The sequence below is a fragment of the Arvicola amphibius genome, chromosome 2, assembly GCF_903992535.2.
Source record: "Arvicola amphibius chromosome 2, mArvAmp1.2, whole genome shotgun sequence".
Taxonomy (NCBI): domain Eukaryota; kingdom Metazoa; phylum Chordata; class Mammalia; order Rodentia; family Cricetidae; genus Arvicola; species Arvicola amphibius.
The window spans coordinates 61,929,590-62,071,236 of NC_052048.2; the positions used below are offsets into that span (position 1 = coordinate 61,929,590).

At 48.5% G+C, this 141,647-nt stretch overlaps 6 protein-coding genes and 1 pseudogene across 6 annotated transcripts in view; 6 read left to right on the top strand and 1 right to left on the bottom strand.

Moving 5' to 3' along the window:
• Window positions 1–29,294: 29,294 nt before the first annotated feature.
• Vax2 (ventral anterior homeobox 2) lies at window positions 29,295–57,892 on the top strand. Its single transcript, XM_038317825.1, has 3 exons — window positions 29,295–29,541; window positions 53,070–53,257; window positions 57,461–57,892. Exons 1-3 carry the CDS (start codon window positions 29,295–29,297, stop codon window positions 57,890–57,892), a joined length of 867 nt encoding a protein of 288 aa, XP_038173753.1.
• LOC119808547 lies at window positions 39,707–39,800 on the top strand (annotated as a pseudogene).
• Window positions 57,893–61,080: 3,188 nt separating the features above from the next.
• Window positions 61,081–77,592, top strand: Atp6v1b1 (ATPase H+ transporting V1 subunit B1). The gene is given in 16 exon segments (XM_038320314.1): window positions 61,081–61,198; window positions 67,440–67,495; window positions 70,675–70,695; window positions 70,697–70,745; window positions 70,748–70,773; window positions 70,956–71,049; window positions 71,576–71,653; window positions 72,422–72,561; window positions 73,657–73,758; window positions 74,331–74,428; window positions 75,179–75,302; window positions 75,524–75,674; window positions 75,821–75,903; window positions 76,957–77,061; window positions 77,214–77,343; window positions 77,429–77,592. Coding segments are annotated over 16 exon segments (1,539 nt in total).
• Window positions 77,593–82,251: 4,659 nt separating this feature from the next.
• On the top strand, window positions 82,252–91,295 carry Ankrd53 (ankyrin repeat domain 53). Its single transcript, XM_042054533.1, has 7 exons — window positions 82,252–82,407; window positions 85,398–85,714; window positions 85,801–85,930; window positions 86,160–86,359; window positions 88,232–88,396; window positions 88,789–88,909; window positions 90,597–91,295. Exons 1-7 carry the CDS (start codon window positions 82,252–82,254, stop codon window positions 91,293–91,295), a joined length of 1,788 nt encoding a protein of 595 aa, XP_041910467.1.
• A 2,047-nt stretch (window positions 91,296–93,342) lies between these two features.
• Window positions 93,343–99,032, bottom strand: Tex261 (testis expressed 261). Its single transcript, XM_038320310.1, has 6 exons — window positions 98,873–99,032; window positions 98,211–98,290; window positions 96,691–96,844; window positions 95,217–95,284; window positions 94,429–94,531; window positions 93,343–94,291 (listed from the first exon to the last, which is right to left on the bottom strand). The coding sequence occupies exons 1-6, from the start codon at window positions 98,940–98,942 to the stop codon at window positions 94,176–94,178; spliced, it is 591 nt and encodes a 196-aa protein (XP_038176238.1). The 5' UTR covers window positions 98,943–99,032; the 3' UTR covers window positions 93,343–94,175.
• Window positions 99,033–125,565: 26,533 nt separating this feature from the next.
• Window positions 125,566–128,869, top strand: LOC119807007 (DNA topoisomerase 1-like). The gene is given in 2 exon segments (XM_038319143.1): window positions 125,566–127,512; window positions 127,515–128,869. Coding segments are annotated over 2 exon segments (2,286 nt in total). The 5' UTR covers window positions 125,566–125,672; the 3' UTR covers window positions 127,961–128,869.
• A 5,198-nt stretch (window positions 128,870–134,067) lies between these two features.
• The window catches only part of Nagk (N-acetylglucosamine kinase), a 7,837-nt gene continuing 257 nt past the window's right edge, over window positions 134,068–141,647 (top strand). The window contains exons 1-10 of the mRNA XM_038320660.1: window positions 134,068–134,211; window positions 135,602–135,686; window positions 135,838–135,936; window positions 136,618–136,759; window positions 137,602–137,712; window positions 138,338–138,450; window positions 139,446–139,533; window positions 140,323–140,420; window positions 140,827–140,905; window positions 141,616–141,647. The exon at window positions 141,616–141,647 is cut by the window's right edge and continues 257 nt beyond it. Coding sequence (XP_038176588.1) covers window positions 134,183–134,211; window positions 135,602–135,686; window positions 135,838–135,936; window positions 136,618–136,759; window positions 137,602–137,712; window positions 138,338–138,450; window positions 139,446–139,533; window positions 140,323–140,420; window positions 140,827–140,905; window positions 141,616–141,647 — 876 coding nt within the window. The 5' untranslated portion in view covers window positions 134,068–134,182. The remainder of the gene's footprint in view (window positions 134,212–135,601; window positions 135,687–135,837; window positions 135,937–136,617; window positions 136,760–137,601; window positions 137,713–138,337; window positions 138,451–139,445; window positions 139,534–140,322; window positions 140,421–140,826; window positions 140,906–141,615) is intronic.

Here is a 141,647-nt window from a genome sequence, read left to right on the forward strand (position 1 = left end):
GGTAAGAACACACACAATAACACAAAGAGTTTTATGACCAGTAAAACCTAGTGACCCTACAACAGCAAGAATTAACAAGCAAATATATATGAAGCAGAAGAAAATGACATTTAAAAAAATAACTTCAGGAGAATGTTTGAGGACCTTAAAGAGGAAATGAGAAAGTCCCTCAAAGAAATGGGGGGAAAGACAAACAAAATAATGGAAGACATCAACAAAACCCTTAAAGAAAATCAAGAAAAAGCATTCAAACATATGAAAGAAACTATTCAAGACTTGAAAACTGAAATAGAGGCAATAAAGAAAACACAAGCTGGGACCTGGAGAAATGGCTCAGAGGTTAAGAGCACTGACTGCTCTTCCAGAGGTCCTGAATTCAATTCCCAGCAACCACATGGTGGCTCACAGCCATCTATAATGAGATCTGGTGCCCTCTTCTGGCATGCAAGCATATATGGAAGGAATGTTGTATACATAATAAATAAATAAATCTTTAAAAAATGAAAGAAAGAAAACACAAGCTGAAGGAATTATAGAAACAGAAATCATGAGAAACCGATCAGGAACCAAATACAAGCATAAATAGCAAAATACAAGAGATGGAAGAGAAAATCTCAAGTGATGAAGATACAATAGAGGAAATAAACTCATCAGTCAAAGAAAACATTAAATCTAACAAAAGCTTAACCCAAAATATCTAGAAAATATGGGACACCATGAAAAGACCAAACCTAAGAATAATAGGTATAGGAGAAGTTCAAATAAAAAGCACAGAAATTATATTTAACAAAATCATAGAAGAAAACTTTCCCAATCTAAAGAAAGATATGCCAATGAAGATGCAAGAAGCTTACAGAACACCAAATAGACTGGATCAAAAAAAAAAGTCCCCTCATCACATTATAGTCAAAACACTAGGGGCTGGAGAGATGGCTCAGCGGTTAAAAGCATTGCCTGCTCTTCCAAAGGTCCTGAGTTCAATTCCCAGCAACCACATGGTGGCTCACAACCATCTGTTGATGGAAGATTCCCATTGGCTAATAAACAAACTGCCTTGGCTTTTTGATAGGGCAAGATTTAGATAGGTGGAGTAGACAGAACAGGAAAAAGGAAGTGAGGTAGAAGGCTCAGTCAATTGCCACGCCTCTCCTAAGTGAGGCAGACTGCCGCCTCACCTCTCCTCTCAGAGAGAGATGCGATGAAGCCAGCCACCAGGTCAAATGTGCTGAATCTTTCCCGGTAAGACACCATTCGTGGTGTTACAAAGATTATTAGATATGGGTTAGTCAAGATGTGAGTAAGAGGCTGAAAATAATGGGCCAGGCAGTGTTTAAAAGAATACAATTTGTGTGATGTTATTTCGGGTATAAAGCTAGCCATGCAGGAGCCAGGCGGCCTGGAGCAGGGCGGCAGGAACACGGCCTGCTGCTCCTCACTACAATCTGTAATGAGGCCTGCAGGAAGAATACTGTATACATAATAAAAAAATAAATATTAAAAAACACTAAACACACAGAGTAAAAAAAGAATATTAAGAGCTGCAAAGGAAAAAGGCCAAGTAACATATAAAGGTAGACTTATCAGAATTACACTGACTTCTCAGTGGAGACAGTGAAAGCCAAGAGGTCCTGGTCAAGCGTTATGCAGACACTAAGAGACTATGGATGCCAGCCCAGACTACTATACCCAGAAAAACTTTCAATCACCATAGAAGGACAAAACAAGATATTCCATGACAAACCCAGATTTAATCAATACCTAGACACAAACCCAGCCCCACACAAAATACTAGAAGGAAAACTCCAACCCAAGGAAGATGGCTACACCAACAAAAACACAGACAATTGATGATCTCATAACAGCAAATCTCAAAGAAGAAAAAAATGCACAAATTAACATCACCAATGATGAAAACTAAATTAACAGGAGATAGCAACCACTAGTCATTAATATTCCTTAATGTAAATGGACTCAACTCACCTATAAAAAGGCACAGGCTAACAGATTGGATACAAAAACAGAATCCATCCTTCTTCTGCATACAAGAAACACATCTCAACCTCAAAGACAGACATCGCCTCAGAGTAAAGAGTTGGGGAAAAAATCCAATCAAATGGACCTAAGAAACTAGAGGATGTAGCTATCCTAATACCTAACAAAATAGACTTCAAGCTAAAATCAGTCAAAAGAGACAAAGAAGGACATTTCATATAAGTCACAGGAAAAAATCCACCAAGAGTAAATTTCAATACTGAATATCTATGCCCCAAATACAAGGGCACCCACATATGTAAAAGAGAAACTTCTAAAACTTAAATCATACATTAAACCCACACACTAATACTGGGAGACTTCAACACTTCCTTCTCACCACTGGAAATGTCAGTCAGACAGAAAATTAACAGAGAAATAAAGGAACTAACAGATGTTATGACTCAAATGGACTTAACAGACATCTATAGAATATTCCATTCAAACAGAAAAGAATATACCTTCTTCTCAGCACCTCATGGAACCTTCTCAAAAATTGACCACATACTCAGTAACAAAACAAACCTCAACAGATTAAAAAAACTGGAATAACCATATGTATCTTATCAGATCACCATGGCTTAAAACTAGAAGTCAACAGCAATACTAATTCCAGAATACCCACAAACACATGGAAATTAAACAGTGCTCACCTGAATCATCAATGGGTCAAGGAATAAATAAAGGGAGAAATTAAAGACTTCCTAAAATTCAATGAAAATGACCACACAACATACCCAAATTTATGGGACACAATGAAAGCAGTGTTAAGAGGAAAGTTCATAGCACTAAATGCCTACATAAAGAAGCTGGAAAAGTCCCACACTCGTGAATTAAGAGAACATTTGAAAACTTTAGAACAAAAAGAAGCAAACTTACCCAAGAGAACTAGAAGGCAGGAAATAATCAAATTGAGAGCTGAGACCCAAAAAATAGAAACAAAGACAACAATACAAAGAATCAATGAGACAAAGAGTTGGTTCTTGAGGAAAAGCAACAAAATAGACAAACCTTTATCCAAACTAACCAAAAGGTAGAGAGAGAATATCCAAATTAACAAAATCAGAAATGAAAAGGGGGACATAACAACAGACACAGTGGAAATACAGAGAATCATCAGGTCATATTTTGAAAACCTGTACTCCACAAAATTGGAAAACTTAAAGGAAATGGACAACTTTCTGGATAAATATCACTTACCAAATTAAATCAAGACCAGATAAACAAATTAAACAGACCTATAACTGCTAAAGAGATAGAAACAGTCATCAAAAGTCTCCAAGCCAAAAAAAGCCCAGGATCAGATGGTTTCAGCTCAGAATTCCACAAGACTTTCAAAGAAGAACTAATACCAATACTCCTCAAATTATTTCACACAATAGAAACAGAAAGAACATTGCCAAACTCTTTTTATGAGGGTACAATTACCCTGATACCCAAACCACAGAGAGTCATTACTAAGAAAGAGAATTACAGACCAATCTCATTCATGAATATTGATGCAAAAATACTAAATAAATACTGGCAAATCGAATACAAGAACACATCATAACCATCATCCACCATGATCAAGTCAGCTTCATCTCAAATATGCAGGGATGGTTCAACATACCAAAATCTGTCGACATAATCCACCGTATAAACAAACTGAAAAATAAAAAATACATGATCATCTCATTAGATGCCGAAAAAGTTTTTGACAAAATACAACATTCCTTCATAATAAAGGTCTTGGAGAGAGCAGGGATACAAGGAACATACCTAAACATAATAAAGGCAATATACAGCAAGCTAACAGCCAACATCAAACTAAATGGTGAAAAACTCCCAGCGATTCTACTGAAATCAGGAACAAGACAAGGCGGTCCACTCTCTCCATATCTATTCAATAGAGTTCTTGAGGTCCTAGCTAGAGCAATAGGACAACAAAAGAAGATCAAGAGGATACAAATCGGAAAAGAAGAAGTCAAACTCTCACTATTTGCTGATGATATGATAATTTACAAAAGTGATCCCAAAAATTCTATCAAGGAACTTCTTCAACTCATAAACACTTTCAGTAATGTAGCAGGATACAAGATGAACTAAAAAAAATAGTAGCCCTCCTGTACACAGATTATAAAAGGGCTGGTAAAGAAATCAGAGAAACAATATCCTTCACAATAGCCACAAATAGCATATAATATCTCAGAGTAACTCTAACCAAACAAGTGTATGACTTGTATGACAAGACCTTTAAATCTTTGAAGAAAGAAATTGAAGGAGACATCAGAAAATGGAAAGATCTCCCATGCTCTTGGGTATGCAGAATTAACATAGTAAAAATGGAAATCTTACCAAAAGCAATCTACAGATTCAAGCAATGCCCATCAAAATCCCAGCAAAATTCTCCACAGACCTCGAAAGAACAGTACTCAACTTTATACCAAAAAACAAAAAACCCAGAATAGCCAAAACAATCCTGTACAATAAAAGAACTTCTTGAGGCATCACAATCCCTGACTTCAAACTCTACTACAGAGCTACAGTACTGAAAACAGCCTGGTATTGGCATAAGAACAGACAGGAGGAACAATGGAACCGAATCGTTATTGTTTTCTGCTGTGTAGTACTTCATTGTGTAAATGTATCACATTTTCCTTAATCATTCTTTGGTCAAGGGGCATGTAGGTTGTCTCCAGGTTCTGGCTATGACAAACAATGCTGCTATGAACATAGTTGAGCACATGTTCTTGTGGCATGATTGAGCATCCTTTTAGAGAACTCTCAACAGAGGAATATAAAATGACTAAAAGACACTTAAGGAAATGCTCCACATCCTTAGTCATCAGAGAAATGCAAATCAAAACAACTCTGAGATTCCATCTTACACCTGTAAGAATGGCCAAGATCAAAAACACTAATGACAGCTTATGCTGGATAGGATGTGGGGTAAAGGGAACACTTCTGCATTGCTGGTGGGAGTGTAAGCTGGTACAACCCCTTTGAATGTCAATATGGCAATTTCTCAGAAAATTAGGAAGCAACCTTCTTCAAGACCCAGCAATACTATAGTAAGGAAATGGAACCAACCGAGATGGCCATCAACAGTTAATGGATAATGAAATTCTGGTACATATATAAAATGGAATACTATCCAGCTCTAAAGAAAAAACAAATAACAAAATTTTCAAGAGAGTTTAGAATACTAAGCGAGATCACCCAATTAGTAACAGAAGCCATGTGTTCTCCCTCATATGTGATCTAAAAACAATGTGCACGTGTAGAACAAGAAAGGGCAGCGTTGGGAGAAGAGGACCGGGTGCAGGGGAAGGACACGGGTCCTGACGTAGGATGGAAGGCTAATCACTTTTCTAGTTTAAGCTCTGTTGTGGACTTTCCAGCTTTCCGTGGTAAATGATGTATAAAAATGAATTGATGGTGAAAGGCGAAATCCAAAGAACGGCCCCACAGCTGCAGAATGACCATGACCATGAAGTTGTACAGACTTCCGGTCTGGACAGGAGCTCGTCTGCGTGGCTACTTTAACCTCGGCTCTGTGACCTTTTCATCTATTTGCAAGTTTCTTTACAATAAAGCGAATTTCATTTTAAACAATTGTTTCCAATTTGCAGTACCTGATCGTGATCATGTTGTTTAAAATAACAACACAGTTAGGTTCCCAACAAACTGTCATTCTGGACAGGAGGGTAAGGCATGCTTCCATCCCTGTCCTCCACGGCCCCTTCCTCAGAACTCACAGGAGCTCCTTGCTGGCCACAGAGGCCTGGCTGCCTCATCACCACCACCACAGCCCTGACGTGAGCATGGGTCCCCACCCTGAATGTGGCTCATGGTCACAGTCTCAAAGCAGGTGACTTGCCAGGGAAACCCCCTGGAAACTGGGTACTTCCTTGGAGCAAGATCCACTCCTATCTCAAAGCCCCATGCTTGGCCATCAGTGACATGGTAGGAGAATGCCACATGTGTCTACAGAAACAAAGTCCCTTTCCACGGGGAGAACAAAACTCTAGGGGACATTTCTTGGGTCTGTTGAAGGCAATGGGGATATGCAGCAAATAAACATAGGAGCCAGTGGAGGCCAAATGAAGGGTGCTGGGAAGAATTTGTGGAGGGATATTCTCTGTAAGGTTGTAGCATCTGTGGAAGATTATAGTTTTGGAAGCTTCTCTGAGACTACCAAGTCATCTGTGTAGGATGCGTAAGAACCCTTTCTTCCTACTGTTCTGACTTTCCTCATTGTTGACATTAGTGACTCCATTTTGATTTTCTCTAACACCTTCTTGCACCCTTCCCAGATCCTTTCAGGTCTAGTGGTCACAAGCCGTGACTCTGGATTGGGACTGCACAGTCTGGTGACAAGCATCCTCTCAGCAAGAGGCGAAACCTTTCGAGGAACTTTACCAAGAGCCTGTGAATTATTCATTTCATGGTCCAGCCGATGAGGGCCAGCCACCATCCCTTCTCATCCTTCCAGCCTCAAGAGGTCCCCTGCCCTGTGTGCTCACCTACTCTGAGCAGTGCTCACTCAGAGTGCCTGGCAGATCTCTGTCTGACACCACAGTATAGGTGAGTGATCCAGCACTCAGGAGGCTGAGGCAGGGGAATCACAAGTTTGGCTAGTAATGGCTACAAAGTGAAACCCTATCTTAAAACCAACCAACAAACCAATTGTTCAGAAAGAGGAGTCTGTTCTTGAGCCAGAGGAGTATGCCAGGACCGGTACTATGGGAAACAGACATCACGACATGATTAAACATACATTAAATGCACAGGAAGTGATCAGCACAGGTCCGGAGGAGGCTGGCGGCCAGGAGACCACAATGCCAGCCTTACCCCCATGAAGATGGGAGAAAGGGAAGCCTGTGAGAGCATTTATCCCAGGCTCCTGACTAAAGAGTGTCTGCAAGTCACCTAAAGAGGACACCCGTGTTCTGCACATCTGGAAGAAAGTCAGAGTCACACACTGCTCTACCCATTTCTCACACTGCTCTGAAACATCTGGTCTTTAAACAGAGATCATGTCACTATGGAATTTAGGTCTCACAAACCAACAGAAGCCTGGAGACCTTACCATTATTAAACTCATGCAGTGTACTCCCTTCCATGACCCACAGATGGCGCCATCGGACGCAGAGCACAGAGGCTCTAGCTGTTTTCACCAGGATCAGGAGGCTAGTCCTCTGTAGTACACTTGTAACTGGATTCTGGAGTTAAGAAATCCAACTTGTGAGCTGGGGCTGAGCTGGGCCTGGGTCTGGGCCTGGGTCTGGATGGGGCTGGGCTGGGACTGAAGGGGAAGGGACTGGGCTGGACTGGGGCTTGACTGGTTCCTAAGAGGGCTGGGGCTGAGCTGGGGTTGGGGCTGGGGCTGGACTTGGGGGTAACTGGGCTGGGCTGGACTGGGGTGGGGTTTGGGCTGGGGCTGGGCAGGCCAGGCCTGGGCTGGGGTTAGGGGGCTGGGGCTGGCCTGGTGCTGAGCTGGGACTGGGCTGGGGGAAATGGGGGCTGGGCTGGGGCTGGGCTGGGCTGGGCTGGGCTGGACTGGGAGAGATAGGTAGTTGGGGCTGGGCTGGGACTGGGCTGGACCGGCCTGGGCTGGGCCTAGGGGGCTGGGGATGGGCTAGGGCTGGGCCTGCAACAGAGTTGGTAGAGTGTTTGTCTACCATTCATAAAGTTCTAGGTTCAATCCCCAGCAGCATCATGATAGTACACTCCTGTAATCCCAGCACTTGGGAGTCAGAAGCAGAAGGATCAAAAGTTCAGGATCATCCTCAGCCACACAGTGAGGCTAAGAACCAGTGGGGCTAAAGAAAACTTCTCAGGATAAAAGGAAGGGAGGGAGAAAGGGAGAGAGGGAGGGAGGGAGGGAGGGAGGGAGGGAGGGAGGGAGGGAGAGAGGGAGGGAGGGAGGGAGAGGGAGAGAACTAGCAATACCGTGATTGTTTGACTTCCTTCACTGCCTAGACCAGGACCTAAGCTATTTCAGCAAATATCAAAACTGATGTGAAATTTAGCCCCAGGATCCAAATGTGAAGAGAAACTACAGGTTGTCCTCTCTCTCTCTCTCTCTCTCTCTCTCTCTCTCTCTCTCTCTCTCTCTCTCTCTCTCCCTCCCTCCCTCCCTCCCTCACACACACACACACACATACACACACACACACAATTTTTTAAAAAGAAACTATGAGCCAGGCACTGGTGGCATACACCTTTAATCCCAGCACTGGGAGGCGGGGGGATATCTGTGAGTTAGAGGCTAGTCTGGTCTACAGAGCAAGTTCCAGGACAGTCAGGGCTACACAGAGAAACCTTTCTCTATTCTATACACCTTTCTTTACTTCTTACTCCATGGCTGGTTGTGTGGCTGGGTGGCTGGCCCCTGACATCCTCCTCTCCTTCTCCTTCCTTTGCTCTTTGATCTTTTTCCCCCAGATTTCTCCTCCTATCTGTTCTCTCATCCCACCAGCCCATCTATCCTTTCTCCTACCTAACTATTGACCAGTCAGCTCTTTATTAGACCAGTAAGGTGTTTTAGACAGGCAAAGTAACACAGCTCCACAGAGTTAAACAAATGTGACATAAAAGAATACAACACATCTTTGCATCATTTAAAAAAATCCACCACATAAAAGAATTTAACACAAATGTGCGTTCCCACCAGCAATGGATGAGTGTACCCCTTACCCCACAACCTCTCCAGCAAAGGTTATTATTGGTGTTTTGGATTTTAGCCAATCTGACAGGTGTAAGATGATATCTCAAAGTTGTTTTGATTTGCATTTCCCTGATAGCTAGGGAGGTTGAACATGACCTTAAGTGTCTTTTGGCCATTTGAACTTCTTCTGTTGAGAATTCTCTGTTCAGTTCAGCGCCCCATTTTTTAATTGGGTTAATTGGCATTTTACAGTCTAGTCTCTTGAGTTCCTTATATATTTTAGAGATCAGACCTTTGTCAGTTGCAGGGTTGGTGAAGATCTTTTCCCAGTCAGTAGGCTGCCTTTGTGTCTTAGTGACAATGTCCTTTGCAACTAATGGGAGATCACCAACTCCAGTTGGAATGGGACTGATGGATCATGCGACCAAACCCGTCTCTCTGAATGTGGCCAACAGTGGGGGCTGACTGAGAAGCAAAGGACAATGGCACCGGGCTCTGATTCTTCTGCATAGATGGGCTCTGTGGGAGCCTTCTCAGCTTGGTCGATCACCTTCCTGGACCTGGGGGGAGTTGGGAGGACCTTGGTCTCAACATAGAGTAGGGAACCCTGATGGCTCCTTGGCCTGGAGAGGGAGGGAGGGGAGGTATGGGTGGAGGGGAGGGGAGGGAATGGGGAGAAGGAGGGGAGGGAAGGGGGAGGAGGAGGGGAGGGAAAGGGAAGGAGGAGGGGAGGAGATGGAAATTTTTAAATATAAAAAAATTAAAATAAAAATAAAAGAATTTAACACATCTTAAACTAATATTCCACAACAGGCATCTGGCCAGTGATAGAGGAAACGGGCTTTGTAATGGCTGTGTGGCTCTGGACAAGCTACCTGCCCTATCTGAGCCTTGACTTCCCCCATCTATTAAATGAACCAGTGGGGCTCACTGGGGGGTTAAGGAACTCAGGAACCCAAGACAAAAGGTTTGCCCAGGGGGGACCCTTTGCATTTTTATTTTCTGTATTGAGTATGGGTGTTTGGCCTGTATGCACGTCTGTGTCTGTGCACCACATGCATGCCTGGTGCCTTTGGAGGTCGGGAAATGGCATGGGATCCCCTGAAACTGGAGTTGCAAGTGGTTATGAGCTAACCTTGTGGGTGCTGGGACTTGAAACAGGTCTCCTGTAAGAATAGTCAGCTCTCTGAAGCACCGAGTCCTCTCTCCACCCCTTAGAACTTCTCTGAGCACTCCACACTTGCCTGAATTGACATCTGTTCTATGACGTTTTCGGGGGTAACTGAAGGGTCGTCACTCCTGAGTGGGCACCAACCACAATCAAAGCGGCCAGTCCATACAAATCTACCTTGGTGAACCAAAGAGTTTATTGGCATTACTTCTAGGAGCCTGGGTTTCTTGAAGGCAGTTGTCATTACTGAGAGGCCCACCCCAGCATGAGTTACAACTCAGGAAAGCTGAAAGCCTGGGGGTCCCCGCCAGGCTTACAGCCAGCTCCACAGAATAATCTCCTCTCCCCAACAATGGGTACTGTTTATATAACCCTGGGGAGCAGCTTTGAGTGTCCCTAGAGCCTGAGGCCTCTACACCTCCCTCCCTGCAGGTAAGAATACTTCCACTAGGGGGAGCTGCAGGCTCTCCTTTGACAGTTGTCTGAGGCGTTTGGGAAACCTTCCTTGGGATCTCTCTATCCAAGAGGAGATGCTCCTTGGGTAGTTGACTCTTGTCTGACATCTTGGCCCTGCCCAAGAGCCAGCACTGTCCCAGATGGAGGTGGCTGCTCAGGGAGCTGGTATGCAGCCAAAGAACCAAGCAAGGTTGTGATTTGAATGAGAAATGTCCCCTATAGTCTCTGGCATTTGAGTACTTGGTCTCCAATTGGTGGCACCATTTGGGGAGGCTAACGTGGTGCAGGCTTGCTGGAGAAAGTCACTGGGGTTGGGCTTTAAAAGTAAAAGGGCTTTAGTGGCTTCCAGTCAGTTCTTTCTGCTCCATGCTTACAGTAAAGGATGTACAGTCTCAGCTCCCGGTGCCCGCTGCTTCGTCTGCTACTGTTGCCCCACAGTGGACTCTTACCCCTCTGAACTGCAAGCCAAAATAAAAACTCACTTGTAAGATGTCTGAGTCGTGGTGTTTTGTCGCAGCAGCAGAAATGTAACCAAGACAGCGACGCAGCTGTCAGGCCCGCAGTGGCCCGCAGTCCCTGGCTCAAACCTCAAGCAGTTAGCCCCTGAGTCCCTTTCCACCCCTCAGGCTCCAGCTCCCTGCAGCATCCTTGAGCCCGACCTTCAGTCAGAGAAAGGAAGAGCTGCCCTCAAAGCCCACGTGTGCTGGCTACTAGGCAGCCTAACTCCTCAGTGTCTAGTACCCAAGAGACACCAGCCTGGGGCTCCATCCATTTCTATCACTACATCCCAAGTTCAGTCTGAGACAGGAGACACCATCATGGCAATGCATCATGGCAATGCATTTATCTCCTGAGTTCTAAAACACCGGAACTGTTGCTGGACCTGACAGCCCAGTTAACAATACACCTAGAGGTTACTTAAGACTGGTATCCTACTGTGTAGTGCGCCTGTTGTTTCGCTGCCTTTAAGAGAACAATGTATCAGCCAACCTTCCTTGCCTTGGATTTCTCCTGGAATCAGTTTTTACAGGCTAAGTTAACACATAGCTCTAACCCTAAATATATGCTCTCCCCACCCCGACCCCTGAGGAACACACGTGTGTGTGCATATTAAGGAAATAAATGGTGGAAGCAGAGAGTCAGTTGAAAGCACCTTCATAAACAAATATCTATCATAAAAGTTGGAAACAGCGTGTAGATATTACTTGATACATGAATGTTTGTCTCTCTTAGTGCTGCTGGGTCAGTTGGAGTCAGAAAAGTTCAATCCCTTGTAAAACTCTGTTAAGGATTTCTGTGCTGGATCCTTCATTCCTTCTGCCCCATCCAACAAAAGAGAGAGCAAAGCCGTTTGTTAGAAACAGATGAGACAGCTGACATTATGCGGGCACAGGGACACAGATCCAGACTAACGTAACAGACAGATGAGACCCGGATACTTGGTGACTCAGGTTTGCCACTAATTTAACTGATGCATATCGTCTTTTCTTAGCCCTCTCTGATCTCTTCACCCACACCCCAAGAATGTGCCCAGTTATCCCAATCTAAAGCCTTCAAGGACTCAACACAGCCCAGTGAGGCCAGTGATGAGTGGAGTGAGTGAGACCTACTCCAAGCCCAGGGGGAGGGCTGCCTTACTGGGGACTGCTGGGAAGGGGCACGTCCCTTCAGAAGAGAGTTCAGGAGAGGGAGATCTTGACAGTATCTACTAGGTGGCTCCTTGTGGCTGGCCTGGGGTCAGGGAGCCTTGGCCACTGTCTTCTCACTGTGGCTCAGAGGCGGGACCACATCTACCCACACAGCCTCTCTGGAGAAGCAGCTCAGCCTTTGCCCACTTTCTGAATGTGGTCACTTTGCCTGTGAACAACCTGTGGACTATACATGGGGGAGTCTGCCAGTCTCATGGGCCAGCAATCTCCCTCTCATCGGGTGAATGTCCATTTGCACACTCCACGTGCTGGGCTGGCAATGCTCCTGTCAGTGGAGGCTCCCTTCAGTGGATCTGACGGAGCAGGTCCCGAAGCTGAGGCCTGCTGCACCATGGCCTGCACATCATGGCCAGCGCCATTGGCCAGCCCACGTGCTCAGGTTTCTCCTGGAGATGTCCTCAGCACCTTCCTCCAGCTTCAAGGACTCCTTGTATCTCTAAAGGAGAGTTCTTCTCAATGTGGTGGCCTTTCTTCCAGGCCTCTCATCCCTGTGGGGACACGGGACGCCTGCTGTCCACTACAGACGTGAGTGCAGACACACGGTCGTGGCCGGATACAGAGGCTTTAACGTGTATCTCATACTGCAGACACCATTTGTGGGGATCTACTTTAAGAAATTCTGGTGTGGGTAAAAATGTATTAAGCTAAGTATGGTTATAGGACCATAATGTGTTTGTGTGTGTGTGTGGCATGTACACTTGTGTGTCAGTGGAAAGCTCTCAAGATGTCCATTCACAGAAAAATGGTTCCGTTTTTTAAGGGCCACACACGCTATGGATTTCTATACAGCTGATTAAAAGCTTTTCAAGCCATCTTAGTGGGGAGCAGAGCAGGAGAACAAGGTGAACAATCTGATCCTGTGCAGGTTTTAAACAACTCTAGGACCTTCGTGCCTGAGCGTGCAAACCTTGGAAAGCCAAAGGCTACTGGACATGTTGGGAGAACACCCAAGATGACCAGAAATCAGAAGCAGGCAAATCAAAGCAACCACAAAAGCTCCTTCAATTTTGGTTTGTCCGAAGGTGAGAATAGCAGCCACAATAGGACATTTACGCCAAACACCCCCCCTCCAAGGTTCAGGGACATTTGGAGAAAGAGGCAGGAAGACAGTACACATCTGGGGAGAGCCAGAGTGAAGCAGGGGCTTCTGGACAAGTCAGGACCTCGAACTCACAGCGCTCTGGCTGCCTGGACAAAGCCAAGCCAGTCAACAAGACAGTCCGGGAGGGAGGAGCTCACAGGCCCCACCTCGAGCTAAGAAAGCACTCATAGCTGATGGCTATTAGGGGAGGGAGAGTGGGGTTTAAGACCATTACCCTTCTAAGTTGACCATGCTCCACAAGATGGCTCCACACTCAGGAGTACATGGAATACAGTAACTGGACCAAGTAGGCTAAGAACGAGGAAGAAGGAGAAGGAGGAGGTAGTAGCATAAAGTTGGAGAGGGAGTCAGAAGAGACGGAGTGAGTAGAACCAAAATACATTGTATACATGTTTGAAATTCTCGAAGAAAAAAATATGTATTTTAAAAACTTAAGAGTAGGAAAATACAGGGCCAGGTGTGGTAGCACATGTCTTTATTCCCAGCACTCAGGAGCCAGCAGCAAGTAGATCTCCATGAGTTTGAGGCCAGCCTGGTCTACATAGAGAGTTCCAAAATATCCAAGGCTCTGTGTGTGCGTGTGTGCTGTGGGACAATGGTCTTTTAGCCTGTCACTTGTATTATTTTTAATAAAATGCTGATTGGCCAGAAGCCAGGCAGGCATAGTGACCAGATAGGAAGTAGAGGCAGGGCAATGCAAACAGGAGAATTCTGGGAGAGGAAAGCTCATTCTGCAGTCGTGACCCAGACATATAGATAGCAAGATGTGCCTGCCTCGCCGAAAAAGGTACCACGCCACATGGGTAACATAGACAAAAAAAATATGGGCTAATATAAGTTATAAGAATTAGTTAATAAGAAGCCTGGGATACTGGGCTAATCTGTTTATAACTAATACAGACCTCTATGTGATTATTTGGGACTAAACGGCTGCAGGACTGAGCAGGACAGAAACCCCCAGTCAGCATGTGTGTACATACATATATGTGTCTATACATACATATGCGTATACATATATACATGTATGTATACACATGTGTGTACATACGTGCATGTCCTTGAAGGTGGGGAAGAAGCAGGTGAGTATGACAGAACGCCGTCACAAAAAGAACGCCATCACCGAGTGCTGACTCAGACAGACACCTTCATGTCTTGGACCCAGGTGCTCTGCTCCTGAGCAGACAGACATCTCAGAGATTCTTTTCTGCGGGTGAATATGGAAATCTGCACACGGAGCCTTGTAGTGGTGGTTTTTGAGGTGGCGAGGGTGGATGAGTGGAGTCACCTGAGCCTTTTTCCTGGAGAACAATAAGAGGGAGCAGCCACACACCGGGCGAGTTCTGCTACAGGGCCAGGGAGAGGGTGAAGTTTAAAAAACTAGGCTTCTCTTTCTCCCCTCCTGAAAAGTCCCCACAAAGGCCAGTAGGTGGCGCCAAACCAGGCCAGGTTCCCTGCCAGGAAGGGTGTGTGCCACAGAAACCAATTGCAGGGAGAGCCTTCTCCGCAGTGTCTGGAGTGGGCGTCTAAACCCCACCCCGAGGGTCCCTAGCCGGGCCTTAACAGGACTGTAATAACAGCAGGGGGCTGATCAAGTCAACCGCAAAGACAGGGGGGAGCCAGATAAAAGAGCGGCAGAAATAGGGAAAGGGAACCGGTAAGAGGGGGATAGGGCTCAGTGGGTAGAGTGCTTCCCGAGCTTGCAGAAAGCCCTGGCACCCATCCCCAGCACTGTATAAACTGGGTATGGGAGCTCAGGCTTGTAATCCCAGCACTTGTGAGATGGAAGCAGGAGGGTCAGAATTTCAAGGTCGTCCTTGACTATGTAATATAGGGCCATCGTGTACTACATGAAGACCTGTCTCAGAAATAAAGGAAAGGGGGTGTCAACTGCCTTTCATCTCAGCACTCAAGCAGAGAGCGACACTCTGACTTTGGTTAGTTCTAGGGGCGAACTTATGGATCTCAATAAATGAAACAGAATGCGTGAAGAGACTCCGCCCTCCTCCACTGCTGGGGAGCCCTTGTACAAGCGCTCCCCAGCAGTGTGGCCGAAACCAGAATCCAGACACTGCCTTCTGAATCTGCTACATTTGAGAACCAAGATTCCTCGGGAGAAAGAATTGTCTGAGTCAAAACTGTAGCACAGAAAGTCACATGAGAAATGTGAATCGTGTGCTAGACAATAAGGAATACCGAGAATGCTAAAGACCAGACAGAGAAAACGGTTTGTTTTTCTTTATTTTTCTTTGGTGCTAGGGAAGAAACCTGGAGCCTCACACATGCCAGGCAAACCTTCACCAGTGCGCCAAAGCCTGGCCCCAGGGTTCCTTTTCTTGGTGATAACTTTACCAACCGCTCCGAGAGACCCTGAGAGTGTGCTGAATAGTATGCTTTACCCAAGCCAATAATGTGACCAAGTAACTCAGACCCCAATAAAGCTGTCACCAAAAGAAGGACAGAAAATGACCTTATGGGGCTGCAACATTGAAGAGAATTAAATAAATAGTGATGATAACTAGTAATCCAGTTTAGCACAGCAGGAATCCGTTTGATCATGTAGTCTCAAAACTCTCCCTGTAAGATGCTAATTAATTACAGAGCAAAACAGTTTAAGGAGGAAGTGTGTATCCCACTTCACTCTGTTGCTGAGGTAAAGCACCCTGAAAAAGAAGACAGCTTGTGGGGAAAGGGTTTATTCAGCTCACAGTTCCAGGACACAGTTCATTGTTGTAGAGAAGTCATGGCAGAAACTGGGAACAGCCAGCCACATCGCATCCACAGTCCAGGAGCCGCCAGGTGGTTGCACGCGCCTTTAGTCCCAGCACTGAGGAGGCATTGGCAGGTGGAGTTCTCTGAGTTCAAGGCCAGCAGGGTCTACAGAGCAAGTTCCAGAACAGCCAGAACTGTTTCTGGAGAAACCTTGTCTCGAAAAACAAACAAACAAGAAAAAAAAAAAAAAAAACAGAGAAATACATGCAACCTGCTACTGCTCTGTTCACCCTCTCCACTCATGTAGGATTCTAGACCTGAGACCAGGGAATGGTGCCACCCGTAGTAGGCTGAGTCTTCCCAAAGCAGCTGTCATAATCAAGACAATCCCCAGCCAGCAAGCTGCCAGATCTCTCTCACTGAGTCTCCTTCCAGACTGACAAACTGTCAAAACCGTCCCCCTCAACAAATGCCATCTCTCTCCAACAATCAGGCGGTTTCTCCAATAAGAGTAAATCACAATCACGTGCCTCTGAGAGGATGCGATGAGCCCTCAGAGTGACTTGTCAGATGTCCTCACCACAGGTATACAATCTGAGTTCTGTCACAAGGACACAAGAGGCAAATCCACATTGAGGGACATTCTACCGGACAACTGGCCGTGAAGGTCAGGCAAAGGCTGACTTTAGTGTTCCCGAACCAAAAGGGATCAGAAAGAAACAACAACCAAATACAAAACCTCAGGCCCTGGATCCATAAATGAGGAGCACTCCAGGACACTGGTGAGGTTTCACAGGGCTGAGGACTCAGGGACAGGCAGGTTTCCTGATTTTAGTGACTGCATTGTGACCCCAAGAGAACGCCTTTGTTCATTAGGATGTAAAATAAAGCGTCGTGACAGCAATTTATGCACAAATAGGCTAGGATAAGGGTTCTTTGTTCAGCCCTTTTCTGCATCAGGTTACTTAAACTAAAACAGGAGGCAGCTGAGGCAGGAAAATCATGAATTTTCAGGCTAATCTGAGTTATGTAGTGAGTCCCTGTCTCAAAAAATCAATTAGTTAATTAATTAGAAATCTAAGCATGCAAAAATCGAGTGTGTCCTTCAAAATTATGTTGCAAAGCAAACAAAAAATAAATGAACAATTTCTAGCTAAGAGAGACTGAAAGGATTTTTAAGACAGCGTTAATAAATAATACTGAATTAAAATTTGCACTAAAAAAGAAGAGAAAGAATATTATCGAGATAGTTGATAAAATGTGCATAGGATGTGGACTCAGTGTTAAAGTGTCCTAATTTTGTTCCCAGCACTGAGGTGGGTGAAATCTTCCTCTTACAGGGAAACACACTGTAACACCGAGGAGAAAGGACACACGGGAGTCTGCAGTTTGCTCTCAAATACCCACCACACCAACTATAGGTGCATCGAGGGAGAAACGGATAAAACAGCTGAGGGTTGTCTACTATTCTGCTAACTTCAAGAAATTTGAAATTTTAATTTTCTTAAAATAAAAACTAAAATTAAATAAGAAAACTCATTGTCACAATCACAGATTTAGACAAAGACACACAAAACTATGTGGGAACAGAGATAGATACACTAAACATAGTGGTTTGGGAAGGGAGACAGGGAGGAATACTCTAAAAGAGACTAATTATTCTTAATAGTAATATTATTAAATCATTATAATTATTATTATTAAGACTAGAGAGGCCATCAGACAGAACAACCCCCCTCAGGTTTCTTTCTCCCCCCCCCCCCGCTCTCTGTCTTCAAATTCAATCTGTGACCAATAGTGTTCTAACCCCCCAGCCTCAACCCCCAGACCCCAGCGCTGGATGACAGATGAGTGCCCCCAACCGCAGGAGAGTGAGAAACCAATAGCTTGGACACACACATGGTTCCTGCAGCCAGGACTAAGACACACACATGGTTCCTGTGGCTGGTGCAATCCTGAAGCAAAGACCACTCCTTCAAACTTCTGTCTAGTTAGGTATGCATCTCTGCTGCGTCCTGATTGTAAAATTAATCTTACAACACATGCATAATCTCACTATGATAAAATTCAATGCTTACATTATTTACACTGTGGCCAAGAAAGGGGTGCACACGTGACACCCCAGAATTGGATGGTACAGGCAAGAGGATCAAGAGTTCCAGGTCAACCTGACTCCAGACTGTGTCTCAAGAAAGAACTAAACTAAAAATGTGTCAGGGTGGCTCAAGGAAGGAACCGGTTCTTAGAAGACAGTTCCCAAGAATGAAATGTCTCTTTCAAAACCCAAACCACGGTAATCATGTAATCTAACGATACTCTAACCTTCTCAGATCCTACAAATGCCTGGGATGAGGAGGTCTATTTCCTAGTCCCTTGACCAAGATGGCCAGGGGGTAGCCTTCCCTGGCTTTCCCACCTGTGCTCTGAGATGCATCCACTGCTATAGAGTGTCCCGTGTCCCTCCGCCAAGAGGTCTGTGCCGGCCAAGCTTCCGGGGTGGGCTCTGGTTCTCCCCACTCCAGTAACCTGTTTTCTGGGTTTTCCGGGATCAGCAGCAGCGTTCACCTCCCAGATGGGAGAGAGAGCTCGACACAAGCTTTAGCTGCTGCCTCTTCCTCCTCTGTAGAAGTCTCCCCACCTGTGCTCTGTCCAGGAACACCCCTGGATAGATTCGGGAGTGCTCAGGGCGGGTTAGTGTCTGGGATCCCGATTTTTGCCAAATAAATTCCAAAGTCAACGCCTCTCCTGGCCCCTTTAGAAAGCTAGTCCATGGTGGGTTCCCCACAGTGGAGATTTCTCCGTGCCGTTGAGCCTGTAAAATGATGGTCCGAAGACTCTGGGCTGAGAGGCTGCAGACAGGAAGGCTTGGATTGTGAGCTATTTCAGCGCTGGCTAGCTGACTGCCCGGGTTGTCAACAGCGGAACAGTTCCACAAAGTAGAACAGGATATTAACCGGTGTTGAAATGAAGACTCTTGGGGCCACTTACTGACTTGCGGGCTAACCTAGGAAAACCCCAAATCAGACACCTGATGTGGGACACCTAGTGTAACCCTAGTAAGGACTGGAAGTTCAAGGTCATAATAAACCGGAAGACAGCCTAGGCCACGGGGACCTAACATAAGGTCCCCAAAACATAAGGAACGGACAGAGAAATGACTCCGCGGTAAAAGCTCCTGCTGCCAATAAAGCTAATGGCTGGACCCATGCCCAGAACCCACGTAGTAGGACAGAACTCGTTTCTGAAAGCTGTCCTCGGACTTCAGGCTTGCAGGTGTGCATAAATGTACACACATAATAAACGGGTGGAATTTTAAGAATACTAGTTAAGGAGGCTAGAGGGATGACTCAGAGGCTAAGAGCCCTACTCTTTTGTTCCAGTTATAGGGATCCAATGCCCTCTTCTGCCGTCCACCAGTATCTGTACGGGAGTATGCCTGTGCGCAAACACACACACACACATACACACACACACACACACACACACACACACAGAGAGAGAGAGAGAGAGAGAGAGAGAGAGAGAGAGATCCCTAATAAAATGAATCCTTTAAAACATTAGTTTGTTTTTTTAAAAAAAAAAAAAAGGCTACATACAAAACGGCACATTCACTGTAAATTTATTCAAAAAGTAGGATGCACAGGGATGGGGGGCCACGCCAGAAGAGCAGGGGTAGAGCGGCGGTGGGAGGCTTTCCTTCTTCAGCCCCTTTATTTCTGGGGCTGCCCCCCTGGAACGCTGTGAGCCCTGCAAGCATCTCTGAGAGGAAGCCGGCTTCCTTTAAACAGCTAAAGAATGAAGAGGTGGTGTCTTCAGCCCTGGGCGCTTTTCCTGTGGAACTAGAAACCCGGACGGGCATTTGCATTGTGTCTTAGAGTCAAGCCACATCCACTAACTGCACTTGAACCCGAGCGGGTCCTTCTGGAGCAGATTTCCGAGTCTGCAGCCTGCAAATCCGCGCCAGGAGTATTCCGAAGAGATCGCCGGAGGAGCCGCTCTGCTCTAGGGTTGCAGAGCTGGAGCCCGGCTCTCCACACGCAGGAACCCAGATCCCCTTGGCCTCTCCCAAGCCACCTCCGCTCTCCTTTGCTCCCTGCCACCTGGGTCTCAGTCCCCAGAGCACAGGAAATGTGAAATTTCTCTCCTGCGGGAGTTTACTTGGTCTTTCTCCAAAAAGCTAGCCCGAACGGGATCCAGACCCACCGGATTTCAACAAAAACAAGTTCACCCGTGCACCCCATTCCCCAGTCCAGCGCCGGAGGGAAAGCAGAAAAGAAGGCGGAGGCCAGGTCCCTAGAGCGGGCTGTGGAAGCATGGAGACGAGGCCATCTCCACCCGGAGACACGGACGATTCATCCCCCACACCGGCAACATTGTGGATTTTTCTAAGGTCGCCAGAAAGGCCAGGATTCCGAATTCCACGGTATCGATCGCCACGTTTGCACCCCATGAGAACTCAGGGACTTTTGGGGGATAAAAGGAGGAATGCCCATAACCCTACAAACGCTCGGGTCTCGGAGTGACGCAAGCATTTCTCTCTTTCGGAAAGAGAAGACTCCGAATCTCAGCTCTTCCCAGCTCTCGCTCGGTATCGCAGGACGAACGCGAGAGAGGGCTGCGATTATTTTAGATTGTGTCTCATAAGTCCCCTCCCCTTTTGATCCACAAGGCCACCGGTGCCTGGAGAAGGAAAAGATTCTTGAGAAGACAATCTTATCAGCGTGAGCCGATATATTTATCCGGCCAGAAATATAAGAGATAATATTAAAAAGAAGAAGCGGGACATGTTAAGTCACCCCTGTGACCTCAGCATTCGACTGGCTGGGGCAGGAGGAAGGCCACGAGCTGGAGGCCAGTCTGGGCTACTGAGCGCCTCAAACAGAAAGGGTGGATAAAAAGAGAAAACGTTAAAACGTGAAAGAATAGGGAAATTTGTCCCTCAAGCTCAGCACACGCTCAACTAGGGAGCTCTAGTAGGGTTCTGTAATCGCCACAGAGGAGCATGGAGTCCCCTCTCCCTCTGGTCCCTGGCTAGGCTGCGGCCAGGCCTGCGCGGATCCCTGCGGATTCCCCGAGCCAGCCTCTGCCAAGGACCTTGACCTAGCAGGGACTTGGTCGCTACGCTTAGCTCCCCCTGACCTGCTTTTGAACCCGCTAATCCCACCCCAACTCTTTCCCCTGACGTTCGCTCCACGCGATAATTCCCGCTGCCCCCCTCCCCGCAACCCCCACTCCCTCTCGGCACCACCAGGGCTTCACACTGGGTCCCCGACTCAGGCCCGAGCTCCCCACCAAAGCAAACGGCCTCAGCTACAAACACCTCTCCTCTTGGCTCCCCTTAATTTAATTCGTTTCTTAAAACAATAGCAGTACAAATATCAGTCTTTAACGGCAACGAATCTGGCAAACTGGTGGTGCGGTGGAGCAATTGTCGGGCGACGAGAGCTTGGAAAGGGTAAGCCGGAAACTGGTGCCCCGCCAAAGCCAAAAAGGCTGGAAGAAGCGCAGACCCAGCACAGACTGAGGTTTTGAGGGAGTTTTATGTCTGAGATGGAGCAAGAACTCGAATCCCAGAGATGGGGCCTGAGTCTGTAGGGACTCTTCTTAATCTGCCAAATTCTTATAATTCTTCCTATCTAGAGTCTTTTCGTAGATGTATGTTTCCCTCTGTAAAAATTAAAACTGGTTGTTATTTTACACGTTGGTGAAATTAGTCCACACCTGCACATCCGCACAGCTGTGAGTCTACAAGTTTGCTGGAAGTTGTTAGTTTTGTTCTGTAGCTGAACGGTGCTGAGGAGCTTCCTTCCTGGTCCTCAGGGAGAGAGAGGTTGTGTAAATGTATCTTCCAGTGCTGTTAAGCTGAAAACCTGAGCTTGGACCCTGTGCCTGCCTGGTGCACATCTGTGATCCACCTGGTGGGGTGACCCAACCAGGACTTCTGAGATCCCCAGTCTTGGCTTGCATCACAAAACACATTTGATGGTACAGGGCAAGGCCGGCATCGCCAGAGATCTGTCTGTAGATCTGTCTATCTGTCTGTTGAGGGATTTGGGTCTGTTTGGCTCCTAAAGGTGACCAACTGAAGAAGATTATTCTGGAACATGCAACTATTCCTGGAGAACTGAGATAGTCCTTAGAGTCATCTTAGAAAGTCCTGAAGATACAACCTGCAGTGGGGAGGGGACTCAGCCAATGGCTGGCATCTTCAAGCGATCCCAGGAGGCTCTGCAAGCACCAGCTGAGGGTTGTTCTTAGCTCCACATCTTGGAAGTCATTTCCCAGAGTCAAGACTAGAACTGAGCATGGAGCTCATGCAAAAGATCTTGTGTTCAATCCCCACAGGGCGGATACAGTGGGAAACCCAGGTCATCTCAGGTTAGGATTCTCTAGAAATTTCCCAGCCATAGGCCAGGGAGCAGAGAGGCCTCAGGTTCTCCTTGAAGCAAGAGGGCTTCTGGATCCTCAGTGCTGGAGACATGGAAGAGGATGGTCAGTGGCCTTAAATAGGCAGTGTTCCTGCCATGTGGAAGGCACAGCAGCCAGAGAGGAAATTACATCTGTTACTCTTGATAAACACTAGAAGCAAAACGTCTCTGCAAGCCCTCTGGAATCAAGCACTTTTAAAATGCTGTTTTATTGGATTCATTCAACCAATGACAGACCACAAATTTAAAGGCACAGAAAGCCACAAAGGCCGCTGGTACTGACTATCTCTAGGCTCCCCTGCAAAGGTAGACAGGGAAGTAGTATGGGCGGTTTATGCTGTGCTCCAGCAGGCCCCTGGAAATTCTAGCCTTGAGGACTGTGACCTGCAACGGGACAGCTCTGCCTGCTCACTCCACCCCAGCTTCTCCCAGCAGAAGACTGATGTCTAGACACCTCCCACAGTGCTCTTCCCAGGCCAGAGAAAGGCTACAGGGTTGATGGACAGCTGGAGCATCTCTGGCTTGGAAATGTCTCAAATCTGGCTTCCAGGTAGACACCGGACTAGAACTACAAACAAGGAAAGATGGGCTATGGTTGTGCCAGGTCCCCTGCTTGGATGCCTAAGAACAGGATTCTAGTTTGGGATTCATATTTAATGGCCCTTTGGGGAAGCAGAAGCTTAAACTATACTGGCTGATGTGCTGACCATGGCGGGGGGGCATGGTGGCCAGTTGAGCTCCTTCTGTACCTCCACCCAGGACAGACACAGAGGCAGCTGAGGTCATGGGACCCTCCTTCGCTACCATAACCTCCTCTGGTGGAGGAGGAGGGGGACCATCAGGAGCTAATGCGGTGTGCCTGGCTTGACACCTGAATAAAACAAGCATCTGTTTTTCTCTGGTACCAATGACTGCAAGCATGGGAACAAGTGGTTTACTAATTAATTTACTTGTGATAACAATTCCAGGGGGTGGAGCTACTATTTTCATTAGATAGATGGGGACACGCTGGCACAGAAGCTAAGCAACCCATCAGTTGGTGACAGCAAGGATTAGTCAAGACCCACAGTTCTTAGTCATCTCTCTAGGCATCATCACCCATGCAAGTCGGCAGCCCCACATTCCCTCTAGATTGGACAGAATTGGGAAGGATGCTTCCAGAAGGTGACTGGAGGCATACATACACCCAGGTGACCAGCAATGCTACCCTGAGCCTCTCCTTTGTCTTCTCCCCAGAAATTCCCCTCCTAGCTGAACTGCTGGCTGGACACCCAGAATTAGTAAGGCTCCACTGGGACACAAAAGAAATTCAAATACAAACACACAAAAGTGCCTGCCACACACTGGGTGCTAGTCGGCATAAGAAGCAGTGTGCTGCTACATGCTACACACTACACACGAATGAACCTTAAAACACACTGAGAGAAAGAAGCCAGCCACAGGGGTTCACACTCATAGGAAACACCCCAAACAGGCAAATCCACAGTCACAGCTCAGGGCTGAGAGGGAATAGGAGGAGAGTGAGTTTCCCCTCAAGGTCTCTTGTATCCCAGGCTAACCTTAAACTTGCTATGAAGCCAAGGATAACTTTGGGTTCCTGATCCTCTCCTTTCCATCTCCTAAGAGTTGAGATTACAGATATGGACAGCACACCTAGTTGAGGGGAGGGGTCTGGGAATGGAGCGCTGGGCTTTCTTTTTGCTAGACAAGCACTCTATCTGGGCCGCATTCCTCACCCATGAAAATGCTGTAGTCATTGTGGTGGCAATAGCTGCACTTACCGGTGATACCCTCAAATCTACCAAACCATGCACTATAAAATGATAAGCTATGTGATTATTTGAGCTATATCTCAATAAAAGCGCCAGTATCGCACACACCACTACCACTCTTGTCCCAGTCCTGTGTCCCTCGGGTGGGAATCACCTGGAGGCTGTCTACTATGTCTGTGAGGAACTTCTGGATAACCATGCACCTGCAGCTGAACACCAGCGATTTTATCACAGGTGATGGGGTGGGTTCCTACTGAAGAACCCTTCCCCGCCTTTCCCCTTTCTTAAATTCTCTGACCCTGATGCCAGACCAGAGCCAAAATCAGTGCTGCCTGCTCCACACCTGCCTGCCTGGACCTGGAGGCAGTTAGCAGACCTTGCCTGTCACTATGTGCCCCTCTAGTGTGTCTTTCTTGGAGACCCACAGTCTCCCCAAGGTAGTCTCCTGGCAAGGCTGGGGGACTCAGCAGCTCTGGAAAATTGCAAACTCCTTGCTAGAGCAATGGGTGTTGGCTCACTTTAGAACTCTGGCAGCCTGGTTAGGTTTCCTGCGAGAGCTGAATGAATAGACAGAGTGAAGTAGGGGGAAACAGCCTGGATATCCTCCAAGAGACAGCTTAGACAAGTCAGAGCCACATCTGGGAACCCAGAGTGTTGGGGGAAAGAATCCAGCAACGGTGGACTGATAATTAATTACCTGTCTTGTGGCCTAGAGCAGCCATCAGAGGACTCCTGCAGACAAAGGCCAGCAAGAGCAGACCATTAGGAAGCAGGCTGGCAGTGAGTCCAGAGGTGACAGGTTGGCTAGAATAGTTGATATCCCCCGCTGGGATCAGTAGCCCTAGTCTATAGCAGTTTCTGACCAGACCAGCCTCCGCAGTGACCTCTCATGCTCGGCCCACTCCCACTGTCCTACAGCACAAGGGTCCAGCTCCTTCAGAACCCGGGTCACAGACACACCTTCGTCATCTTGTGTTGCTTAAAATGTGTTAGTAGGAGTTGGAGGGGGTGGTTCAGTGGTTAAGAGCACTTTCTGCTGGTGTACAGGACCTGGATTCAATTTCCATCACCCACATGTTTATAACCATCCATAACCAGTAACTCCAGCTCCAGGGAATCCGACTCCTTCCTCCGACGGCTGCAAGCACTAGGCACACACATGGTGCACAGACATACATGCACACAAAGCATTCACACATAAAACTAAATCTTTTTTAAAAGGTGTGTGTAACTACACATGACAAAGAGTGGCATGTTTGACTTTTTAAAAATGTGTCCACAAGCCTGGTTCAATTCAGCAGGAGGCCAGGCACCAGAATGTGAAGCACCACTTCCCCAGCACCTCTCTGCCTCCACAGGGACCTGCTAGAGAGCTCGCTGCCACACCTGCCCCCTTCTCTTTCAGCATGGTTACTCTGCTCAGGTGCCACCATCTCCCTATGGGAAAGGGATCCGTAGGACAGCGATGATCCTCTGGAGGCAGCTTTGTCAGTACTGAGGTCTGGTTCCCAGATGGGAGGCTGGAAAAGGAAATGAGCAGGGTAGACCCTTTCTGTGAGCTCTGCTTGTTCTCTGAGCCAGGACTGGGTCTACAAGCAGTTTTCCTTGCTCACCCCAAACTCCAAGCTCCCATAGTGACAAATCTAAGTACTGGATTACCTGGGGACAAAGCAAAAGTTACCCAGGACCTCCCCAGGGATCTTTGAGAGGACTCCCAAACCAGGAAAGAGGCTGGCAGTGAGCAGGCAAGCTCAGCACACAATGCTGGAGGATGGAGGAGATGACCCATCCTGACCTCAGCAAGAAGGAAGCGCAAGTAAAAAACTGGACTGAGCTGGGTCTACTTCATCGTGTCCTCCTGTCTTCCTTCACCATCTTCATGTCATAATTTTAGGGTTTTCACTACATTTTCAGAGGGAAATCTGTTTGTTAATAGAGTGCTTGCCTAGCATGCAAGAAACTCTGAGTTTAATCCCCAGCCCTGCATAACCACGGTGTGACGACACACACCTATAATTCCAGCATTTCAGTGGGGCAGAAGGATCAAAAGTTGATCATAGCTACATAGCTGTGAGCTTGAGGCCAGGTTGTGCTACTTGAGACCCTGAAGGGGAAGAGAGGAGAAGAGGGAAAGGAGGAAGAGGAAGAAACGGAGAGGGCAAAGGAGGAGAAAGAGAGATTCTCAGGGTTGTGGCCAAGTTGAGATGTGGGTGAGGCAGCAGGCAGGCGCTGATGACCAGGAGAGTACAGGCCTCCAGACTCCCTAAGTTGTGTGAGGAAAAATCTTCAACCTCCTGAATCCTCATCAACTAGAACTCAGGTACACCATGTGGCTAGCCCTGGGAGCAGAAGGGATCCCCAGAGCCACTCCTCTCTACAGGTCCTCTCTTCCCAGGACACATTCAGACACACAGGAGTGCCAACAGTCTCCCAGCACCCGCCACAGCCTGTGGTACTCACTGGCCAAGTGACTGTGCACTAACAATAGTGCATCCAAACTTCCTTTCCCAGTAAAGCACTAAAGAATGCAGTCTCCCTGCGCGGAAGGATGCACTGGCAAGAGACCAGTGGCACCGAAGGACAATCACCTGAGGCTCACAGGTCACCAGGAAACCCAGAACAGCCCAAACCTCCAGACCCCCGATTCTCTGCAAAACTCTCCAGGAAGAATGGCCCAGCTCACTAGAGGACTGGCCCTAGAAGAGGCTCATGGGATAAGACTGACTTCCTCCCATTAGTGAAGCGAAGGCTTAAAATCATGAAAAGAAACACAGCTTGTTGGAAGGGTCCAGAAGGTACCATTCCACTTCTATCGGCATAGAAACAGCTACAGAGGAGACAGGGGAAGACGCCTGGGCAGAGAGTGTCTTCAAAGCCAGACCTTACAAAGGTCTGGCTGCCACTAACTTGTTCTTCTGTTTGCAGATTTTTTTCTACACTAGCTGTAAGATGTAATTTTAAAAATTGAGAATGCCAGAGATAAGATAAATGCAGATGGAACAGGTAAGGGGACTAGTCGTGTTGGGTACACACTCCCTGTGGGGGCACACTCCCTGTGGGGGGCACACTTCCTGTGGGGGGGCACACTCCCTGTGGGGGTACACACTCCCTGTTGGGTACACACTCCCTGTGGGGGGGGGCACACTCCCTGTGGGGGTACACACTCCCTGTTGGGTACACACTTCCTGTGGGGGCACACTTCCTGTGGGGGGGCACACTCCCTGTGGGGGTACACACTCCCTGTTGGGTACACACTCCCTGTGGGGGGGCACACTCCCTGTGGGGGGCACACTTCCTGTAGGGGCACACTCCCTGTGGGGGGCACACTCCCTGGGGGGGCACACTTCCTGTGGGGGCACACTCCCTGTGGGGGGCACACTCCCTGTGGGGGGCACACTCCCTGTGAGGGGGGCACACTCCCTGTGGGGGCTGGTGAGAAGTCCTACAGCCCTACAGAGGCCAAGCTGCGGTGAACCAGTGTAGGGCTGGCCACATCGTGCTAATCTCAACTGAGACACAGAGCCCACTTTAACTATTCAAAACGCTGGTGTTCCTTTTTCTCTTCTCTCCTTCTCCTCTCCCCCTCTCATCACCCTGTGAACTCCAGGCACCTACAGTTTGACAGGCTGCTCCCCCTCTGCAGGCTCTATTACATGCCCTGGGAGCCATTCCTCCTCTATAGTCCTTGGCTTAGAGCGTTCTGATAGTGTCTTCGTCCCTCTGCCATTCTCCCAGTCTTCTTCCCTTCCTTTCTTTCCTAGTATGGACCAGCAGGCATTCTCTCTTTACCCCTTTCCTTTCCTTTTCCAATACTTTACAAGACTCGGTGAGAGTCTCATCTGTGCGTCTCTGCCAACCTTCCATTTGGCTAAGAACACCCGGGACTAAACAATACACACAACCATTTTCACACACACATAACATAGGCCAAGGCCTTGACCGACTCCTCACGCTCACATACTTGTTCACAGGGGCCATGGGGATACTCGTCCCTGCCAGGTAGTCACAGACACCCTCAATCAGATCTTGGGGCCTCCTGAAGTATCTTGGCTTGAACTCACACCAAGCATTTGGCTCACCCCTGGTACCTGGTTTATCATCCCTGCTCCGCAGAAAGATGAAGGGAAGGGGGTGCCCCTAGCCTTTAGGGTAGGAGCCACGGACCTCGGTCACACAAACACCTTCTCTCTCAAACTTTCCCCCAAGTCTCTTTAAATCTGAGCCAAATAAAATGAAACAGGTCCCCATACCTCCTGACGCTGTCTCTAGAGTAGCTGGACTGGGCAGGAAGTGTAGCCAAAGGGGCGCCTGAAAGCGCCAGGCTCACACCCAAATCTCTGCTCACATTCTGGTTCTCATAGCCCAAGACAGTGCGGAGTAAGGGGCTGCTCCAAAACAGAAAGAAAGTTGTGGGGCGGGGGGGATCGGAAATCTGTCTCATTCTCTAAATGTCAGTCCCAGGAGTAACAACCACAGAGCTTTCGGAGAGCCTGGCGTTCGCTCCTGGCCATAGGACCTGGTTGTCTGCCTGTACAGCTCGGCAGTTCCCCTTGGCCAGAGGGAGTGCATCGACCTCCTGGCCAAATTTGTGGGAATTCCGCAAGAGGTGGCGTTCTGTGCGCCTGAATCTGTGGGAGGGGGGAGGGTAGGAGAGAGACGGGCGCTCTGAGCCCTATGCCTGCACCCCAGTCTCCACTTCCACCCCCAAAGCACCACAAGCCGGAGCCCAGCAAACCTCCTCTTTTCTGCAGGGTCGCGCCTGCGTCGCCTTCCTTGGAGTCAGCCTGAACGCTGGGTGCATTTCCCTGTGGATACTGGGGACAGTGAGGAAAGGCGTCTAGAAGGACCGGTGGGGAGTAATAAAGATTAGGAGCGGGTGTGAGGCCGTCCGTCTTCTGTACAGTCGGAGGGTCCGGACTCCCACTTCCAGGCTCTAAACAACGCTCCACACGCGGAGGTGCGAGGACACCGGCCCCTCCCCTTCTCTTCTTTCTCTCCAGTCCGACCTCCTCTCCCTCCCCTTTTCCCTCTTCACCTCCTCCCTCTTCCTTCCCCTCTCCATCCCCAATCTCCCGCTGCGCTGCACTTCGCTGAGCCAGCCCGAGTCCCAGAACCCCAGCTGGCACCCAATCGCCAAATGGAGGCGGGGCCCTGAGAGGGGCGGGATCGAAGAAGGAAGGGGCGGGGAGGGGCGGGGAAGGACCTGCTACCCTGAGCTTGGACTAGCTACTGCAGCGGCCCATACAGCAGTGGTGGCGGGCATGGGCGATGGGGGCGCGGAGAGGGACCGCGGCCCCAAGCGCCGGGAGGAGCATGGTGGCCGGAGCGGGCGCCACGGAGACCACGGCGGAGCGGAAGATTTGCCTGCTGACATGGATAGTGGGAGTCCGAGGGAGGTTGCCGCGACCTCGGTCTCCAGCCCCGCGGGCTCCAGGGAGAGCGGCGGAGATAGCGAGGGACAGCCCGCGCTCGGTGAGATGGACCACTGCCGCCGCATCCTGGTACGAGGTAAGGGGACATCCGCGGTCTGGTTCCTTGGGCTACCATGCTGTCCTTCTTGGGGACTCTGACCTCTCTACAGCGTCCATCACTCAGTTCACATACTGGTTCATTCATTCGGCAGTACACCCAGCAAATATTTCGAGTGCCTATTGTGTGCGGGACACTGAACTGAACGCAGGGGACAAAGCAGGGGCTGGAAGGAGTCCTTGTTTCTCCGCCCAGCAGTTCGTCCTCCTGGGCTGGTCCTCTCTCTTTCTAGGCCCATCCCGGCGGGTTGCTGTAGTAAGGGATGCTAATCAGTTAAGGAAGCAAGACACCGAAAGCCAGGGCCCTCGCACAGCGGTTCTCAGAGCAAGGGTGTTGAAAGTGTCACACGCGCTCTGCAGGGACAGGATTGGGAGGAACCCGAGTGGGCAGCTGCTGAAGAAGGCCGGCCCTGCAGGCGGGCGGAGTGCTTCCCCGCCTTAGCCCAGCCATGTTTCCCAGCGCTGGGCCTTGCGTGGCTTAGTGCCCAGAGAAGGTTCGGTGGGCCGAGGAAGGGTGGCCCGTCGCGGCTGCGCTGTCCCAGTTCCCACTAGCTTGGACGCCGACTCCGGGCTCCCCATCCGCCTAGACTGGCTGACGCTTTTTTCCTCAGCTCCACTTGCCGCCACTCTGTTTCTCAATCCTTTCCCGGCGGGGAACTACCCTTCACAGCACTCTCCTACCACTGCCCAACCAGACTCAGGCCCCCAGTGTCAACCTCCTGGGTCCGGGTCTCTCCGAGGTAGGAAAAATTCCTTCTATTTTTGGATCCTGCCCTCAGCTGGGCCTGGGGCCTGTTGTCCTCCACCATCCTGGTATTTCTGATTCGCTCGCTCACTTGGCTTCCCCTAGCTGCCCTTTCGGAGCCTCTTCATCCTGTGTGCTTATCCTGGAACCCGCAGGCCTCAGGAGGCCACCAGCCATAACCAATTTCCTCTCTTCTGCCTAGGAGAACCTAGGTTTCTCTCTCTTGGAGCCAGTGGAGTATAGCTTCCTTGAATCTTTGAGTGGCCCTGGACCTCTGAGAGCCAGCTAGGGCAGGGCACAGGGACAGCCTGCCTGAAGGCATAGGAAGCTGTCTTGAATTCAGAAGAAGGGAAAAGGGCATAAAGAAACACTCCTGGGAATAGGTGTGGTCACTAGAAGATTGGGTGGTCACTGCCACTACCATTCTAGGGACCCCGCACAGAATTAAGGCAATCACACCACCGGGGTGTGAGGACTTGATGGTCACTTGGGGTCAAATTAGAATTCCGTTCTGCCGTCTGAGAGGTTCGGAGTGCAAGTGAACCACCAGTTGAGTTTCACTGAGGAAATCTGCAAGGCTTCCTTCCAGAGATGAAGGCACAGTCTAAGGTTCCCAGCTCCCAGGGTAAGGTCTCCAGTCCACACTGCCTAAGAACAGATGAGTCCTTTCTGTCAGGATGACTGAGTTCGGGGCCCAAAGACGACCCACCTCCCACGAACCTTTATGTATAACAAATAAACCTGGTTCACTTCACAGGCATCAATGGGATTGTCTCTGGGACAGACTCTTAAAGGTGGAAGTAAAAAGTGGTCCTTTCTCTTCTGGGATAGAACCACTTAAGTCAGGCAGGGACACATACGTGGGGTTGCCCCGTACATCTTCAGGGATACACTTTTGTAGTGTGCTCCCACAAGGCTGTTCTCTTACATTTGTAAAGTATAATGGAAATATTAACTATAAAGTACAGTTATCCGCCTGCCTGCAATGGAAAGCAAATGCAGCCTTCACCAATCCCTCTGCCCCTCCTCCATTTAATGACAAGGATGTTATTACAGGCCTGAAATGCCCCGGATGTCATTTACTGCTAATCCCTCCGAGGCAGGATCACTAGTGTCCAGCACTGCTCAGTTACTGGAAGCCCCACCACAGCTAAGGGTGGAGGCTTCCGTAAGTGAAACCAGCCCAACACTGGGCAGTCTTCCTTGTCCAAAATAAACAGCCCTTGCATACATCCTAAGCACATTTTACCCTGGTCCCCTGATCCTCTGAAGACATATTTCCTCATATCTTCCAAGGCAGCCATTAAAAGATGCAAGGGAGAAGATCTATGCCCTGGCCGCTGGGAAGGTAGGGAGGGTGATTCCACTCTCTCCACATCTTTCCACCCTCCCTCCCACCCCTGGTTGTGGGATTGATTGGGAAAGATCTTTAGCCCTGGAAAGTCCAATGACAGCTGGGCCAGAGGTGAGCAGCGTTGGTGCCTCATCTCTGGCCTTCCTGCCCTCCAGCCTTGCTGAGTTCATCTCCAGGGAGCTTGCTAAGGATCCAGAATGCTGCTAGGACCACAGAAACCCTCTGCAGGATCTCCATAAATATTTATTGAAGGAAGGAGTAGGTAGCCCTGGAGTGACCTACAAATCCTGTCTGATGGATGGGGCAGTGTGATTTGGTAGTCAAGCCCCTGTTAACTACTGCCCCCCCCCACACACACACACCATGGACCCAGGGACTGGGACTGAGCTCCTGTGGAAAGCCAGCAGTTTAGAGGTGAAGAACAACCGATAAAGGAGAATTAGACCATCTTGAAGAAAAGGAACTGGGGTGGGGTGGGGTTTTCCTCTGTCCTCTAGGTAACCCTGCTTGGCCAATGTCTCAGATTTCCTCTGAGAATACAAAGTTAGGAGCCCAGGAGGCCCCCTGTTCTGCTCACCGGCCTTCAAAATGGAGGCATTCTCTCCAGCGGTTGGCATAAGTACTGTGCAGGAAGATGGCAGACCAGACAAGGGCACACCACAGACTTCCACACACAGTGAGGCTTCCTCCAGGACTCCACAGTCTCTAAGGCCCCTAGACATCCGTTGTGCAGGGCCTCTGGCCAAGGAGGGGTAATGTGGAAGAAACCTTTTGTTTTCTCCTGGAAGGGGCTCATCAATGGGGGCAGGCGAGGAATGGGGCCCCCAAGCTCTAACCTCGCCCTGCAGTTGGCCAACCCTGTGCTGACTCTTTCAATGAAGAGGGATTGGGACAGGCAGAAGAGAGATGCTGTGATTCACAGATCCCTGCAATTGATAAATAAGCCTGCCGCCTCCTTTGGCTTAGCCCGGTGGTGCCTTCCATATCAATCCAGACAAGAATGCTCCACAGCTTTATGGTCAGTACCAGGAGGCACCAATAATCTGCTCTGCCAGAAGTGCCCTTGGAGCCTGCTGCCTCCTCTGCAGGTCTCCAAAGGCTAGCCAAGACTCATCTGACGCACCCCAGCCTTTGCAAGAACCATTTCCGAAAATGGCAAATCCTTCAGAGGAGTGATGCACCAGCTAGCTGTCCACCTGGCTAAAACGCCGCTGTGGAGAAGAAACTGGACAGATGCACCCGGTGCTTGGGGATCCAGGGCGTCCCCAAGAACACTGGGTCTTTGACTGGAAATGACTTGAAACAACTTGAGCCCGATCTGGCCCTTCAAAACTCGCAGCCAGCCCACTGGGAGCACCCAGCACGTACACCCAGCCCAACGGTTGTGTGGGACTGGCCTGCATCGGAAAAGCGGCGGCGCAAAGAACACTGGCTTCAAACAGCTCTCTGTCTCTTCCACCACGGAAGGCTACGCTCGATTTCCACGGGCCCCTGAGCCTGGGGAGACCTCCAGGCTGCAGGCCTGGCCTTGCTGGGCAAGCGCTGGGCTTCAAAGCCAGGGCCTCATTGAATTACAGAGAGCTGGGCAAAGCCCCAGTCTTGGGCCTCTGGGGTGTCCCCGTATCTCAGTCTGGGGATACATTCGGAAACCTGGTCCTGCACACGCCCGCCCGCCCGCCCGCCCGCCCGAAGCAGATGTTGAGAGCTCTAGAAGACTCGTTCAGGAAACCGCATTTTGGAATTTCGGAAGACTTTTGTTTGTTTGTTTGTGCTTGTTTTTTAATTTTAGTGTTTGCCGAGTGTACTTTAATTTTTCCCTGTTGTTTCGTTTGTTGTCAGCAGAAGAACCGCATTCTCGCCGCTGGTCTGTGCGCCGGTCATGTAGTTCTGTATTTTCCCCTCTGTGTACTAACCACGCTCCCCACAGGAAACCGAAGCAGGCCGCAGAACGTGGCCTTGTTGCTGCTCTTCCGACCAAACCTCGTTTTCAGAGAATGATCGGGACGAGTTGCAGGGCTCTGCACAGTCACAGGGAATCCCCACATCCACAGGACCCAGTGAGGGGTCGCTGGAACCAAATCCTTGGAAAGCTGATGCCGGGAGTGTGGATCGCTGGGGCTGGGGAAAATTCGTGTCACCTCGCAAGGCGGCCTCCGCTCCAAACCCGCCTTCAGGCTGCCAGCGCCACCCGCTAGAAAGGGCGTCTGTGCATCATGTAGGCCTCGACGCCGACGCCGTTGCTCAGCTGCCTCTGCCTTCTGTTTCTCTCCGGGTTGGACACATCTCTTCCATTTCATTTTAATCGGGGGCGACAGGGGGAGCCTATGAGGTTTTTTGCCTTCCCTTTCCTGTTTGTTTCATATGAGAGAAATTGGCCTGGTTCTCCCGGGATTTGGTGGCTGTGAAAGCCCCTGTTCTGCACCGCAGGTAGAGCCGGTCTGAGAATAGACGCAAAGGGCAGCCAGCCCTCCCGCGGAGAGCCAGGGCAGCCTAGGAGCCCGGCGTGTCCTGCTGAAGGGCGCTTAGGGCTCTACCACCACCTGCAGACGCCGGGATTTTCCACAGGCCTAGACACTGCGGAGAAGGCACAGCGACCGGTGGGGATCTGGTCTCGAAAGCCAAGGGCGGATGAAATTAAGTAGGTACAGGTTTCGTGACCTGAAGCAGGATGTCAGCCTGCAGAGGCGGCGCCCTCTCTAACCGTTTGCTCTCAGGGCTGTGCCTTCCTTTCTTCTCGACTTAGTTCACAGACAACAACGTGCACTCCTGTGTACCTGAATGAGTAAAGTCTGGGGTGCTTCTCAACCTGGAGATTTGCTGTGGAGACTCGAGGCTGCCAAACAGCCCCCAGCACTGGGCTCCTAGATCGCACAGTGGCTGGAAGGGAGGTGTCAGGAGAGCAGGCAGTCGGAATCCCCGTTCTCTCTGTGCCCCTGGGAGGTGAGCACCATGCCCGCCCAGCCCAGGCCATTTTTCCTTTCTCAGCACACAGTAGGCACTCAAAATATTTGCCAAATAAATGAAAGAAGACCATTTGCTGCTGTGACCTATTTCCTAAGCATGAGGCGGCTAGTGACCACTTCCCAACGAATGTGCTGAAATTCCTATTTTAGCGGTGCACATTCCTTTGGACAGGAGGAGCATACAACGTAAATGCTAAGGTGTGAGGTCGACGGAACCTTATTTTTAAAATTCCTAACTTTGGGAATCGCTAAAAAAAAATAAATAAAATAGGACAACCTTAATTTCTTGTGTGTGTGTGTGTGTGTGTGTGTTTTCTGATCATAGGGCTGGGAAGGCATTGTGGAATCTCTTGTAAGGTCGTTGGACTTGCAGGAGCGCAGTGGAAGCACCAGTAAGGTTCCAGCAGAACTAGCCTAAATGGATTGTCCAGAGTGGTAGCCAAGAATTTGTAATGGGTGCAGAGACAGGAAGATGGCCTCAGCTTCAGGGTTATTAAAAACCAAAAGTAAAACAAAAATGAAAACAAACCAAAACAACAACAAAAATATCTAACAACGAATTAGCTAAAACCACGAGGCTGCGGCAGCTTAGAAAAATAGAGCTGTTCTTTCTTTTGCTGAAGGTTTGACCTCCCCGACTCTCTGACGTTTGCCTGGTGCCCATGTGGGCTTGCGGGGAGGATCCCACACCCACAAGGTACAGCTTAGGGCTGGCCACACTCAACCACATCGACTAGCCCACGGAGAGCTTTAATTCCAGAATACAAGCTCCACAGGAAAACAGAAGCAGAGGCAGCTACGGCTGCCTGCCCGAAGCTGCATCCCTTGCGTGCACATCCAGGTGACTTCCTTATGCTATTTTGAAATTCACCTTTAAAAACTCTTAAACTACTGTCCCACCAGTTCAGTGTCCTTGATGGTGCAGTAAACTAATCATGTCGCCCAGGGAAGGACCTGCACTTGGTCTAGTTTAGTACAAATAACGTGAAATGAACTCCTAAAGCCCCAGGCTTTGTGCAGATTTTTGTAATGTTTCAGTGAAATAAATTCCTAGCAGCAAAACTGCTGATTTGAAAGAAATTTCACTCAATTGTCAAGTAGGGAAATCACCAAAATCTCCATATTATTATTATTATTATTTGCTGTGTGTGTGTTTATTCATGTATAGAGGTCAAAGGACAATTTCAGGAGTTGGTTCTTCCTACCATCTGGGTCCTGGGGAAGGAACTCAAGCTGTCTCTCCTTGGACCTCCACCAAGGCCCTGCTGAACCTTCTCACCAGTCCCTAATCTCCCCACTCCCCTTTTTAAAGTCTAAGGCAAAAACTCTTCCACTCTTTTTGGCCATTTGCATGTTTTTGCACATTTGTACAGCTATGTGTTTATTTTTCTTCCACTGCATTTAGATGTAAGAATCCTTGCTTATATTTAACAAATATTTGGTGTTTCTTTGTATGGCTCTTTGTCACACAGCCGGTGCCTGATGGGTGGACATCCGAACTATTTTCTGTTGCTATTGCATACATACTACAGTAAATAAACTTGGGGGTTTTTGTTGGTTGGTTATTTTCATTTGGTGGGTATATCTGTGAGGGAGCTCCTCAAAATGGGTTACTGGGTCAGAGGCTGTCTTTGTTTAATTGTCCTTGGCGGTGGCAATTTACATTGCTACCGGGAGTGCTGGGCAGTTACTTTCCCCAACCCTCTCTGCACCTCAGGTGCGGGGCAAGCCTCTACCTTTGAACTGTTTACCTAACCCTGTCTCTAGACCTATTTTTTTATGTTTGTTTGTTTGATTGATTCAGAAGGTTGTTTGTTGTTAAATATTTTACAGTATGTGGGGGTAGGATGGGTGGGTGTTGTGTATACACAAGGCCAAAAGAGGTAATTGGATTCCCTGAAGCTGGAGCTACAGACAGTAGTGGGCTGGATCATGCTCTGGTCCTTTGAAAGAGCAATATGCTTTTTCTACAAGAGAACTGGTAAGCCATATCTCCAGCCTCTGGTTTGTTTTTTTAAAATATTATTATTTATTTATTGTATGTGTAAGTGTGAATGTTTGGCCGAAGCATGTGGAATCAGGGGATGGAACTTGGTTCCTCAAGCTTGGCAGCATAGCACTTTGACCAGCTAAGCCATCTGGCTGGCCCCTGGTTTTTGTGTTTTGAGACAGTATGTACATGTAGTCCGGGCTGGGTTAGAACTCACTATGAAGCCAAAGTTGATCTTGATCTCTGGAATCTTTGCTTCTACTTGCCGGTTGTGTGTGAGAGCTACCACACCTGGCCTGCTTACATATTGATAGATATTGTCAAATTCGTCTGCAAAAGGTCTAGTAATTCACACTGCTTTGCCTCATCCTTAGACACTGTGTGTCATTTAGATACGGTCAGTGTCGCTGGAGGGGCTGGTGTCTAGCTTCATGTCTTGGTTAGTGAAGCTGAGTGTCTTCCCACACCCCGGAGCCCAGAAGCATCTCCTCTGCAGCCAATTGCTGCCTCTTCCTTTTTAAATACTCCTTTCCTCATGAACCCATAGAAATTCTGTCTATAGCCCCACCCCATTGCTCTCAGTTTTATTGTGGTTGTTCTAGTTGATAGCTCAGTTTTCAACTTTATGATGGCCTTTTTTTCTTTGGTGTAAGATGTCTTTTTAATTATATAGTCCATCAAGCTGGTTTGCCTTGAGATAGATGGGCAGAAGACAGACAGACAGACAGACAGACAGACAGACAGACAGACAGATAGATAGAGACTCTTACTTCCCTGCATGATGTGTGCCTACTCCAAGGATGCTCCTAGTAATTGAAACATACAAGCACGCGAGTATTGCAAAATCAGGTGGTGTTTTCACAAACCCCTTTTCTCAATTAGTAAATGTTATGTGGAAGTATATCTAGAATTCTTTCATTCTTTTTTGAATAAACTTCACAGTGTGCAGTTGTGTAGCTAACATGTTATTTATTTAACTAATTTTCTACTGATGGGTATTCAGGTTGGTTCTTTGTCACAATTCTAAACTCTGTGTGTGTGTGTGTGTGTGTGTGTGCGCGCGCGCGCACACACACACACGCACGCGTTTTGTTCATAGGAATGTGAGTGTGCACGCCCTAAGCACCCAGTACAAGTGCATGCAGAGGTCAGGCAGGACAAGGCATGTTGTCCTCTATCCCTTACTTCCAATTGCCTTGAGAGAGGCTCTCACTGAACTGGAAGCTCCACATTTTGCCATTTCTACCAGGCTGACTGACTGATGAGTTCAGATCCACGTGGTGTCTCTGCCCTCAAGAGCTGGGGTTTCAGGCACACACCCTGGCTTTCTCTGTGAGTTCTGGGGATTCAAACATAGGACCCTGTGCTTGCAGAGCAAATTCTCTTACCCAGCGGGCCATCTCCCTAGCCCCAAGGCTGCATCTTAATTAAACAAGTAGTTTTTTCTTAACCTAATTTATGGGAAATATGGCAACAGTGAGATCACTCTTTAATATTAAGGAATTGTTGCTTTGGTTTTTATTGTCATTTCCTTTTACTTTGTTTGAAAATGGTGTCTGACCCCGCCTTGCAGTCATTCTCCTTCCTCTGCCCCTGAGCTGAAGGTGCAGGTGACCCTCAACACCTGCCATGGAGCCTCCTGAGCACTGGAGTTGCAGGTGGCCCTCCACACCTGCCATGGAGCCTCCTGAGCACTGGAGTTGCAGGTGGCCCTCCACACCTGCCATGGAGCCTCCTGAGCACTGGAGTTGCAGGTGGCCCTCCACACCTGCCATGGAGCCTCCTGAGCACTGGAGTTGCAGGTGGCCCTCCACACTGGCATGGAGTCACTCTTATTTTTTATTGCCATAATAGTACTCTGGTTAAGTTTCTTAGAGAGTCTCTTTGTGGGTGAAGTAACACGATGTTTTGCTAAAAAGTGCGGCCATACCAAAGAAATAGAACTGCTTCTGAGATGATAATGGGAACACCGGGAGGCAGTGAGCATCCATATGTCATTCTCTTTCATTTTGTATGAGTTTGAAATGTATCATAACAAAATATCTACAATATTTTCACATATACACGGTATGGTTACAATTACAAGATAAATTCATAGAAGTAAAAATTTAAAAACATGCCAGATGGTGATGGTGCATACTTTTAATCCCAGCTCTTGGGTGGTAGAGGCAGACAGATCTCTGTGAGTTCGAGGCCAGCCTGGTCTACTGAGTGAGGTCCAGGATAGCCAGGGCTACTGAGAGAAACTCAAAAAAAAAAAAAGAAAGAAAGAAAGAAAGAAAAGAAAAAAGAAAAAATTTAAATACAACAAAGCCATTATAGGTATTTATATATTTCATATCAAACGTGTCAGCTCACATTCCCAGCAAGCAAACACACACACAAGTGTAATTTTGCTGCTTCCTTCCAGAAGAGGTCATGATTTCAGAGTAAAACCTTTTCAAGTAAAAACACAAACAAACTCTCACAGTTTTCAACAGCTAGTAAGGTTAAACCTGCTAGTATTTATTCTGCATTTTTATTTTATCTGCTGTACAGTTGATTACTTCTATGTTGAATTGGCTTCTCTTACCTCAAGTTTGAAAGAGCTCTTTTTAAAAATTTAATATTTACTAATTGTGTGTGTATGAGTATAATGCCTGCTTGTATGTATGTGTGCCTTGTGTGTGCAAATGGGTGCTTGGGAGCTGCCATGTGGGAGCCGCCATGTGGGAACCGCCATGTGGGTGCCCGTTGTGAAACCTGGGGCCTTTGCAGAACAGACGTGCCCCCAATGGCTGAGGAGTCTCTCCAACCCTGCGAGGGCTACTTACACACTAAGGAAACAAATCCTTCTGTGGCTTGTGTTGCAGACATCCCTCAGGTCTTTTTCTTTTTTCAAATCATTCTGGGATTTATTTTGTTTGTGAATCGAAATTGAAACTGTCATCACATCTAATGGCTGTCTCCTTTGGGCATTCTAGACTTTAGTTCCTGATGGGAAATGGAGAGGGGGAGGGACAGACGGACGGATGGAATTAGAATGTGGAGGGAGGAATCCATTCTACACAACCCTGGGCAGACACTCAAGTCACTTAGAGAAAATGGTGCTGGGTGTTGCTTCAGCAGCACACATACAAAAATTGGAAAGATACAGAGAAAATTAGTATGGACCCTGTGTGAGGAGCATGGAGCATTCCATATTAAAGGTATTAGAGGAAGGAAAGAAACAAAATAAAAGAAAGGAAAAGAAAAGAAAAGAAAAGAAAAGAAAGAGGTGCTAGGCACACTTACCCTCCTGGTATTTTTCCTTGCCAGTAACATCAATGCCATGTAAATGTTATGTTAATGGCCATTAATTTTTTTTTTTTTTTTTTTTTTTTTTTTTTTTTTTTTGAGAAAAAGTTTCTCTGTAGCTTTGGAGCCTGTCCTGGAAACTAGCTCATTTAGACCAGATTGGCCTTGAATTCACAGAGATCCACCTGCCTCTGCCTCTGCCTCTGCCTCTGCCTCTGCCTCCTCTGCCTCTGCCTCTGCCTCTGCCTCTGCCTCCTCTGCCTCTGCCTCTGCCTCTGCCTCTGCCTCTGCCTCCTCTGCCTCTGCCTCTGCCTCTGCCTCCTCTGCCTCCTCTGCCTCTGCCTCTGCCTCTGCCTCTGCCTCTGCCTCTGCCTCTGCCTCTGCCTCTGCCTCCTCTGCCTCTTCCTCTGCCTCTGCCTCTGCCTCCTCTGCCTCTGCCTCTGCCTCTGCCTCTGCCTCCTCTGCCTCTGCCTCTGCCTCTGCCTCTGCCTCTGCCTCTGCCTCTGCTTCTGCCTCTGCCTCCTCTGCCCCTGCCTCTGCCTCTGCCTCTGCCTCCTCTGCCTCTGCCTCTGCCTCCTCTGCCTCTGCCTCTGCCTCTGCCTCCTGCCTCCTGCCTCTGCCTCTGCCTCCTGCCTCTGCCTCTGCCTCTGCCGAGTGCTGGGAGTAGCCATGTGCCACCACTGCCCAGCTCATTTAAGAAACTCTTCACTAAACATTTTGATGTGAATTTGCTTGAATCCTTGAATAAGCACAGAAACACACATCTAAGAGTCGTCTGACAGGAGGAAGTTGGGGGACAGTGGGAGAGCACGTGTCCCATTGCTCAAGGCACTTGGTGCCATCTTTAGTACTGGGGGAAATTTTTGGTCTTCAAAGCAAACTAAATACTTCAAAAAATTATACAAAGGATGCTGGGAGAAATTTTCCTAGTCCTCAGTGTGAACAGAAGGAAAGGCATCCATACACAGACACACATACACATACATACATGACTTGCTACTGTGTGGGTACATATGAACACACAGGAGTTTACAAATGCATAATATGCACACATACCTACACACATACACATAGATACACACACATAAATACATACACACGTGCATACACACATACACATGCATACATACATACATACATACACAACTTCACACATACTTGCTGTCTCAAGTGACAGTGTCTGGTGAATGTCCACCCAGGTTACTAGATGAAGACATTCCTCATTCTTACTAACAGCTCCAGAGTAGTCAAAGGCTCTCTGGTTTCATCAGCCATTCTCCTATTATTAAGCTTTGGACATGTTTTTTGTTTGTTTTGTTTTTTAATGAAACTACATTGCAGTGGATTTGGCTTCATCAAATTCCAGTGTTTCTTTAGGACAAGACAGCTCTTCAAGGGCTCTAGGAGGGCCCTCATATTTATTGTTGTTTGTTTGCTTATTTATGGATTGTATTGATTTTATGCTGTTGGCTTCACACAGACAATGGCTCTCCAGTACACCATCAGTCCCCCCCCCTTCTTCCTCTCCCTGCCGTCCTATTTCCTCTTCTCTTTTATGCAGTGTGTGTGTGCGTGCACATACATGCATGCATACATATATACATACATGGTTTGCAGTGTCACTGAACAGTTCTAGGACCCCCAAAGTGTGAGAGAACACGTGTTTTTGTCCAGTTCTGTCTGATTTCATTTAACTTCAGTTAATGCAGTAGCCTCTATTTGCCAGCAAATGGCTTCTTTAATTAAAAACACCTCCATCTTTAAAATCTCTGTGTGCACGTGTGACAAGCCACAGCACTTGTATGGACGTCAAAGGACAACGTTCTGTGAGTCTGCTCTCTCCTTTCACTATGTGGATCCGGGAGGTGGAAACCAGGTCACCAGACTCAGTGGCAAAAGCCTTAACCCCCTGAGCTCTCACCAGCCCCCGGTTTAACTCTTCTTTATGGCTAAATAAAACTCCATTGTGTTACCACATTCTATTTATCCACCCCTCTGTTGATGAACACCTCGGCAGAGCTATGATCTGGCATGTTAGTACTGGGAATCAAACCCTGTCCTCTGGAAGAGCAGCCAGCGCTCAGCCACGAGCTACCTCCCCACCAACACTTTTTATTTTAATTAACCACTTGTCTTTCTTCGTCTCTGAAGAATTTGTTCAGCTTTCCGCTGTACTGGCCAGCTTTGGCCCTGGCCTTGAGACGGTTCTGCCCACCCGGTAAGAGCTCTTCTCTTGGTCTGTGTTCAATTCCCTGAGCAGCATTTTCTCAGAAGTGCTCTCATGGTCATTGCTTTCCTCTGATGTCTTTTGTGTTTTGCCTTGATTTTTGAAGCTTTGATTTTCACATTTAAGTGTTAATTTGGTACTGCATGAGCATCAGACAGATCGCCTTATTCCAAACTATGAGCTAATTGTCCAGGGCCAGTGTCTTGAACAGTCCTGCTTTTCCTCCAGCTGAATTGAAATGCCACCTTTGTAGGACATTCAGGATCCCGGAGGCCATGTGGCTCTGCCTCAAGGTGCTCCTCTCAGAGTCTCTCTCACCACTTCAGGGATTCTGGATTTACAGTGGATTTCACTGTGTGGCAATGTGCGCGTTGTCTCCTTTTTCTGGTTTGTGTGTGTGTGTGTGCATAAATATAAAACTTTGTAAATACAAAGCACAAATTTGTCTATTTGTTTGACACAAGGTCTCTCTATATGCAACCCTGGTTGTCCATGGAATTCATTATGTAGACCAGGCTGACCTCAAATTCACAGGGGTCTTTCGAAGTCTGCCTCTCAAGTGTGCAACCACATCCAGCTCTAGTTTGATGATTTTTATTGTCACATAGTCATTGTGCATGGTGATGGGGTCACAGAGCATTTTTTTCTGAGGCTGGGGAGATGATTCCTAGTAGAGCACCCATGCGGGTGGGAGCTGTGTGGGGCAGTTATCCTAGAGCCAGGAGGCAGAAACAGAAGGATCCCTGGAGTGTGCTGACCAACAATCTAAGCGACCTAGGAGCTCCAGGTTCTCGGTGAGAGTCTCTCTGAAGCAATAAGGTGGCTAGCAATAGTGAAGATGCCTGACACGGACCTTTGGCTGTCACACACTTGAATATCCACACGTGCGTACACACACAGACTTTTTTTTACAGTGCTCTGTTTGTATGTATGTCTGCAGGCCAGGAGAGGGCACAAGCCACCATGTGGTTGCTGGGAAGCAAACTCAGAACCTCTGGAAGAGCAGCCAGTGCTCTTAACCTCTGAGCCACCTCTCCAGACCCACAAACATTTTCATATGAATGTATCATATGCTTTGACCAATTTCTCCCTCCTTTATATTTCTTCCCTTTTAATTATTCCCATTTGTTCCCCCAACCTTGCTTCTACTTTTAAGCCTATATACACTCATATGCCTTTTTCCCCACCAATACAGAGTTTCTCTGTAGCTTTGGAGCCTTTCCTGGAACTAGCTCTTGTAGACCAGGCTGGTCTCAAACTCACAGAGATATGCTTGCCTCTGCTTCCCAAGTGCTGGGATTAAACGCATGTTCCACCACCGCCTGGCCATATATGCTTTCATATATCTATATAATATATATCCAGAGGTGAGAGAAACGTAATATTTGTATTCTGAGTTTGGTTTATTTCAGTTAATATAATGATTTCTGTTTGCATCCATTTTCATGCAAATTTCACAAGTTGGTTCTTATTTCTGGCTGCACAGAACTCCATTGTGGATATGCAACATTTTCTGTCGTCCATCTGCTGATAGCCAGCTAGGCTGAAGAGTGCTGCAATAAAATCAGATGGGCGGGAGTCTCCAACATGTTCAGTTTCGCCTATTTATTTATGGTTGTCTGAGACAGGGTTTCTCTGTAGTTTTTGGAGCCTGTCCTGGAACTAGCTTTCGTAGATCAGGCTGGCCTCAAACTCACAGAGATCCTCCAGCCTCTGCCTCCCAAGTGATGGGATTAAAGGCATGCAGCACCACCGCCCGGCTTGCCTCTTTATGTTTTTTTTCCCAAGACAGAGTTTCTCTGCGCAGCCCTGGCTGTCCTGGAACTCACTCCTGTAGTTCAGGTTGGTCTCTAACTCTGAGATCTACCTGTCTCTGTCTCCTGAGTGCTGGGTTTAAAGGCACCAGCCCCTGCCCCCCCACCGCCGCCGCCACCATCCGATGCCTCCTTTGAAAGACTTTTCCTTAACTATTTAAATTTCCACAGTAAACTTGTGTGAATTTTCCATAAAGAATTTTTTTTAAATTTATTTATTTATTTATTTATTATACAAAATTCTGTCTGCATATATGCCTGCAGGCCAGAAGAAGGCACCAGATCTCATTACAGATGGTTGTGAGCCACCATGTGGTTGCTGGGAATTGAACTCAGGACCTTCAGAAGAGCAGGCAGTGCTCTTAACCGCTGAGCCATCTCTCCAGCCCCTCCATAAGGAATTTTTATAGTGGCAATATTTTTCCTGGATCAAGGCAGGAAGAATCTTGTCTCAATTAGAAACCAACACATTAAAGCGAGACATGGGAGCATGTGCCTGTAATCCCAGCACTCCAGAGGCTGAAGCAGGAAGATTGCTGAGTTCAAGATCAGTCTGGGCTACATAACACAACCTTGTCTCATAAATGAACATGAATAGCCACAAAGTCACACACAACAGCTTCTTGCAGAAAGGGCCTTCCTGGGATGAGGTAGGAAGTAAAGTCAGGGAGGGCCATCAGGGTCCTATGGGAGAAGGGCCAGGGGCCCCTGTTTGATCTGGAGATTGAATTTGTAACTGCCAGGTTTGTTTTATTATCTTCTCTTCTCCCATCTTTACATTGTTCTGTTTAAAAATTTACTTTTTTATTGTAAATAAATCAGTTATATTTGTTTTTTTTTTGTTTTTTTGTTTTTTTTTTTTTTTTGGGGTTTTTCGAGACAAGGTTTCTCTGTGGCTTTGGAGCCTGTCCTGGAACTAGCTCTTGTAGACCAGGTTATATTTAAAAATAATTTAAATTTATTTTTTCTCCCCTTTCCCCACACAGGATCTCTAGAAATAGAACCTTGTCTATTTTACTGGTCCCTATGTCCTCAGGGTCTAGAACAGTTCTTGGCACATTGATAAATATCTATTAAACGGTTAAATAGATAGGATTCTTATTTACACAGATGGGATAGTACTGTACATATTATTTATTTTAACATATTTTTCAATGATATTTTATGTGTATAATAGCTTTGCATGTGTGTGTGCCACATACATGGAGTACCTGTGGAGGTCAGAAGACAGCTTCAGATTCCCAGAAACTGGAGTTACAGACAGTTGTGAGCCACCATGTGGTTGCTGGGAATGACCCAGGGATCTCTGCAAGAGCAGTCAGTGCTCTTAACTGCTGAGCCATCTCTCCAGCCCCGTAACTGTGTTATTTTGTGTTACTTTCTTACACTTAGTATCAGTTCACGGGATCCTTAGTCACTTTTTCACTTCTATTAGATACTTTATAGTATGGGTCACAGGGGGTTCAGTCATTTCCCTGTGGATAACATAGAGAGTGTTTTGAAAAAAAAATTATTGTTATTGTTACTTTGAGGCTGGGTCTCACTGTGTAGCCCAGGCTGGCCTAAAGCTCACAGAGATCCACCTGCCTCTGCATTTTGAAGTGCTGAGATTAACGGTGTTCACTGCCGTGCCAAGCCTATGTGTTGAGATTTGGTTTGTATATGTGTGGGTATGGGGGTGTGATAAGTGCCTAGATAGAAACTGAGTCAACATTAGCTGTCCTCCACAATTGTTCTCCATGTGTTATTATTTATTTCTGTTTTGTGTAAGTATTTGTCTGCATACGTATGTATGCACACAGGTAAAGAATCCACAGAGGTCTGAGAGGGCTTTGGATCCCCTGCAACTAAAGATGGTTGTGAGCCACCCTGTGGGTGCTGAGACCAAAACCGGGTCCTCTGCAAGAGTGCTAAGTGCTCTTAATTGATAAACTGTCTCTCCAGCTGCTTCATCTTGGTTTTTGAGATGGGCCTCTCACTAAACCTGGAGTTCATCAATTCACTTAGCTGTCTGGCCAATGAGCTCCAGGGATCCACCTGTCTCCGCCCCCACTCCTGCTAGGACTGCAAACACCCACCTTGCTGAGCTTTACCTGGGTGCTTGGAATTCGAACTCAGGTCCTCATGCTCGTGCAGGAATCCTCTCGCCCACTGAGTTATTTCTACAAAGCAGTGTTTCCTTCCACTGTTTATTGTACGTTTTATCTTTGGTGTTCAGGGAGTCAGATGCGTCTTTTGTGTTTCTTCCAGTCTCCTGTGTTCTAGCTGCTTAGAAAGCTCCTAATAAAATGAGGGGTGGTGTCGCACATCTTTAATCCCAGCACTCGGGAGGCAGAGGCAGGCGGATCTCTGTGAGTTCGAGGCCAGTCTGGTCTACAGAGTGAGTTCCAAGACAGTCAGGGATAAGACACCTTGTGTTGAAAAAAAGGCACACTTCTAACAAGCAAGGTCCTAAGGAAGTATCCGGGAGCTGGAGAGACAGTTCAGCAGTTAAGAACAGAAACCTGAGTTCGATTCCCAGCACCCACGCTGCGACTCACAACTCTCTGTAACTCCAGTTCCGGAAGGTCTAATGCCCTCTTCAGTCTTCTCGGTCACCAGGTCCACACCTGGTACCCAGATACACATGCAGCCAAACACCCACACACATAATAAAATAAAATAAATCTGAAAAGGGGAGTGCCATACCTATTTTTGTAATGTCTTTACCATATTAATTTTTTAACCATTCTTAATTCACCATTTTATAAGCAATGACTTGCTCTGAGATTTAGTTGAAACTTGATATTTATGGTGGGGGAAAAGGTTTTCACTTATTTTTATTCCAAATCAATGATTTGTGGTCACTGGTATATTTAAGTTTGTTTATGAGCGTACCCTGCCCTCATTTGGAATGTCCCTTCCAGGCTGAAGGAATGGCTCAGCAGGTAGGAGCACTTGCCACTCTTGTAGAGGGCCTAAGATCAGTTCCATTTTGAGTGGCTTACACGAACTGCATCTAACTCCAGCTTCAGGGGATCCGACACCCTCTTCTGGCCTCTGTGGGCACTGCATACACACGCAGGGCAGGGTGGTGGTGGATAGACAGCTCCATCTCTGTACATCCACGTCTGGTAGTGCACCCTCCGCCCTATTGCCTATTCGAGGAATTGCCACTGGAGCTCCGTTCCATTAGTCATAGTCGCAATCTACTTGTTTACTTGGTATTTTAATGCAGTGCAATTTTGACATTTATTTATTAATTGGGAGAGGCATATGTGAAGGCCAGAGGATAATTTTCAGGAATTGATTCTCTTCCACTGTGTGTGTGTGTGTGTTCTTTCCAGGAATTGAACTCTGGTCATCAGGCTTGGCAGCAAGCAACTTTACATGCTGAGCCATCTCCACAACTCTAAAACTCAATACCACTTTAGCCTCATCCTGGCCGTGTAAAATCGTGGTCTATCAGCGGCTTTAGCCTCATCCCGGCCACATAAAATTGTGGTCTATCAGTGGCTTTTCTGCTGCTGTAACAAACACCATGACTGAGGCGACTTACAGAGTTTATTTGGGCTTATGGTTCCAGAGGGTTAGAGTTCATCACCATCCTGGCAGGGAAGCATAGAAACAGGCAGGCATGACAGCTGGACTAGCAAACTGAGAGCCCATGTGTTGAACTACAACCACTCGGCAGAAATCATGTACTAGGATTCTCAGTGGCTTTTGAAACCTCAAAGTCCAATCCCAGTGACATACTTCCTCCAACAAAGCCATAACTCCTAACTTACCCAAACAGCGCCCCCAACTGGGGACTGAGTATTCAAATGTCTGAGTCCAAGGGAGATATTCTCATTTAAATTTAACCTACATGTGGGTTAAATTTTTTCTAGTAAACATTAAGATAAGTTTTGAAATGGTAGTTGTTTCTCATGCGCTGTTTCAAATCATCTTACAGTCCACGAGGTACACAGAGATAGTGGGCTGTTACTATTGCTCTCTCTTGGTTGGTGAATCTGTGTGTTTGATGACAACACTGGAACCTGGGTTTGTAGTTTGTTTTTGTTGAGGTTAACTGCTTATTTTGAAAACCACAACAAGTTGTAAGACATGTGCAGAAGGATCCCGAGTAGCCACCAGCCAGCCTGGCGTCACCAAACACTTCCTTGGTCAGGAGTGTCTCACACATATCCATGGCACATTATCAAAGCCAGAGGATAGCCAGGAATGTGGCTGCACACACAAGATCCCAGCACTCAGGAGGCAGATCAAGGAGGGTCAAAAGCTCAGGACCAGTTCGGACTACATAGAGAGTTCCAGGCTAACCTGGACTTCGGAATTTTTGTCTTAAAAAATGCAAAACAAAACAAAAAGCAAACAAGAAGATCACTTAGAAAATTGCCAGGGGATGGTCTGAGAAGCTGAGCCGAGGCCTTCTGTGAGCGCCAGCTCTTTGTGCTGTCACTCACCTGTCTCCCACAGCCCAGCCCTGCGATGCTGAGCCACACCCACAGGGTCACAGAATGACTGAAATCCAGACCCAGTGCCGCCCCACAAGGAGCTTCTTTCTTCTTTTCTTTCTTAAAAAACTTAAAAACTTATTTTATTTTCAATTCTATGTGTATCTGCATGTGGGTATGGGCAGAAGTATAGGTGCCCTCAGAGACCGGAGTATCAGTTCCCTGCAGCTGGAGTTACAGGCAGCTGTGAGTGGTAAGCTGGCTGCTGGTAACTGAACCCAACTCCCCTACAAGAGCAGCAAGTGTTCCTAACTTATGAGCCAACTCTCTGGTTGTTTTCTAAAGCCCTGCTGTCCTGGAATTGTACTAAGTAATCTAGGCTGTCCTTGAACTCACAGAGATCCACCTATTTCTGCCTCCCAAATTAAAGTCACACACCACTACACCTGGCCTACAAAGGGCTTTGTAATGCTCCCCTTGTGTGGTCAAATCATCCATCTGCCTCAGTCCCTGGCAGTCACCTTCATAACTTTGTCATTTTGATGTTATATAAACAGAAGCATGTGTACACGACATCTGGGAACTGGCTTCTATTGATTTTTTTTTTTATGTATATGGGTGTTATGTCTGTGCGCCACATGCACATAGTGCCTGGAAGGCCAGAAGAAGGCATCAGATCCTCCTGGAGTCACAAATGATTGTGATCCGCTCTGAGTGTGCTGAGAATCAAACCCAGGTCTTCTGGAAGAGAGACCAGTGCTCTTAACCTCTGAGCCATCTCTCCAGCCCTGGCTTCTTCACCCCCTATGCACACCAAGTTTGTCAGCAGTGACCCTTCTTCCCTGCCAAGTGGCTCCTCATTGTAGGTTTTAGCAGTTTCTCCAATCAGCCCATCGCTGAAAACATCCTCTTTCCTTTTGGAGGTCCTTAAAAGGAAATTTGAGGCCAGGTGTGTAGCTCGGTTGACTGAGTGCTTGCCTATCACGCATGAAGCCCTGGGCTCAGTCAGAGCACCAAACAAACCAGGCATGGTGGAATATGCCTGCAACTCCAGCAGGAGGATTAGGAGTTCAAGGTCATCCTCTGCTATGTAAAGCGCTGGGGACAGCCTAGAATCACGAGTTCCCCATCTCAAAAACAGACGGCCCAGAGAGATGGCTCAGCGGTTAGAAACAGAAGACCCGGATTTGAATCCCAACACCCATATGGCGGCTCACAATTGTCTGTAAATTCATTTCCAAGAGATTGAATACCTTCTTCTGGTTTCCAAGTCACACATCACGAATACAAGCAAAACACACATATATATGAAATAAGAATTAATATTAATTTTTTTTTTAAAAAAAAAAGCTAAAAGAAAAGCTGCTGTGTGCAGGTCTTTGTGTGGACGCAAGATTTCAGCTCTCCGGGACGAACACTCACGAACACAGACACGGCGTTGTTTGCTAGTGTCTCTTTGGCTCTCTCAGAAGCCACAGGCTGCTTCCAGAGTAAATCCAATGTCTGCATCCTCAGTAGCCTTTGGCTTGCTCCCCTCCCCCCACATTTGTAATGTCACACCCCACTGTGACTCTGACTTTCTTCTGTCTCCTGTGCGTGACCTGGTGCCCAAAGGCCCGTCAGCGGCTGCCTTTCAGAGGCTGCCTTTCTTGCGCAGTGGTCCTGAGGGAGAGAGCTCACTTTACTCACACACACATCACTCCTGGATCTTGTAGGATGTGAAGAGTGTGTGCCCGGGTGTGGCTTGGCCTCCTGCTATTCAGGCTCAGAAACTTCAGGGTGTCTCAGGGAGCCCGGAAAGAGGTGAAGCCTATATTACCACGTATAAGCACCCTCCCTCCTGCCTGTCACTGCAGATACCCTGCTCAGACCCACGCCTTTGCAGAGTGGGAAGAAGCCTTTGGTTTCATCTCACCACTGGTGATAGAGGAAGCTGAGCCGAGAGAACCAGCCCCTTCATAAGGCTTCCATATTCTTATGCAGTATGGAAAGTATTGGACCTAGGGTGCTAAGCCACCCCAAGAGGCCCGTGGTTCCTACACACCAATAGCAAGACCTCCATCCATCAGACCCACTCATCTCTGAGCCTGGCTGGGGCCTGGGCTGGCAGGGTTCAGGCACCTCTGAGCAGTGATGTCCTTCTCCCCCGACCCTGTACCATCCCTTTCCCGCTCCCACTCACCTATTTCCAGGGCTGACTGCACATGAAGATGAGATCAGGACTGGAGCACCTTGAGGGTGAACACCCCGTGGGGCAAACAGGAGCCATAAGGGTAGGGTCATAGCATGGGTGTGGGAAGGAGGGGCTGAGGCTACCCATTTGCAGCAGAGATTCTAAAAGGAGGACTACTTGGGGCTGCAAGGCAGGCAGCACCCCCAAACAGATACCCTGTCTCATATTCTCCAAGTGAACAATGGACTTTTCCAGAAAATTCCTTTTGTCAATTGCTAAAGTCTTGGCTGAAACTTGTCAGCTCTATGAAGGACGCGCCCAGCGTGTTCATGGCTGGGCGTTGCTGTTTGCATGCTGGGGATTGAACTCAGGGCCCTGTGCCTACTAGGCAAGTGCTCCGCTGAGCTACATCCCCCTCCCGACTCTGCTTGTTGTTCTGGCTGTTATTGCTTGTTGAGAATGGCTTTCATTGTGTAGCCTAGGCTTGCCTGGCGCTTGCAGTCTTCCTGCTGATATCTCCTTAGCAGCAGGATTACCGAAGTGTGCTACCACTCTGGGCAGAATCGGGTGTTTCTGGGGTTTACTGAATGCTGACAGGGGATCTTCAGGAACTTACTTAAAACTTGCTCCTCATCTATAAAATGGGGGGAATGACAGGTCCATCTCCATGGAGACACTGGAAAAGTTCAAACTCAAGACCAACACCAGACCCGGGGCAGTGGCTGAAGAAGCACTCTGGCCCCTTTGTTGCTACTCATGATTGTTTACACGAATATAATATGTTAGAACTAAATCCACGACCCTGTTAGCCCCACCCTCAGACCTCTGCTCTCCCTCTTCCCGACAAGTCTCCTGCTTTCATATCTTAAAAAATACTTTAATTACATGCATGTGTCTGTGGGGGCATATGTGCACATGTGTATAAGTACCCATGAGGCCAAAAGAGGGTATAGGATACCCCAAAGCTGAAGCTATAGGTGTCGTGAGTCTCCAGATGCGGGTGCTGGGAACAGAACCCAGGCTCTTTGCAAAAGCAATAGTTGCTTTTCACTGCTGAGCAGTAAGTATCTCACCCCATCTCACATGCCTAGGACTTCTAAGCCAGTTTACCCTCCAAGCACATAGCAAAAGCCAACTCTGCGCCCCCTGGTGGAAGTGAGGGTCCTTGCAGCTGCGGGAGGTGGCACGTTTGCAGCGGCCTCCTAAGCGAGAGCTGCCTTTGAGTTGCTAAATTGTTGTTGTGAGTGCTAGTTTTGTTTTGAGACAGGGTCTCTTGTATCCCTGGCCTTGCAGGTGTGCAGCACCATGCCCTGCTGAGCGGGTGGTAAGCTTTTCAGGCCGGTGCTCCTCCATTGTGGGGAACAGCAGCTTGTTTGACTGGTGGATCCCACGGGGTACAGTGCCTGATTATTATCTGTGCTGACAGATTTCACATCAGTGGTGGGGAGCTTAGATTAAAGCGTTTCCTTTTCCGAGCACTTTGTGGTGCTCTGTTGTGATCGTGGGTTGTAGATCTTTGGCCTTTTTTTTGGGGGGGGGGGGTTGTTGTTTTTTGTTTGTTTGTTTGTTTTGTTTGTTTTGTTTTGTTTTCTTCTTCAAGACAGGGTTTCTCTGTAGCTTTGAAGCCTATCCTGGAACTAGCTCTTGTAGACCTGACTGGCTTTGAACTCACAGAGATCCGCCTGCCTCTGCCTCCCAAGTGTTGGGATTAAAGGTGTGCGCCACCACCGCCTGGCCTTTGACCTTCCTTAAATGGACTCAGAGCACTAAAGAGGCTGTGTGAAAGCTGTCGGCCTAGAGCCTGAGGTGGCTCAGCTGAACAGGGACACAAGGAGTGGGGTGGTTCCCCGGCTGGAAGATAACCCAGTAGTCTAGCAGGATGGCACCAGCCCTTGGGCTCCTCCTGGGGTTTCCAGCCTCTATTCTGCCCTCTGTGTCAATCAGTTAACCTCCTTCTGGACCCCAGAAGGGACCAGGATTGGTGTCCCCAGGAAGTCTTCCATGACAGACTACGTTCAGTTCTAATCCGTCTTCTCTGGACTTGAGAATGCGGCCTGTTTGTCCCAGTTATTCCTCACTCTGCAAAGAGAACAGAATCCTGGGTGAGCGGCAGTGAGTCTTTCTGCCCAGGCTATGATAGCTGACCTGATTTTTACTGAGGGACATTCACCTCTCTCTCCTTCCCCTTCTCTCTCCTATCTATCTATCATCTATCTTTTATCTCTCTCCCTTCTCCCTTCTTCTCACCCCCCATCCATCCATCTTTATCTTCATACCCATGACGTACATATGACTCCCTGCATAGGGTTGCTGAGGAAGCTTGGCTCAGAGAGGCTCAGCAAGTTCTCTGAGATGAAGTATCCAGTCAGGGACCTGAGGATTCCTGTTTAGGCCATGAGTTCAAGGTCAGCCTGGGCTATGCAGTGAAACCCTGTGAAGAAGAGGAAGGAAGTGGAGGGGGAAAAACCAAAACCACAGATGATCTAACACAGCTAGTGAGTTAACCTGGCTCCCTTCGTGGTCCTTGCAGATGCCAAGGGGACCATCCGGGAAATTGTCCTGCCCAAGGGCCTGGACCTTGACCGCCCCAAGCGGACCCGCACCTCCTTCACGGCGGAGCAGCTGTATCGCCTGGAGATGGAGTTCCAGCGCTGCCAGTACGTGGTGGGCCGAGAGCGCACGGAGCTGGCCCGCCAGCTGAGCCTCTCTGAGACCCAGGTGAGAGTCAGGCCAGATTTCCACCATCCGGTCCTGTATCTGGGGACCATCTTGGTGTATGAGGCCAAAAGCTGACGTAGAGGGGTGTGGCTTAGAAGGAACATACGTGAGGGAAAATTAGAGCTACAGGTAAGACAGGGCCGATAGTGTCAACCAGAGGGCTGTGAGTGAGGACACAGGCCTGTAATCCCAGAGTCAGGAGGCAGAAGCAGCAGCATAGAGTTGGAAGCCAGCCTGGGTTGCATCATGAGACCCTATCTCAAAGCAAACAAAATTTTAAAGATGAAGAAAGGGAGGAAGGAAAGAGGAAGAGAGGAAGAAGGCGAGAAATGGAAGCAAGTTCAGCAGGTGGAAGCACATGCTGGGCAACCATAGGAGCCGAGTTTGAATCCCCAGAAGACACAATGAAAACCTGAGTGAGCTCCTGCAATCCCAATGCCCCGTTGGAAATGGGAGACAGAGAAGGGGAATCTCCTCACCCTTCTCGCCCAGGCATTTGCAGTACAGTGAAAAAGCAATGAAACCCTGTCCCAAACATGGTGGGTGGCAAGGATTGACACCCTAGGATGTCCTCGGGCCCCCACAGGCAGGCCATGGCCCACATGCCCATAGTCACACACATGAATGCTCACAACACTTACGTACACACAGGAAAGGAGAGGAGGGGAGACAGAGTCGAGTTTCAGCAGAAGGGATTGTTCATGTGTAAGGAAAATGGGAAAGGCCATAGAGATAAGGGACATTCACAGCACAGGGAACGGGTGGTTTAGGAGATGTCTCTTCTATATGTCACTGTTCTATGGCTGTGAAGAGACACCATGACCAAGGCAACCCCTATGAAGGGAAGCATTTAACTGGGGGCTGACTTACAATTTTAGAGGTTTAGTCCATTTTCATCACGGCAGGGAGCTTGGCAGCACACATGGCACTGGGGCAGTAGCTGAGAGCTACATTCTGCTCTGCAGGCAGAGAGAGTGACAGTGGGCCTGGCTTAGGTTTTTGAAAGCTCTAAGTCCACCACCCCTGGTGACATACTTCCTCCAAGGCCACACCTCGAAATCCTTCTAACCCTTTCCAATAATGCCACTCCCTGGTGACTGAGCACTCAGATGTATAAGGCTATGGGTAGTTCTCACTCAGCCCACCATGGGGGATACTGGCAGGTAAGAGGTGCGGTGATCACTTGGCTTCCAGGGAGCAAAGACTCCAGGAAGTACCAGGTACAATGGCAGGAGCCTGCAGTTCCAGGTTCTTAGGGGGCTGAGGTAGGAGGATCATGGCCCCTGAGTAGTCCAGGGAGAATCCAAATTAAACAACAAAGGTTTCTAGGAAGTGATGGTCTGTGACAGACTAGGCTGGGAACCTCTTTCTTCCTCCTAGCCCTTTCTCACCCTCTGTCACCTTCCCTTCCTCTAAAGGTGACTGAGTTCCTCTTGCTGTTTCTCCTAGAAGGGCTGGCATCCTAACAGTAGCATGCTGGCTGGGGGTGTGGCTCAGTTGCTAGAGTGCTTGCCTAGCTTGCACGAAGCTCTGGGCTGCATCCCCAGGACTGCATCAACTGGCCATGGTGGTAATTACACCTGTAATCCCAGCACTCTTGAGGTGGGGGCAAAAAGGTCAGAAGTTCAAAGTCATTCTTGGCTACATACTGAGTTTGAGGGCAGTCTGGGCTGCAGGAAACCTTGTCTCAAATCATATAAACAAACAAGCCCAGAGCCGTTTAACTGGAAGGAAAGGTGAGAGCCTGACTCAGTGGTCCTCTCCCTCAACGGGACAAGGGACAGGCTAAGGACAAGCTGCCAAACCCCAGTGCCCACAGAGTCACCAACTAGCTTAATAAGTGCTACTCTGGCTCTTTAGTTCCCGTACATTTTCCCTGCCCTAGGCGTCCAAATCAGCAGACTCGAGGAACCTCCCTAGCATAGGAAAGAACCCAAGCCACCTTCCACACTCAGGCATCCAGATTCTGTATGAGCCCACAGTCCCAGGAAGTGGTCTTCTAAAGATGAATGTCTACTGCATGCCTATCATCGCTGCATTCAGGAGGTTGGGCAGGAGGACACAGAGTTTAAAGCCAGCCTGGGTTTCACAGGGACACGTTATCTGATTTCTAAATTATTAATAGCATTTTCATTTTCAAATGAGTAAACCATAGAATCGAGCACTAACCTCAGACCAAGGAGATAATCTCCCAGGGGGGGGAGAACCATCTCTCAGCCCTGGAAACCACGCCCCTCTTCTGTTGAGGGACTTTGTGGCCCAGCAAAACATCAGGACGTGAAGCCACCAAGCATTCCTTGAGATTCAAGCTGGCAACCTGCAGAGAGCCTGTGCAGAGCACTAAGGAGCCCAGCAGGGGCAGTTGGTGCCAGGAAACACCCCACAGGATACTGCCTGGCCCTTCAGGAGTCAGCCAACCAAGGGGCGGAACAGAGCCTGAAAGAATCAGTACAAGAGGAGGAACCAAAAACTTCTTGAAGGAGCAGGGGTGGTTCAGAGGGGTCTGAACCTGTTTCAAATTCACTGAGACTCCAGAACCAGCCTCTAGAAGTCCTGGGATTGATGGTGAAAAACACAGAGGCACGGGTCATGAAGGGGCTTTACCTGCAGCACATTGGAATCTCCCACAGGGTTTTCTAGAAATCCTGATACCAGGTCTGGAGACTGGAGAGATGGCTATTCTTCCAGAGGTCCTGGGTTCAATTCCCAGCACCCACATGGCAACACACAACTGTCTGTAACTCCAGTTCCAGAGGATTTGACACCTTCATATCAATGCACAGAAAATAAACTTAAAAAAGAAAAGAAAAGAAAAAAGAAATCGGGCTGGAGAAATGGCTCAGTGGTTAAGAGCATTGACTATTCTTCCAGAGGACCTGAGTTCAATTCCCAGCAACCACATGGTGTCTCACAACCATCTGTAATGAGATCTGGCGCCCTCTTCTGGCGTGCGGGCATACATGGAGGAAGAATGTTGTACACATAATAAAAAAATAAAATCTTTAAAAAAAGAAAAAAAGAAAAAAGAAAAAAGAAATCCTGATGCCTCCATCCTGACCCAATTCTGATAGGAAGAATTTGGAATGAGCCCTGGGCACTAGGATTTACAATGTACCCAGGAAATTTGTGTGCAGCCAGTCTCTTGACCAACTCACATGGCAATAGATGAAATGCCAGGCCCTAGCCCCAGCCCAACCTCCCCTTAACTTTCTCTCCACATCTAGGGCTACCTGCTGGGAGTCTCCCTTCCCATGCCTTCCTCTCCTTCTGCCAACAGAGGGTGTAGTGGGGACACGGTCCCCAATATTGTTATTTTGCACTGACCATACCCTTGTCATTGTCACGCCTTCTGCCCAGAATGGGTTTGTGCCTTTCCCTGTGTCAGCGCAGAAGACAATGACATCAGCGCCTCTCTCACTTCCTTCTCTCGGAGCCACTCACATGGCTGGACCTCTGAGGTCCTGAGAAAGTTGGAGAAGGTGAGAAAATCTCTCCACCCTTTCCCTTTAGGGCCTCTGGGCCACCATTCCTCTGCCACATACTGTCCCTGCTCACGGGTGAGAAGCACCTGTGACACACGCAGTTGACAGAGTATTTGTCCAGCACGCACAGAGCCCTGGGTTGCATTCCTGGCGAGGTCCACCACTGGATGTGGTGGGATTGGCCTATAATTCAGCACTGTCATCCCAGCAGGAGGTTCAGAAGTTCAAGGTCATCCTCAACTGCATAGCAAGTGTTCAAGGCCAGTCTGGGATCAGGAGACCCTGTCTATAATACAAATAAGTAAGTGGCAGTTGCTTTATTTGCTCGGATCTCAGTTTAGAGGTCTGGGCCTAAGGCAATGTTGGGAATTACCTACACATAAGAGATGTCTAAGACCAGACACCTGGATAAAAGCAACTGTGTTGGCCGTGAAGGGGAAATCTGACCCTTCCGTGGACCCCCAAACTCCACCTCCTGTCTGCCAATCTGCTCCCATAGGCCAGAGCGGCAGTATCTACACTTGGAGACTTAGGTCTCCATTCAGGTCCTCAGTACAGGCATTGTGAGGTGACACTAACAGTCTGCTCTTCTTTCTCCTCCTGTTCTCCCCCCTTGTGCCCTTTTACCCCCCCCACCTCTGAACTCCCTCCCCTTTTCTCTTGGCTCTGTCTCCTATCCTTCCTTCCCCTTCTGAAATCCCTGTGTGCCCTCTGCCCCAAGGTGAAGGTCTGGTTCCAGAATCGCCGCACCAAGCAGAAGAAGGACCAGAGCAGAGACCTGGAGAAGCGAGCATCCTCTTCCTCTTCCGAGGCCTTTGCCACCTCCAGCGTTCTGCGGCTGCTGGAACAGGGCCGGCTGCTCTCTGTGCCCAGGGCCCCTAGTCTCCTGGCGCTGACCCCTGGCCTCCCAGACCTTCCTGCCAGCCACAGGGGCACCTCCTTGGGTGATCCCAGGAACTCCTCTCCAAGCCTCAACCCGATGCCCTTGGCCTCAGCATCGTCCCCTCTGCCGGCCATCTGCTTTTCCGCAGCTCCGCTCCTGGACTTGCCAGCCAGCTACAAACTGGGGTCCTCAGCATTTGAGCCCTACATCCGGCTAGAGCAACAGAAAGTAGGCAGTTCTGGCCAAAGTGACAAGAAAGCAGACACTTAAAGAGTCCCATCCCCGCGTGACACCGCGTCCCCAGCACAGCACTGCCCCAGCCGCCCGGCCCCTGTGAACTGTACTGAGCAGGCCTGAAGAGGAGAGGTGGGCACAGCATGCGCCTCTGCACCTACCCTCTGCCCTCCGCTCAGAGACTGAACCAAATGACTTTGGTCCCAATGCACTCTCTGATGTGTGAGTGTCATGGGTGTGTGCGTGTGTGCTTGTGTGTGTGTGTTTCACTGAAATAAAGAAGGGAACTGGTCCCCAAAGCACCAACTCACTCCTTTTTGTCCTTGTCCTCAATGTGTAGCAAAACGGGAGCCTCAAAAGGGAAGGGGTAGGCATTGGGGCTGGTGTCCTCAGACACCATTAACACAGCTTCCATCTGGGCTCCACAGCCCTACGATATCTGTGCTTCCTCCAGTTAAGCGTTCTCTATGTAAGCTTTTCTTTCAAACTTTAAACTACTTGTTGGGGTGAGCAGTCAGTCCTTCAAGGGGGTGAATAGGGCAAGGTGAGAGGATTTTTGAGGGCATCAAAGGTACCCAGAGCAAGGCTGGCCTGGAGGGAGCGCCTGTGCATGAAGCACACGGAAAAAGCTCACCTTGCTCATATTGCTTTCATTTAGCTTTTATTTGTAACAATTACAGATTCTCAGAAAGTCATTCACTGCACCACTGGCTTTTCTAGTTCCTGTGGCAAAGCGCGTTTAGCCGAAGCAAGGGGAGGGAGGAGCAGTCCATCTTGGCGGGAAGGCAGAGCCACAGAAGTGGGGCAGCTGGCCACACTGCGCCCTCAGTCGGGAAGCTGGGATGAATGCTCATGCTTCCTTCTCATCCTCACTCTGGTCATTTCAGTCTGCTCAGCCGTTCCTTAGTGTCCCAGTCTCTCTGCCATGTTTCTCTCTACTGGCCCTAACCTCTCCAACAGCTGCAGCTGCTGTTATTCTTTTGGTCCCTGCCCCTTTCCACGCCCACTCCCAGCGACCTCTGGTCTCTTGGAGTCATCCTGATCTCTCTTCTCACTGCCCCCCTTTTGCGTGTGCACACGCACCTCTCTCTCTCTCTCTCTCTCTCTCTCTCTCTCTCTCTCTCTCTCTCTCTCTCTCTCTCTCTCTCTCTCTCTCTCTCTCTCTCTCTCCCTCTCTCCCTCTCTCCCTCTCTCCTTTAATAAAGCTTTATGTCTATTTTCTGTGTCTGGGCCGTTAACCCGCCGCTGCACCGCCTGTTCACCCGCCGCTCTGGTCGCACGTGTTCCGCGAGTCTCCGCGCAGCTACGCGCAGCTGCCAGCTACTAAGTCTTTAAGAACAAAAGCTGCTTCCATCCCTGCTCTGACTGTAATGCTAAACGCCTTCTCTTTGACGGACTGTGCACTTTCCATGTCTTTGCACGTGTGCGGCTCTCTCTCACTGCCTAAGATCGGGGAGCAGAAACCATGCCTCAGCCTGAATGCTGTCCTGAGGTTTTCATTACTTTTCTGTTGCTATGATAAGACACCACAACTAAGGCATTTTTAGAGGAGCTTATTTGGGGCTCATAGTTGCAAAGTTAGAGTCATGACTATCCTGTGGGTGCTGCAGCAGCAGCAGCAGAAAGCCAGCACACAGAGATCCACAAACAGGAAGAAGCAGAGAGCAAGCCCTGGGAATGCTGGGAATCTTTGAAACCTCAAAGCCCAGCCCCAGTGACACACCTCCTACTAGGCCACACCTCCTAGCCCCCAAACAGTTCTACCAAGTAAAGACCTAGCATTCAAACATGTAAGGCTACAGGAGTCAATCTCATTCAAACCACCACACCTGCCGTGCGGGTTCCTCTGCCAAATAGATCAGACCAGAACCTGTAAATTCAGTCTCACCCAAATTCTCAAGACGCAGGCAGAATAAATTCAGCTTCTTTTCTAGAACATGGTAGAATCATTTCTAGCCCATTTCATCATTAAGCCCTTGTTCCCCTCTGAAACTTCACGCTCTGGGCTTCGGCTGTCCATATCTCTCAGCATCCTAGGCTCCCACCAGAATGGCCAGTTTCATCCTTCTTACACCATGCTAGGGCTTCTCCAGGCTGCAGCTGAAAACCTCTCCCCATTCCTCTCATAAACCAGTCCCAGAGGCCAACGACCCACACGGCCAGGTTGTAGTAACAACTCTACTCCTGGTGCCAATTTTCTATATTCGTTACTTTTTCATTGCTATGACAAAGTACCTGCCAAAGGATGAGTTTGTTTTGGTTCACCATTTGAGATTACACTGTGGTAGGAAAGGCATGGTGGCAGCAGGAGTCAGGAGAGCTCTGTGTATCTCCTAGATGATTCCATGTCCTGTCAAGCTGGAAGCCAAAGTTAACCAACACACCTAGCTACCCACAATGGCAGCCTTTTCATATCTAGTGTATGTCACAGAGAAAACTAACACTGGGACCACAGATGAATGCTCACGTCATTTTGCCTGCTGTGTAGACCCACCGAAGCATCAACCAGGACATGCTCCTCTGTAGCCACACCCAGCCCCCACCAGAAGAGTTCTTTGTCAGAATGGTAAAATGGCGTGTGAGAGAGAGGAAAAGAGACCTGACATGGACCAGTGCTGGAGGGGGTAGCGAACGGGCCAACAGCTCAGACTGATCCAGGGAATATGGTGGCTTCCTGCAGGAGGTGGCCTGGAACTGACCAGGAAATGGGCTTTAAAGGCAATAAAGGTGATGGATTGGAGAGGGAGGGGTGCCCAGTATGGCTCAGGACAAAGGGTGCAGGTTGTGGGGACAGTGAGAAGACAATCTGCCAGGAAGAGGGCACGAGGAGACCAAGGAGTCAAATGGTGAGGGACAAGGACTTGAAAGAAGGCAAAGCTAAAGCCACAATCACTGTGGGAGCTGTGCCGAGGGACATCTGGGCACAGAGGTAGAAAGAATGCTTGCCCCTTGCTCTGTCCTTCATTGCTTTTGGTACCCAGGGGCAGCTTCTACAGGATCTGCTCAGCCTGTGCATGAGAAACCTTCAGAGTTGGTGCGTGCCAACTTCCCTGTTTACAGTCAACCTGGCAGAGGAGGGGTGGGGGGTGGGGGGCAGGGACGGAAGGAAGGGGAGGGGTGGCCGCTGGCACCAGCTGAGCAGCCTGCTCCAGATCCAGCTGGAACTGAAGCCTTAGGGTTGCCACCAGCCTTCTCAGACACTCACTCCCAGCTCTCCACACGCCATGGCCACGAAAGTAGACATCAGGCCTGGGGAACTCACCAGCAATAGCTGTGACCCAGTCACAGCTCGAGAGCATGCGCAGGCTGTGACCCGAAACTATATCACCCACCCCCGTGTCAGTGAGTATTTATGTCCAGCTGGCGAGGGGAGCGGGCTACTGGGACCATGCTTTCGCCTCTGAAAAGGGGGACCAAGACCTAGAGAGGTCAGGGGACTCTGGGCCCAGCCGTGCAGTGGCAGCCGCTATGCATGGGTCACCTCTGCAGGTGGAGGGATGGAGGCTCCCATTCAGGCTGAGGAGAGGGCCAAGTAGCAACTGTTATCATCAGGACCCCATCTAAAACCCAGGGTCCAAAGAGAGCTTGAGAGAGACAGAGAAAGCAGAGAGGGAAGGAGGGAGGAAGGGAGGGAGGGAGGGAGGGAGGGAGGGAGGGAGGGAGGGAGCGAATGAGAACACATACGGGCATGTATGAGTGGGCAAACGGATCTGCAGTGACATGTGTAACAGGATAGTCAGCGGGCACTTGACTTGAGGAATTCAGTAGCCAGTGAGTTGTGCCTGCATCATCTTCTAGGGGAAAGAATCTGTATATGGAAGTATTACTAGCAGGGCATTCTCCACGGGGGAATGGGAGGGCAAAATGTACAACAGTGTGTGTGTGTGTGTGTGTGTGTGTGTGTGCGTGCCCGTGTGTGTGTGTGCCCGCATGCGTGTGCACACGCATGTTTGGATATAATGTACATGTGTGTTCAAGGGGAGAGAGAACATATGTGGACTTATGCTTACATGATATATGAGAACACATGTAACTGTGGCAATGTGTGGATACTGTTGGGGTAAGAATATGTACTTGTTCACACATGTGTGCCTTCCTCATTTTGTGAGCAGGCATCTCTGTGCCTGATTTGTAAGGGTGACCCAAGTCAATGCCAGGGACAGAAAACCTGGCAAGGTCCACAGGGCCAAAGCCACCTCCCACCATGTTCTTGTCCAAGGTCACTCTCCCTGGCCTGGTAAAGTCCAGCTCTCTAGAGTAAACCAGCCTGAGTGGCCCCAGCTGAGCAGAGCCTGAGGCTCCTCCTAACAGGGTGTGCTGGGTGGCAGGAAGGAGCTAGACACAGTCACCCATTCTTCACCCTGACTCCAATGCTACCCAGGCCCACAGAGAAGGTGTGGCTATATACAGGGCATTGGACAGCTGAGCTCAGAACGAGCAGAGTCTGTTCAGCCTTCAGCGGACAGAGCCCTGGATCTGGGACCAGCTGAGGCTGAGACAGACACAGTGTGCCACAGGTGAAAGGGGCAGGGCAGGTCTCTCAAGGAGCCCTGAAGGCCCTGCCTCATGGACATAAAGTCTAGAGACATTCCCCCAGATAAAAGCTTGAGTCACCAGGACCCAGAAATCAGTGGAGAAAGGAGCCCCATTATGCCCAGAGTCTGGGCCATGTGATACCCTGCTCCTGCAGGCCCAACCCCCTGTGGGCAAAGGAGAGTTGCCAGGTTGGGTGGGGCAGGAGCCTGGACCTCCAGGCTCAGCTTTCCTTCTGGAATGTGGCCTTGCAGGGATCTACAAGGATCTCCTGGCTCAACCTTTGTGCAGCCTCCCCTCACCCCCTTTTTTCTTCAGGTGGGAAGGCTTAAGCTAGAGCGGCTCTCACCAGTTTCCTCCTGCTGGAGACTTATTTATTGTCAACACCCTGCAGGTCCTGACACCCACCCCCCACCGAAGACATTAAGATCATATCCACAGTGACTGAGCAAAGGTTACAGAAATGTATCCTCACCTTGCCACAGGCTGAGAGTCCTCCCTCAGGGCAGGGCTGGCCTAGGGGCTGTCTAACCCTCCAGGATACCCTCCTAGTCTGGCTCAGTCTAGTTCCTCCATCCATCTTGGGTACCTGGACATAGTTCTTCCTGGGAGACCAGGCCAAGAGTAAGAATGGAAAGAGTCCAGAGACTCCTCCCCTGTACTGTTGCCCCCCCCCCCCCCAGACAGGCAGGCTGTCCCCTCTCTGCCCTCCTCCTCCTCCAGTTAGGTCCCTCTACTCTGAAACTCCAAGCACTGCCTTGGGATTGGACAGGCGTGTTGGCAATAATGACCTTGAAGCAGGGTCCTCCTTCAGTGGAGCAACCTGCCCTCCCCCAAGGGCCTTGGCCTGTTGTAGAGGTAGTGCAGCGACGTGGGCTCACTGGGGAGGATTACATGTGGGGGTGTGGACAGCTTGTGCAAAGGTGCAAAAGGACATGTGACATGTCCTGGTTGGAGGGATGGAGCCAGGCCATGTCATCCATCATCCAGGGTGTGAGAGCCAAAGGGGAGGAAGTCACAGTGGAGTCCCAAGTCGGTTCTGATTCTAAGACCACCATCTTCCAGTGGTGACCCCCTCCCCTAGATCCCCCAGCTGGGATGGGGGTGGAGGAGCAAGACCCGCTGCCCTAGGCTTGCCCCTGTCCTGGCCTCCAGCCTGCTGAGGGAGGGACAGGACACTGCAGGTGTGGCTGGTCCTGCGCTAATTAGGACCTCGTAGGAGCCCCGCTGAGCCTTTGAGGGAAGGCTGTGGGGAGGTGGGGGTAGGGAGCTCTCTTCCACACTGCAGCTCCCAAGACAACTTCAGTGTCAGAGACAATGGGAAGGGGTGGGCCCAGGGAGAGGTCCGCTGAAGTCTGGGGAAAGCCCATTCAGGGAATGCCCTGAGGTCAGTGGAGCCGGAGGGCTCCTGGCAGCTCATCACCCTGTGTCTTTCTTCAGGGTCAAGTGGTACATCCCTGGGTGGGCAGTGACTTAATCCCTGAGGGCCCCAGCACCAGCTGAACCTCTCCATGTAAGGGACACAGTCAGGGTGCCCACCAGTCAGGGATATCTTTGTTGCTCAGTTTCCTTTTGCCTGAGTCCTAACTGGACAATTCAAAGAGGGGTGTGCTGGCAACCCATGATCCCAACACCTAGAAGGATGATGCAGCAGGATTGTCACGAGTTTGAGGTCAGCCTGATATATAAGTGTGAGTCCAAAGGAAGCCTGGACTGCAGATTGAAACCTCCTCTCTCTCCCCCCCTCTGTCTCTCTCTCTGTCTCTCTCTCTCTCTCTCTCTCTCTCTCACACACACACACACACACACACAAATTCAGTAAAACCAGATGGTTCTGAGAAAAGATCTAGTCTTGTGTTGGGGTCTACACTCCCTTGGGGTGCCAGTCTGAGGTCCTTGGGGTTTCCAGGGGAGAAGCAGTGCAGGAGGCAGGCAGGGGCGAGGCCTGAAAGACTTGCAGTCTGGTTTTCTACAGTGAGGCCCACAATGCAGAGAGAGCTGTGCCTTCCTCCAGCGGCTCTGCCACTCCCGCCTCCAGCTAGGGGCTGGATCCTGCAGTCTGGAGAGAAGGCTGTGGTGCTAAGTGGAAACTCAAAGACCTCATGGTGGTTGCCATGTGGTCTAGTCCGAGGGAAGCTAAGATCTTCCAACCTGACTCCCAGAGGGCGGGGTAGGCCACCCATCATTGTCCCCGTCACATCAGGCAGGGTACCCAGGCTATAATTCCCTACCCTCCATCTCCAGGTGGAATTGCTGGACCTCAGGCCTAACAGATTCGCAGGACAAAGGGAGCAGGCTGTCAAAGAAGAAAGCAAAATATCCTATCTCCCAAGCTTGTGAAACCAAGAGTGATCCCTTTGGGCTTTGTGGCTCTCATCTCTCCTGAGACAAGCCACTTACTCTGACCCCACCCTGTAGACTCTTGACCCAGACTCACGGCTGATTTCCCCCCAGCTCTATGGATCCAGCAAAATGCCAGTTCTCCCCAGACTAGGAAACACTCACCAGCCAGTCCAAAAGTTTCCCCACCCTGGTGGAGTGCGGGTCCTGGCTCTGCCTCTGCTGGTCTCACCAGCTCCACTCCATACTATCCTCCAAGTGTCTGTCGTGCCACCCCCACCGCCAACCCCTACCGTCAATACTGCATACATTCTCATCTTTTCCTCTGTGGTCCTCAGCAGGCAGGAGCTGGGGGTGTGGCCCTTGCGCTGGGCATCAGGACTCCCGTTTGGTTTGGGGATAAGGAGATACCTGTTGACTCTGATGTAGGACATATGGAAATAATGACCTGATAGAACCACTTAGTGCTTTCCAGAACTCAGCCAGCCCTGTGTGTGGAGTGAGGCAGAGACCATCCATCCCTGACAGCTCTCTCTACACCGGAAGCCAACCTAGAGGAGTCCTGAGTCACCTCCCTCCTCTGTCCCCTAAGGCACTGAGCAGTTAGCAGCCAGAGGTTCTTTCAGCTCTGCAGTGGGCTCTTTCCTCAACTCCCTGGGGCCAGCTGGAAGGCTCCTCCCCTTAACCTGAGGGTTCCCCTGACTTGAAAATGCTTCTTCCCTGGGCATCTACTCTTGTCCCCGGGCCACCCCACCTTTCATCTCTTCTGCCTACTGGGCTTTGCACCTACCTCACTTGCCCGTCTTGCTCCCCCCCCCCCACATGTGGCCCATCCATCCTGCCCTCTGTATCTTTCCCACCTTAACAGTCCTGTCGTCTCTCAGAGTTTCAGTAACGCCATGTTCATTCTGTCCCTTCTTTTGGATATTAGGCGCTAACTACACTTGGGCTGTCATTTGTTTGCCTTGCCTAGTGGTAGCTGGATGGCATTCAACACTAGAATTTAAAGAAAGGAAGGGAGAAGGAAAGACTCCCAGGGAACAGGACGGAGTGGGGAAGAACAGAGCCTGGGCTGATCTGTAAGAAGCCCTTCAATGGGGGACACTGTTGGTTTCTTCCAAGGATTCAGGGTGTGGAAGAAGAGGGGGAGAAAAGGAGTGTCCAAGGGAATGTGCCTAATGATGTAGTAGTCGTCTTAGGGGGGTTGGGGTGGGGGGAGAATGAGGGGAGCCATTGCACATGGGTGGTAGGGCTGGCCTGAGGGTCAAACGCAGGGTGCTGAGCTAGCCCTTCCCCCCAGGAGGGGCTTCTCCTGGATCCTGCCTCAGATAAAGGTGGACCTTCTTTAGGGGCGGAGGGAAGAAAGCAGGTAATGATAGAGAGGCAGTAGGTAGCTCTGGCAGGGAATGGTACATCCTACTCTGGCAATTCTGGGTGCAGCCTTGAGTTTTACAGACAGACAGTCCTTACACTAGGAGGGTCCTTGCCGAGACCAGCAAAGCAGCCTTGTACATTCAATCTTTCTGGTACATGTGCTATGAAACTGCTTAAATGACTGGCAAGGGACACTGGCTGCTTTGGGGCCAGGCCTGCTGTGGGACAGTGTGGGCTGATGTGGGGCTCAGGGCAGGCCCTTCCCAAGATGTGCCACAAACATGCCAGTGACTCTGAGCCAGGCTTTTCTCAGTCCCAGGCCCATTGTGCCCACCTCCCCTGAGCTCTGTGGCTTGTGAGTGACCCAATTCCTTCCGACACCCCACTCATCTGACCAAATTCTCCACTGTATTACTGGTGCCCCATAGAATCCCTGGGAGAGACTAGCTATGCTTCTCCTCTGCCCCTGTCAAGGAACCACACCCTCCTCAGAGTCCCTGAGCTAACCCCAGCAGGACCAAAGGTGGGCTTCCTAGCTGATAGTCCTTGGGTCTCACCCTGGGAGCTCAGCTCTCTTCTGAGGCAGGGCGGGGTGGAGAGAGAAAGAGGGAGAGGGAGAGGGAGAGGGAGAGGGAGAGGGAGAGGGAGAGGGAGAGAGAGAGAGAGAGAGAGAGAGAGGAGAGAGAGAGAGAGAGGAGAGAGAGAGAGAGATTCTTCCTGGTATCTCCACAACAGAATGCCCAGTGAGCTGGTGGGACCTGGCCAGGCTTGGTGGGGGAAGCAGACGGCTACAGCACCCCATGTCACAGGGCTCATCAGGGCAGGGTGGAGGGAAGGCAGTGGGGACTGGGAAGAGCCCAGGAGGCCACAGCTGTGCCCAGCCGCTTTTGGAAAATTCAAGTGGAGATGGGAAGAGGGAGTAGTTGAGGTGGGGGTTGAGGCAAGAGGGGAGCACAGGGGATGGAGAGCTCAGGGGGCCTGGGCAAGACTCTGAGGAGGCCTCTGCCCTTAAGCCCTCCTCCAGCATCCTGCAGGTGTTGAGACAGTGGGGGGTCTGTGGCAGGGGCTTGACCCTTACAGCAATGGTGGCTGGCGCTGTCACAGCTAATGACCCTGATGGCCCAGCCTGAGGAGGAGGAGGTGGGGTGCACAGAGGGCAAGAGACAGGATGCTTGTGTGTGTGTGTGTGTGTGTGTGTGCGCGCGCGCGCGCGCGCACGCGTGTCTCGGTGACTGTGTCTGTGTGTTTCAGTGAACGCACATACATTTTCCGTGGCTTTAGAACATAGTGGAACTTAGAGATGAGAAAAACCTGACCCACTCCTCCCCTCCCCCAGCCTACAGGACCGTGTGCAGCGTCAATGGGCCTCTGGTGGTGCTGGACCAGGTCAAGGTAAGATTCTTCAATCTCCTTCCTGGCCTCTAGGCCATATCCAGGGTTTCTTTTAAGCTTCCCATCCAGGGGTCTTGTTTTATTCTTTCTATCTCTGTCACCCCTCAAGCCTCCTGCAAAGTTTTTTCTTCACACATTGTCTGTGGGAGGCTACACCACTATTCAAGGCCTGGGGTTGGGTGCTCCGGGCTGGAGTGAGTGCTGACCCTGAAAATCCTGTTCCACCCAGACTGGCCCACCTTTGTTGGCCAGTCTCCCCCTCTTCCTCTTTCTCTTCCTCCCCCCCCCCCCCACTCACTAGAAATCAAACCCAGGATCTAATGCACGCCAGGCAAGCAAGCAAGCATCCTATCTGAGCTACATTTCTTTCCCTGCCTGATTTTATTTAGCGGGTTTATTGCCTTGTTTCTTTTTTTGTTTGTTTGGTTTTTTTTGTTTTTTTTTTTGTTTTGTTTTTTTGTTTTTTCGAGACAGGGTTTCTCTGTGGCTTTGGAGCCTGTCCTGGAACTAGCCTTGGGCCCAAGTTAGCATTCAGTGGCCTGAATTTTCTTCTTCATGCTGCCAGCCCTTACTCTCCAGCGAAAGGACAAACACTGAGAACAGCGGTAGTTTCAGAGACTCAGGCTCACAGGGAGAAGAGCAGAGGAGGAAGGAGCGGGACTCTGCTGTTGAGCTCCTTACCCTGGTGTCCCTCTGTCTCGCTGCTCTTGCGCGCTCTCTTGTGGTAGAGACGCCAAACGGCTGGACTTCCGCGCCGCTTATCACTTCGGACTCGGGTTGGGGAGGGCCTCTCCTAGAACCACCCCACCCCGCAGGGGCAGGAAAGCGCTCGGATAAGGGGACCCCTTCGTGTCATCCTTTCGCCAGGACAAACAACACTGCCGTCAGCGGCAGTCATCGCTGCAAATCTGAGCTGGGAAGCCCTGGGGAGTGGCCCGCCCTAGTCACTAGTCCATCCGCTACTTTCCCCTGACCCATAAGGTCAGTAGTGTGTGGCCATCAGGGGACAAAATGACAGCCGCAGACGATGGTAACTTGTGGCACTATGACATGTCACCAAATGTTATTACATTTTAATAACAAAAATAATACATGCTCTTGTATGCCGATAAACAAAGACAGTTAACCATCTGTCCCTTTGTCTCCAGTCCAGTGGGGCAGCTGTGTGAGACCTGCAGGCTATGCTCATAGTCAGGTGAACAGCGCATGTGCGGAGAGATGCATTTACTCCTGCTGAATGGTTACCTAGCAGGTTGCGTTTCTGGGTTTACTGATATTTGTGGTGCTTAATCTTCAGTGCCAACTGTACTGGATTTTAGAATCACGTAGGAGACCAACCACTGAGTGTGTCCGTGAGGGCATTTCCAGGGAGGTGTAATTGAGAAACGAAGACTTGCCCAAAATGTGAATGGCACCATCCCATAAGGGGATCCCAAGCTGAATAAAAAGGGAAAGGGGGGTCGGGCGGTGGCGGTGCATGCCTTTAATCCCCGCACTCGGTAGGCAGAGGCAGGCAGATCTCTGTGAGTTCGAGGCCAGCCTGGTCTACCAGCGCTAGTTTAGTTTCAGGACAGTCTCCAAAGCTACAGAAAAACCCTGTCTTAAAAACAAACCAAACCAAACCAAACAAAAACAAAAACAAACAAACAAAAAAAGGGAAATGGAAAATGAAAGGGGAGCACCAGCATTCAGCCCTCCTTGTGACCTCACGGTCTGCCCCAAGCCTTTCCCTACGTGGTGAACTGCATCCTCTCAAACCAAGAGCCAAACAAAGCCTTCTTTAAGTTTCTGTGTCACAGCAAAGAGAAAAAAAGACTAATATGGATTTATTTCACAATCCCATTCTGTTTAAGGGTTCCACTGTTAGAAAAAGCTCACAAATATCATCCTTTTATATTGATTCATTGATGAGAGCAACAAAGAATTATATGCTCAAAAGGTGGCCACATTTATTTTAAATTATAAACTGATTGGCCTGTTAGCTCAGGCTTCTTATTAACTCATAACTTATATTAGCCTATAATTCTTGTCTGTGTTAGCCATGTGGCTTGGTATCTTTTTTGGCAAGGCAATCACATCATGATGGAGGATTCTCATTGGCTAATAAACAAACTGCCTTGGCTTTTTGATAGGGCAGGATTTAGAGAGGATTTAGACATCATCGGATCCTCTGGCCCTGTTTCCCCCGCCCCCGATTCCTATTCTGAATGCTCTCATGAGCATTCATGCACAGATTATATACATATACATATATGTATATATGCATATATATATACATATACACACATATATGTGTTTATTTCTCAGGTAGACATCTAAGAATAAAATTGCTTAGGTCAAATAGGACCTCTGTTCTAAGCTTTTGAGGAGCTGCATGCCACAGTTCTAGTTTCTCCATACCCCCAGTAGTGTGTGTTTGTATCTGCTTTTTTTTTTTTTTTTTTTTTTTTTGCCAGCCACCCTAGCAGGTGTGTAGTGGTATCTTTTCTTGTTGACCAGGAAGAATGAGCGTAAACATGCTGCCACCTGCTTGCTGGCCATCTCTGCATCTTTAGAGGAATGCCTAAATGCTTTCATCAAATCCTTTCGCCATAGGAGTCCCCAATATATTTTATTAAAGCTGATTTTTGCTTAAATTCCTAACCATTACACAGATGTCAACCCCAGCTCCATGGCTAGGAATAGTTGTTACTAGTTAATGGTGACACCCGGAAAACAGGGAGTCTTTCTTCTGGTGACCAGTGTGCTCCTCCTTGGTGCTCAGAAGACCTGGGTGGCCACAATGGCCACTTTGAGCTATTGGACTCCACTCCACCCCACCCCACCTGGCACTAACAGCCTGCCTGGATGGTTCCCATCCTGGACACAGCAGCCTTGTGGGGTGGGGCTTATTCTTAGCACCCATGTTTTAAAGAGGAGAAAACTAAGGCTCACGTGTTAACGACTTAAGGGTTCGGTAAGCCACTCAAATAATTAGACATTGCCACAAACTTGCACTAAGAAAGGAGATTCGGGCTCAACGCGTGCTTCTGATTAAAAGTCCCAGTTCTCTCCAGGGTGCCCCCTCCCAAACAAAGCCCCTTCCTTACACCAGGGCACAAGAAGACAGAGAGTAGCTTAAGACCAGAACAAATGGGAAGTGACACGGGTTTCACCCCAGGTGGCTCTTCTCCCAACAGTTTGCCCAGTACGCTGAGATTGGTCAACTTTACCCTCCCGGATGGGACTCAGAGGAGTGGCCAAGTGCTTGAGTGGCTGGGACCAAAGCCATTGTTCAGGTGATGAGGCGTGCAATGGGTAGAGCAAACTACCCCAGTCTGCAAGCCCTGGGGAGGGAAGAATTGGCCTGTTTTCCCCCAGGAGAATACTCTGCTCAGAGACGTGGTGCTGAGGGCCTGCGGTAGGAGGCCCATGTTGCTCCATCCGCTACCCTCTCAGAATAACAAGCTGTATCTCACAGGTGTTTGAAGGGACCTCAGGGATCGATTCTCAGAAGACCACCTGTGAATTCACAGGGGACATCCTGAGGACTCCTGTGTCGGAGGACATGCTGGGTGAGGGGAGTGGCAGGGTGGGTGCTCTTCTGTCTTTCCCTCCTGGCTTTTCTAACCAAGCCCCTCACTGCCTGTACATGTGTGTTTCCTAAGTGACCCTGAAGCCAGAGGTTACATTGTCTCTCTCCGGCTCCCATCCCTAGAGCAGGGCCCAACATACAGAACACGTTCAATAACGAAGGAGTGAGGCTAAGTCATTACAGGTGCATCTGGAAGCCACCTACTGGGGGGCCAGGCTGAAAGGGTTGACAAGCCCTCCCTTACCTGGCCTGATCCTGATTACTGATCAACCTGGGCTCAGGCCAGTGGTCAGGGTGACTCCAAATTGCCTTGCCTGTGAAAATTCCCAGCAGAGGAAGGAAGACACTTGCCCTTTGCAGGGACAGTCATGGAAGTCGGCCATGTGTGATAGCTGGGGGCTAAGGAGACTGGATGATGGGACTCTGGAGGAGTATGAGGAGCTGACTGATAGCTGTGCAGAGGCTGGGAGCCCTGACACCTTCCTGAACCCCCTTTTCCCTTGCAGGTCGGATTTTCAATGGTTCTGGCAAACCCATTGACAAAGGGCCTGTTTGTCATGCAGAGGACTTTCTGGACATCAATGGTGAGAGAGGAGGCTCTGCACGGCTTGGAGGACACAGCCTCGGCACTTGCCCCTCCAAGCCGTCATCTCTGGACCCACCCTTGGACATCCTGCACACACCTAGGCCAAGCATCGTTAGCTCCACGGCTGGCCGGATGAACAGGCAGAACAGCAAAGGCCTCTGTGTCCAGATCCACCACAGAACCCCAAACTGCCCCTAGCACCCCATTCTGTCATTGCACGATACCGCCAGCCACCCCTGTGGCCTTCAGTTCCCTGTGCTCTGTCCTGGGAACTGGAGAGGGGGACACTTACAGTCCCGGGATCTCAGCTGCTCTTCAGGAAACCCTCCTGACTCCCCAACCCATCCGTTTTCCAAGGCAGTAATAGAGTCCTATGAGCTCCTTCATTTGACCAAGGCCACACAGCAGGCTAGTGGCAAAGCACACATCTGTTCACACATAGTCTTTGAGCCACCCTTTGGTCCTCTGATCATCACTCCGGTGCCTAGGTGTTGCAGGGAGCTAAGGTGCTAGGGCAGTGCTACTATCAAGACCAGTATGGAGCCATGGTTTTTTAAACTTGAAGCAATTCAAATGAAAGGAAATTCCATTGTTAAATTGCATCTCATACGCACAAGAGCCACGGGTGCCTGGGTGTTGCTGTGCATGCAGGTTTTTCCGTGTTGCAGAAGGGGCTGTTGAACAGTTGGTTGGCAGAGAGACAGTGGTAGTTGGTGGTGCATGGGAGGGCTGGAACCTGAACCTGGCTCCATGATTACCCTCCCAGGCCAGCCTATCAATCCCCATGACCGAATCTACCCTGAGGAGATGATCCAGACAGGAATCTCCCCCATTGATGTCATGAACAGCATTGCCCGTGGCCAGAAGATCCCCATCTTCTCCGCAGCAGGGCTCCCCCACAATGAGGTAAGGGGTGATAAGCAAGGATCAGGAACAAGCAGAGGCTTCCAGGCTACCCCCGTGCACTCTGTGCTGAGCAGAGTAGCATCCACCGTGGCTGGTGTTTCCTGTCAGCTAAGGGTCAGGTGGTACTTCTGTGGCAGAGTAGTATCCACCGTGGCTGGTGTTTCCTGTCAGCTAAGGGTCAGGGTAGCATAAGAGACCCCCCCCCCCAGCCCGCAACACACAGTCACACATTGCCTCTGGAAAAGGCTGCATGCTGTCCCCAGTGAATGGAGTGCTCACTGGCTTTAGAGAGCCCAAGTGGACTCCAGCATAGAAGCCCTGCTCAGCTGAGCCGCAGCCTGTGTTAGGCTGTCCTCGTACTAGTGTTTGCCTGACTGCCACTACCAGACAAGAACCTTGTGGTTCTCTCAGAGCCACTGGTGCGACAAGACTTCGAGATACCCTTTCCTCACCATTCCTGACTGTGTCGACCCTCTCGAGTCTCCCTCCCCAGCACATCTTGGGACAGAGGCTCTTACAGCCACACACATTTTAGCATCACAGGGCTCCAGCAGGCTGTGAGAGGTGCAGGCTCTGAGAGGCCCAGCTATCCTAAGTTAAACTGCCCGAGTTCACACCGAAACTATTGCTCTCTTTTGGTCTGCTGCCCTGCTCCTTGGGCAAGGCTGCTGGGGGAACGGTCACAAGGGATGCTTCTTCTGCCTTCTCCCTGCCTCTTTCAGACCCTAGCACTACTGTGGTCTCTGCATGCAAGTCATCAGAGCTGGACCAGCCCATCCTTCTAAAGAGAGTCTGAACCAGAGACCATGACCCAACAGCCCATGTCCTTGAGCCCAGTACACAAAGTCATGCTTCCTCTGTTCTGATCTGGCCTTGTCTCTCAGTGATTTCTTCCCACCATTCATCCCAGTTCAATCCAGACTGTCTCCAACCCTGAGAAAGACCGCCAGACCCAGGGAAGTCCCTGCTCTTCTGGGCTTGGATTCTCCCCCCACCAAAATCCCTAACTGTCCATTCTCTTAAGTGATGCCCTGCAGGCCAGATGTCACAGGGCTCTGGCTCTGACCGACTCCCTCCTGGTCCATCCTGTCTCAGATTGCTGCCCAGATCTGTCGCCAAGCAGGACTGGTGAAGAAATCCAAGGCTGTGCTGGATTACCACGAAGACAACTTCGCCATTGTCTTTGCAGCCATGGGGGTAGGTGGAGTTGGAGGCACGTCCTGGAAACCGTGAGAAAGCCTTGCCTACCTTGGCTCTAGCACAGCCTATTCTGATGGGGAACACTGACTCCTGCACCCTGAGAAGCCCCTGAAGTTTAGCCGAGTTTAGAGATAGAGACCACAGCAGAATTAAAGTGGGTAGGGATGGACTCAGTGACCAGGGCAGAGTGATTCTTGAGGCATCCCAAGGCCACAGCAGTTATAAGATGGGCCATAGTTGGCCTGGAGTAGAAGCCCAGGGAACCTACAGAGACAAGATGTCTTCTGAAAGGGGGTACCAGGGGCCCTCAGAGGGTTCAATTGGAGGCTGAGGAGCTGGGTATGGAAGTAGCTGGCCAAGGGAGGGACAAAGAAGAAGCTGGAGGTTACAAGGCTGGAGTTTTGTAGGGGACCTGATGGCCCTATGGCCACCTCAATGACGATTCACCTGTACACCTAATGGATCTGTTAGGTTGGTCAGATCCCCAAGCTTTGCTGAGAAAAGTTGGTCATGGCTAAGCCCCGCCCAGCCACATGGCCTGCCAATGGCTTCCCTGGCTACATGTCTAGGTGAACATGGAGACAGCCAGGTTCTTCAAGTCAGATTTCGAGCAGAATGGAACCATGGGAAACGTCTGCCTCTTCCTGAACTTGGCCAACGACCCTACGTGAGTCCTTCCTATGCTCAGACTGCCCAGGGGCCTTCTGCTTTCCTAGACCTGGGACACTGGGGTTTAGGACATTCCAGAACTACAGTCCTAGGCCAGAGCTGTGAGAATAACCCTTGATTGTACAGACAGGGAAAGTGAGGCCTGGGGCAGGCTAGGGAGCCAGACCAGGACCCCACCCGCCCCTCTGCTCCTCACACCTGTGCCGCAGCAGCTGCCCAGCCAGGAAACCTCTCAGCCCTGTGTCACCTCTCAAGGTCATCACCGGAGAGATCGTTGTTTGTGGCGTTTATTTAGGAAATGCCCTGTTTTGAAAGTTTTGAAGATGAAGTTTAAATCTGGGGTTTGCATGGGTGAAATTAAAAATCTGATAACCTATCCCCAGTATTAAGGGTACCCCCAAACTAAATAACAGAATTCTGGAGGCTGAGAGGGCACTGCTAAGGGAAGGTCTATAGGCCCAGAGTCCGGAGCTGAACGTGGCTGGCGAAAGAAAGCATGCCCAGGAGAGCTTCAAGCAGGAAAGGACATTTCTGACTCACCGTGGACACTGGACAAGGGAGCATCAGTGTTGCCAGGAAGTGTCCACTCTTGAGAACCATTGTCTTGACCAGGAGTCCCGGGATGGGCTCATCTTACCTGTTCCCCTGCCCCCATCCCCCCAGCTGACCTTACACTCCATTCTGGGGCTTCATGGGGCCCAGGCCTGGGTCTCCAGGCTCCCTGAGCCCTGTCCTGCTTGGCATCCAGGATTGAACGGATCATCACCCCTCGTCTGGCACTGACCACAGCTGAGTTCCTTGCCTACCAGTGTGAGAAGCACGTGCTGGTCATACTGACTGACATGAGCTCCTATGCAGAGGCTTTGCGGGAGGTACGCTGGCTGCCGGGTGTCAGATTCAAACCACCCCTCCCTGTTTCTCCCTTGGTCTCACAGCCACCGTGATAAAATAAATTCACTCTTCTCAGGAGGGTCAGGGCTCAGTCACAGGCTGGGCGGGCACTCCTCTTCTGTCTCTCAGCCCAACCTTCTAGTTTCCCTTCCTGAGTCCAGCCTTTTGCCTTCTGACATATGTGCTGTTGTGGGCATTGCAGGTCTCGGCTGCCAGAGAGGAAGTGCCAGGTCGCCGCGGCTTCCCTGGATACATGTACACAGATCTGGCCACCATCTATGAGCGAGCTGGCCGTGTGGAGGGTCGGGGTGGCTCCATCACACAGATTCCCATTCTCACCATGCCCAATGACGGTAGCTCCAGCATCTCCTGCCCTCCAGAACCCACCCTCCATTTCCACCAGCCACCCCATCACTCCCATGCTGAGAACAGAACTCATGTGTCCCAGGTAGATGAAAGCCCAGCTCCCGTGCACTGAGGACAGGGTATTTGCTTACAGATATCACCCACCCCATCCCAGACTTGACTGGCTTCATCACAGAAGGACAGATTTATGTGGACAGACAGCTACACAACCGGCAGGTACTGTTCCTCCTAATAGCTGCCTCCTTTCTCTTCATATTTGCCCCTTTGCCACCAAGACATCAAAAAAGGGTCCTATATCATTCCTGAGCAAGAAAGAGAAGAAGCCTGCCCAAAATTACACTATCAAGAGCTAGACACTGGGGGAGCCTGTGCTTCACGGCTAGCCTATGGCTATATGACCTTGAGAAAATGATTTTAATCTCTGGGTCCGTTTATGTATCACACCCATGCACTGGGGTGGGGGTACATTAGCATATATGAAGCATATAGAATGCATACTGGGGGTACTTTAGTATATATGAAGCATATAGAAAGCATACTGGGGTACATTAACATATATGAACATATATAATGCATATAGAAAGCATACTGAGGTACATTAGCATATATGAAACATTCGGAAAGCACTAAATATAAAGCATTTCTCTCCCACTTACAGTTATTGGCTTTGGTGACACTAAACAGGGGTGACAGGGCTGGGCTGTAGCTCATTTGGTTAAGAGCCTGCCCTGCATGTAGGAAGTCCTGGGTTCCATCCCCAGCACCGCAGAATCCAGGCAACACAGCTTGCAGTCCTAGTACTAGGGAGGTGGAGGTGGGAAGATCAGAAGTTCAAGGTCATCCTTAGTTACAAAGCAAGTCTGAGTCCAGATAGCCTGGGCTACAAGACACCCTGCCTCAAAACATGAGCACACGTATTCACACACACACACACACACACACACACACACACACACACACACACACCACACACTTAATCTTCAACTTGCTTGGAAAATAATCAAATGTTTTGAAATGTGGGTGTGCCATTAACTAATTTCATCTCGCTGCCCCTAGCTCCAGCTCCCTTCCTGCATGGACTCACTTATGTAGAAAACCATCCCTCTTCCACCTGATAACCAAGACCTAGAGTCTATAGGGAATAAAGAAGGCAGAATGTAGCCGCCCTCTTTTCCCTAGGATAGGAGTCTTCTGAGAAGGTCGCGGAGGAGCAGGTGAATGAAGGGAGAGTCTGGGTCCTGCCACCAGCTCCTCTCTTCTGCTCCCCAGGTCTATCCCCCCATCAACGTGCTACCTTCCCTGTCACGGCTGATGAAGTCGGCCATAGGCGAGGGCATGACCAGAAAGGACCACGGAGATGTCTCCAACCAGCTGGTGAGGAGAGGGGCGGTGGATGCAGCAACCCTGATTTAGAACCTGGGGTTGTGAGTCCCACCTGAACTGGAAGTTCCCGTCTGGGCAAAGCTCGTCCCCAGCAAGGGGAGCTCAGCCTGCAGGGGTGGTGAGCCCACGCTGACCTTCCATAGTACGCCTGCTACGCCATCGGGAAGGATGTGCAGGCCATGAAAGCGGTGGTAGGGGAGGAGGCACTCACTTCGGAAGACCTGCTCTACCTGGAGTTTCTGCAGAAGTTTGAGAAGAACTTCATCACCCAAGGTGGGGCGCGGCGGGGGGCAGGACTAGGACGGCCTGGCCCTCCCCTTCTGGACGTGAGACCTTCACGCTCACGTTTGGTCCTAAGGTCCGTACGAGAACCGGACGGTGTTTGAGTCGCTGGATCTGGGCTGGAAACTGCTGCGCATCTTCCCCAAAGAGATGCTGAAGCGCATCCCGCAGAGCATGACAGACGAGTTCTACTCCCGCCAGGGGGCGCAGCAGGACCCCGCGTCCGACACGGCCCTCTAGAGCAGCCCCAGGCCGCAGCCTCTGGTTTATGGTCAAGCCCCTGTCTTATGCCATATGTTGACAGGAGTGTCTTTTGGTGAGGGTGGGGGCTCTTTTTAGGGGCATGCTGAGAATGAAAGTGGGTGGTGGGGGGGGCGGGGAGGGTCCAGTCTATTAAACCGCACTCTACTGAACTTCCCCTCAGTCTTATACTTTTATTTTAGAAGCCCCACCTCCAAAGAGATAACTGAAATGGAAAACAAAAACAGTAACTGAGATGAAATTTGTCTCCCGTGAAAAAAAGACTGGGAAAAATTTGCTAATTGTTTCAGGTGCAGATGATACCATGCAATTTGTAAAAGTCTTTAAAAAGAAAACTCCAACTAGGCATAGTGGAGCACGCTTTTAATCCCCAGTAGTTGGGAGGCAGAGGCTGGTAGATTTCTGTGAGTTCGAAGCCAGGTCTACATAGTGATGGCCTGTCTCAAAAAGAAAAAAAAAGAAAAAAGAAAAGAAAAAGAAAGGAAGGAAAGAATGAGGAAAAGAGGGAGGAAAGGAAAAGGAAGGAAGGAAAGGAGGGAGGGAGGGAGGGAGGGAGGGAGAGAGAGAGAGAGAGAAAGAAAGAAAGAAAGAAAGAAAGAAAGAAAGAAAGAAAGAAAGAAAGAAAGAAAGAGAAAGAAAGAAAGCAAACTCAGCTGAATCAGTGCCCTAGCAGCTGAAGCAGAATTCCTCTTAGGGGAGTATTTACAGTTCAAATGAGAGCTGAGCTGAGCAGATGTGGTTGGGTGGTAAAGTTGCACACCCTTCAGAAGCCTTGGGTCCTGACCCCTGCACCACATAAACCAGGAGTGATGGCATGGACCTGTAATCCTAATATTTGGAAAGTGGAGGCAGAAGGATCAGAAAGTCAAGGTTATCCTTTACTGCATAGCAAGTTGAAGCCAGCCTGGGCTACATGACACCCTATTTCAAAAAATAAAATAAAATACAGAATGGCTGTGGCTATAGCCTACTAGTAAAGCACTCAGCTACTGCACACACAGTCTAAGGGTGGATTCATGGCTCAGCTAGGAAAAGCACTTGCCACCAAGCCCAACTGCCTGACTGAGTTTGGTCCCCAGAACTGGCATGGTGGAAGAACACCAGCTCCCAAGCTATCTTCTGACTTCCATGTGCACAAGACACACACACACACACGCAAATAAATAAATGTTAAGGGAGGAGGGAAGTGAGCTGTGTGTAGTAGCACTGACTCTTGATTTTTAATCTTACCACTAGGAAGCAGAGGCAGGTAGATCTCTGTGAGTTCCAGGCCAGACTGGTCTATATAGTGAGTTCCAAGACAACTAAGGCTGTATAGTGAGACCCTACCTCAAAGAAAGAAAGTGAAAGTTCAGGAGGGAGGGAAGAAAGGAAGGAGGGGTGAGGGAAAGGAAGGGAGAAAGAGAGGGAGAGAGAGGAAAGGAGAGAGAGAGAGAGAGAGAGAGAGAGAGAGAGAGAGAGAGAGAGAGAGGTGATGGTGAGTATTCTAAATCTCAGCTATCCGGGCTGCCTGCTCTTCTTCAATGCCCCCCCCCCCCCCCCCCCCAGAACTGCAGTTACAGCCACCCTGTGAGCTCTGGGGGTCCTCAGCAGGAACATCCAGCGCCTTTAACTGCTGGGCCATCTCTCCAGCTCCCTAGTTTGCTAATTCTTCCCTGTGCACTTTCCCATCTGCCACTGGGCCCTTGCTCTATTTTTCAGTGTAATTTCCAGTTTCAGAATGTTCACTTTGTTCTCTTTAAATAACAACTCTGCATCAGTGCACTGTGCCTAACAAGATGTCCCAGCCTTCATTCCGTAGTTTTCTTTAGCTCTTTGAACACGCTTTTAAGCGCTACTGAGAAGTTTTGTTAAGTCTAGCATCTGGACTTCTCAAGCAGTTTGTGCATTGCCCAATTTTATTTTTATTTTACTGCTTTTGGGTTTTGGTTTTCCGTTTCTTTGTTCATCTTACACTTTTTCTTCTGAAAACTGCTATTTCCAGTAACATATGTTAGCAACTCTGATCTGCCCATCCCTCTCTCTGGGACTTGGTTTTGTTGCTTATGTGTTGGTACCCAGGATGGATGGTTTTAGTAATGTCTTTCCCCTCTCTAAGCCTTGGATGTAACTACTTCTGTAAACAGCCCTGCAACACAGCAACTCTGGGGCTGTGATGGTTTAGGTAGGGTCCTTGCTGACTGTCTGATCTCTCTATTTAACTGTCTGTCTTTGCTGATCTGACACCCAACTTTTAGCTCCCACTAATCCCCAGTCTCTTGTTCTATTTCCTATGATGCCTCTGGGAGTAAACTGCAGAGATCATTCTTGTCAAGGCCTGATTGACTATTCTGACCTAGCAGAGCTTCCTAGTCTCTCCTGGGGTTCCTCTGGTAAACCAGTTGGCCTGCTAGCATTTTTTAAAAATTGTTTACCATCCAAATCTCCAGGATTTGAACTTCTCGACAGTTTCTTTTGATAGGGATCTTTAGAACTCTCAATCCCCACAAATTGACTTGTTATAACCCCCAAGTCCCTTTGTGGGTGAGCGGACCACTTTTCTTAGTAACATCATGGGTTTTTTTGGGTTTTGGGGGTTTTTTTTTGGTTTATTGGTTTTTTGTTTTTTTTTTTTTTTTTAGATTTTGAGCAATAAAAACTCAGAAGAGTCCCCAACTACCCTTTGAGAAAAAATAGCTGCTCTGCTCCTGAGGGCTTGATAGAGAAGGAGCCCCTGCCTTTCTCTTAGCTCCCCAGTCTGTGGCATGTGACATGACAGTGACATATCCTACATCTTCAGAGACGAGGAGGGAGGAGGCCCCATTTTCTCAACCACGACCCCCCACTTTGGAGCTTCTGCAGGTCTCTGAAATAGAGGTGGGATCTAGGAGTGGCCATGGCTCCGATGCCCTGAGCCCTCCTGTTCTTAATAAAATTTTGACTTTTGTGACTATTTCCTCATTTTATACACCGTAGGGCAAGGCTTTTTGTTTTGTTGTTGTTTTCTGTTTATTTTTCAAGATAGGGTTTCTCTGTGTAACAGCCCTAGCTGTCCTAGAACTAGCTCTTGTAGACCAGGCTAGCCTCAAACTCACAGAGATCCTCCTACCTCTGCCTCCCTTAAAGGCCTGTGCCACCACCATTACCCAAGCAAGGCTCTTTTTTAAGTTTCAATTTTAATAGAGTTTCACTATGTGGCCCCAGCTAGCTGGGAACTCACTGTATAGACCAGGCTGACCTTGAACTTGTGGCAATCTTCCTGCCTCTGCCTCTGGAATGTTGGGGCTGCAGATGTGCATGGCCCTGCCTGGCTCACCTGTTATTTCATAATAATTCCCATGTATCCTGGTTGTTTCTGAGGATTGTGTCTGCAGAGCTCCTGGGCTTCCTTCGGAAATGGAGGCCCTGTTCAGAGATTTGAAACATGTTTACCTGACATGTCAGGCACCTAGAACATGCCAGAATCAGTCTCTCTCTGTTATTGTCTCTGTATCTGTCTCTGTCTCTGTAACTCTATCGTGTTCTCTCCTCTCTCTCTCTCTCTCTCTCTCTCTCTCTTTCTCTCTCTCTCTCTCTCGTGTGTGTGTGTGTGTGTGTGTGTGTGTGTGTGTGTGTATGTGCATGTGCGCATTCCCGCACACCCCAGGAATCTTCCTGTCTCCATTTTCTCAGTGCTGGGTTTGCAAGTTATCACTCCTGACTTTCCATGGGCTCAGGGAATCTGAAATCAGGCCCTCCCATTTGTGTTGTAAGCACTTTACCAACTGAGCCATCTCCCCAGTGTTTCCTTCAGATGCCTCTTGGGATCACCTTGAACTGTCATGGTACTTACACAGTAGATAATGAAGTCCACTCCTGGATCCACCAGTTGCAAGGAGACCGGTCATCTGGAAACCTCAGTGGAAGGGACTAAATACCTGCCTACCATCCACAGGCCCCTCGAGCCTCAGGAACTGCTCTGAGGTGCATGTGAAGCACCTGTTCCGGATGGGCATGGTAACAGAGTGCTCAGGAAAGCAGATGGGGAAGGCCAGCACCCAGACACTTGTCTCCTCCACTCCGGTCCTATAGGCAAACGTTTCCTGCCCTGCCTGCTAGGACTTGTCATTCAAATTCCATTTCTCTCCCAAAACAAGTGATGCTCAACCCACAAAGACAACATTAGCCTTCCTGGCACCCAGGATACTGACCTGAAAGCCCTATTTTCTGCCTAGTACCAGCATAGCCAGGCCCTAAAGCCCAAGAGAGCACACTGACTGATGGAAGCCAACTCAGTCCTGCCTCTGCCCTGCTATCAGCAGCACACGCCCCTTCTAGAAGCACAGGCTAAGCCCCAGAGCAAGAGTGAGGGTGAGCGCTCAGGCCTGCCCCAGGCACATGTGCCGCTACTCAGACAAGCCAGGCCTGGCAGGCCAAGCACAGCTCCTTACTCTCATTTATGTGCTGCTGCCCAACAGTGCAGAGATGACTCTCAACATCCCTTGGGTGCCACAGTGTCCTAGCCCACACAGCTCATTCCAGTGTCCATCATACCAGTCCTAATCATCGTACCCCGTGGAGTACTTAACCAAGCTTTTTACTAGTTACACGTTCCTGAAAGTGACAGAACCCCAACTCAACATAGCTTAGACTTCAGAAGGACTGTGAAGGGATTTTATGATGGTGTGGGACAGCAAACCTTACATGCTGGAGACAGTACCTCTCTGGGTCCTGTGCCTTCTCCAAGCACTGCCTCCTCACCCAGCCTTCTATCTCCCTTGCCAATTAATTACTCTGGAAGCATGTCATTACCCCTGCTCTCCAGGTGGAATTCTGGTATTTGGGGTCAACTATCTATTGCTTTACCAGGCCCTCTGCCCAGCTGCCTGGATCTGGCTAAAGGGTCCTCAAGAAGAGCATCCTTCCTTTCGAAGGCCTCTGCCCAACTTCCCCATCTTCTTGACCCATTCTGGTGACTCTCCTGCTTCAGGAGTCCTCTTTCTTCCTCAGAAAGAATGTAAAGGCAGGACTATCCTGGCTGCATGGGAAAAATCACCTAATCCAAGCCTGGGCCCCACACCACACCAATTAATCCAAACCTATTGGTATCGTGTCGGTCGCCTCACCCCAGGGTGACTGTGATATGACATGAAGATGAAGACTGTAAGATATGAGGTAGAAACAGGAGGAAAAGTCAGGAGTTTAAAACCAGCTGGCTACAAAGCAAGTTCAAGGCCAGGAAGATCCCTCTTCAGAGAAGCCTAGATAAATAAAACACATTCTAAAAAATAAAAAGGAGGACTACAAAGTACTCCAGGCGTAGATAACATCTTCAAGTACACATGTAACATCCCCAGTAGCAGCAGTTGCCCCCAGACCCGTCCCAGGCACCAGGCAACCCTCAGTATTTGACCTTACTTTACTGTGATGTAAAGTCAACTGGCAAACTCCACCTGCAACAGGAAAAGCTGTGATTTGCTCGTTTTGAAGGTGTTTGGCAGGAGCACCAGTTCCTGATCACTAGGGTTCTCAGAGGTAGTGATCTTTATAGTTCAGAAAATGAGGTTCAATAGCCATGCCTTCAGTCTCCAATGTGTGAGTTTATTCAGTATATAACAGGTAAAAGCAGAGAATAAGTAGCAAACGACAGATAGGCAAAAGCAACAGATAGAAGACACGATGTGGTATCCCCTTCTGTATGCTGTGATTACCATTAATGAATAAAGAAACTGCTTTGGACCTATAGCAGGGCAGAACTTAGCTAGGCGGGGAAAACTAAACTGAATGCTGGGAGGAAGAAGGTGGAGTCAAGAAGAAGCCATGGAGCCGGGCGGTGGTGGCGCATGCCTTTAATCCCAGCACTCGGGAGGCAGAGGCAGACGGATCTCTGTGAGTTCGAGGCCAGCCTGGTCTACAAGAGCTAGTTCCAGGACAGGCTCCAAAGCCACAGAGAAACTCTGTCTCGAGACACCAAAAAAGAAGAAGAAGAAGAAGAAGAAGAAGAAGAAGAAGAAGAAGAAGAAGAAGAAGAAGAAGAAGAAGAAGAAGAAGAAGAAAAGAAGAAGAAGCAGCAGCAGCCATGGAGCTGCTGCTGGAGACAGACTCCCTGAAACTTTGCTGGTAGACTATGACCTCGTAGTGATGCACAGATTAATGGAGATGGGTTAAATTAAGATGTAACAGTTAGCCAATAAAAAGCTAAAGCTAATGGGCCAAGCAGTGATTTAAATAATAAAGTTTCTGTGTGATTATTTCGGGGCTGAGCAGTCGGGAAACAAACAAGTGACCTTCATACAATAGAAGACATCCATCAAATCAGGCACTCAAAACATCTGTCCAGGAAGACTGGATTAGCATGACTGAAAGCAAGCAAAGGCAAGAGCACCAGGTTGAAGCTTTCAAATCCAGCAGAAACTGACTGTTGAGGTAGTCAGTAGAAGTTTCTATTGAACTTCCTCTCCATGGATGGGTAAGCTTCCCCATGACTGAACTCCTGGTTTTCCTTCCCATTGCTGGCATTTTTATGTCATGGGATAAATAACTGTAGCATCTGTTGGAAACAGTTCACCTCCTGGCTCAGACACAACATTTTACCCCTGGGCCGCTTTGCTGCCTCTCCCAACTCTGACCCAGAGTTAGGATCCACACTGCTCCAGAAAAAGCTGTTGTGGAGAACAATTATTATTATTATTAATTTGTAATTTTTTTAAAATTTATTTTTAATTTATTTTTAATTTGTATATGGATGGATGTTTTGCCTGAATGCATATGTGTGCACCACATGTGTGCCTGGTGTTTGGGGAGGCCAGAAGGGGGCATCAGATTCTCTGGAACTGGAGTTACAGACAGTTGTAAGCTGCCATGTGGGTGCTGGGAGCCAAACCTAGGTCCTCTAGAAAGTCAGCAATGCTCTTAACTGCTGAAAGATCTCTCCAGTCCCAAAACATTTAAACAAACATACTGGAGTCTGGGACAGGAAGGCCGCTCTCCCTCCCAGAGTCCACTTTCAACAAGTTAAACATGACATGGCTTAGCAATATAATGTACATTGCAGGAAATTCTTTTTAAAAAAATTAGATTTACTTTACGCGTATGAGTGTTTTGCCTGCGTGTTATGTGTGCCACTTACATACCTGATGCCCTTAGTCATCCGAAGACTGCATCAGAAATCCTGAAACTGAAGTTTCAGGAGGTTATGAGCCATCATGATGGGTGCTGGCAACCGAACGGATCCCCTCTGAAAGATCAGCAAGTGCTCTTAACTCCTGAGCCATACCCCTAGCCCCGAGAATCTCTGTTTTGTACCTCTGCACATTTTAAGGTACCCTTCCTCCTTCAGTTTTTCTGGGGCACGTATATGATCCAAAAGCACATCACAGGAACCCACTTGCCCCAAATGGGCCTCTCCTCCTACTGTCTACTGTGTTCTAATGATACTAACTCTGGAGAGCAGAGTCCCAAGCTTACACCACCATGCCTGGAACTATTTTGGAGATAAGATCTGATTGCGTAGCACAGGCTACCCTGGAACTCTCTATCCTCCCGTTTCCCAAGAAAAGAACCAGAGTGGAGCAGTTCTGCTACGGGCGGGGCGGGCGGGCGGGAGCCCCTGTGACGTAGCGGTTGCCCATTATGCTGCTGCTGTGCCAACGTAATAATCTAGTATGTGGAATGGCAAGGGCAGCTAGTTCATAATGCAACTTCAAATACAAACGCACTGTGTGTGTGCGCGTGTGACACCTGGCTCTGCTTTCTACGGACAGAAATGGCCACACTCCATTTCCCAATGGCACTTTCCGTTTCATCCCTATGTGATTCCAATATAGGCTAAGCGTGTAGTGAGTTTCCAGGCTTGCCGGCTCCGTCCCTCCCGCAAGTCCTGGCCCGGACCAAACGCGGTGGAAGCACGGGAACAGGCCCCTCGCAGCCTTGTCAGCCTTGTGTGCACCGCCGCCGTAGTTCCAATGCCCGCGCGCCAGCTGTGCGCGTCGCCCCCCGGGCAGCGCAGGACTAGGGCCTTAGGTTCCGGAGGGAGCTCCGGCAGAGAAGAGCAGTCCAGCCCCGCTATACCGGGCAGCACGCGGCAGACAGAACACACCTTGTCCAAGGCTGAAAGCAGCGATCGGGAGTCCTTGCAGCTTAGGTGGGCAGACGTGCGGGTTTGTGGGCGACGGGGAAGCCCGGGGAGGTCCCCAGTTCTCCTTCTCACTCCCGCCTGGCCAATTCTAGTCCTTCAGAGTCGTTGGACCATAAAGTGATTTCGAGTAACTCTGAGTTGTTCGCAGCCTCGGTAGGCAATGTGGACTGGCTTCGGTTCTGTCTAAATCGGGAGCACAGGGAGGTCATAGTGGATGACAAGGTAAAGCGTGAGGCAGGCACTGAAACTCCCCAACACCCGAGAAAGGCCTATGCTTTTGGTCCTAATTGCCCGTTCATAGAAGGCCCATTTGGAAGCAGGAGCTAGGGGATGAAGGGCTGTGAGTACCTCCAGGGACACAGGGAACAAAGAGGGCAACCCCAATACAGAGGCGGGGTTGTGGCTCCTGCCCAATCCTGTTGAGCCTTCTCCTGTGCGCTCCACTCCACAGGGCTTCACAGCCATCCACTTCGCAGCCCAGCAGAAAAAGCTTTCCTGCCTTCAGGTCCTGGTAGAGGAGTATAAGTTTCCCGTGGATCTGCCTACTAACAAGGGCCAGACGCCCCTGCACCTAGCCATCCATAAGAACAAGAAGTCGGACATCCTCCCCTGCGTTGACTACCTGCTTAAGAATGGGGCAGCCATCAACTCGTAAGTCCAGCCTGCTGTAGGAGAGACACTTGCGACTCTGGGTTGCCAGGCAGGTGGAGTCTTGCAGGACCAGATGAGGGATTCTGAGAAGGACAAGGATTCCTGTCTGGAGAAAGCAATCAGGGAGCCCACTTAGCATCCTGGTTCTTAAGAGACTGAGCCTCCTGAGAAGCCAGATCTAATTCCCAGAAACTTGGCTCGGGCAAACGGCCAGTCCACAGGCAAGTCACTTAGCCTCTCAGCCTCAAAGTCTTAGTCCCCACTCAGGTGTACACTGTGGGGCCTCACGGAAGCCTTTAAGAAGCCCAGGTATTTCTAGTTTGTAGCTCGGTTTGGGAACTGGCTGTCAGGGTTGGGATTGGGAGGACAAATGTGCCCATACAACAAGGCTTTTATGATAAAGGAGTTGGAATTAGAGGTGGTGTGTGTGTGTGGCGGGGGAACCAATCTCGGATCCTCTGTATATTTTCTGAACTGCTGAGCCACCTTTCCAGCTCTATTTTTGGGACAAGCATGACGTACCAGAGACTGCCTAGCCTTTGCTGTGTGCTACCCAGCACCACACCCACGCTGGGAGGGAACCCAGCCCTGCCCTCACAGAGCTGACTTTCTAGTGACTACACAGTGACTAACTGAATGAATGGCCAGAATCCCGAGAGCTTGGCTAGGAAGAGAAGAATGGGGCGATGGGTGGAAGCACCAGGGAGGGGTCTATCTAAAAGAAGCAACAACCTCTAAGAAGCTGGCCATGTCTCGTGTAGTCCAGGCTACCCTCACACTGGCTATGAAGAAGCTGGCCATGTCTTGTATAGTCCAGGCTACCCTCACACTGGCTATGAAGAAGCTGGCCATGTCTCGTGTAGTCCAGGCTACCCTCACACTGGCTATAAGATAGCCAAGGAGGATCTTGAACTCTGATTCTCATTCCCAGGCGTTAGGATCACAGGAAGGCATCATCACACCTGGTTTGATTCGGTGCTGGGATTGAACCCCGGGCTTTACATATGATAGGCAAGCATTCTATCTAAGGAAGTGCATCCCCAGCCCCAGGAGGTGGTGACATTTAATTACAACTTATAGAGATTGGAAAGATAGCTCAACGGATAAAGTTGTACAAGTGTGAGGGCCTGAGTTCAAATCCTTAGTATCCATGTAAATGTCAGCTGGGCATGGTGACACTCCTGTAATTCCAGCCCATGGGAGACAGAAACAGGAAATCCTGAGCAAGATGGCTAGCTAGACCAGCAGAGCTGTGTGCTCTGAGTTCAAGTGGGAGAGTCTGTGCCTCTGCATATAAGGTGGAGGATAATAGAGGAAAAGGAAGACACCCAAGTGTCAACCTCTGACCTCTGCACGTGGATACACACACACATGTAACATGCATACACACATATGCACAGCACACACATTAAAATTAACTTCAATCTGAGGACCAAGTGAGCCGAAAGCCAGGGAGGAGTCAGACTTGGTGGTACATAGCTCTCTGTACACTCCGCACTAAGGAGAAGGAGAGAGGAGGATGAGGGGTTCAAGAGCATCCTTGGTCACATAACAAATTGGACATCAGACCACAAGAGACCTTGTCTCAAAAATCAGACAACAGTGGATAACACTGGTTGGTGATCCTGAAGCAACGCAGAGAGCCTCCAGGCTCCTAGCTGTCGTACCAAACACATGCTACCCGTGGATCTGCACTGCTCACACTAGTCTGTCCCTCCTTCTAGAGAAGAGGAACTTGAGGCCCGAAGAGGAGCTGGGTTATGGACCGGATCCCTCAAGGTAGTGGCAGAGTGGGCACTGGAAGCTGGCTTCCCTACCTATCTGATGCCTTTACCCTTCCCTTTGCCCTTTACCCTGTGATATACCTCACAGTCAGACATGCCATGGCTTCACACCCCTGCACCTGGCTGCCCGCAATGGCCTGCTGGGATGTATGAAGATTCTGGTGCAGAATGGAGCCAATGTGCACGCCCAAGATGCCATGGGCTACAAGCCCATCGACTACTGCAAACTATGGAACCACCGCAACTGTGCCCGGTGAGCCAATGACAACCACTCCAGCTGCTGCTGCTTCTGGCAAGGTCCTTCCCATGGCTGAGCCACGTGGGGGGGGGGGGGGAAGGGGACTGAGGAAGCCAGGTGGCAGTCGGGTAAGTCTGGGAAAGAGGCCCCATGCAGGATATTGTCTACATGAATTTGGCCTGACCTCGCCCCTTTAGATTGAACATTGCCTTCCTTCTTTGCCTTTCCCCTCCCCCAACTCTCCAAGGCCATCAGACATCTCTTTCAAAGGGCCCCTGGGCATAGCATTGGGGTGCCTTGCTCTTCTCTGCCTTGGCAATTCCTCCCATTCCACATGGCCCTTAGTGCCCCACCCCTTGAGGGAAGCCCCACTTTTGTAACATGCCACACCCCCACCTTGGTGCCAGGTTCTTGAAAGATGCCATGTGGAAACAGGACAAGAAGAATTTTGCCCGAGAGATGGAAAAACTGAAGACCCTGAAGGAGAAGCTGGCCATTTTGGAGTACCGCTACCTGACTGAATATCAGGTAAGGCAGAGACCCCTTCCCAGGGAGCTGGGCCCTGCTACCAATTGAGAGGAGCAGCTGCAATACTCCTTCACAGAAGGAACTCCTGCCCCCCTCAACCCTCCCTCATTAACCACTCCTTTAGGCCAAAGGTCCTGTTCTGTGCCAGAAAGCAAATGCAGCCTGAATTATGGGGCATTGATATCCTACCCTGAACTGTACACTAGGCTCCTGCTAGGCCATGCAAGTCCAGCAGCAAGGTGTGGTTCCTACTCAAGGAACTTAGGTGCTAGGGGGAAGCAAGTTATGCTACTGGGGGAGAGTTGATGAGGGTGCCTGAGGGGAGGCCAAGGAGGTGTCTCTGAAGATGGGCAGGCATCTATTATCCATATGGAGTAGGGAACCCGCAGAAGGAATGGCTGTTCAGAGTACATAAGGCACACAGGAACATCATGGAGGCAAGAAAACAGAAAATTTGGGAATCGAGTATGAGTTGGGTGGAGATGGACAGACTAGAGGTTTGGCAAAGGTCCAGCCCAGTGAAGCGCTTTGGCAAGGAAAGGGTTCAACCAGGTAAACCGTGGAACATAGAACATTCAAACAGGAACCTTAGAAAGAGCTTGAATTCCTCCCTTCCTTCCTTCCTTCCTTCTCTTTCTCTCTTTCTCTCTTTCTTTCTTTCTTTCTTTCTTTCTTCATTCTCTTCTTCTTCTCCTTCTCCTCCTCCTCCTCCTCCTTCCCTCCCTCCCTCCCTCCTTCCTTCCCTCCTCTTTTTTTCTCTTGCTCAGTAGGCCAGGCTGGCCTCGAACTCAAGAGCATAGATGAATGCTACAGATGGCTCCAGGGCCCTGTCACTGTTGTACTTCTCCAGTTGTCCCAGCTGTGCTGCTCTTCGTGGTGTCCTCCTTGCCTGTGTCACCCAGCCCTTACAGCTATCAGGTTTTCTGTCGCCCTAACTCCTATTCAGCAGCTCCCCGCAGACCTCCACTCAAGATCCTCTTGTTGGCCTCAATAGGTCACATGACCACTCTTCTTCCAATGACTAGAACAAAAAGCAAACCAGATGCTGCCTGTCTTAGGACTGGGCAAGGCTGACGGAATTAGGACTCCTGGCTTAGCCTAATCAGAGTCGGCCTCTGGAGCTGGGTCAATCTCCAAAGCGCCTGGTTACTTAGCAACCGTGTGGGAGTGAGGCACTGAGATAATAGGAGTGGGGACATTCCCACAAGTGAAAGTTTCAGTGCTGGGGTGGTAAAGACAGAACTCTGGCTAAGTCCTCACCACCCAGTCTGGCCACTAGGTCACTCTGTCCTCCTGGATGTCACTCCCCAGAGCCTGTCCATCTTCATTACTTTCATTCAATGCCAGACCTCCCAACCCTTCCTCTTTTCCCCTTCTGGGGACACAACAGAACCATCTGAGGGTAGGAATGTCCCGAGACTGAAACTACCTCTGGGAAGTGAGACCTGAAAACTTGAGGTTGTCCTTAGGGAGGAACTATGTCTTTGTCTTCAAGCTGGAGGTCTCCTTTGAAAGTCTTTTTCTCCTCCACAGCTTGGGAGCTTGGTCAGAACAAGGGATGCTTTCTCCATAAAGGCTCACATAAAGCAACAATCTGCCCACTAGGCCTGAGGTTTCCCAGGGCATTAGCCACAGGGTCTTCTGTCCATAAAGAGGCCCCACTGTACTGTGTCCTTCGTTGTTGCAGAAAGAACAACAAATTCGGAGGGAGGCTCACTTCAGAGCATGGCTCCAAGGCAAGGGACTGAGCCAGCCCCAGAGATCCGCTGACCCCAAGCAAAAGGCTGGTGTCCGACCTTGGTCACTGATTCTCTCCAAGACTCTGAGACCCCAGCCTGCCAAGAGCTTCCTGACCTATCCTTCCGTAGAGGCTCAACTGCAAAGCCTACCCTCACCAGAGGTGCCACCCAAGCCCATCTATAAGCAGACCACCACCTTCAGTCGGCCCAAGTCATGGAATCTTAGCAATAATCCTGCCAGGTCCCCGAAAACAAAAATTAGCTGCCCTCAAGGTATACGCCTGGGTGTGCACCCAGACCCCTATAAGGAGCATGACTTCTGTAGATTCCTGCAAGTGACTCCCAATTCCCTCGGAGGTGCATGCCTGTGCACAGTGGACAATCAGTTGGTGACACCTGTACCCCGGCTGCCGTTTGAGTTGATGGTCCGGGCGCTATACCCGGGGGCTACACCCTACAGGATCAAAGTGCCCCAGGGCTTGTATCCACTTGACATCCTCAAAGTGCCCCAGAAACGGCATTTGGGAGATACCTCTACCAACACAATAGCTATGAGCCTGCGTGATACATTTGATGAACCTTTCCTGGCTACCCTGGAAGCTAGCCGGACTGGAGTGGCCCCACTCTCCAAGGGAGTTCTCACATAAAGCTCTTTTGGAAACCTCCCGGTGAAAGTGAAGTGTGAAGATTCACATTGTGGCAGAAAGGACTGGGGGAATACCCATGGAGTTCATTCAGCCCAAGGGCAGGAGCCACCCCTAACTCCCTCCTCCTAAGAGCACACATCCTAGGTTTCCCTTTTCTCTGCAGAGAAACTGCCTGGCTCCCAGGACAAGGACATCCAGACAGAGCAGGAAGATTCAGAAGAGAGGGTCAGTAATTCCTGGGGCTCACTGCTCTACCTTGACCCACCCCTAGCACAAGGAGCAAGGCTTCCAGGACAGGGCACCCCTAGGAATGCTGCCACCTTTCCTGCCTGCCTGTTGCAGACCCTGACTGGGGATGGGAAAGCAAGTAAGATATCCAGTACAGGCTCCTCTGCCCATGGCCACTGCCCCCTTGCTCCTGGCCCCCAAGATGTGTGAGGCCGCAGTTCTAGGAGGCCGGCCGGGCAGCACTTCTGCCAAGAGAAGACCACCTGTGGCTTTGATGTGAGACCTGTCCAGGAAGCCACCCCGAACCCCATGCTCCCCTGTCACACACTACAACTCACTCTTTAAACAAAACATTTATTGAGTGCTTTCCATGGGCCAGGTGCCAAAATCAGGTAGCTGACAACACAAGACTCCAAAGGCTTCCCTGCCCTCAAGGAGCTTCCAGTCTAGTGGGGAAACAGACCATACCACAGGCCAGTGAGCCTAGAGGGTTCTGTGTGGCGGCTGGGGTTAGGAGAGGAGAGGGGACATTCATGGCCCCTTGGAGAAAATAAAATCTAAGTGGAAAAATGGCCAACTACCAAAGTGAGTAGCAGGAAGAGTACCAGAGCGGCAAGAGAGCCATGGTCTCTGCAGACAGGAGGCTGAGGCCCGGAGTACAAGTCAAGTGATGAGGCCAGTGGAGACCAGGACACCAGGAGCCGCACCATGCTAAGGAGTCTGGACTTTATCCTGGGGAAAAGCCTTGAGGCCAGGAAAAACTGGCCAACTCTGCATTTCAGAAAAACTACTCCAGCTGGCCACAGGCTAGAGGAACACAGGAGTCTGTCCACACAAACTAGGTGAAAGACGACAGCAAACGCGGCTCCAAGTCAGAGATGCTAAGAATAGACTGGATGTAGGGCAGAAAGAGAAAGCAAGATTCTGCCTGGCTCCCGAGCCATCCTGGGACCAGGGCAGATACTAGAAAAGCAGGTGAACAGAGCAGATTTTGAGGTTGAATTGTTTCTGTGCCCAGAGGGCAGCAAAACTGTGGCTGAGAAGTTATAGAGCAATCAGGGCTGAAGGTGTCCCTAAAGGCACCAGCAGGGCTGGGCTTCCTCGGGCAATTCACAACACAGCCAAAAGCAACTCTGTGCACAGGGCAATGAGAAGCCTATCCAAAGACTGAAAGGACAGAGATAAGGGGACAGACAGCCACAGAAGTGCCAGGGAAGTGTGAGTCAAGAGGTAGACCATCAGCTGTGGCAGCTACCCCAAGATCCAGTAGGTAACAGGTGATGGCTCCACCAGGGCTAGCCTGGGAAAGCCCTATCCAGCAGGTAGGATGGAACGAAGATAAAGTGGATGGCAAAGCCAAGTGTGGCCAGTCTCAGGCCGCTGAGGAGCAGCAGCCTCGGGTCCTGTACCTTCACCCACCCGAGTGGCAGAAATAGGTCTGGCGATCTCACCAGTGGCCACAGCACAAAATTCAGGGTGAGACTCAATAGAAATGCAGAACCAAGGAGATGAAGGATGCATGCATGAGGCAGATGTTCACAAACCTCTCCATCTGGGCACCTGCCAGACTCGCTGTGAGGTATGGGATTCGGCCAATGGCAGCTCTCGTGGGGCCTTCATTCCATGAAGCTGAGCCCTTGCAAGGCACTGTAGTTGGAGTGCAAGGTCAACAGATGCTGGTCTGTGCCCAGGATGGGGCCCACCTTCTTAGAAGGCAGAGCTCACATCCCTCCAGAAGCCAGAAGCACAGGAGTGTGAGGCCTGTGTGCTCTGAGCGGCAGCCTCTCCCAATCCCATTTCTCAAGAAACAGGCCACAGCTTAGGCTGCCTTGAAGCCAATTTTTTTTTATTTTTTTTTTTTTCTCATTGAGCCTGAGATAGAATTCACCAAGAAAGCTCTCCTTTTTCTCAAAGGAAGACACAAATAGGATACTGTAGACGGTCTTCTGCATCTCTAACCTGTCACAAACTGTTTCTGCTCCCTCCCATCTGGACTATCACATATCACAGTCTGGGGAAGGAAGCCATGGAAAGAGGAAGGAGTCTCAGAAAAACTGCCTCTATCCACTCATCCTCATCTCTATTCCCTCCCCACTTATGGCCACAAGAATTCCTTCAGAAGGGCAAGAGGCAGAAGAGGAGTCCCTGGAGTAGAAGGCTAGCCCAGTCTAGGCAGAAGGTTAGCAGGCAGAGGAAGATGGGCTCCTGGGTGTTAAGGCAAACAGCGCCATCTAGAATCTTTATTCAAAGGGGAATCAGCATTGGACAAGACCCACAATTCAGCAAAATGCACTTTTCCTGGAAGTGCCAGCCCTCAGCTCTGCCCTATGGTCACCTGCCTGAGAACTTGCTGTCCGTTCCTCAGCTCCATAGACCCTTCCCTGCCTGCCCCATCTGAGCCAGACCCGACTCTGGGAATGGGAGGGCTGGGGACATAGCCTCCTGGCAAAGCAGGCTCTGCTACCCGCTCTGGTGCCCCTGGCAGCATTCAAGCCCCCTGAGGAGGGTTCCCTGGGGATGGGGCTTCCGAACAGAGGGGGAGGGAAACCTGGGCTGGCAGAAGACACCCTCCAGGCTCCCAGGCACTATCAGCCCAGAAGCCCAGAGGCTTGGCTCTACTGGTCTTGCCCCCCATATGTCCTCCCCAGAGGGTCAGTATATCTTCTGCCGACTGGGTAGGATGGCCTCTTTGATGAAGGAGAAGACAACCAGGATGCCTAAGCGCTTGCCTCGCTTGCCTTTGGTGAAGTAATTGGAGACCACGTCATCTGTGGAAACACAAGGCAGGGAGATAGTGTGCACGTGCGTGTGTACATGAATGCAGTTCTCAAAACCAAGAGCCCAAGGGTGCGCTCTCAGTGCTGGTGCCAGTCCCCCCAACCTGACCTAACAAGCCTTTCCTCACCTCCTGGCTGCATGGTGGAGGGTAGGACATTGTCCCCAGCCGAAAGTGACACGAAGAAAGCAAACGGGATTATCCACAGGCAGAATGTGAAGTAGGCCAGGACCTGGGGACAGAGAAACTGAGCTGGGAAAGCCCACCCCACCCCTGCAGGGCTAGCTCCCAGGGGACAGGACTCTGACAGTGGGGCTGTTGGGACAGGGGAAGTCAACTGAGACTGAACACAGCCACTCCCCAAAGTGACACTGTTCTTCTCTGGGGTTTCAAGGAGGAGGAATCCTGGGCAGGAACTGATGGAGCTGGGGGCTAGGGCGTTGTCACTCAGTCCTGCCTTGTGAGGACTGAGTCTCGCAGGCTGGCCTGTGCCCCTCTTTTTTTTTTTTTTTTTTTTTTTTGTTTTTCGAGACAGGGTTTCTCTTGTGGCTTTGGAGCCTGTCCTGGAACTAGCTCTTGTAGACCAGGCTGGTCTCGAACTCACAGAGATCCGCCTGCCTCTGCCTCCCGAGTCCTGTGCCCCTCTTGAACTTGAAGATGACCTTATTGGGGCACCCAAAGTACTCATGACGGCAGGAGCGGCGGGGAGCAGTGTTCTCCTACCTCAGCCAAAGGGATCCCTTCTATTCCTCAGGCACCCCACCTTCCAAAATCCTAAGTTTTTTTGTAAGAAACATGGTTCCTGGGTGGAGCTGGTTTTGGATCACAGCAACATGCACAGAGCAGATCATGTAAGTCCCTTCACTCCCCATCTCCGCCACTGTGCGTAGATGTGCTAGACACTGGGTGCACCTTACCTCAGAGAAAGGATAATATTCTTCCGCAAAAAACTGAAATGCCAGGTAATGGTTCACCACCACTAACCCTGTGGGGATGGAGAGTCTGATCACTGTGTGGTCACCAAATCCAGAAGGCCCACAAAGCTAGAGCCCCAGTTCTCAGTCTTGACTCTGCACCAACTCACGGCATGGCTCTGTCTAGAACTCAGTCCCCATCTGCTAAGAACGGGTGTTCAGTCCCAACTTTTTCACTGCAGAAGGCAGCAGGAATAGAACCAGAAGGTAGACTGGAACATTCTAGCATGTTATAAAAATAAGTTTTTTGTGTTACACGATCCATGACCACGCCGTTGCTCTCCCAAGAGCGGTAGGTGAGGGGAGGGCATGGGTTGGCAGACTCCACTCCACACTGGACAGTCAGGGTTCCTTGGAAAGCTAGGCTGCGAAGAGGCACACCAGCCAATACTGATGTGCTCTGGCCGCAAACACTATTCCCTTGTGTGTACCAGCTCATGACAGAGCAAGCAAGGGGACAGCTGCTCAGAGGCACGAAGGCCTGCTTTGTGGCAGGGTGGAGGGCAGGCACCAGAAAGACCACAGCCCTCATACCCACCTCACAAATTAATGCCTCTGTGTCCCTTACCATGAAGACAACACTCTGCTATGTCACACACAAGGCAATGGGACGCTAGACAACAGTCTAGAGCCTCAAAACCCTCATTCGGGCATCCAAATGGCAGGCCGAGGGAGTGATGTTCGGAAGCCAGAGGAACCTTCTGGTGACCAGAGCTCCTCTGGCACACAAGGGACCTGGTACTGAACAAATTCTGAGGTAAAACCACGCCTGGCATTGAGAGATGCCCATCTCTAACAATCTGGCCTTCTGTGGATAACATTCAGAATTTCCCCCCAGTGTGACCCAAAAATGTAACACTAAAGCAGGTCTCACACCACCTGCCATCTTGAACAGGCTATGGCGAGGAGAACCAGCATTGCCTGTAACCACTCTCTAAAACCTTTCTCATGAACATGAACCAACTGGGTCTACAAAATAGCTAAGGCTCAGGCATGAGACATGACTTTTCAGGGACAGGAAGTAGTGTTGGGGGCAAGGCATGAAGGCAGGACCCCAGCCTGAGGCACTGGAAACTTCTGAACCTGCCTAGCAGGCTCCATGCTTCTCAAAGGGACCAAGTGGTTTCTTAAAGGTGAGAATTACTCAGCTTGGAATGTGCCTTCTCTGATGGCACAATCTACTTTGCCTTTTTGTCAAGGTACTCCTGGCTGGAGCCCCTCCCCTGAGAAGGGCTGGGCCCTGGACCACAGCTTCTAGGGTCCTCAGTAATAAAAAGCCATTTTTCTCAGGCAGAGTGGCCTCCTTAATGACCTCAATGGCTTCTTAGCAGCTCCCCTCCTCAGGATCCCCTTCAGTGTCTGGGACGGAAGGCCCACATCCAATCACATCAAGTCCTCTCTGCTTGTCCCCTCTCACCGCATGACAGGATGAAGTTAGGTGATGTCAGCATGATGAAAGGGAAGGTCTGGAGAAGGCCAAAGTAGACGAGGTTGGTGAAAAGGCCCATGCCAATCATGCCGGTGGGGAAGTGCTCAAAGACGTAGAGGCCAATCAGGACCGCTGTGGAGAACTGAAACAGGCAGAGGCGCTTGCTGCGGGGGACCTTCAGGTCCCCTGCAGTCCCACCCCAGCCTGCTCTGGAAAGCACCACACACAGACTGGCTTTCTCGGTTCACAGTCACCTCCACGGCCACACTCAGCTGTCAAATGGGGCCATCTTTGAAAGTCACTTCTAAGAGATGTTTGACAGTGCTCCAAAGGCAGAGAAGCATCTTCCACAGTGCTCCACGCACGCCCATCCCTATGCACGACAGAGCTCACAGTCGGTCACCATCCTAGTCCTTACAGTTATTATGCTATTGTTGGAGCTGGGGATCCAACCAAAGGCCGTGTGCATGCCTACCACCCTCTACCCCCTATTTCTTTTTGTTTTTTGTTTGGTTTTTTTGGGGGGGGTTTTTTCAAGACAGGGTTTCCCTGTAGTTTCTAGAGCCTGTCCTGGAACTAGCTCTTGTAGACCAGGCTGGCCTCAAACTCAGAGATCCGCCTGCCTCTGCCTCCCGAGTGCTGGGATTAAAGGCGTGCGCCACCACCGCCCGGCTCTACCCCCTATTTCATATTTCCTTGAATGCTGAGCACGAGCTACTTAATCAATTATGTTAACTCAGTCATGAATCCAGCGGGCAGTCTGAGAAAGGCTTCAGTTGTCAGTGACGAAAGGTCTAATTGCTATACCAACCACACCCACAGCCTGAGCCAATGAACCGGCTGCGGCTCTGCCAGCACACAAACTCCAACCCCAGGCTATGTTCAGAAGGCAAGTAGCTGCAGATGGTAGGTGAGGGAAAGGTGAAGACCTTTTCTGTCCACACACATTGCCACAGCAGCCCCGGCCTTCCTCACAGCTACTGGAGAAAAGTCTTCCTACAGCCTTGCTAGCAGGGCCAGGGACCAAGTCTTCAGGAAAAGAAGACTCCCATGAGGCAAGAGAAAGAGCCAGGCATGCTCCCTTAGGACAAATCACTCTGATTAGAGAGAGGGCAATAAATAGGCATTACAAACTGTCCTTAATGCCGCTGTAAGTTCTAGGCCTGAACTGGGGCTGGGAATCCGGGGCTGGAGACAAGAGAATGCAGAGGGAGATAGCCACGTGCAGGCAAAGACACGGATACCTGTCATTGCAATAGCTCCACTGTACCTTAAAGAATGGCAGCAAGGCTGTGAAACATGCCACATGAGGATGGAGGGCCAGGAGTGATCTGGACCCCATAGTGCAGACTCAAGCGGTAGCATGCAGGGGAAAGGAAGGTAAGAGGGACACCCTTGGAGTTTGGGTTCTCAGTACCACAGTCGTTCCAAACCAAACAATTGCCACTTTCTGCTGCTGGGGCAGGGCGAGCAAGCCCTGGGTGACTTCGGGAAAAGCTGCCACTTACCCAGATCATATATTTGATGATTCTGCTGGTGGCCACTGTATACTCTTCTATCAGCTCCGCCAGGTAGTAGAGTCCGGCCGCTGGGTTGGCAGGGGAAGGGTGGAGTGGGGTGGGGTAGGGTGGATTGGGGGTGAGGGTCACAGGAGGGGACAAACAGAAAGAGTTCAGCGAGGGCCACTCCTACCAGCCTGCTCATCCCGTAGTCCTCGCCAACCCTCCCCAGACTTCAGGAAGTCAGGAAGAAGCCAAAGCACCCGTGATGCCCTTCTCGTCTGTACTGTTAGAACTTTGGCAGGACAGCTGCAGGGAAACTGGATTTGACTGCACAACATAAGGTTAACCTCTGCCCCAGGAACCTTTAACTTCAGTCTCTCAATCAATACCTGCAGAACACTTAGCTTACAGGCCGGGCGCTGTACGCTAGCACACAGCCGGGTGACACAGACAGGGGCCTTCTCTGCCCCGGCTGGAGGGGACAGGCAGAGGGGGCAGCCCATGGCCCCGACAGCAAGACTGCGCCTAGGAGACCATGTATCCCCCTCCGGAAGGTTCGGCCGAGATCCAGCCGGACCAGCTCGGGGTCGCCCGCACCCAGCTGCAAAGCGCAGCAGCAGTTGGCAACTCGGGGCACCGGGGCGTGCGGCCCGGGTCAGCGCTCTCACCGACAGCCAGAGTGATGAATGCCACCTGGATGAACAGCGACAGCCAGCTCAGCACGTACATGAACCACATGGCGCCCCCCGGGCGCCGGGACGGGCCTGCGCGGTCCGGCTCCCGCGACACTGAGCGGCCGCCGCCGTGCTGTCCCCGCCCCACGGACACCGAGAGGAGCGGGGCGGAGCACAGCCGCCCGTGCGCCCCCGCCAAGCCCGCGAGCGCCGCCAACCGGCGCGGAGGATCGAGCTCGCGCTGCACCCGCCCCGAGCCCACACAGAGCCCAGGTTACCGGAACAAAACCTGGCCCAATACTCCAGCTCCGCACAGCCATGGATCCGACTTTTCTGGGAGAGGGAAGTTACCGTATCTCAGGTCACACAATAGGAAGCCGCATAGTCCGGAATTCCGGATGCCTTTAAATGGTCACCTTCAATCCTAACTCTCTCGCTAGGTTTAATTCTTTCGCACGGAGGGCAGGTCTGCACCTTCACATCGGGACTAAGTAGGGCTACCGCTAAGCACTGACTGCACTTGCGACACTGCAGGCGGTTATCTGAGAGAGCACCACCTAGTGGCTGACACAGGCAAACTCTGAGTGCCGGTGTGGTGTGTCTCTTAACTCAGACTTCATTATTTTCAGGCAAGGTCTCACAGCTCCGACTGGCCTTGAACTGTCAATCCTCCCATCTCCACCTCTCAGCTGGTAGGAGTTCAGATTTGTGCCACCATGCTAGAGCAAATACAACTTTTTTTCTTTTTCTTTTTCTTTTTAAAAGGCAGGGTTTCTATGTAGTCCTGGAATCTGCTATTATGTAAACTGGGTTAACCTCGAACTCACAGAGATTTTAGCTCTGCCTCTCAAATCCGGGATTAGAGGTGTGGACCACCCACCACATTCAGCTCTTTTCTTTTGTGAAACGGTCTTATGTGCCCAGGCTGTCCTTGAACACACTATACAGCCTAAGATGTGCTCCTGATCCTCTTGCCTCCACATACTGAGGGCTGGAATCGTGGGTGTGTGCTACCATATCACATGCAGAATCATATTTATTGATTCATAAAGTAAGGGCACATTCATAAATAAAACAATGGACAAAGGCATTGGGCTGGAGAGATGGCTCATGGTTAAGAACCCGCGTTGCTCTTGCTGAGGACCAGGTTCAGTTCCCAGCACACGTCAGGTGGCTCACAACCACCAATCCAGGTCCAGGACCTGATGCTTCTGGCTTCACCAGGCATTCGGACAGACAAATACATAATTCAAAATAAATAGACCACACATGGTGGTATGCTGTTAGTCTCAGCATTTAAGAGAAAGAGGCAGGTGGATCTCTGTAGCATGGATAATAAAAACCCAGAGACAGATATTGCAGTTCTAGCTGAAGGTCAGGAAAGCAAAACAGCCACGCCGCTAGAGAAGTCTTACCTCTACCAAGGCTGGGCTGCTACAGACTGAGCCCTGAGCCTCTGTCTCCTCCCGTCTTATATTCCCCTTTAGTGCTGGGATTAAAGGTGTGTGACTGCACAGCCTGGCCTCTAGTGGCTTGGTTTTGCCCTCTGATCTTCAGGTAAGCTTTATTTATTAAAATATCTATCACTATAGATCTTTATGAGTTTGAGACCAGTCTGGTTTACATAGAAAGTTCCAGGCTATGGATGGAGAGGGGAGGGCCTTGGACGTCCCACAGGGCAGGGTACCCTGCCCTCTCTTAGGACTGGAGGGGGAGGGGAGAGGGTAAGTGGGGGAGGGGGAGGAGGGGAAGAAGTGGAAATTTTGAATGGTATTATTTATAAAGTAATAAAAAAATTAGAAAAAAAAGAAAGTTCCAGGCTAGCCAGGACTACATAGTTAGACACTGTCTTAAAACAAACAATAAAAAAATTAAAATTAAATAAAAATACTTCATGGAGGGAGAAAATGTAAATATGTCCCCTGATCCCTCTCTAGAATTGGAGATAAAGGAACTCAAGGCCCCGGAAAGCTAAGGGCACATGTTTCACTGTGCCAGCTAGAACTGGTACACCAGCAGGTGCTGCCACTTCCCCCATTTTAGAGCCCAAACTGGCCTGGGCAATCAGGACTGAAGATCTGAAATCCCTTTGACAGAAGAAAAGGGGTGGGGGAAACCACCGTTTCCTGTGAGCTGAGAGGCAAGCAGGAAGAAACGAAGAGCAAGTTCTTCTGTTCCATCCAGTTCAGCTCCACACCACAGGGTTCTAGAACCCTGGGGACCAAGCTGTGCAGGAGTCAGGGTGAGGAAGGTCAAACCCAAGTCTCAATTTGAGGGGGTAAGGAAGGGGCCATTAAATTCCAAGGCCTCACTTCAGGAGTAAAAGACTGAGAGAGTCAAGGCCCCTGAGCAGATGGCTGACTTGGTCACGAGCAGAGAGCCCACATGGCTCATGTTCTCCTCAGAGGTTGCAGAGAACAGGTTCAGTTTTACTCGTCACACACCTGTGCGTGAATGCGCGGAGAGACGGCGGTAGCTAGCTCAACCCATATAAACCTCTTCCTCGGAAATCAATGACCGAATCATTTTTGCCCTTTTTTTGTTAAAATCAAGGTCAGAAGATTCTAAGTGCTGGCAATCCCCACGCTATTACTCTGTACCAGGCATGATCCTAAGTGATTCGGGTGAGCTGACCCAATGAGCATCACATCTAGGGCAGGAGTCGCTACTATCACCATCTGTCTCACAGACAAGAAGCTGAGACAGAGAGCTTCCGTTCCCATCCAAATCCACATAGCTAGTACCAAGGGGAGCCAGGGTTTGAGTCTGGGCAGCCTGGCTCTGGAAACCATGTGGGTCTCCCTGACCAGGTGGTTCTGCCTGTCTATTTACAGCCTTCAGCCCAGAGGCTGGGCCCTGCCTCAGCTCCGGACTTCCTCTTTCCTCTCTAGCTTTATCCTTGCAAGGCCGCGCGAACACATCTTACAGTTCTTTCTTTGGTCACCTCTGTTCCTCTTCAGTGTGCCTTACCTTGTAACATCCTCACCGACTCACACGGCCACTGAATGTAAGACGAGGGACATTGACGTCAAGTAGTGGTCCCTACTTGGAACCATATTCAGCCTTGATAAGAAAACTGCGGTTGTGTGAGTTAGCCTGATGGCAAAATCCCTTAGTTGGAGCTGTTGATGTCTGCCCTCTAGTGGCGATCAGAGGAGTAGCAGAGACCCACAGCCAGGAGCGGTTTCAGGCTCTCTTGAAAGGAGTTTTGAGATTTTCCTGCTAGTCTTGCAGTGAAGGTCAGCCAGGGAGGCCTAGAGCACCCACCACACCACGTGCACTTGTGGACAGGGTTCACTTCAGCAGTGGGCCTCTGCTGCCCTGTCTTCCCAGGCTGCAGCAGTGGGAGAGGAGAGAGAGAGAGAGAGAGAGAGAGAGAGAGAGAGAGAGAGAGAGAGAGAGAGAGAGAGAGAGAGACTCGGATCACAGACACCAGCAGACCTGGAGAATTGGGCTCCTCTTCCATCACGTGCCTGACTTCCTTATCCTGTTAGCTCTCAGAGCCTCCCAGAAACAGCACAGGGTGGTGGGAGCCATGGCAGATGTGTTCTCACCCACTCTGCTCCATTACAAACACTTGCCATGCCTCTAATAGATGTCTTCTTGTGTAGCGTTCGCCTCCTAGGGGGCCGGTTTTCCCTGTGATGGTCCATGAAGTGAGCAAGCTTGTTGTTTGGAATCCCGTGGCAAGTTAGCCAGAGCACAATCCCAGGAGGGGGTGGAGCACACTGTGAAAGCCCTGACCACTGCAAGGTGCACACAAATCATCTGTAATTGCTCTTCTAAGTTACCCCGCATACCAGTCCCCATCCCCATCCTTGTCACGTGCTGGGGCTGTGAACCTAACAGCTTTCTAGTGAATTGTCCTCAAAGGCTCTGATTATTGTTCAAGCGCTGTCTTCTAATGTGCCGGGCCCAACAAAACCATCTACAGAGGAGCTGTGATGGTTTGGGAAAGAATGGCCCCACAGGCTCACATATTTGAAGGTGTAGCTCCCAGCTGGTGAAATTCTTTGGGAAGGGTTAGGAGGTGTGGCCTTGTTGGAGAAGTGTGTCACTGGCGGTGGCTTTGAGGTTTCAAAAGCCCATGACATTCCCAGTTGGCTCTCTCTCTCTGCCTCAAGAGAGAAGTTCTCAGCTACTAACTACTCCAGAGCCATTCTTTGATTGCCTGTCGCCACGCTCCCTGCCATGATGGTCATGGACTCACCCTCTGAAACTGCCAGCCTCCAGTAAACTCTTCCTTCTGTAAGTTGCCTTATAGTGTCTTATACAGCAATAGAAAAGTGACTAAGACAGTCGCACAGGCTTTGAGGGGGAGTGACAAGAAGCCAGTGGGGGAGGAACAAACCCTAAAATGTTGTTAAAGCAAAGGTCTAGAGACAGAGAACTCTCTGAATTGAAAGGGTTTATGAGACTATTATAGCCACAATCCACAAGGAAGACAGGACCAGACTTGGAACACATGTCCTCAGCCACCAGCTGCAGAACTAGGTGACAGCTGGAAACATGTCTGTCTTCTGAGCATGGTTAGAATCCCAGTCTAGGCTCTGGCTTCCCTAACAGCCAGAATTAGCCACTGTACTCAAGATGCCAACAACAAAGACCAGTAGGAGTGAAGAACAGACAAAGGAGACGTATTCAGTGTGGAAGGGGGACAAAGCAATGAGGTCCCACAGCCCCCAAGTCCATCTTTCAGGGAACAGACATGATGCTTACGGCTCAGGAGAGGGCAATAGCTAAGCATCCCTGGCGAAGGTGTGGTCAGCCCATCACTGACCCTTCAATGTCTTGGCTCCAGTCTCTCCTACAAGGCGGTCTGACAGGCTGGCAGACCTGTGTGAAATCTCTCTCTGAGTGACAAGCGCCTGCTCTGGCTTCAGTCCTTGTCCGTCTTCCAGTTCTAAGATTCCTGCAGGAAAGCCAATTCTAGAGGCCGTTGTCTCAGTACTCTGATGGTCCAAGTGAGGGGCAGAAAGATGTCTTGCTAAATGGCTACCCCAGATATTTGGTCGTGGAAATCTGGAGGCTGGTGATATGATTCAGTGGTAAATGCACTTGCCACCAAGACCAAGGACCTGAGTTTGACCCCGAGACTCACGTGGCGGAAGGAAAGAACAAATTCACACAGCTGTCCTCTGACCTCTACATGTGTCCTTTGGCATGCACACGCATGTGCACACACACACACGCATGCACACACGCGCACGCACGTGCACACACACACACAGAGAGAGAGAGAGAGAGAGAGAGAGAGAGAGAGAGAGAGAGAGAGAGAGAGAGAGAGAGCTCCTGAACCAAGCTGCTCTGATCTGAGGCATGACACAATTGGGGGGAGCAGCTGCCAGTGGAGGCCCAGCTGGCACAGGCTTGGCGCCTCACCAGTCAGGCTGGCAGAGCTGTTCCCCTTCATTCCCTTTTCTTCAAGCAACCCCAGGTATTTCCCCTGACAGGAAGGAACTCAGGATGAAACGAAAGGGTTGGATCCTTCCTCATGAGGAAAAAGAAGAGGAAGGTGTTGGGCAGAATGGAGGTGTGGGACCCTGCTAGCCTGCCGTCTGCCTTTCAAGTGATGCTCAGCATCAATCTACACCTGATAGACTGCAGGTGACCATGAGGTCTGTGGGGAAATCCTTCCCTGCCCTAAATAGATGCTTCCTTCCTTTCTCTCTCTCTTCCTTCCTTCCTTCCTTCCTTCCTTTTTTCCTTCCTTCCTTCCTTCCTTCCTTCCTTCCTTCCTTCCTTTCTTCCTTCCTTCCTTTCTTTTGAAACAGGCTCTTATTGTATAACCATGGCTTGTCTAGAACAAATTCTGGAAACAAAACTGGCTAGCTGCCCATAATCCCACTTACAGGGACTACAGACATATGCCAACATGCCAGCCTATAGACATTGTTTGAAAATAATTTACTCAAGGAAGGCATATTAGCTTTGGGTTCCTATTGAGATATGCATAGCATTGGCGGGTCTGTAATCTCTTCATGTCTTGAAAGGAAACCTTCATTAGCTATTTTAAATAGGGCAGAAAATAATCATTAGAATAATAGAAGAATATGCTTTGACTTCTTAGCGTGACATTTGATGAATAAGTAACCATAATTAAGGTAAAGGCCATCAAATTTTGGAGAAAAGCTGAAAGTATAATATTTATAACACTCTTCCTTAATTTTTTAGAAATGTCACATTGATTTTGGCAGAGTAACCTAAGGCTTTAACTGGGATACCAAAAGCAAGTTTCATAACTCCTTCTCTTCCTCCTCCTCCTCCTCCTCCTCCTCCTCCTCCTCCTCTTCTTCCTCTTCCTCTTCCTCTTCCTCTTCCTCCTCCTCTTTTGTATTCTGTTTCTTTGATATAGAAATTGATGTCTCCCAGGCTGGGCTCAAATTCACTATGTAACTGGATGTGATCTTGAACTCCTGACACAGTCATATTCTTTCTTTTTAAAAATAATTTAAAAGATTTATTTATTTTTATGGTTATTGGTGTTTTGTGTGTGTGTGTGTGTGTGTGTGTCTGTAAATATAAATGCACCACATGAGTGTCTGGTGCCTGTAGAGGTCAGAAGAGACTTGGAGTTACAGATGGTTGTGTGCTACCATTTGGGAACTGAATCCAGGTCCTCCTTCGCCTCCTTCCTCCTTCCTCCGCCTCCTCCTCCTCTTCCTTCTTTTCTTCTTCTTTGACAGGGTCTCACTATGTAGCCCTGGCTGGCCTCTAACTTACTGTGTAGATCAGGCTGGCCTTGAACTTACAGAACTTCACTTGCTTCTGCCTCCTGGGTGCTAGGATAAGATGTGTGTGCCACCATGCCTGGATCCAGTCACATTCTTAACTACTGAAATAAATACAGTACCTTGGAAATGTCCTCTCTTCAAATATTACACAACACACATGGTTTCTGGAATCTTTGTCCAGATACATATATGTAGCTAGCATTTTCTTTGGGCCACCCTCAGCTTCCAAATAAAGACATAAAGACTTAAAATCATGAATGCTTGGCCTTAGCTTATACTTATCCCGCTAGCTCTTTTAACTTAATTTAACCTATTCCTTGTTGTAGGGAGGCTGCTTGTTTGTTTCCTGGCCACCTGGCAGCTCAGCCCCAAAATAACCACACAGAAACTTATTATTTAAATCACTGTTTGGCCTATTAGCTCTAGCTTCTTATTGGCTAACTCTCATATCTTAATTTAACCCATCTCCATTAATCTGTGTATTGCCACGTGGCAGTGGCTTACGGGCAAAGTTTTGGTATGTCTGTCTCTGGCAGCAGCTCCATGGATTCTGACTCTGCCTTCCTTCTCCCAGCATTCAGTTTAGTTTTCCCCATCTTGCTCTGTTCTACCTTATCAGGGCAAGCCAGTTTCTTTATTAACCAAAGGTATTCAGAGCACACAGAGGGGAATCCCACATCAGTTTCTCTTCACCTACAATTTGCCTTGGGGATTTTTCCCTTTTTTCATTCTATATGTACTACTTACCTGCCTCCTCCATCACTGGCTAGCTGGCCCTGGCATCTCTCTGACTTCTCTTTTTCTTTCTCCTCTGAGCCTAAATTCCTCCTCCTCCTTATTCTCCCTGCCCAGAAGTCCTGCCTATACCTCCTCCCTCACTGTTGGCTGTGCAGCTTTTTATTAAACCAATCAGGTGCCTTTGTATTACACCAATCAGGCAAGGTAGAAAAACAATACATCTTTCCATAGCAAATAAATTCAGCACATCTTTACGGTTAAACAAATATTCCACAACATAAACAAATGCAATACATCTTTGTACAGTTAAAAAAATATTCCACAACACACACATACTATCATCTGTCTGCAATTCCTCAAGGAAACACACTCACCCCTTGCATTATTTCTATCTTTTGCTTGCATTTGCTGGGTCAGCACAACACATCTTACCCACACATCATTCAGTCAGCTGCGCTTGTGTGTCACAGGAGGGATTGGAATCAGGTACTCATCATAAAGAGAGCAGGCATGTCACCTGGGGTTGGACCGAGTGCCCCCCTCCTTCCCTTCTGCCTAAGAAAACATCTCTTGTTGGCAGCAGCAGTGTGTCCTAATTTAAAACAATGCAAGGCCAGGCCACATAGTGCACACTGTAATCCCAGCGTCTGGGAAGTAGAGACCAGAGCACTGCTATAAGTGTGCAGCTAACTCAAATACATAGTTCCAAGTGAGTCAGGGATACACAGAAAGACCTTGTTTCCATTGTGTGTGCTGGCAGGCGTTTATGTATACAGGTGTAAGTGCACATGTATGCATATGGATATGGAGGCCAAAGGTCAAAAATGGTATTGTTCCTCGTTTTTATTTTTGTTTTTGTTTTTGTTTTTGTTTTTGATACAAGGTCTCTCGCTGACGTGGGGCTCTGGCCAGTGAGTCCCAGGGTCTCACCTGTCTCTACCTTCAAAGCACTAGTTTTACAAGCACAGACGACCATGCTTGACTTCTTTATGTGGGTTTTGGGGGTCAAATTTGGTTCTCATGCTTGCAAAGGCAATGTTTTACTGACTGAGACATCTCCCCAGCCTCCATTTGGTGGGGGAAATTCGATTTTTTGAGACAGGTTTTCTCTGTGTAACTTTGACTGTCCTGGAACTCACTCTATAGACCAGGCTGACCTTGAACTCACAGAGACCCGCCTGCTTCTGTCTCCTGAGTACTGGGATTAAAGACATGTACCACCACTGCCCAGCCCCAGCTTCTATTTTTTTAAAAGATTTATTTATTAATTTATTATTATGTATACAGTGCTCTGCATGCATGTGTGCCTTGCATGCCAGAAGAGAGCACCAAATATCATCACCGATGGGTGTGAGCCACCATGAGGTTGCTAAACATTGAACACAGGACCTCTGGAAGAACAGCTAGTGTTCTTAACCACTGAGCCATCTCTCCAGCTCCCATCTCCATTTAAAATTAATTAAAAACAAAACAAAACGCCATGCACACAAATGGCTTTTCCATTGCTGGCCTCAGCCTAGTCATTGACATATAAAAACTCCATAGCAGGGTAGCTGGGTTGGCAGAAGGAAGCAAGATGATCATCAAATCCAAAGCATACAGCCAGAATGTCCCCACATGGGAATCCCTTTGTCTTAGGTAGAGTTTCTTTTGCTTAGATGAGACACTCTGATCTAAAAGCATGTTGGAGAGCAAAGGGTTTATTTGGTTTCTGCTGTAGTCCATCATTTAAGGAGGTCAGAATAGGAATTTGAACAAGGCAGAAACTGATGCAGAGGCCATAGAGGGGTGCTACTTACTGGCTTGATCCCCTCCCCATGGCTTGCTCAGCCTGCTTTCTTATAGAACCCAGGACCACCAGCCCAGACATGGCACCACCCACAATGGGCTGGACCTTCCCTCATCAGTCACCAATTAAGAAAATGCCTTACAGCCCAGTATCATGGAGGCATTTTCTCAATTGAAGTCCCTTCCTTTCAGATAATTTTAACTTAGACATAAAACTAGCCAGCACACCTATCTTATATTGTCTTGCCTTGGTACTTCCTTTCCATCCAGACAGGGTGGAGAGAGTTAAGAGGTGTTCTTTTGTATTCTCTTTCTACAAGGCATTTCCTCAGCCACTGGCTCCTCGGTCTTTCCCAGTACCACTTGCCTGCCTCTACATCTGAAAATTTTCTATTTGCTCTTCAATACCCAGCTCAAATATTTCCTGAGAAGGTTATGGGAGTAAGCTCATGACCATGACCTGAAGGGGCATATAGGGCCTGCCATACAGGCTCCTAAGGGGTGCGGGCATGAGTCATTCTACCCATGAGGCTACCTCTGGAAGTCCTGTTTCTGCCAGATCATGCCGTCCCTTTGGAGGGGTGGAACTTGACTCAAGCTTACCAAACAAACATATTCTCTTTCTCACAATAGGATAAGAGAAACCAGACTGGCTTGTATACACTGAGCTACCATGATGGCAGCCTGCCAGGTCTATGGTAACCACTTTACCAGTGTATGGAAAGGCTAGCCATAGGAAGGGCGGCCTTTGGTGTGGTCTGTGTCCCCAGGTTACAGTTCCCAGGCCTTCCCGGTGCAGTTGCCTCCCACAGTGGGCTCTCCCAGGAAAGGTTAAAGTTTTTGTCCATCCTACAACCACCTCGCGACTGTTCCAGGGCTGCTGCTGGTGGGCAGCCTGGGCCCACAGGCCACACAGACCCTGACTGACTCCTGGGCCTCCCAGACGCATCCATCGTGAACAGATTCTCAGGGCCTCATCTCCACAGTTCCCAGGAGGCGCCCAGCCATTGCCTCAGGAACGAGGACACAGAGTGCTCTGGCTAGACACAGAGTAACTGGAGTCCTGAGCCCTCCCACCAGCGTTGTCGCTGTATTAGCCTTGGAGGGGCCTGCACACAGCCAGCCCTGCTCTCTCAGCAAAGGCAAGCCCTGTGGAGCTTCCTTAGCCCCACCCACAAACACCCAGAGCCTGCCTGTCCTGTCTTCACCTCCGGCCCAGTTTGTCCTCACTGAACCCTCCTGGTTCCTTGCTCTGAAGCAACTTTCCTGAAATTTCTTCCCCATGTGGGAAGTCCCATGTCTACTCACCCACAGCTTGGCCAGACCCCAGACTAGGCTTGAGGGAGGCACTCAGAAGCCTGTACTGTTGGTGCAAAAACACAGCTCTCACCTCAAAGGGAATAACAGATTTTATTTTGAGCCAAATACAAGTGACCCACAGCTCAGGAACACAGGTTTGGTTTTCTCCCAAAACGCCATATTCCTATGTGGAGACGGTTTCATTAAGTTTTTACAGTAACAGAACAAAGAAACTTATAAACTGAGAAACTCTAAAAGCATATTGGTGGAAACATTAGGTGGCGGGTCACAGAGAACCAGCAAAATCTCTGTTAGAGACAGATGCTGTCTGGTGACATTCTTAGACTTTGGGTTTGTGGAAGCTGAGGGTCGGTTTGCATTCTAGAAAGAACTTTACCTCCTAGTCGCAGGATGCTAGGTCACACACAGAGGTAGCCCATAAATGGCTATTAAGGAGGCTAAAGATAACCCAAGATAATTTGGTCCTAGATTTGCCACATTCAGACTCCACAGTCACCAAGGTTCTCCGCACTCCACCAGCCTTATAGAGTCTTTGACACAAGTGCTTCTTTGTTTTGTTTTGGACCTCCTAGGAAATTCAATTTACACCGCACTAGAAGGTGTTACTATCCTCTTCTCACCTCCCTCATGGCCACCCTCCTTGCACCCTCAGGGTGGGAGACCAAAGGAACAGTACTCTGTAGTCAAAGCCAGAGGTCAAGAGGAAGCCAGACCCCCACCCTGGCTGCCCACATAGCTGCCCGTGCATGAGAGAGACAGACAAAGATGGGAGACACTCAGACACTGGTTCAGTCTCCCAGAAAAGCTCAGACACAGAGAGGTCCCCAGGGTGGGCAGGGCAGGGTCCCAGCAATGGGCCTGGGTAGGCATACAGTGCAGCGGTACAGGGGGCGTGTTCACAGAGGCTAGCAGAGTGGTTCCAGTTTGCCCTGGGTCAGACAATGTATGGGTCCACCCACAGACACAGGACCCAGGTAGTTACACAGCTGTGGGCCTCCCACCTAACATCCATAGGACATTCAAGCCATCCATCTTGTTGCTGCAACATCCTCTGAGCTGAAAGATTCTTACCCCCCCCCCCCAAAAAAAGCTCTCACACTTAAGAGCCTCCCACTCAGGAACTGAGCAAACCGTGAGTCTCAGGAAGTCCCTGAAACTGACCAGATGTATGGGCCTCTTCCTCAGCAAGGCTGTATAAAGCAGTAAGGCTTCTGCGGAGACTCCTTGACTGAAAGTTGCCTGCAAAGCACACAGAGTTCTAAGGTTCCAGTTTTGTGAGTTGTCACCAACTCTGGGGTTGCTTTTAGCCACTCATCTGCCTTGAGTGAGCCATATCCCTAAATTAACCTTTCACCCATATACCCACAACCCCACTATGCTCACTGGTTCAAAGTTAGACTTCACTGGTATCATAACTTTGGTCAGTTGTCGGTTCCTGTCTGAGGTAAGAGGATGTTCGGCCACATCTCCTCAGAAGTAGTGTAACACACCTCTTCAGTTGAAGGGAGGAGAGCGCAGCTGGTTTGCTATGTGACATGGTTTTCACAACAATACCACTTCCCTTTCTTTGTAGTCACCCAGCTTTCCTTGAGGTTATCTGGCATGGGCCAGCCTAGCACTAGCACTACAGCTCTCTCTCTCTCTCTCTCTCTCTCCTCTCTCTCTCTCTCTCTCTCTCTCTCTCTGTCTCTGTCTCTCTCTGTCTCTCTCTCTCTCTCTCTCTCTCTCTCTCTCTCTCTCTCTCTCTGTCTGGGACTATGGGTCATGGGAGATGGAGTATAACTTTTCATGACTCTGTTGGAGCTCAGAGCCCTGGAGCACAGGGGTGGTGGGTAGTGAAAGCCTGGGCTCAGCCTGCCCTGCTCCTCACCTCCTATCAATGGGTACTGTGCATCTCGATCTCCATGAGCATCCTTGCCTCTGGTCATAAGGAGGTGGCTTCAAGGTCAGCCTCAGGCTGAATGGGGTGCCAGGCTCACACCAGTTTTTGAGAGGTTTTGCTGGGCACCCACTTGGGTCTGTAAAGCTGAGCGTATCCACCACAGAACAGTCCCAGGTGCTGTGTGTGTAAGCAGAGAGTTTCCCCTGACTCTCCAGCGATGGCTCCCATTCTTCCCCTCCCATCCAGCTCCTCTCTCTCTGGCCCTGTTCCTTCACCTGCCAATTTCCTCTTTCAAATCAACTGGCTGCCACCTCATCCATGCATCTCTTCCTCAGAAAGGCCCACCCTGAGGACACCAGCCAAAGAGCAAGCTGCACCCTGCCTCCCGATCTATCTTTCCTCATAGGACCTATTGCTATACAACACAATAGACACCAGTTCATTTCCCACCTGTCCTGCTGGGCTTCCAGCTCCGCAAGGACAGGGACTGTGGACTGCTTACTCCTAGGTTTTCAGGCGTGCATAGCAGGCACACACTGAATGCGCTAGCTGGACATACAAAGACAAACCCAGGCAGCAGTCCAGGCCACACAAATCCTCAGTGACAAGCATGTGCACAAACACACATCCAGCGACATGCCTGCACATGCATTGGCTAGTGGAGGCATGCCCGTTCACAGGTCTCCCTGACTCGCCCCCGCTCCCCACAGCCCAGTGGGAGTGTTGTCACCCATGGCCCTCCATCCAGGCAGCTGGCCTCCACTCAGCCTCCCTGGTGCTAACTCGGCCTGACACCCTAGCTGCACATGGAGGCCTCCTGTGGAAACTGTGGCAAGCCTGCCACCATGGTGGTGACTGCTAATTGGCTCTGTGTTGGGCCCTGGGTCACAGCTCGGTCATCCATGGCTGATACTTTCTTCCCACTTGTCTCAGGAAAGGCGCTGCTGTCCCTTCTGCTTAGGCTTCAGCCAGCCATTGAACCACACATGGCTGGCCACGTGGGACAGACCGGGCAATCCAGCTCCCCTCAACCCCCCCCCCCCCACACACACACACCACTGCCGCTGCCACACACTCCATCTTGAGAGGCAGAAGACAAAACTCAGCCAACATACTGGCTCTGGCTGGTCACTGCCTCAGGGTATGGAATCACCTTAGGAAGGGCCCAAGCCCAGGCACCTGCGTACAAACTGACCCAGGACTCGAGAAGCCACGATTAGAAGGGTGTTTTTTGTGAGTTCTGGCTTCCTTTCAGTGTTTCTCTAAAGAGCACATCCCTGCCCAGGGAGAGGCAAGAAAGAGCAGAGGTCTGGAAAATCAGAAAAGGAAACCCAAGTCCATCCCTGCTTAGATTCAGTGGCCAAGTCTCAAGATGATGTCGTGATGTCTGATGGCCACTGTGTCCAGGGACCATGAGTGGACTGACTTCAGATCAGAAAGGGTTGTGTCCCATCCCTTCCTGACTCTCCTGGGAAAGAGAAGTGGCTTTTCCCCAGCCAGCGGCAGGCTCCTGGGTTGGTGCTAACTAAACAACTTTCCTTTCAGAGTGGTTTTCAGGTGCACATTGCCTGAGCCACAGGAGATATCAAGGCCTGGAGGTATGGTAGGGGCCTCCCTACCCCCACTTTCCAAACCTCAAGGACCCAGTGTTACCCTTGCAGACTTTTCCAGAGCCCAATCACTTTTTTTCCTTCTATACAGTTTTTTTTAAATTTATTTTTATTTTTTGTGGGGTGTCTTTATGTTGTTATCTGTTTATATTGAGGCAGGATCTCTTTATGTAGTTCTGGCTGGCCTGGAACTCACAGAGATCTGTATGAGTCTGCTGTTGGGGACTGTGGACCCCCAGACCCTAAATTTCCTGTAAACAATTCGTTATGCTTGCAGTTGCTCTGAGCACGAGACCTTCAGAAGTTCCTGATGGCAGGAAAGTGGTTTCTGGTGGGTTTGGCTGGGACGTGGCTATCAGTTAAAGATCCCTATATAAGCTGCCCTGGAACACAATAAAAGGGCATTCTTGGGGAATTCAAGGATGACTCGTGTCTCTGTCTGTCTGTGTGTGTGTCAGTCTCCAGGCCCTTGCCTCGCTAACCTCCCATGGTACACTACAGGCATAGTACCATAGAACATGTAGTACAGGTGCTACAGGACCATAGTACACGAAGTAGCATGGACGCTACAGTCTGCCTCTTTAGGGTTGGGACTAAAGGCATGTGCCACCATGCCTGGTTTCTTTCCAGGTTTTTGAAACCAGGTTTCATTATGTAGCCCAGGTTAGCTTCAAACTTTCTATACTTCTTCAGTTCCTGGAATGCTGGGATAACAGACATATACAACCATGGCAACCAGAGTCCTATTGTCAGAGTTTCTGTTCTGCCCAGCCCCCAAACCATTTAGTCCCAAGAAATCACACAGAGGTTTACATTAGTTATAAATTGATTGGCCATTAGCTCAGGCTTCTTATTAACTCTTATAACTTATATTGCTCATTATTCTTGTCTGATGGAGGAGTGTCTATGTATTACTTTCATTTATTAATAAAGAAACTGCTTTGGCCCTTTAAGAGACAGAAAATTAGGTAGGCGGAGTAGACAGAACAGAATTGTGGGAAAGAGAGGGGAGACACTTCAGGAAGTCGCCATATGCAGTCGCCATGCCTCTCCTCTCCGAGATGGACGCAGGTTAAGATCTCTCCTGGTAAGCTACCCCTCGTGGTGCTACACAGAATACTAAATATGGGTTAAAGCAAGATATGAGAATCAACCAATAAGAAGCTACAGATAACGGGCCACGGGCCAGGCAGTATTTAAATGAATACAGTTTCCATGTAATTATTTTGGGTAAAGCTAGCTGGGTGGCGGGACGCAGCCTGCCACTCCTTCTACACTTGTCTATGCTAGCCATGTGGCTCAGTACATTTTTCAGCGAGGCAGTCACATCTTGCTTCTTTTGTGGCTGAGCAAGGACTGCAGAGAAATGGGCTTCCTTCTTCCCAGAATTCTCCTATTCTAATTGGCCCACCTCTGCTTCCTGTCTGGTTGTCCTGCCTATACTTCCTGCCTCACTACTGGCCAATCAGCATTTATTTAAAATATAATTAATAGAATACAAACAATTGTCCCACACCAGAGTCCAAACCTTTTAAGGGTCCGAATCTAAAGACAGCCTTAAATCCTGCCTCCTCTGTGTCTTCTGTGCTCTCCTTGTCTGTCCCGCAGCCCATGCTGTTCCTACCACTTCTGTTCTTAGGAGCCTAGAGTCAGAGCAGATGTGGACTGCAACATGCCTATCCTGCCCTCTATTCCCTAGTGCCCTGGCTAGGAATATGGTGAATGGTTCTGAAGAACAAACACACACACACAAGCAACAACCAAAAAACCTGCACTGGGTCAACAACAACCCCAGGGACAGTACATAAGAGGTAGTCTAACAATTGGCACTTGCCTTGAATGCATGAATCTCTGGGTTCCTATCATCACCTAAATGAGGTATAGTGGCTGACCTTTCATAACCCCAGCACCTGGGGAGACAGGAGGATCAGGAGTGAAAAAGTCATTCTCAGCTACACATCAAGTTGGAGACCCTGTCTGAGAAATAAAAATAAAAGAGTAGCAGGTAACACCTCTGACCCTGGGTCTGGAGAGTTGAAAGCCACTGTGGGGGCCAGAATAGGTGGTGGTTGATCAGTCTTGCTTAAACACAGCTGTTCTCAACTTGTGGGTCTCAGCCCCTTGGGGGTACCAAATGATCCTTTCACAGTAGTCACCTAAGATCATCGGAAAATACAGATATCTACATTATGATTCATAATGGTAGCAACATTACAGTTATGAAGTAGCAATGAAAATAATTTTGTGGTTGGGAGTCCCACAACATGAGGAACTGTATGAATGGTCGCGACATTAGGAAGGTTGAGAACCACTGCTGAGATATAATCTAGTGGAAGTAGAAGGGTGCTCTCCCCATAGCTCCTGCGCAGGCCACTTCCATCCATTTCCTTCAGGTCTTGGGCCTCCAGCAACAATTATCTGCTTGTCCAGAATGGCACCCTGGCAGCTGTTGGTTCAGCCAAACCAAATAGAAAGAACAAAATGAGAAGGTCCTGACCTGGGCCTCAGTGGGAGGTGGTGTAGGAGGTTCTTTTGTCTATGTGTTGCTTTCATTGGTTGAATTAAGAAACTGCTTTGGCCTTTTGATAGGGCAGCACTTAGGTAGGCAGAGTAGACAGAACTGAATGCTGGGAAGAAGGGCAGACAAAGAGCCGCCATGGAGCTGCCAGAGACAGACGTGCCATATCTTTCCTGGTAGGCCACTGCCACGTGGTAATATACAGATTAACAGAAATGGGTTAAATCAAGATGTGAGAGTTAGCCAATAAGAGGCTAGAGATAATGGACCAGGCAGTGATTTAACTAATACAATTTCTGTGTGATTATTTCAGGAGTTAAGCTAGCTGGGCGGCTGAGATGAAAAGCAGGCCCTCCCTCCTTCAACAGAGAGGTATCTGGGTATTTGAAAAGTTCACTGCCTTTGTGTCTTTCTCAGTGATGCTTATCTAAGTGTCCCCCTTCTCCAAGTTCCTCCCTCCCATTTGTCCTACTCTATGACACCTGCCAGACTTCTCTAAAGTGAGTTGGGAACACCCTTATACTGGAAACCTCTGAAGTGAGATCCTAATGAGACCTCCTGGACCCCATGTCCAGCTCTGCCTCCTCCCCCCACATCTTTCATTGGTCTGTGCTGGAAGGCATCTTTGCCATGGAACTTGTTTGCTTCCCATTTTAATGTTTACCGTAACTCCTTGTCATGGCAGTATCTTACAGTCTTTTGGTGTCATGGCAGTATCTTACAGTCTCTGGTGTCTTGGCAGTCTCTTACAGTCTCTTGGTGTTGTGTCATGGCAGTATCTAACAGTCTCTTGGTGTCGTGGCAGTACCTTACAGTCTCTTGGCACTTCCCGAGCTATTGCAGCATCCAGTGCTCAGGTCAACATAGGAAGCAGCCCTGCCTAAAAAAACGTGGCAGTGTCCCATGTGCTAGATCAATGTAATCCTCTAGGGAAGGACTTTGGACCAGGAGTCATCTACGCCCTCCTGGTGAGAGAATTCAGCATGCAAGGGATTTTCCATTGTGCCTTTCCCTACCGCCATGCTGCTTCTTCTACAGGGAAGGCCTCCCTAGGGTCACAGGGACAGAGGCGAGAAGACAGCACTGTAGCTTGCGGATGCTTTCCAGAACATTAGCAATCTTGTGAGCATCATGGGAATAGCTGCTGGGATGTTGCAAGCTGAGGGCAGAGGGCATCAGACCTTTACAAAGCCTCTTAAAAGCAATTGAAGACCTTGGACTGCAGCATCTTTATTGCCTTAGCCTTGCAACCGCTCACATCTTATAACAGGTGACTGTAATTTGTGTAAGCTAATTGCTTTGATTCCACAACCTCAATTTCCCCTCTTGTAATACGTGATTAGAATGTCTTGTGATTTCTCATAGTTTTTTTTTTTTGCATGATAAACACAGGTATATACAAAGCCTTAAAGAACTGTCAACATAGGCTAGGGAAATAGCTTAGCGGTGCAGCCGTTGCAAAACTCTAGGTTCAAACTTCAGTACCACCAACAAAAACAAAGCAAAACTGTAAAAAATTATGTGCAATGGATGGCATTCTTATCAAGCTTTTATTCAGTGTACTGTTTTAAGTTAATATGGCTAGTATGTTTCATAAAATTAAGCAACTCAGTGACCTTAAAATCATCCGGTCAGGATGGGTAGAAGACAAGACCCTGAGCAGATATTGGAACATAATGTAAATCGCGAGCATTAGCCACATGTGTGATTTACACTTTTCTAATTTAGAAGCTGAAAAAACTGACTTAAGTAAATTTGGATGACACAAAAAATTAACTCACTCTATCCCAAATGTTATTCTTTCAATATGGAATTCATATAAAAGTTAATACTGTATTTGTTTTTATAACTTCCTGTGTGTATTTTCAAATGCTTACTAGTACATTTGGATTTAAATTAGCCACTGGGTTGGGGATGCAGTTCAGTTGGTAGATATGTTTTGTAGAGTACACAGAGTCCTGGGATCAATTACTACGTGAACTGTAATCCTGTAATCCCAACACTTGGGAAGTTGAGGCAGGGACATGTGAAGTTCAAGGTCATCCTTGCCTACATAGAAAGTTTGAGGTGAGCCTGGGCTAAATGAGATCTGTTTTATTTGGTCTCTAGAGGTTTGTAATCTTTTTATATTAATTTTAAATCATGTGTGCCATTAGTGAAGTGCCCAAGGAGGCCGGAAGACAGATTTGAATCCCTTGGAGCTGGAGTTGCATGGCTTGTGAGCCACCTGAGGTAGGTGCTGGTAATTCACTTTCAGTCCTCTGGAAGAATGGCAGGTGCTATTATTCTCTGAGTCATCTGTTTGGTAGGTAGTAAGGATTAATCCTTTATTAATCTTTATTCTGAAGGTGAAAACAGGCAGCAATTATATATAATTCTCATCCAATATCAAATTGAGAATTCAGTATTGTCTTTGAACCAAACTTTCTTTCTTGTATTCTTTTCTAAACAAGTAACATAAAGTTGGGAGGGAAATGCAGTCCTCTAATCCTAGCATTTGGGAAGTGGAGGCAGGAGGATTAGGGTTAAAGGACAGCCTTAGATACGACAGGAATGTAGGGCCAGCCTTGGTGATTTGAGACCTCATTAAAAAAATAATCCAGAGTCTCCAGCAGCCAGCCAATAGGTGAGACCTTGGGGCAGGCTATACCACCACCCCCATACCTACTGGACCCATCCTCCCCTCAGTCAACCACTCATTGCGACATCAGCATCCTCTATATAAGTGCCACTCACTCCAATTAAAAGAACAGGTGAGTGACTGGCCCCCACCTAAACCTCCCCAATCTTCAGGCCTCTAGCCCCAGGGTAGGTACATCCTGTGCCTCTTCTTCTCCCACAGCAAACAACTGGGTCCTGCCCCCATCTCTTGTAGATCATTGCTCTGGAGCAGTACCCAGCAGCGAGTCAACAGGTGACTACCCCACCACCCCTGACACTGGAACCTACTCTGCTGCCCAAACTCACTGACCCAATCATCCTCCCCTTGGCCAACCATCCCCCTCAACATCAGCAGCCCCTATAGAGGCACCACCTACTCCAGCTGGAAGAACAGAAGGGTAAACAGCAGGGTAAGAATACATGTAACAGCATAAAGGGCAATGCGGCACCAGTGTTCCTACAACAGCAAGACTTGAACATCCCAACTCAGATGAAGCAGAAGAAAATTACCTTAAAAATAACTTTATAAAGATGATAGAGGTCCTTAAAGAGGAAATAAAAATTTCCTTAAATAAATTGAGGAAAAGGCAAAAAATTGCAGGAAATCAATAAATGCCTTAAAGAAAATCAAGAAAAAAATAAACAAGTGAAGGAAATAGTTCAAGGCTTGAAAATTGAATAGAGTCAATAAAGAAAACAAATGGATGGAATTCTGGAAATAGAAAATCTGGGTAAGCAAAAGTGAACAACAGATCCAAGCATTACCAACAAAATACAAGAAATAGAAGAAGAAAGAATCTCGGTGTTGAAGATATGATAGAGAAAAGATTCACTAATCAAAGAAAATGTTAAATTCAACAAATTCTTAACACAAAACATCCAGGAAATCTAGGATACTATGAAAAGACCAAACCTAAGAATAATAGGGATAGAAGAAGTCCAGTCAAAGGCACAGAAAATATATTCAACAAAATCATAGACCTAAAGGCCATGCCTATGAAAGTACAAGAAGCTTACAGAATACCAAATAGACTGGACCAAAAAAGTCCCCTCACTACATAATAATCAAAATATTAAGCATGCACATACAGAATAAAGAAAGAATATTAAGAACTATGAAGGGAAAGGGTTGAGTAACATAAAGGGAGAAGTATCAGAATTATACCCGACTTCTCAATAGAGATTCTAAAAGCCAGAAGGTCCTGGACAAACATTTTGCAGACTCCAAGAGACCACGGAAGCCAGCCCTGACTATACCCAGCAAAACTTTCAACCATCATAGATGGAGAAAACAAGATATTCTATGACAAAACCAGATTTAAACAATACTTATCCACAAATCCAGTCCTATAGAAAGTACCAGAAGGAAAACACTAACCCAAAAAAGTTAGCTACACTCACAAAAACACAGGTAATAATCTCACACAACAAAAACTCAAAGAAGGGAAATACACACACACACAATACCACAACCACCACCAAAATAATAATAAAAATAACAGGAATTAACAATCACTAGTCATGAATATCTCTTAATATCAATGGACTTAATTTGCCTATAAAAATCCACAGACTAACAGAATAGATATGAAAACAGGATCCATCCTTTTGCTGCATACAAGAAACACACCTCAACTTCAAAGACTGACATTACCTCAGAGTAAAGGGCTGGGAAAAGATTTTCCAATCAAATGGACCTAAGAAACAAGTGCTATCCTAGTATCTAACAAAATAGATTTCAACATATTCATCACGGGAAAAAAATCCACCAAGATAAAACCTTAATTCTGAACATTTATGTTCCAAATACAAGGACTCCCACATTTGTAAAAGAAATATTACAAAAGCTTAAATCACACATCAAACCCCACACATTAATAGTGAGAGACTGATACCCCAATCTCACCAATGGACAGTTCTGCCAGACAGAAACTTAACAGAGAAACAAGGGAACTAACTGATGTTATGACTCATATGGACTTAATAGACATCTCCAGAACATTTCACCCAAACACAAAAGAATATACCTCATGGAACCTTCTCCAAAATTGACCACATACCTGGTCACAAAGCAAATCTCAACAGATGCAAAAAAATTTGAGATTCCCCGTGTATCTTATCAGATCACCATGGGGTAAAGATTCAGCAACAACACAAACTATAGAAAGCCTACAAACTCATGGAAACTGGACAACTCTCAACTGAATTACCTCTGGGTTAAGGAATAAATTGAATAAATTAAAGACTTCCTAGAATTCAATGAAAATGAATGCACAACAGACCCAAACTTATGGGACACAAAGAAAGCAGTGTTAAGAGGAAAGTTCATAGCACTAAGTGTCTATCTAAAGAATTTGGGGGCGGGGCAGTGGTGGTGAATGCCTTTAATCACAGCACTCGGGAGACAGAGGCGGGTGGATATCTGTGAGCACAAGGCCCGCCTGGTCTACAGAGTGAGTTTCAGGACAGGCTCCAAAGCTACATAGAAATCCTGTCTCAAACACCCCCCCCCCCCAAAAAAAAAATTGGAGAAATACTGCACTAGTGACTTAACAGCACACCGGAAAGCTCTAGAACAAAAAGAAGCAAACAAACCCAGGTGGAACAGATGGCAGGAAATAAATTCAGGGGTAAAATCTAACAAGAGCTTTTTGAGGGCCAATGCTCTCTCAAGGTTCAGAAAGAAATCTACAGCAAGTGGAAGGCTAGGGATCTGAGGGCAAAAATGAATCTTTTACCTCATACTTCTTCATGTCAGTTTCTTTATTATTTGGCTGTGCTGCAAAGTTTCCAGTTTACACACACACACACACACACACACACACACACACACACACACACACACAGTAATTCTCTGGTGATAGCAAGGTTACAAGGCTTGCATCTTTATGGCCCGAGGGAGGCATCACTAGAAAGATGTCTGGAGATCACTAAGAGACACTAAGACTGATTTAGGAAGTTTTAAATTCTAAGAAGGGAGAAGGGCAGTTCGTGCATAATATTACCTTCCTAGGTGTGATTAATTAAACTAGAGGTTTGTGATCAATAAATCTGAAAAAAATAGGGGAGACACACAGCAGTCAGCACTTTCCCTGCCCACCACCTGTGACACCTGTGATCAGTGTCAGAGTCGCTATGGCAACCAGTGTAACTGCAGAAGAAGACATGTGACCTGGGGTACAGAGCCAAACAGAGAATTCTCAACAGAGGAATCTCAAATGGCCGAAAGACACTTAAGGAATTCCTCAACATCATTAGTCATCAGGGAAATGCAAATCAAAACCACTCTGAGACATCATCTTACACCTGTCAAAATGACTAAGATCAAAAACACTAATGAGGGAGAGGGTATGGAGTAAGGGAAACACTCCCCCATTGCTGGTTGGGGGGCAAACTTATACAGGCACTTTGGAAATCAATATGGTGATTTCTCAGAAAACTGGGACTCAATCTACCTCAAGATCCAGTTATACCAATCTTGAGCATATGCCCAAAGGATGCTCAGTCATACCACAAAACACTTGTTCAACTATGTCCATGGCAGCATTATTTGTAATAGCCAGAACCTGGAAACAACCTAGATGCCCCCCAACTGATGAATGAATAAGGAAAATGTGGTAATTTACACAATGGAGTATTATACAGCTGTAAAAAAGACTTATAAAATTTGCAGGCAAATGGATGAAACTAGAAAAAAATCATTCTTAGTGAGGTAACCCAGACCAAGAAAGACAAACATGATATATACTCACTCATAAGTGGATATTAGGAGTAAAGTATAGGATCACCAACATACAATCCACAACCCCAGAAAGGCTAGATAACAAGGAGGGCCCAAAAAGGGATATATGGACTTCTCTGGGAAGGGGAAATAGAAGAGAACTCCTGGGTAAATTGGGTGCATGGGATGGGGTATGGAGTGATCAGAATTTGAGGGAGTGGGTTGGGCAGGGTGGGTACAGGAGGCAAGATGGGTAAAGGACAGATGGGGAGAGTAAGGAAATAGTCTTGATGGGTGGGGCATTTCTGGGTTAGGGAGAAACCAGGCACCAGGGAACCTCCCAGGAATCCACAAGGGTAACTCCAGCTAAGACCCTTTGCATTCATTTGAGTCAAGGACCACTATAAGACCTGGTTTAATTGGTCCCAATGTCTTACCACACTCATCTCTTCCCTAATTGGGTCAATGGTTATTTCTTTATTGATCTGTCTTTTTGGCCCATGTTCTCTAAAGGCTGAAACAAGCATTTCAAAAACAGATATAACAGGTACAACTCATGACCCTTTGAGTACATTATGATAGGCTTGATATATCTCATCCCATGAATGAACTCTCAATTTGAGAGTATCCAGGTCAAAACTCCAGATAGGGGTGGTCCTGACTCGTACTCTCCCCAGTGGGCTATTCTGGCTCAGGGACCAGGGTAGAGGGTGAGATATAAAACAAAAAAGGGGGAGATGTTGGGCCAAAATTATCTCAGGGTCTGTACCTCAAGGCCTGTAGGACAGAGAAAAGCTTGGCTTGAGTTTGAAGGATAGTCTCAAAGCTACTGAGTGAGGAAGAGACAGCAAAAACTAGGTAGACGCCCCTCCAGCCAGCAGGAGGGCTTGGCTGTCTCTCATTGGCTGGAGGTACCCCCACATCACACGATGTCACTTAACCTATATAAACTGACACTCACAGTAATAACTGAGTTCCTGCTTTGACTTGACTCCCTGTCACATCTGACGCCTGACTGTCCTGCATCATGGGGCTGCTGAATGGGCTAATAGTACACTCATCTTTCCCTGGAGAGTAAGACTAAAGAGGCGTGGCATCATTATTATCAAAAAAAGAACCTATGTTATTAAAACATCTTAAGTGCCATATTCTGTAGATCTCTGAAGTGTTTAAAAACTACCTGTCTATCTAAAATAGATCTCTTGTCAAGCGGTGATGGCACACACTCTGAAGGCAGAGTCAGGTGGATCTCTGTGAATTCAAGGCCAGCCTGATCTACAGAGTGAGTTCCAGGAAAGGCTTCAAAGCTACAGAGAAACCCCTGTCTCGAAAAAATCAGCATAAAATAAAATAGGTCTGTTTGGCCCTGAAAACATACCTAACATGACTACAAGTTTGAGTATAATAGGTGATTAACTACTAACCTCCATTTCTTTATTATTCTAAATATTTTGTAATAATAACTTTTAAGGACTAGAAATTTACATTACATTGTTAAATGAGCTCTATAGGTGCAATACCTTGAACAAGAATAGAAACATATATAAAGAATGTTCTAACAAAAATAACCTTAAATTTCTATCAATATACAAAAATATCTTAGAAAAAAGCATAAACATATATACAGTATAACAAAATAACATCACATTTGTATCAATATACAAAAATTCATACTAATGTAAAATATTTAAGACTAGTACTTGCTTTTTTGATTTAAAAGTAGATTTAATAGCCTACCTTTTTATCCTATCATTTCTATATCGCCCCTTTTTCTGTTAAGAACAAGAATCTAATTTCCTTTGTTCAGCTTTTTTCCTGACCATGACCAATGACATCTTGTAACCAACCCACCAAAATGATGACAAATATCCATAACCCACTGAACTACCAAAAAATGCCAACCCTATATCTTGAGAATGTGGGCATCATGTTCTTAAAATTACTTCCTGCTCTCTGCAGGTGATGGCATCTTTAGTGGTCACTGAAAAAAATGGGATAATTGCTTGACAGAGTTTTCTGTCCTGCCTGGTCCCACAGACATTCAATCCCAAGAAACACATAGAGGCCCACGTTAATTATAAATAGGTTGACCTATTAGCTCAGTCTTCTTATTAATTAACTCTTACGTTGTAGTAGGAGGCTACTTGTTTGTTTCCTGGCTGCTCAGACTCCCAAAATAATCACACAGAAACTATATTATTTGAAACACTGCTGGGCCAAAGACTCTAGTGTATTCCTAGAATACATATTAAATTAACCCATTCCTATTATTTTAATTTTACCATGAGGCTCATGGCCTACTGGCAAGGTTCAAGCTTGCATCTTGTGTCTTTCTCCTCTGGCAGCTCCATGGCTTTTTCTGACTCAGCCTTGTTTCTCCCAGCATTCAGTTTAGTTCCCCTCCCTCACCTAGCTCTACTCTACATATCTCTTTCAGTCTGGCTTTACTCTCCAAGCCATTGGCAGAACACAGCTTCATTCTTTCTTTCTTTCTTTCTTTATTTATTTTTTTTGAGACAGGGTTTCTCTGCAGCTTTAGAGCCTGTCCTGGAGCTAGCTCTTGTAGACCAGGCTGGTTTCGAACTCACAGAGATCCGCCTGCCTCTGCCTCCCGAGGGCTGGGATTAAAGGTGTGCGCCACCACTGCCCAGCAGCTTCATTCTTTATTAACCAATAAAAGCAACACACAGACAGAAGGATTTCCCACATCATTACATCTTAAATTAACCCCTAATTCTTGTCTGAGTTAGCCAAGTGACTTGGTACCTTTTATCAGTAAGGCATTCTCATCTTGCTTCCTCTGTATCCAGGTGACAACTACAGACTGAGCCTTTCCTCTTCCCAGAATTCCCATATTCTGGTTGCCCTGCCTATACTTCCTGCCTGACTACTGGCCAATCAGTCTTTTAATAAACCAATACAAGTGACAAATCTTTACAGGTTACAAGGATATTGTTCCACAACAATAATTGTCAAGTTTTGGGAAGAGCTAGCTGTATCATTTGTTGTCCAGTCTCTGTGTAATAGATAGTACAGGACTTAACTCAAGTCCTGGCTAGAGTAAGTAGTCTGTGAGGCTGAACCATCTCAGCTAGCCACCTTGAAATTGTGCTGAGCAGTTTGTAGTCCAAAGCCAACTCTGGGTGGTGTTTGTCAGCTTAGTGGCATTACCACAATCCAGGTAGAATCATTGTATTTGGGTCCCACACTCCTTTTGAAGACTTCAAAGGTCACTGTTAGGAATGGTCATGGTTCACTGCAGAAAAAAACATTTTAAATGTTACATGCAGCAGATCTTGATGAGATTAAAGGGCCATAATTTGTTATTTTTTATTTGCAGATCCAGAGTACAAATACTTAGCTCCTACTTACCTGATAAAGACACAAACCTGAAATAATGTATAGGAAGCTAGATAAAGGCTTTTTCTAGAATTAGTTATTACTCTATATGACCATTAGTATCATGACAAAAGTTTAATATATATGTTATATAAGCTTATAAATTTTGAGATAACATTTATGCCTTAAGAGAAGTTTTAAAGAGTCAAAATAAAACCAAAGAATTATTAGAGGGGAAATGCGAACTTAGGCTGTTACACAACTGCTGGGGGTCTGTTCTCGCTCGCCCGCCCGCCCGCCCGGCAGTCTGTCAGCATCGCCGCCGCTGTCGCCGCCTCCTCAGCTGCCCCAGGAGTGTCAGCCCGCGGCTGCCATCTGCTCGTCCTCTCGGGAAACTCCGACCGCCTGCTCAGGCCGCCCCGACCGTCCGCGTCTCTTCCCCCGCGCTGCCTCTGAGCCCTCAGCGTCCCCCCGCCGGCCGACATGAGCCGGGACCATCTGCACAACGACTCCCAGATCGAAGCGGATTTCCGATTGAATGATTCTCACAAACACAAAGATAAACACAAAGATCGAGAACACCGGCATAAAGAGCATAAGAAGGATAAGGAAAAGTCTAAACATAGCAACAGTGAACATAAAGATTCTGAAAAGAAACATAAAGAGAAAGAGAAAACCAAACATAAGGATGGAAGCTCAGAAAAACATAAAGACAAACATAAAGACAGAGACAAAGAAAAACGAAAGGAGGAAAAGATTAGAGCAGCTGGGGATGCAAAAATAAAGAAGGAGAAGGAAAATGGCTTCTCTAGTCCACCACGAATAAAAGATGAACCTGAAGATGATAGCTATTTTGCTTCTCCAAAAGAGGATATAAAGCCACTGAAGAGACCTCGAGACGAGGATGATGCTGATTATAAACCTAAGAAAATTAAGACGGAAGATATCAAGAAGGAGAAGAAAAGAAAATTAGAAGAAGAAGAGGATGGCAAATTGAAAAAACCCAAGAATAAAGACAAAGATAAAAAAGTTGCTGAGTCAGATAACAAGAAAAAGAAGCCAAAAAAGGAAGAGGAGCAGAAGTGGAAATGGTGGGAGGAAGAACGCTATCCTGAAGGCATCAAGTGGAAATTTTTAGAACATAAAGGGCCTGTCTTTGCTCCACCATATGAGCCTCTCCCAGAGGGTGTCAAGTTTTATTATGATGGTAAAGTTATGAAGCTGAGTCCCAAAGCAGAAGAAGTAGCTACATTCTTTGCAAAAATGCTTGACCATGAATATACTACTAAGGAAATATTCAGAAAAAATTTCTTTAAAGATTGGAGAAAGGAAACGACTAATGACGAGAAAAATACGATTACCAACCTAAGCAAATGCGACTTCACACAAATGAGCCAGTATTTCAAAGCACAGTCGGAGGCTCGGAAGCAGATGAGCAAGGAAGAAAAATTGAAAATCAAAGAAGAAAATGAAAAATTATTGAAAGAATATGGCTTTTGTGTTATGGATAATCATAGAGAACGGATTGCCAACTTCAAGATAGAGCCTCCAGGGCTTTTCCGTGGCCGGGGTAACCATCCCAAGATGGGCATGCTGAAGAGAACAATCATGCCTGAGGACATCATTATCAACTGTAGCAAAGATGCCAAGGTTCCTTCTCCTCCTCCAGGACATAAATGGAAAGAAGTCCGACATGATAACAAGGTTACTTGGCTGGTCTCCTGGACAGAGAATATCCAGGGTTCTATTAAATACATCATGCTGAATCCCAGTTCACGAATCAAGGGTGAGAAAGACTGGCAGAAATACGAGACTGCTCGACGGCTGAAGAAATGTTTGGACAAGATCCGAAATCAGTATCGGGAAGACTGGAAGTCCAAAGAGATGAAAGTTCGGCAGAGAGCTGTAGCACTGTACTTCATTGATAAGCTTGCTCTGAGAGCAGGCAATGAGAAGGAGGAAGGAGAAACAGCAGACACTGTGGGTTGCTGTTCACTTAGAGTGGAACACATCAATCTACACCCGGAATTGGATGGTCAGGAATATGTGGTGGAATTTGACTTTCCTGGAAAGGACTCAATCAGATACTATAATAAAGTCCCAGTTGAGAAAAGAGTTTTTAAGAACTTACAACTATTTATGGAGAACAAGCAGCCCGAGGATGATCTTTTTGATCGACTTAATACTGGCATTCTAAATAAGCACCTTCAGGATCTCATGGAAGGTTTGACCGCTAAGGTGTTCCGTACATACAATGCGTCCATCACGCTACAACAGCAGCTTAAAGAGCTCACAGTCCCTGATGATAATGTACCAGCAAAGATTCTTATAACCGTGCCAATCGAGCTGTTGCAATTCTTTGTAACCACCAGAGGGCGCCACCAAAGACCTTTGAGAAGTCAATGATGAACTTGCAGTCTAAGATTGATGCCAAGAAAGACCAGCTAGCAGATGCTCGAAGGGACCTGAAAAGTGCTAAGGCTGATGCCAAAGTCATGAAGGATGCAAAGACCAAGAAGGTTGTAGAATCAAAAAAGAAGGCTGTACAGAGACTAGAAGAGCAGCTGATGAAGCTGGAAGTTCAAGCCACAGATCGAGAAGAGAATAAACAAATTGCCTTGGGAACTTCCAAACTTAATTATCTGGATCCTAGGATCACAGTGGCTTGGTGTAAGAAGTGGGGGGTCCCAATTGAGAAGATTTACAACAAAACCCAGAGGGAGAAGTTTGCTTGGGCCATTGATATGACGGATGAGGACTACGAGTTTTGACCAGTCTTGCCAGGGGTTCTATGAAAAGGGACAGTGTGGTTTGGGAAAGATGGATAAACTGAGCCTCACTTGCCCTCACACCTGAGGGAGAGGCTACAAGTCTTAACAAACCAACATCTTTGCAAAAAGATAGACCTGGAGATATTATAAGGGAGAGCTGAGCCAGTTGTCCTATGGACAACTTATTTAAAAATATTTCAGATATCAAAATTCTAGCTGTTTGATTTGTTTTGAATTTTATTTTTATTTTCAAGAGAGCAAGTGAATGGGAATTTGTCAGCATCCTGCCAGGCAAATTCAGTTTTGCTGCAATGTTTGGATTCTCTCAGCTACTGTATGCACAGTCTGATTATATTGGTGCGTTTTTACAGTTAGGGTTTTGCAATAACTTCTATATTTTAATAGAAATAAATTCCTAAACTCCCTTCTCTCCCCTATTTCAGGAATTTAAAATTAAGTAGAACAAATCAAAAACCCAGCACACCTATTAGAGTTGTCACTCTATCGTCATGGGAATCAGTTTTCATTAAACTTGAAGCAGTTGTGACATCGGCAGTGTTTTGGTTCAGACACCTATTCACAGAAAAGCATGATGGGAAAATATTTCCTGACTTGAGTGTTCCTTTTTAAATGTGAATTTTTATTTCTTTTTAATTATTTTAAAATATTTAAGCCTTCTTCTTGGTCTTAAAGATCGTGTAGCTTGGGGTGGGGAGGGATAAAGGGCGAGTGAGTCTAAGGATAATGAAATAATCAGTGACTGAAACCATTTTCCCATCATTTTTTGTTTGGAGCATTCTTTGTACCCTTTAAGAGAGCCATTCTTTTTCTTTGGAAACCCCAGTCTTTCATCTGAGAGATTTTGTTGTCTAAAAACTTCCACAGGTCAATAAATTTAGAGGAAAATGAGCATTTGGTCCAAGAAAAACAAAAACAAAACAAAACAAAAAACCCAAAAAAACCCAAAAAGTAAAAATAATCAAGATTTTAGGGCTTTTATTTTTTCTTTTGTAATTGTGTAAAAAAGGGGGGGGGGGAACATAAAAAGCAAAATTTTAATGTGAAGACATTTTTTGCTATAATCATTAGTTTTAGAGGCATTGTTAGTTTAGTGTGTGTGCAGAGTCCATTCCCTCATCTTTCCTCAAGTATCTTCTATTTTTATCATGAATTCCCTTTTAATCAACTGTAGGTTATTTAAAATAAACTCCTACAACTTAACGGAAAAAAAAAGAATTATTAGATTAGTGACAATAGAATAGTTCCTTAATTTTGGTTTTTCTTCTGTTCTATATCAGGTGGCTCTTCTGACATGAGACAGAGATTTTGGATTTTCCTTTAACAAGCATGCTTGGTTTTAGACAAAGAGAGAACCATGTTCCAACTCCAAAGCCAGCTTTAATTTGTAATTGAACTGAGACTACAAAAAGACCATTTGTATTATATGTTTGTAGAGAACAGATGTTTCATTTTTCTAGTGATCTTCAGATTTCTTATCAGGATGCTTTCATTCTCCTTGAAAGACAAAAAGAAAACCCTCTCCCAACCCTAACTTTGGAGAGTTTCCCTTTTGGCAAATTATATCTGATCAAATGAAAAGCATTTGTTTGTTTTGATTGAATGGTCACACTGTTTGCTAAACTATTTATTCTTCTAATCAAGAGGTCTCTCTTGTTCAAATCTAATCTTTATCAATTTTTATGGTATCCATAGCTTTTCTTACCTGTAGAAACAAAAACAAAACCATTTCCCAATGCAACACAAGTGTTGGTTTCCATTCTGAGGTCAACACATTTTTATAGTATACAGGCTGATTTATCTCAGCAGTTTTTCTATTATCCAGTGTCCCTCCACAGCTATTGTTCCTTTCTCATTAGCATTTAGAAAAATTAAAGTTAATAAAGCATCATACAACCTATCTCTGGGGGTCTCTGTTACCCCTTTCTGTTTAATAAGCATATTTTTTAAAGTATGATTAGATCTTTCTATAACTGCTTATTCTGTAGGTTTGTGTGGTTTACCTGTAATATGCTTTATTTTGTAATATGTAAAAAACTATTTCATTTTCCCTTGTTCATCTTCATTTATTAGTTCAATGTCAGCCTTTGCCACACCTCCTGCATACTCCAGAAAGCAGGGAGTGTTGGTGGAGACTGCTTATTCATTCCTGGACGCCCAGACAGGAAACAAACACTCAGAAACTATATTAATTAAATCACTGCTTGGCCAATCACTTAAGCATATTGATAGCTAGCTCTTATATCTTAAATTAACCCATTTCTAGTAATCTGTGTATCTCCACATGGCTGTGGTTTACTAGGAAAAGTTCTATCATCTGTCTCCACTGGCAGCTACATCGCATCTCACTGACTCCACCTGCTTTCTCCCAGCATTCAGTTTAGTTTTCCCACCTAGTTCTGTTCAGCCCTGTCACAGGCCAAAGTAGCTTCTTTATTCATTAACTAATAAAGGCAACACATATGCAGAAGGACCTCCCACACCAAGGGACCTTCTTTTTCAATTATCTCTAGAAAAAAACATTGTTTCTAGGAATGCCTTGCCTACAATTCCTATGAGATGACCTTGCTTGCCATAGTCATCTGACAATTTGTCTTCTCTTAAAACCTTTAGAGATTTCTCCTATTAAAGTTGGATCACAAGTATGAAATTCAATATCATCTGTGTTTCTAATCCATTCTTCCATTGCTGTCGATCTTGCCTTTAGAGGCCCGATCATCTTTTTGAATTCAGAATTACCATTTTTTAATAGGCATAAAGCTTTATTAAAGGAGAGAGGGAGAAGGAGAGGGAGAGGAAGAGAGAGAGAGAGAGAGAGAGAGAGACAGACAGAGACAGAGACAGAGAAAGAAAGAGAGAGAGAGACAGAGAAGGGGGAAGAGAAAAAGGCACGTGTGCACACACAAAAGGGCAGTGAGAAGAGCCAGAATTACCATTTTTAAAAGCCAAAGAATCGATTTATATTTGTCTGACTTCTGGACCTAATGCTATTCTATTTATAGCTGAGGTAAATTTTTACAAAAACAATCAGTGAAGGCTTCTTTTGGTAATTTTAGTATATGACTCAGAACTCTTTTTCTGGTTCTTCAACCTTGTCCTAAGCATTTAAGGCTGCTAACTGACATAGTACCAAGGTGTGATCATCAAATTCAAATTGACTTTACAATCCAGCATACTGGTCTTCACCTAGCAATTAACCTTAAGGAATATTAATACCTCTAGCCTTATTTTGTTCTTCTACAGCTTTAGATTATTGTAATTGAGGACCAGCTTCCAATGCCAAATCTTTCCAGTCTTGAGGGACATTTCTGTTCTGAGTTGCTCATGAGTTTAATATCCATTTCACTTAGGGTGAATGCATACCATATGAAACGTCTTCCTTAAATCTCAAATTTAATATTTATATACGATTACATTTTACTTCTCCATAAGATTGATTTTCTAACAACCTTGGGCTGCCCCTCTCAAATTTTATAATGGTGTGGTTAGCTCTCCTTTAAATTCCTTGATCTTTGTCTGAATATTTCTATTATTTGTTTTAATAAGTTTTTCTAAGGTTTGTAACTTATCAGTCAAAATTGCATTATTTTCTTCAGTAACTTTTTCTAATGCCTGTATCTTGGCACTAATATCAATCAACTTTTTTAGAGATAAAACAAGAATTACCAAAACGATAATGATTATAATTGACTTTATGTAAATCCCAGCTAAGCTAATTATTCCCTCATTTAATTGTTCCACTTTTAAGCTATTGATTGTGGAATCATAGAGAGATCTAACTCCTGCCACCATAATAGTGTTTCCCATTTTTATCATGAGAAGAAAAAAACTCTTTTCTCTCTCTTTTTTAAAAGGAAAACCTATTTCCCCCTTTCAAGAATTATAAGTTGTCTCCCCAAATCTGCTGCTGCTGATGGTGAAGTGTAAGGCTGGCTGTTACTATGTAGCACGTCTGGGTGGAGAACACGGACATGGCACAGCCTGGCTGAAGACAGCTGCCACTGTCCATTCGTCCAGGGACAGCCACAACCCTTGAGCCAGCCATCTCAAAGAAGCAGGGGGATGTGTGAAAGCAGCACCTGTGGCAGGCCGGAAGTGAAAGCACAGAACGGCCCGAAGAGCTCACCGTTGGTGTGGGGCTAACTCCAGCGGTGTTTGGAGCCCAGGCATCTGTGGAGTTTGGGGCTTGTAGAGATTGCTGTAGAGAGGTTGCAACAGGAAAATCCCAGACTCACTCAGAGGGCTTGGGGAAGAAAATGAAAGCCGGCTGGCTGCGGGTTCTGCTCCTGTGGGGGTGGGCAGCAGCTAGCTTGTGAATTCGTGCCCCAAAATTTGGATGCCAGATGAAGCGTTTATCTAACTAATCTTTAACAATAAAAAATCAGGAGTCAGCTGGGCAATGGTGGCACATGCCTTTAATCCCAGCACTTGGGAGGCAGGGGCAAGCGGATTTCTGTGTCTGTGAGTTCAAGGCCAGCCTGGTCTAGTTCCATAACCGCTAGGACTGTTATACAGAGAACCCGTGTCTCAAAAAATCAAAAACCCAAGAATAAATAAATAAATCTGGAGTCAAATATTGGAGTAAAAGCGAAAATATCAGAGAAGCAGAGAGCAGCCCCTAGTCCTATCTCTACTGTTCCTCTATCCAAAAAGGCCAAGATTCTCTTTCAGAATTTGGTGAATGTATGCAGGCAAGTGACCCTGTCTACAACAGTTGGAACGTTAGGTATTTCCTTTGGATGGTCTGTTCCTGGGTGGTGCCCGGGTAATCTCAGTTTCTGGTCCTTCCTGCAACCAGGTATTACCTTAGGGTAAACTACTGAGACTAAATGGTTGGAAGAACTTCCTTTGGGTGGTCTGTTTCTCATGGCTGGCTCCTACAATGCCCACACCAACGATTTACATCTCAGCATTTGGGAGGCAGAGAGCAAGAGAAGCAGGAGTTTAAAGTCACCTCAGCCAGAGTTTGAGGTTAGTTTGGGATACATGAGACCTTGTGTGCCCACCCACCTTCCCAACTATTTACTTCAAAACACAGCCGGAGCCAATCAACTGTCAGGGTGTTGTGCCAGACTGAGACCCCTAGAGAGACCACCAAAAACCAGAGAGGCTGGATTCCAAATAGCAAGGTTTTATTGCCAGCGTAATAGAACAAGTTCGGGACTCATCTCCAACACCCTGTTGCAGCGAGGTAGAGAGGCGTTAAAAGATTCCTTTGCAGGGGTGGGGGTGGGGGGGTGGATGGGTGGGGTAGTGTTTAAAGGCGAAAATACAAGCGAGCCTTTCAAAGCTGCTTTGTCCCGGGTGCGAGGTCTTTTGCTCTCTCCCATCCTGCGACTTCAGCTTGTTCTTTGTTTTCAGACAAGGTTACTCTGCTGTCTTTATCACCAGGTGGCTGAGTGTCCTTGCTAGTCTGTGTTTTTAATTTTAAAACATTCTGCTAGGAAATTCTTGTCCCTTTGAGAATAAGGGGTGAGGGTCTCACAAAGGAAAAAGGATCCTAGTTGAACTCCACAGGAGGCAGGCACGGAGGGCAGAGGTTAGATAGGAGGCAGCCTCAAAGAAATGTTCTTAAGGACAGCAGACAGCCCTCCTGGCTATGGAAGCTGCTCCTAGCAGGCCTAGAGCCACCTGGAGGAGCCTGAGGTAGCACACAGAAGTAACTTTTCTGTCAGACCTGATGGCATCTTCCTCCTTCCCTTCCACTGTACATTTTAGAATAGGGGAGCAGTGGTGGCCAGAAGGTGACATAAGGTCTATGAATGCCAGCTTTTAGCAGGCCGAGCCAGCACTGTGTTCCAGGGCTGCATTAGAGTGGCTGGGACTAAACCTTGACTCCCGGCCTGGCCCTCAAGCATTTCCGCCAGACTCAGAGAAGGCCTCGGCATGCGTCTGCGCGTGCGCGCCTTATTAGAATTAACCGTGCAGTTGCGAGCGGCTTCCAGCCTTCCCTCGCTCACTTTCCCAGGTTCCTCGGTTGCGGCTCTGCCTCCGAGTGGAAGCACGGGGCAGGAAAAGAGTGGGCTGGAACCGGAGATAAGGGCCGGGAGGGGCTCAGCCACGGCGAGAGAGGCGGCACCGTCCGCACCCGCGCATGCGCGCGGTGGTCACATGACGGGGTGGGGGCGGCTTTGCGGCGGTAGGCGAGAATCCACCGACTGAGAGCCTGGTTGCAACAGAGCAATCTGTGGTGGCAGCGCTAGCATGGCCGCGCTCTATGGCGGCGTGGAAGGGTGAGCGCTGGACGGGCCGAGGCCGTCTGTCAGGGAGCGGGTCGGGGGCGGCGGCCTGCTCCACGCCCGGTGCCTTTGTGTTCCCCTGCGCGACCACGCCCCTCCCGGCTGCCACCTTCGCGCCGTCTCAGGGCTCGTTTCTAAACCTGGGAGACTTGTGCAGAGATGGGGTCAGGTGGGAAGTTGTCGGTCGCGGGTGGACGTGGGGAAGAAGCGTAAGCCCAGACTGAGACTTTTACCCAAGGGAACCCGGGAGTTGAGCAGCTGCCCCCAGAACACTGTCTTGTCCTAATGACCGGGACCCTCCACTGCTGTCAGCCTCGAAGGCCCTTGGTTACCTTATTCTCCTGTTCAGAAGCTGGTCTGTTGGACTTTGGGAAGTAGCTCTGCCGGGCATGGCTTTGGGTGAGAAGTGTGCCCGATTTGGGCCTCAGTTGCCACACGTGTAAAGCAAAGACAAGGGTGAGCAAGATGGTGGTTTGCCCTGGCCCTGCGCATGACAAGCATTTTGTGGATCTAGGTGTGTCAAACCAGGATGTGCCAGGAGGAGGGTCTGGTGTCCTAGCAGCTCACTGCTGACTTACCCTGAGGTCTCTCGCTGTGAATTGCTAAGGCGGATGAATGTCCTCTTTTTTTTTTATGCATTAAAAACAAACAATGAAAACCCTAAGCACATTGTAGGAGTTTGCACCTAACCCTGTTACAGTCATCTGGAAGGTAGAGCTTAATTTCCCCTATTTGTCAAGGGGTGATTTTGGATTCTTAGTCTGCTGTCTCGTGCATTAATATCCCCTCAGAACTTGATGTCCTCTTTAGTTGAATCATCTAGTCTTGACTGTCTGTCTGTTTCGTTTCAAAAAGTGCTGATCAGTAGGGTATCGCCCTTCCAAAGGACACTCTTCCTCTATACCGCTTATCCCACGAATTTAACTCCAAAGGGTTTAGTTGCTGAAGTCTGTATGAATTTCTCCCTGCCTGGTGACCATTTCTTATAAGTGTCTTGAAGACCTGGTGGCAGGAGATGAGTTTCCAAAGTGGCTCTTGGCCGTTGTGAGAGGAGCAGAGATATGCTTTTCTCCTCTGATGCATTTACCATATGTTGCCTTGGCCAGGCTCTGGGCCGGTTAGGAAGATAAGGAATCACTCTGGAGCTTCACCTAGTGGTGCTCACAATGAGTCGCAGACATGAAACAACTTAATACACTCTTAATTCAGAGCAGTCCTTGCTAGCTAGGCCTTATTAGTGTGTCTTGGAGAAGCCCACATCGGACAAGTTGTAAGGTCTAAGTGATGAGTAAGTGGGATCTTCCAGGGGAAGTAAGACCTGCCAGAGAAACATGAGAAAGGCCACATTTTAACAGGACTGAGCCCTCCCTCTTGTGTTTTATAGGGGAGGCACACGGTCCAAAGTCCTTTTACTTTCTGAGAATGGGCAGATCCTGTCAGAAGCAGATGGACTGAGCACAAACCACTGGGTAAAACGCCATCTTGAGGGGACCAGAGGGCTTAGCTCTTATTTAATGTGCTGTAACTCCTGTTGAGGTGGTGGCTGGGCCTCATAGCAGCTGGTAGGGGCAGTACAGGTCCTGCAAGCCTTTTTAACTCCTCCTTCCCTGTTGGGGCCAGCTGATTGGCACAGACAAGTGTGTGGAGAGGATCAACGAGATGGTGAACATGGCCAAACAGAAGGCTGGAGTGGATCCTCTGGTCCCCCTTCGAAGCCTGGTGAGTTGGCTGGAGCAGGGACCATTAGCAATGCTGATGCAGGTGGCCAGTAGGATTACAGAGCCTGATGAGAGGGAGAGGTCTCCTGGGCCAGGGCCCTCAATCCTGCCTATTCTTGTGGCTCCAGTGATCATCTGTAAGCTGAGAATGTTTTTTAAGAGCATGGGGCTCCAGATATCCATTGGTACCTTGATTTGAATCTCAGCACTGCCACTTAGTATAGTGTCCCTTTAAGTCAGTTATTTTCTCTCAGCCTCGTTTCCTCATTTTGCAAATACATTTACTAGGACTTTTTGGGAAAGTGAGATAAAGTGATTTATTCCAAAATGGTCAGTTCCCTGTAGTCTAGAGGGCTCTTTAAATGTTAGCTCTTCTTCCTCCCAGGTTGCTGTGACTCTGGCTACTTCCCAGATATGCAAGGGAGATGTGCAGGCACAGCCAGACCCCATGTATGTCAAGCCAAGCTGCTTTCTCCATATCCCCTCACCTTGCTCCTTTGCCTGTGTCTTCCTTTCCTCCACCCTTTCCTAGGCCAGGCTGTTCCTGCAGGCATGACCTTCTAAACGGCTCGCTGTGGGTGGAGGGGCTAGATCGGATGAGCAGGGTATGGCTAGCGGGGTGTTAGAAGGAGAGGAGTTAAGAAAAGATCTGCTCAGCGTGTTCCCCTCTCTTGCGGCCTAGGGCCTGTCCCTGAGTGGTGGGGAGCAGGAGGATGCAGTGAGGCTCCTGATAGAGGAGTTGAGGGGCCGATTTCCCTACCTGAGTGAAAGTTACATCATCACCACCGATGCAGCGGGTTCCATCGCCACAGCTACACGGGATGGTGAGAACGTGAAGGAGGCGGGGCTGAGAATGAGCTTTCTTATGGGGGAAGCCCTTTACTTTTAACTGGCAAAACTTCTCTTACAGGTATCTGCAGGGCAGCCTCTGTTACTGTCTCCCAACTCTCCTTTCCTGGGCACATTATACCCTAGCTAGACCAGGGACCAGGGACAGAGGAGGAAGGAGGGCAGGTTAAGTGTCTGGGTGGGAAGTGGAATTTCTGGGTGGGGGGCAGGAGCTGGTGGTACTGAGGAGAAAGTGTGGGACTCTGGGTATGGGAGTGTGCTGGTATATAACTGAGTCTCACAAGGCATGTCAGTGAACACCCTTTACACCAGCTCTCAGGAGACAGAGTCAGGCAGATCACTGCAAGTTCAAGGCCAGCCTGTTCTACATTAAAAAAAAAAATCCTAGGTCAGCCAGGGCCACCTTATGAGACCATCTCAAAAAATGAAACTGGCCTAGGCTCTGATTTGATAGCTCTTCCATCTTTGAGAAGTTGTGGAAGGGTTTCACTTTTGTAGAAGTGGGAGTGGCTGCTTGTATGATTTAGGGTGCTGATCGCCACTGTAAGAACGGGTTTGCTGTAGTCTCTGGCATTAGGTACTCAATAAAGCCAAGATATTTGAAGTTCTGGCTGGCAGGGAGCCATGTTCCCTTGAAGCGATGTAGACTTGTATTCTTCCTCCATCCCCTGGACAGAAAGTAAGTGGGCTGCTTGCTCTGGGAGGTTGGGTGGTGATCCTTCACTGTAGGGCCTGTTTCTGTCCTATCTTTTGCAGTGGGAAGCTGCTGCTCTGTGGGGGCCCTTGTCCACACTGAGCCCCCATGCCTTCTCCCCAGGTGGGATCGTGCTCATCGCGGGAACAGGCTCCAACTGTAGGCTTATCAACCCCGATGGCTCTGAGAGTGGCTGCGGTGGCTGGGGTCATATGATGGGAGACGAGGGCTCAGGTGAGCACACATAGGGCCTGGACATACCCCTTCCTGCGACTCTCCCTTTCCTGCCCTCTTGGTCCCCAAACCTAAACAGGTATCCCTAAATAGCTCCTAAACCTGCTTCTGAGTACAGGATAGTGTTGGGAGAATCCCAGAATTACCATCTTTCTCCTTAGTAGCCTCTCATATCCAAGGTTCAGCTTATGGCATGGTGGTGCAGCCTACTTCTGTTGACTTTTGGAGACCTAAGGGAAGGATTCAAACTGAAGGTTAAGGCCATAGCTGTCCAGAGACTCTCTGCCAGTGGGAAAGGGATCTGGACAGGACATACTTCCCACTGACACTACTTTTGGGGCAGCGTGTATATATCTCTAGGGTGGCTTTTGGGTCCAGCTCGTGCTGTGACTGCAGCTTACCACCCTTGTCTTTGAATGGGTGCCAGTGTGACAGGTGTACCTATTCAGCCTTCCTACCAGCTTTCCCTGGCCTGGGTCTGTCAGGTAGTTTGATTAAGTCTCCCTCTCTACTGGGAACCACTGACTGATCACTGACTTCTAACTGGTCTTGGGCTTGAGAGTCTTTCTTGGTGAGGAGATGGCCCGTGACTGGCTGCTATCTTCTTTCCCTCTGCTCCCGGAAGCCTACTGGATTGCACACCAAGCTGTGAAAATTGTGTTTGACTCCATTGACAACCTGGAGGCAGCTCCTCATGATATTGGCTATGTCAAGCAGGCCATGTTCAACTATTTCCAGGTACTGCCTACCCCACAGTCATGTGCACCTAGTGTAAGACACTGGGGAACCCACGGGAGAAGCTGAAGAAGGGGATGGGGTTTCCAGGTGGACCAGGACAGCATGGTGGGAAAATGATGGATAAGGACAGGATTCAGAGTAGTGTGGCATGTGTTCAGACCAGTGTGGCTGCAGTTCCTTGCAAACAGAGACTCCACTTTTGTTTCCCGGCTGCTCAGACTTGAATAATCACACAGAAACTATATAACACTGTTTGGCCAATGGCTCAGGCATATTCCTAGCTAGCTCTTACATATTAAATTAACCAATTTCTATTAATCTGTATATCACCATGAGGCTATGGCTTACAGGTCATGTTCTGGCATCTTTCTCCTGCAACTACATGGTGTCTCCTTGACTCTGCCTACTCTATCTCTATTCGGATTTCCAGCCTGACTTTACTCTACAAAGCCACTGGCCGAAATAGCTTTATTTATCAACCAATAAAAGCAACACATATACAGAAGGACATCCCACATCACTTCCTCTTAGGAATTTTAGCATTTTGGCAAACATTTAAGCAAAGCCAAATGAGACAAGTGTATAAAACACTTAGTAATGTTTCTGTGGATGCTCACATTTATCCCACTCCCACTAAATGTACTCTGGAGAATCTCTGCATACTTGGGGACTCAAAGGGGTGACCTGTTAGGTTGTTGGTAGTGGAAGACAGTTTGGGAAATGAATTCCTTGGTTGCAGTACTTCTCAGAATCTTTGGTCCACTACTGTGTGTAGGACTGTAAGGGACTGCTCTTTAAAGAGTTTTTTTAGTGAATTTGATCTTGAGGAAAACAAAATTACTCAAATGATAAATCTCAAATTCCTCTAATTTTTAAAGCTTAAAAAAAGTTCCAGAATATTTTGGTCATTCCAATAGAGACACTGGGAAGGCCACTCTGGGTGACAGACTAGGGATTTTGCGTCTTATGACTGTGTCTCCTCTTGTATTCCTCAGGTGCCAGATCGGCTAGGAATCCTCACCCATTTGTATAGGGATTTTGATAAATCCAGGTTTGCTGGGTTTTGCCAGAAAATTGCAGAAGGTACTGCAAGTGCCAGCTTGTTTGTAGCTTGGTTATCCAAAAGCATGTCTAATGGAGGGTCGTGCATGGTTAAGGCTGGCCTATGTGCTGGTCTCAACAAGTAACCTGGAGTCTGTAGTTCAACTTGGTGTGGTGAATAGGGTGAAGGTGGGACCAGACAGCACTGGATTGCCAATGTTTATCTCCCCAGTGGCCATGTGACTGGTGCAATCTGAAGACCTTAGTTTGAGAACTTGAAGTAGTACTGTCTGTTGGCAGGGACTGGAAAGTTCAGGTAGCTTGTGTTGGCTTTGGGAAGAGTTTGCATGTCACATATTGCCTTTTTCACTGTGAGGTCTGCTCCTCTAAGGTGCTTCCTTAGTCCCAGGACACCCTACTTGTGTTTATCTCAGGACTAAGGCTCAAAACATCAGCCAGGATGGGGCTAACCATCAGCACACTGCTGAAAGTGCTGGTTACCAACAGAGTATCATTAGTCTTCTCAGATAGGGTCCCGTGTCCACAGGGCTTATAGACTCACAGGAACAGACACAGTAATGTAGTTTAATAGTTCATTGGAGTCTAGTCCTACTGCACTGGTGGGGTGGAGGAGGCTCTTCTCAAAGCTTAGTAAGCTGCTTCCAGTAGGGCACTGGGAAGTATCTGGAATGGTGGGAAGAAGCTTGCTTTACCAATGTGGGCATCCATCCTAACATTGTCTTGGCCTGAGCTTGCTGCCTTATCTAAGGGAGTGGCTAGAGTAGAGTAGGCTGCTTCCTGTATTCTCCAGCCTCTTTCTCCCTGCCTCAGGTGCACAGCAGGGAGATCCCCTTTCCCGGTACATCTTCAGGAAGGCTGGGGAGATGCTGGGCAGACACATCGTAGCAGTTTTGCCAGAGATTGACCCGGTGAGTTGAGGCAAGACACAATGGTGGGTGGCAGCTGGACAGGGTCTGACCCTTGGCCTGGGGAGGTAAGACTGCTCCATCAAACTCTTTTTGCTTTGATGCCTCTGGATATGTAGACTGGCTTCATGTGGTGCTGTCCTCCATTTGTTTGTAGCTTGGTTATCCAAAAGCATGTCTAATGGAGGGTCGTGCATGGTTAAGGCTCCATTCCTTTCCTCTTCTCTGCCTCACTTTTGTGACTTCTGTTTTCCTCCCCCGTCCCCCTTTTTTGCTTGAGTCCACGTTCAGTTTCCCTGCTAGACAGAGAGTGTCTTGGACAGAAGCTGGTCTGAGGAAATATCCCTGAGGCCCTGGCAAGGTTTAGGGTTAGGGTCTGCCTGCAATGTTTCATTTTCTGCCTTCTCAGGTCTTGTTCCAAGGGGAGCTTGGCCTCCCCATTGTGTGTGTGGGTTCAGTGTGGAAGAGCTGGGAGCTGCTGAAGGAAGGTGAGTCTGGGTGGGCAGGTGTGGATGAAGACCAAAGGTACAGCTGGAAAGGAGGGTGAAGTTGGGCCCTTTATTCTCATTTGGCCCCCATGACTTCCTCCTGGGCTGTGTGCTTGCTAAACCTGTTCTCTACTGTATAGCTCAAGCTCTTGAGGTGGCAAAAAGATGTTTTATTCCCAATGATATATTTAATCACTTTTAAAGATTTACCTTTATGTTTTGTGGGTATTTTTTTCTAGTATGTATGTCTGTGCACCATGGGTGTGCAGTGCCCAAGGAGGGTGGTAGAACTGGAGTTACAGGTATTGTGAGCCACCATGTGGGTGCTAGGTACTGAACTCAGGTCCTCTGAAGAGCAGCAAATACCCTTAACCACTGAGCCGTCTCTCCATCCCCTTAGGGCTTAGACCAGTGTATGATAACATGTGGTAGCACCCTTAGTTACCATTCCCTGGCCACAAGGACTTTAGCATGGCAGCCTCAGTTCAGCCAGTTTCAGGGTTTCATTAGACTCTGAAACAGCTCAAGATTCTACTAGATTCTGGCACCAAGTTGTGGGTATTGGTGCATACTCTGTAGTTGAGGAGTATGGGTTCCTTGGGCTGCTAGTTCCAGGACCCACAGCATCATGGTGCCTCTGTGCTAGGAATGTGGTCTCTAGCATCTCCACTGAAGATTCAGTTTTTGATCTCTTCTGTGTTTTCTTCCAGGCTTTCTCCTGGCGCTGACCCAGGGCCGAGAG

Excerpts from the sequence above, each read along its gene's own strand:
- Ankrd53 (XM_042054533.1), top strand. The coding sequence starts at position 82,252 with ATGGTGTGGGACAGCAAACCTTACATGCTGGAGACAGTACCTCTCTGG. Across the intron at positions 85,931-86,159 it reads AGGTCATAGTGGATGACAAG|GGCTTCACAGCCATCCACTT; the intron begins GTAAAGCGTGAG and ends TCCACTCCACAG. Across the intron at positions 88,910-90,596 it reads GCTACCTGACTGAATATCAG|AAAGAACAACAAATTCGGAG; the intron begins GTAAGGCAGAGA and ends TCGTTGTTGCAG.
- Tex261 (XM_038320310.1), bottom strand. The coding sequence starts at position 98,942 with ATGTGGTTCATGTACGTGCTGAGCTGGCTGTCGCTGTTCATCCAGGTG. Across the intron at positions 94,532-95,216 it reads AATATTATCCTTTCTCTGAG|GTCCTGGCCTACTTCACATT; the intron begins GTAAGGTGCACC and ends CTCTGTCCCCAG. Across the intron at positions 94,292-94,428 it reads CTCCACCATGCAGCCAGGAG|ATGACGTGGTCTCCAATTAC; the intron begins GTGAGGAAAGGC and ends GTGTTTCCACAG.
- Vax2 (XM_038317825.1), top strand. The coding sequence starts at position 29,295 with ATGGGCGATGGGGGCGCGGAGAGGGACCGCGGCCCCAAGCGCCGGGAG. Across the intron at positions 29,542-53,069 it reads CCGCCGCATCCTGGTACGAG|ATGCCAAGGGGACCATCCGG; the intron begins GTAAGGGGACAT and ends TGGTCCTTGCAG. Across the intron at positions 53,258-57,460 it reads TGAGCCTCTCTGAGACCCAG|GTGAAGGTCTGGTTCCAGAA; the intron begins GTGAGAGTCAGG and ends CTCTGCCCCAAG.